The sequence below is a fragment of the Diadema antillarum genome, unplaced genomic scaffold (assembly GCF_040938485.1).
Source record: "Diadema antillarum isolate AM-2024a unplaced genomic scaffold, OU_Dant_1.0 seq00001148_RagTag, whole genome shotgun sequence".
NCBI classification, from domain to species: domain Eukaryota; kingdom Metazoa; phylum Echinodermata; class Echinoidea; order Diadematoida; family Diadematidae; genus Diadema; species Diadema antillarum.
This window is the reverse complement of record NW_027271960.1, coordinates 81546-205529: the sequence shown is the minus strand read 5'-3', so window position 1 is coordinate 205529 and position 123984 is coordinate 81546. Positions and strand designations below refer to the sequence as shown.

The following is a 123984-nucleotide window of genomic DNA, read 5'->3' as shown; positions in this document are numbered from 1 at the left end:
AATTGCAATGTAAGAGAGGACATTGTTCATGCGTTCATTGAATGCAAACTTAAAAAAAACAAAAAACATTGTATTCGTAAGGAGTTTGTTACAAGATGAATACCATGCACCAGTAACAAATATCAACGTTTCACATTTGTTGAAAATAAAGTGCATGAGTTACAATGTAGTATAGTCTGTTTGTGACAATAGCATTTTGGAGGATTTATAATCTTATTTTGAAATGGAATGAAACCAGTAATGATAAAAGCAGCTGTGCTTTAAAATATGTGTTTATGAGAAAAATTAAAATGAGAATAGAAATACAATGCTATATGAAACACAGTAGAACACAAGGGAAAAATGAACTACACGTATCACTACCAAACAAACTGTTGAACTTATAATGCACGATTGTGTTTGTATCACTTTCATGAGACATTGTTATGATTATATTATTTTGATTGTGTATTTTGAATGGAACCTGAATAAATCCCTAGATGAGGCAAAAGAAAAACAAGAGACCTGGGGGGTCACGCGCTCACCTGAGTATCGCAAGTTCACCTTCCATGCATTCTTGCAGACTCTTACCTGAGAACATTGGAAACTTGTGGTGGGGGCAGCTTTGAGAATAGGGGCATGGTGTCCATTCACATATATATTCCATCGCACTGGTAAAAATATTTGCCAAGCACACTGTACTTTATAAAATGTTGGATTATGCAGCTTGGGGAAAAAAACTTAAAGCCCTATCACTTTTGATTAGAACTAGAGAAAAATATTATTTAATATTCATTAATTTAGGAGGTTTGGACCCCTGGGGCCCCCAAGGAAAGCATGGTGCCCATTCAAACACTTTGAGATTATCCCTATGGGAATGCTACTTGACAAGTTTGGTGAAAATCCATTATGTTGTTTTCAGCAAGAAGACAAAAATTTAGGCCTGCATTTGGACACCCCCATCCCATCCCGCTTCCTTGGGTCCCAAGGGGGGGGGGGGGGGGGGCACCCCTGATTCTCCCATGAACAAACTTGAAACAACAGTCATCAATACACTGACTGACTGTATTAACTTAGCTCAATCACTTCCAGTTCTAGAGAAAATCTGTAAAGATTCCTTACAGGTGGGGGGGGGGGGGGGGGGGGGAGGGGGGGGGGGGGTGGACCCCTGGGGCCCCCAGGTGGGGCATGGGGCCCATTTGATGGAATTGAGATTCTATCCTCCTAGGGATGCTGCCTGCCAAGTTTGGTAAAATTGGTGATAGGGTTTTCAAGAAAAGATGAAAATTTACAATTTTGGTCCAAATTCAGGCCCCCTGGGGCCCCCCAGGTGGGACATGGTGCCCATTTGATGGGAATGAGATTCTTTCCCCCTAGGGGTGCTACCTGCCAACATTGGTGAAAATTCATAATGACATTTCCAAGAAAAAGATGAAAATGTACAATTTGGGCCCCATTAGGACCCCTCCCCATCCCCCTCCCCTGGGTCCTAAGGGGGGCACCCCTGATTCTGCCATGAACAAACTTGAAACTACAGTCATCAATGTACTAATTCATAGTATCAACTCAACTCTATCACTTCTGGTTCTAGAGAAGAAGATTTTTTAAGATTCCTTAATTTTTTTTTTTTTTTTTTTGGGGGGGGGGGGGTTGGGCCCCTCTGGGGGCCCCCAGGTGGAGTATGGTGCCCACTTGTAAAAATTGAGATCCTATCCCCCTAGGGATGCTACCTGCCAAGTCTGGTGAAAATCGGTCGAGGGGTTCTCAAGAAGAAGATGAAAATGTAAAAGTTTATGCACGACGTAAGCCGGACGCCGGACGAAGGGCAATCGCAATTTAGCTCACTTGAGCCTTCGGCTCAGGTGAGCTAATAAAATGGACAAAATGCATGAAAAAAAAAAGTAAATATAGAACGACAAATATCAAATTCGTAGGGGACAACAATCGAAATTCAAGCAAATGCATTCATTAACTCTTTATGTGCCACGTTCGCACCTCTGACTCAGTCGACGGCGTGCCAACTTCGCATATTGTGCTCAACAAACAAAGCCGCCAAGACCGATCGATAAACTGCTAATTACTGCTAATCCCGCGGCACAATGAAAGCGTTTCTCATGCTTTTGTTCTTCTCATATACGGCTTGCATTCTATGTGGTGATCGACTATCAAGCGATGTTCCCAACTAGATTTTCTCATACATTCTAAGTTTCTGTCACGGTTTAATGTGGAAAAGTCATGCCTTTACAGTAATGTAGCAACTGGTCATTCAAAAGAAAAATTGAAAATAGAGTCGTCATACAATTTATATCGAAACAAAGCTTGGTATTCCTCTTTAACTTTGCCTACTATTATGCCCATCTTAACAGAAATTTGTAGAAGTTACACAAATTGGAAAAACAAAATTCTTTCTCAAAACATGACTACCTTCGTGTCTCAGAATAACGTGGCACACAGGGGGTTTCCACCATGGCACATAAAGAGTTAAAGAGATCTCCAAAATGATAAGAAGAGCACGGAATAGGTCCACAACAGCACAAAACTACATGTACATTGTATCAAGAGCTTTAAGCTAAATTGTGATTGATGAATTTCAGAAACGGATGATTTCTTGGTCAGCAGTCAAATGTTTAATCTTTTATGTTAGGGTCTATCTCATTACATCGGTTCAAATATGTAAATCATTTTTGTGTCACATTACTTTTAAACAATAATCTATTGAACAAACTTCTCTCTCAGAAGTCTTTGTAAACAACTTCATCAAAGATGATCATATTTACAATGAATACAAAAATATATTATAAGTGATATATGAGGAGATGTTATTAAATGGAATAATTGTTTAAATGTCCACCCTCCGGCACCTCCAGTCATAACTCCAGTAGGAGTATTCAGGAGGACCTCAACCAAGTACCAAGTACATTGTACCAAGTACCAAGTAAGTGATAATGTACATGTACAACGTACATGTGAAAATAACAGATATAAATAAATATGTTTAAAAAACAAGGTGTAGGACGTTTAACTACTCTACCACTACGTGTACAAACATTTACATCTACTTTTTCTACAAAACTACTGTCTTTCTTCATTGGTATTGAAGAGAAGTGAAACATAATAGTTCTCATAAATTTGGCTAGTTTTTTCAAATGGCAAGCATTAGTTGAATTGAATAATTTGGCCATATGTAATGCACTTGGTCTACTGGCCGTCAAACTACTTGGTAAATTTATAATAGTCTCTCTTTGATGAAAAAGGGACAAACAAAAATGTAATGAAATTCATCCCCTACATGTATATTGTCGAATGAACATACAATTTTGTATGACTGTAGTACAATGCAATTCATCTGTCAGGCTTGCATCAAACCTTCCCTTATTAACGGGTAATCCACTATTAGATCTACATCTGAATTTACTTAAAATGTAATATAATCTCTCTTACACAAGACCTATAAATACTTCTCTAACATCAAATTATCCTTAAACATTCTATAATTTGTAGAGATTCTATTTGACCATGTTGCTGCTCTCCACTCTTAAATAAACATATCAAAAAGTCTAACTTTTGAGGTGTGTGAAATCCATGGAGCACTAAATCCACCCCCTTGTGCAATTCCCTAGCCCTGCATGATGAAAAATATTTGTGATAAATAATAACCATTGTGATTTTGACGGGGAGTGTATGTCTCCTTGTACTGATGTAAATGCAGAAGAAATTTGAAAATTGTACATGAGTGTTTGGTTTCTTTTCCCTTGACGAATCTCAACCAGAATCCAATCATTCGACTTTTAATATGGTTCAAAATGACTCCACGTCCAGTTTCACCATAAACCATACACTCAGGAGTACATTTGTTCACAAGCAAAATTTTTCTTAAGAATTTCCTATGGAAAATTTCAATTTGGTCTATGCACTCATAACCCCAGACTTCACAACCATAGAGTAAAAACAGGTTAAACAACATGATCAAATAGACGTCACTTTATATCTCATAATCATATCTCCATATCTTCATATCTCATCTTTAATATTTATAAGAGGTTTCTCATTATTTCACAAGAGTTGGAAACCTGAAGCCTCATCTCTGACACCAAACTAAACCATCCCTTTAAATTTAGGCAGTGTATACAACCACAGTACACGCGTGTGTCTTTAGCTTTACCATCCAGGCATCCAGCCACACGAGCGAGTGCAAGTGTGGTTGTAGCTATGGCCAGAATCGCTGGATACAGCCACACTCGTGTGTATACATGTCCACGGATACCCCATGTCCACACACATGGAGAAGGTTTAATTACAGTATATTTGAAGGCTTAAATTTAAGTCTCCTCCACTATCCACTTCCAGCTCAAGAACTTGCAGAAGTCATTACATTGGCAATGCAACAATGGGCACTGCAATGCACACATGACACACATAACATATAGCATCGAGACACAGCATACTCAAGTTAACTACTAACGTATTAACTTGGCTTTGCAGCAAGAAATAGTACCATACTGTACGTGATGACCGGTATGCGTACAGTACTCAGGAGGTTCGGTTTTTAGCGTTTTCGTGACGCGAATACTGTAAGTAGTGATAGCCAATAACAAACAATACATGAGATAATACGTATGGGACTCGGGAAGTGCTATAGTACGTACGGTATCGCTTCATTCATTTACACACCGCTCACCTGCATGGCAATGCGACAAAAAATACCCCTTTGCTCGAAGAACGCCATCCCCTTTGAAGCGATCAATTGCAATTTGCGGATACTCTACCATAAGTCCTCCAAATGTACTCATTGTAATTCGTGTATCCAAACGTAACAGGTCCTCCCTCCAAAAGCCTCCAACTTTCGAAAGTCGCGCAAACAAGCTGTCGGTGAAAGTTGCATTATACTCCACATGTTATTGACGGGACTTCGTTTACTTCGCGACAGACAGTGCAGTACCTGAATAGAGTACTCAGTACGTGAAGTGAAAACCCAGTAGGGCCTACACGGTTCATTTTTTTTTCTCGTGTCATTGGCAGAAAGAGAGAAAGAAAGAAAGGAAAACAGAATAAACAAAAAATAGAATAGCTTACAGTAACCTCAGCGTATTTTCATTAGTGCTCTTGTTATAAGGTCTATTAATTTTTATACAACAAGTTCAAAGTTAACTGAGTTTTATATCATTTGGCCATGCTGTATTTATTTATTTATTTATTTATTCATGTTTTCTTTAAAAGCAGGGTTGTCCCGTTCAGAGCCCCAATGGCCTGCTTTGCAAGGGAGCCGTGCATCACGTATACAAAGGTTACAAAATCAAACACGAATTGTATTCAGCTTTGATTAGAGATTTTTGCCTTACTTGAACTATGGTGTACTAACTTGGGGTGCTACAGCAAAAATTCGTTTAAAAAAAAAATTGCTTCTTCAAAAGAGAGCTGTTAGGATTATTTCAGCAGCAAATGCACGTGCTCATACTGATATGCTGTTTTATTGGAATGATATTTTGAAAATACAAGATATTTATTCTATTGTATTTGGTATCCCTCATGTATCAGCTCAATAATGAAAATGTGCCTCACGCAATAGCGTTCAATATTAAAGGACAAGTCCACCTTCATATACATAAGAATTGAGAGAATGCAGCAATATTAGTAGAACACATCAGTGAAAGTTTGAGGAAAATTGGACAATCCGTTCAAATTTTACGAATATTTTAAGTATCTGCGCAGTCACTGCTGGAAGAGAAGACTACTACAGTGTATGATGTCACATGCGTACAACTACATAAGGAAAATAAAAAGAGAATTTCACAAAACTTTACTTTTTGAATAAAGTGCACATTTCTTTGACTTGCTACTGACGTAATATGTTAAGGGTTATATTATTCCCCCTGCCTTCTGAAAGAGAGAAGTCAAGTGTTCCTTTGTTATGCGAGAAAAATGGAAATATGTCGAATTTTCTTTATTCTTTCTTTATATCGTTGTACTCATGTGACATCACAAGCTATAGTAGTCTTCTCACCCAGTCATGACTTAGCAGAAACTTCAAAAATTCATAACTTTTGAACGGATTGCCCGATTTTCCTCAAACTCTTTCTGATGTGTTCTACTAATATTGCTGCATTCACTCAACCCACATGTCTATGAAGGTGAACTTGTCCTTTAATAGAGTACACAAGTATTGTACAAGACAGGCTGGCATGCCCTATATCATCATCTCACATCAGTCAGAATCAAACTCAGAAATAATACTGTCGAATTGGCAGGCCCAAAATACTGGAACTCCTTGCAATCCTCTTTTAGACAGGCCATTATATAGCCTATCTGGATTTAAACGTAAGATGAAATCTTATCTTCTGGACCGGTACGATGACTCCTGATGTTATACTGTACTTCAGATGAAATACTAGTAACTTGCAAAGTTATAGATACAATGTATATACACTTCCGTGCTCAATATGTGAGTCCGTTTTATGAATGGCAAGTGGGACCTTTCTTGTTACTGTATAATGAGGTTCTACTGTACAAAGATTTGTGTGACGTACAGCTTGTGCCAAATATTTTGACCTTGCTTCAGTGTATTGAAATTTGAAACTGTTAAGTATTTCTTTACAAATTCTAAAATTTGTCAGAGGGAACACAAACATGTGTTTCCACTGTTGATAAAGTATCATAAATTGTAAATTATATATGTATTAATCTCTAAATAGGACTGAGATGGAGATGTCTCCACGTTAAACTAGATACAAGTATTAAATCTGCTGTACTGGTTTTTAAAAAAAAATGTTTTTAATGATTAATACTGAGTTACATCATAGTTAAAGGACAAGTCCACCTTCATATACATAAGGATTGAGAGAATGCAGCAATATTAGCAGAACACATTGGTGGAAGTTTGAGGAAAATCGGACAATCCGTTCAAAAGTTATGAATTTTTAAAATGTCTGCGCAATCACTGCTGGATGAGAAGACTACTACGGTGTATGATGTCACATGCGTACAAAGATATAAAGGAAAATAAAAAGAGAATTTCACAAAACTTTACTTTTTGAATAAAGTGCACATTTCTTCGACTTGTTACTGACGTATGTTAGGGGTAATATTATTCCCCCTGCCTCCCGAAAGAGAGAAGTTGAGTGTTCTTTTGCTATGCGAGAAAAATGGAAATATGTTGAATTCTCCTTATTCTTTCTTTATAGAGTTGTACACATGTGACATCACAAGCTATAGTAGTCTTTTCATCCGGTCGTGACTGAGCAGAAATTTCAAAAATTCATAACTTTTGAACGGATTGTCCAATTTTCCTCAAACTCTCACTTATGTGTTCTACTAATATTGCTGCATTCTCTCAACCCACATGTCTATGAAGGTGAACTTGTCCTTTAAGCACTGGATATTTTGTAAGTCATTGCCTTTATTTCGCCCTCTTTACTGTTGTCTTTGTAACCGTCTAGTGTCCAAGTCCAAGTTCATATTTCTCCATTATTCAATCCCTTATTCTGTTTAAACACATTTTTTTTTTTAACATCCGTTAGTGCGCTGCATTCTCCCCCCTCCCACAATTATCATTTCATCTCCCCATACTATATAGTTTCAGGCTGAAATTTTCAGTCTTAAGAATACCTGCTGGCTTTTTGTTTTGTTTTGTATTATTTGTAAAAAGGAGTTTCTGCAATTTACCAGCATTGCTTCTCAGCAGGTCTCCTATCTTTTACCCTGAAGTATAAATAATTTAAGTCTTCTATCAGCTATCTGCCATGATTGTGTAATCATTGATTTTTGTCTTCACCCAATATTACATCTTTTGTAATTATGTTATTCTTGGTGGAATTGAACAACTAAATTGAAATTGAAATTGAAATCGAATTGAAATTGTAAATTGTAATATACACACACACACTCTAGGCCGACGGAGGCCTAGCTTTATGCGGACGAAACTGATTATGGCTGAAACTGAGAGCTCCACCAACGAGATACGACAAAAAAAAAAAATGATAATGATTATAATACAAATGTATTTAGAATCATTGTACCTCCACAGCTATGCTCTTATATCAGGGATCATACACACTTCCTCCGCTCGATACTGACAATTCGTGGTTATGCTAAGGATATAATCCCCCACACATTAAAAAAAATGTAACTATATGGTCCAACCGCTTTCTCACCCCCCCCCCCCCCCTGTCAGCTGATGAAGCCCGGAAGTAGCATCAAAAACATAAACTGCCCCCCCCCCCCCCATCCACCCACGAGACGCCGGCAGTCAAGTGCTTTCTTTTTTTTTCCGGATAAAGTCTCTTTGAATATTTCTGCATATCCTTTTTCTGATGCGTTTTGTCTGGAAAATGTAATATTCACTCACCCAACTATATGGTCGGTTAAAAAATGCATAACATTCAAACGGATTGTCCAACTTTTCACACTGACCCACTCAAGTCCTCAACCTGATATTGATACTGCTACATACTGCTACGACACCTTCAGGATTCCATTCTCCTTCAACCATGACGGAACAAACCATGTTATCCTGGCCATGAACTGCATGTTGTAGGACCTACTACGACCTTACTTATCTTACCCTAGATGTGTATTGGTCGTTCTAAAAAGCAAAACTGAGTCAAACATGTAACAGAGGGCAACGTTTTATAGTAGCAGATGTGTTTTGAGCAAAATTAGTAAGGTAAACTTAGGCCTAAGTTATCTGTTTATTTGATATGAATTGTTTGATAGAAAGTAACGTCTTATGAATTATTGTTTATATGGCATGTTGCGAAGTTTGAGGAATTGAACATGATGCAAATTGAAGAGTTCCGTAAAAGAATTTGAAGCAATATTTAGTTGTTCGTAACTCTCTATAGCCTCGAATAGCTGTTGCCCAATATCAGTAGTAAATATTAATGGGTCACCTTTGCCAAACTTCATTCAGTCTATATACCACGTTTGCAACCAACAGGACCTTGTAATGCGATGAGCTCAGCAAAGTTGGCTTGTCTGTGATAACCCAGTTAGTAATTGTAATGACAAGTCAGCTCTAGATTCTTAAGTTCAAGTAATATAAAAATTATCATTAATTTTCCCTATGTCATGACATTCTCAGTAATCTATCTCTTCACCAAAGTGATGAACTTTCTGACGAACAGGCAAGAAGGAAAAAATTGTGGTTTTTTTTAATGCGGGTCACAAATTTTACTTTCATCATTCTAACTTCTGATGGTTAATAATCATACATAAGTGTTATTAAATGCAGCAATCCCTTTTTGTTTGTTTCAGATTGATATAGTGATTACAAGATTCAACAGGTCCCCGGCCTGACAGACGGCTTGAGAACAAAAAGAGCCGCAAAGAGATGTTAAAACCACTTTATAAATCCGAAGAGCATTCCTATTTATATTGATGAAAATCGGTTTTGAAGTGGCTGATATCTAAACACAAAAGAAAACAAAGCGATCCTCATAAAAAGGTGGGTCCCACTTTTGATTATGATCGTTTTGTTTTGGATATTTCAGCCATTCCACAATGGATTTTCATCAATTAAATTTTGAATTCCTCTTGATATAATATTTTACATTTCATAAGGAGTTTTTTTTCATCATCTAAAAAAGCTTACCTAAAAAAACAAAACAAAACAAAAACCGTTGAAAACCCAAGTCCCATCTCAACCGAAACCATGTGTATATCTCTTGTGCAAGCAGCTTCAATGTGCTTTTTGTTGTAAAAGTTGTTTCAACCTATCAGGGCCCCTCATGTCTGAATATATACGCAAAACTAAATTTCGTAACAACGCACCCGTTTTAATTTTCGGAATAGGGAAGCTTATTTCGTTTTCAGAGTGACGAACCTTGGTGGAATAACGAACCTTATTTCATTCCAGGAATTATACGAACCTTCTCAATCACGCTATAAATTGCAACTGATTGACAAATTGCCCTACATCGACGTAAATAAGCACTGAGTTGATCAGTGTTTTAGTAGTAGCCATGATAAAAAATCATGGGCGTACATACTCGAGCAGGATTCGAACCTACGATATGCACGCTATAAGGATTAGAACCGACGCTTGCTGACGGGCGAAAGCTCGGTGGTCTAGTGGAGATGACGCCTGTCCGGTGATCAGGAGGTCGTACGTTCGAATCCTGCTCGAGTATGTACGCCCATGATTTTTTATCATGGCTACTACTAAAACACTGATCAACTCAGTGCTTATTTACGTCGATGTAGGGCAATTTGTCAATCAGTTGCAATGAAAACATCTCGACGGAAGGATTTCATGAATTTGAATAACAAAGCAGTACCCGCTGCACGCTATAAGGATTAGAACCAACGCTTGCTGTCGGGCGAAAGCTCGGTGGTCTAGTGGAGATGACGCCTGTCCGGTGATCAGGAGGTCAGGTTCGAATCCTGCTCGAGTATGTACGCCCATGATTTTTTATCATGGCTACTACTAAAACACTGATCAACTCAGTGCGTATTTACGTCGATGTAGGGCAATTTTTCAATCAGTTGCAATGAAAACATCTCGACGGAAGGATTTCATGAATTTGAATAACGCTATAAATGTTCGAATTAACGAACCCTTCTCCGTTTTCTAACGAAGACATCTTCGTCTGAGCCTTCCCCCTCTGAATAATATCTTTCTTTCGTTTATCCCTGCCTATGACTTGTCCGCCTTGGACTACTTAACATAACAATTATGTCGGAATATCTCGGAGTTTGGGTGTTTGTTCCATGTTCATCGTGTCACTGCCGGCAACCAGGGACAGCCTGGTGGTAGTGTCGCTGCCCGGAAAGCAGTAGATGACAGGTTCGAGTCCCATTCTGTTTCCTTTTTCCCCCGACATGTTTGTTAATTTACAGATCAGCAGTTGCGATCTTAACAAATGTTCATTTGTAGAGGGAGACAAACTGAAGAAACTCAAACCTGAGAAGACAGTCATCTTCTTGGACATCGGTTATTTGTGGGTTTCAGAATCACCCCAACGTTGATCACACTCTAATCTGTATTATGACGTTCGATAATGGGAGGCAAGTCGTCTCATCTCACTCATGATAAGTGTGCTGCTCCTATATACTGACCACTGCATAAGCAGTGTGCCTTTTATTGGGAACAAAGATCCCTTTCAGAACCAGTACATTGCTCACTTCCGGGTGTACCGTGTATGTGGTACGCGTCCCGACGGACACCCACGACACACCACTAACTCGAGTACACACACATGTCATTTTCTGCATAGGAACAATAATACCCTGTATAATGACACCAGCACGCTATGCCGTTATGAATGAGGCAGTTATTCATCATCATTGCCAACCTTTAATACTATAGGTTTTCCCGGCCAATTTCGCACTTTTTTCAGTCCAATTCCCAATTTGTGCATTCAATTTAGCATAATATAGCCTAGATGGCATTATTATTATCATTTTAGAATGGTTTATTGGGTAAAATTTGCAAAATCGTAGCCCGACGGCTAAAATACATTGCAATGACAATTAGATACATTGAACTGTTGTACATTACATCCACATTAAAAAAAAAAACATGTTTGGTATTTTAATTTCATGTGAATATAATCTTTTCATTCAAATTCATTTTGGAGCATATTTCAAATTACATTCGAATCAGCACTTTTTCAGTTCAAATTCATAAGACAATTAAGCATCATTTCGCAAATCGTTCATTCAAGTTAGGTTGATATAGTCACGTGATCACGTATACGCTGCGCTCGTTCATTCGATTTTAAATTCATTCAATTTAACATTTGCTGCAGTCAATTTCGCTGACACGTTAATGCATTTATTCCTTTTCTTCCATTTTCATTCATCATAGTGTTTGCAAGCATCTTAACATTTCATATTTTCGTGTTCATTCTTCATTCTGATATCACCTTTACAGTACTTTCAAAATATGTGTATGTGTTTAAAATGTTCGATAGCATTACTGTTCACAGATACATTAATCTTGTTTGTTTTGACATTAACTGGGAGAAGTTAATTTAAAGAAGTTAAGGTAAAGTTCTTGGATCAGCTCTTCAGTTTGTCCAGGTTATTATACCCTCAAATACTTCTATGATTCTTTCCCTGTCTTCTTGAGAGATACGCCTGTATCTAACTCGTACTGCCATGACTGGACATAAGAAAATGAAGTGAATCTATGGTACTGGTGCATGCATAGTTCTGATAACATGTATAAAAGAAGAGGGGCGTCACAGAAAACAAACTTGAATTATTTAGGGTCAAAGATACCTTTGCTATATACTTAACAGTATGTGGATGAAACAAAAATTCACATTTAAATACGTATAAACCACGGTTCTCACCTTTTCAAAATAGAAATAACAGAAATAACTAGAAATAACATATAGCCAATTTGAATGATGTATGTTTGGAATTTGACTTCCCATACGCGAAATTGAATAACTGAAATACAATTTTCCGCCAGTGCTGGCGAACATGAATGACTGAAGAGCACGTGCCAATTTGAATGCTCGTTTTATGAATTCGAAAGGCACATGTGCGAATTTAATTGATCGAAATGCTAAATTGGATGAACAAGTTGCAATTTTGAATGACAGAATGTGCAGTGACGAGGATTTTCGCTAAATTGAATGAACCTTTTATCAAATAGACTGACAAAAGTGCGAAATTGGCCGGGAAAACCTATATTATCAAAATCAAATCAGCTTTCATTCTTAAAATGAAACCCGAATGCTACACTAATTTGCCGATTGCACTGATTGCAGGTGATAGCCATACTCGCTGGGTAACCTTCTTTATTCAAAGTCGTTGTGCTGAGTCGTTTGTCTGGGAGACTATTCATTGTCATCCCTCATATTGTGATTTATACACAGCAAACCCAGATTCTCTAAGCCACGGATTAAAAAGGGATCGTATAGTTTTGGCTGAGACCTTATTGCAGGTTTCTAACATTTTTGGTGAGATAATGAGAAACCTCTTATGAAATATGATAAAGAGCATGTAATTTCATGAAGAATTCGATCAATGTTTATTTGATAAAAACTGATTTTGAAATGGCTGAGATATCTAAAACAGAGCAATTCTAATAAAGTGTGGGGCCCACCTTTTATTACGATCGCTTTGTTTTACTTTGGTTTTTGATTTTTCAGTCATTCCTAACTTGATTTTCATCAAATAAACCTTGATTTCCTCTCAAAATAATATGCTTTGTAATATTCCATACGTGTTTTCTTGGTATCTTGCAAAAAGTTAAAAGCCAAATGCTCATCTTCACCAATACTGTACTAAAAAGCGGTAAGCCGCTAGGACGTGTTATCGCACATCCAACAACTTCAAGTGCGATCACGTGCTGCGGAAAAGTTGCTAACTTATCGAAATAGGACTATCATCATCGGTGCGCATTAGCACAGGTTGTCATGGTGAAAACAATGATAAAGGAGATAGAATATTATGTGTTTTTTTAATCATTTCTAACTTTTACGACCCTCCGCCGTATAGGAGGGAATTCTTGCCTAAGATACTGCATTATATCACTAAGAACACTGTATTAAACTAAGAATACACATAATATGTTAACATGGCCGATAGCCCTCCCAATGACCACGAAAGTAATCTGAATGTTAAATCATACCGTCTAACTCCGAATAATTTTGATAATGTTTTACAGGGACATTATTATGGCAAAAAATTTTCAGTAACACATGTTAATATTCGTTCTTTAAATAGAAATGTTGATGAGCTAAAAAAAAAACTTGCATGAATGTAGTTTAAGTTCAAATTTTGATATCATTGGTTTATCGGAAGTGTGGAATGTGAGTAACACATCTTTACTGGGCATAAGGGGCTATAATCTTGAGACTGAATGCCGCCAAGCACGGAAATGTTAGGGGTGGAGGTGTAGGGGCTTACATTCACTCATCATTAAAATATAAACGGCTTGATTTCACTGCAATAGCACATTCAGAATCCCTGTGGCTTGAGCTTTTATGTGATAAAAAGGTCATTGTTGGTGTTGTTTATCGTAAACCCAATACCAACATTACAGAATTCCAAGAATCTTTCTTAAATGTATTGCATTCTTAAAAATTGGATAGACGCAATTGTTCGATTATGGGTGATTTTAACATCGATCTTATTGATGGTGGAAAAGATTCAGAAAACTTTCTAACTGTCATGCATTGTATTGGATTGTCTCAAGTGATTTCTTTTCCAACTAGATTAACCCGAAATTCTGCTTCCTTGATTGATCATTTGTATACAAATATGGACATGTTTAATATACATGCAGGTATTATTGAGGCTGATGTTTCAGACCATCTTCCAATCTTTGCTGTCTTTGAAAGTATGTTTTATTTCAAAAGTACCGTCCCAACGTTGGGGAAAGTTGTGCGATCGTATAAACATTATGATGTCGATTTATATTGTTTAGACATAGCCAGTGCAAGGTGGGATTATGTGTATAAGTGTAAAGATGTGAATGATGCATATTCTGTATTTTGCGGTATATTTCGAAAAATATGTGATAAACATGTTCCATTAAGAAAGAATAATAGTACTAGTCATTCAAAATGTTACCCTAAAAATCCATGGGTAATAAAGGCGATTTTAAAATCAATTACTTTATAAAGAGAAATACAAATTGTATAAAAAGTATAGATCATCAAATTTTGATCTAAAATATGAAGGGGAGTACAAGGTATATCGAAATATTTCAACTACTGTTTTGAAAAATGCCAAACGGATTTATTATAGTAGTATACGATGTTTAATGATGATAAGCAAGATTCTGGTAAAAAATAGTCAATGAGTTGTTACATCCTGGTAAAGAACATACTGCATGTTTAGAAATTGAAGAGTTGGTGGTTAATAAAATTGATGAAGATAAATCTGTTTTTTCTGAAAAAGAAATAGCAGAAGAGCTTAATGATTATTTTGTTACTGTATAAGGACCAAAGTTGGCCAGTAAGATTCCTGAAACACAAATTAATCTAAAAGAATTCTTGGGGGGAAAAGAATAATAAATCGTTATTTTGGAGGCCAGTTACAGAGAAAGAAGTGTTCGATAATTTATTCGCATTAGACTCTAAGAAATCACATGGATATGATAATTTACCAGTAAGATTATTAAAGGATGCAAACAGCAAGTTTTGTTTGTAAGCCGTTGCTTTACATTTTTAATTTGTCCTTAGAAACTGGAATTTATCCTCAAGCCTTAAAGATGGCCAAAGTAACACCAATATAATTATAAAAAAGGACCGAAATCGGACCCCGGAAATTACCGACCTATCTCGGTTCTGCCAATAATTGGAAAGGTTTTAGAGAAAATTGTAAATGATCGAATGTTTTTTTTTTTTTTTTTTTTTTTTTTTTTAGTCCAATGATATTTTTTATAAACACCAGTATGGCTTTCGTAAAAGATACAGTACGAAACTGTCTTTAATTGATCTTGTAAATACACTAATGACATCACTTGATGAAGGAAAAATAACACTTGGTATCTTTATAGATTTTAAAAAGGCTTTTGATACGATAAATCATGATATTCTTCTATGTAAACTGGCCCATTATGGTATTCGTGGAATTCCACTTCAATGGTTTGCTGATATCTGTCCAACAGATCTCAGCTGCTATCTTATAAAGGAGTGGTCTCGACACCAAAGACTATAACTTGTGGTGTCCCGCAAGGGTCAGTTTTGGGGCCTATACACTCTTTTTGATATTTATAAATGATTTGCCACGCTCTTCCTCTTTCTTTAAATTCAGATTGGTTGCTGACGATTCAAATCTTTTTCATACTCATGCTGCTCGCCAAAAAGAAATTGAAGTGGATGAAGTAAATGAAAACCTGCTCAAAGTTCAAACATGGTGTAATGCCAATAAAATTACGATCAATTTAAAGAAAACAATTTATATGGTAATAAGAAGAAAACGCCAGTTAGTTGCGATGAGGGGTGCAATAAAACTATCTGACACAGACATTGATGAAGTGAGTGTTGCATCCTTCATCGGAACTCAGATTGATTGTCATCTTACTTGGAAACCTCACATTCAATTGGTAAATAAATGTGTTCGAAGGAAAGTAGGTGTATTGTATAAATTAAGACAGTATGTTCCGCAGCGCATTCTTGTGCTTTTGCATAAATCTTTTATACAACCACACATATTATATGGTATTGATGTATGGGGCATTACTTATAAATCTCATTTAAATTGTATACATATTTCCAAAAAAAAAATGGCTATGAGAGCTATAACATTTTCGTCTTTACGAACACATTCAGAACCATTGTTCCAACGATTCAGACTTCTAGATGTTGTTAGGTTACATAAGTTCTCAGTTTTAACATTTATGTACGATCTCTGCAATGGAACTAGTCCGCACCCTCTGTATGACTATTGCCAAATTGTGCATCATACTTACAGGACAAGAACTAATGAAAAAAGAATGTTGTACTTACCAAAATTTAGAACCACACAGGGACAATTTTTCGATTTCTTACCTAAGACCTAAACTTTGGAACACATTGCCACGAGAAATGCGTGAACAAAGCAAAAGATCCACATTTCGTAAATGCCTTGCAGATTTACTACTCTAATAGATATTATACTGTATCAACTATTATTAGTTTTCTATGTTAGAAAATGATGTACATTGTATAAATATTCACAGTCATTTCAACTAACCACGACTAATTTTTCTTTTGTATTTAGCTTTTAGTATGAAGATCAAGGTGACCAATCTCGACTAGCACTTGTGCTAACTTTTGGTTTCCTTGTTAACAACTTCGTAGAATTATACATGTATCATATTTAACTCTCAAATATCATAATTTAATCATGTTATTGTAAAGGAGTAACAGATAAGTATATTTTTTTCACATATGTATGTTGATACAATTGTGTTATGATTCTTATATGTACATGTTCAAAATGTTGTTGCTAATAAAACTGAAACTTCAAACTTCAATATTTCCGACAATATACAGACGATTTTTCGGTCATAATAATGATCAAGTAGCTTTTGCGTTGTTCATTTCATAAAAGCATAACAATGGTTTTAATTATGATTGTGCCATAAAACTACCACCAGTCCTTGCTCGACATAAAATAAAACACACCCGTCTTAGTCATAAGAGATCACTCCAGTTAAAGGTGATACGTAGTGAATAGATCGTGATTACCGTGTTTTATTATGGCCCACCTTCAGCTAACAAGCGTTGGCTCGATGACGCCATGGGATACAGTTGTGCTTAGGGGGCGCTTTACTATTGATGACAGCCCAAGTGCACGGTCTTTTACTAATGGCTTAGGAATGTCGGTTTCATGCTGTGTGGATTCAGTATACAATCAAATCGCTGTGCTCGCTCTCATTGGGAGATCACACAGTGGTGCTTGCAAACTCAGGTAGGGGCTACCCCTTAGTACACTACAGTATGTATAGACCTATACAGGTGGACAATTCGCGATAAAAGGCCCATTATGCAAGAATTATTGTTCGCGATGAGTTTGCGATAAACAGTTATGAAACTAATGTGGAACAGTTATGAACTGCTTGACATTGTTGTGAAAAAATGATTCTTTCAACCTTTTGAGTGAAATTCTATTTTCATTTTGTTGTTTTTGTGTTCCATGCATTGCGCTTACTAGCTCGTGTCTCATCACACCTGTATAAAATGCTGAATGGGTCATGAGTCAGACGATGGACACCTGCAGATGAACAGAGCCATGGTCGGCAGACGGCCCATGCAGCCAGCACTGCATGTACAGTGTTCAAAGTCTGTATGGCTACCGAAGAGCGTACAACCCGCTCTTTAGAGGCTATCTCGCTTTGTCGCAACAAGTGAGGAGTTTCAGTCGAGTTTGAAGAATAAAAGAGACTCCAAAGTCCGAACAGAATATGAAAGATATGAATTTGCGAAAACAATATTGATTATTCAATTCAAAATATCTAATAAGAAGACAATAAATTGGAGGCTTTGAACTGTTGAAACTGGTTTTTGATCTAAAAACACTAATTTCGAAGATATACGAGGGCGTTTCATGTCAGATACTTTCTCGATGGCGGTAAAATATTACACTGAGTCTGAACGCCAGGCTTGTTGGCTTTCTTGTAAGGCTCAACTCCCACTTTCTATACCTTCTGACGCTGAAGTTGAATTCAATAACAGCAATTATAGGGACTACACAATTGAAAGGGGTCTATCATCTACAGTGTGTGTGTTTGGCGGGTCAAGTTTACGAGTAGCCTATACAAAGTGGCCAACAGCTACATAATGGCCTGAAAGACAAAGCAATCAGGGCTCTATAGGAGCAGTACCCGGATACCGTCGAAAAGCAAATTGCAAGTATACACAAGTCTATGTATACCTTCATGATGTACTACTATGTCAGTATACATCCTCATGTCCAAAATCGTCATCAACGAGTTATGATCACGTACATTTTACATGATAGGCTTATACAGTGTATATCCAAATTTTTCTGAGCATTTAGCAGTCCAAAAAAAAAAAAAAAAAAATCTGCAGTGCAATACTGCAAGTATTAAAAACTTATCAATATCTTCACTGCATTCATACTGCTGCAATGACAGAAGTTAAAGGGATGGTGCAGTATTGGTGGAGATACCAAGAAAACACTTGTACAGAGAATACCATTTTAAGAGGAATTCAAAATTTATTGGATGAAAATCCGGTTTGGAATGACTGAAACGTCCAAAAACAAGGTAAAACAAAGCGATCGTGATAAAGTGTGGGTCCCACACTTATCAGAATTGCTCTCTTTCGGATATCTCAGCCATTTCAAAACCAATTTTCATCAAATAAACGTTGTATTCCTCATGGAATTAGATGCTCTTTCATATTTTATAAGAGGTTTCTCATTATCTTACAAAAAAAGTTAGAAACCTGAAATTAGGTCTCAATCAAAACAATACAATACCTTTAATGACATTTAGATTTGATAACGTTCCCTCGTATTGTTTCCCCGCTATACCCCTTTCGGGGTTTACACGATAAGACCGACTCTGGTTTTGGCAGATGTGAAGAAGCAGGCAGAATAATTCGAAGTATAAGGTTATAGCGAGAAAGGGGTGGGTGGAGGGCAAAAGATGACACTCGTATTGCTGATGAGATGAATATAATGAACGCGGCAAACACTAAGTGTCTGAACTAACAACAGCAGCAGAAGTCACATAGAAAGAGGAAGAGGAGAAGAAAAATTCCCCATTCGGCATAGATGGTGACTAACCAAAACAATGAGGATTATTCAGAAAGCAACCTGTTTTACAGTTTATGATTGAAAATGATGCCAGTTCAAAGGCGGAACGTGATGCATACACAAAACCAAGAAAAATAAAACGGAGAGAATCATTACTGCGTCGACCAAATTTTTGTTGTATTCGAAGAAAAAAAAAAGTATCTTCAGAACACTTTGTTTCTTTTTTGTATCTTTGTATTTTTCTCAGTTTTTAGCCGATTGTAATAATGGCTGAAGATTGAACACTGTAGGAATCAGCTGATAGCAAAGCCTGCATGCTCCTGTGTCGTGAGACAGATTGAGAAGACATGATATGTATTGATCGAATACAATAGTGTACAATGACAAGCGGAAACCCCCAAGGTGACTCCAAGGCTTCAACACAAAGGCACTGGAGGGTCGAAAAGTCGTCAGAAGGATGAGGTGCATGCATTTTGACTTTTCTATACAAGACAGCTCTCCCGGCAAAATTAAGTTGTAGACTATACTCGTCTTGCATGCCCCTTTTTATGACTGGCAAATTTCACACGAGAATGCCCAAGATATCAGTAATATTCAAACATGGCTGGGACTGAAGTCGCTACAAACGGAACCCAAGATTTATTCAATTATCCTTTGCCTTTCCATAAGGGAAAGTCAAAAGATTGTATAATGGAAAATAAAAAAATAATTAACGTTGCTACATTCATAAATTCATTGTCCCTACTGCTCATTAACCCCCCTTTTTTACCACACAGGGACTTTGGACACTGAATACACAGTATAACGCTTTGAGATTTTCTGAGCCGTAATAAACACTCAAAGCACACAGAACGTTAAGCTGTTTCAGTTGTGCTCTTTCATATTTTTATAATACGCATGATGGACATTGGTTTCTATTGCAAAGAATGAAATAAAAAGTATATAGACATGTCTGAGATAAAGAACAAATAGGAAGTAATTCACTAAAGGACAAATGACTAACTTCAGTTATCATCATCAATCCCCAAAGGCTTCTCTCTCTGTCTTTTCTGTACCTTTGGAATCTCATTTTTTTTTTTCATCAAATTCCTTGGCCCATAGAAGATGCAATATAATCTTACATTGCAGATCAAAGGTAAAAGGAATACACTGAAGTAATGATCATTGTTTCATTAATATATCTAAATAGCGGAAAGCATGGATTTCAGTAAGATTTCAGTCAGCGATTTGAAGTACATTTTGATCAGTTAAACAACGTCCTGCAGTAGTCCTATTATTATAATAGCTCTCCGATGTTACAAGGAAAAGACGTACTGGAATGCGAAGAATTTTGCTTCCGTCTTTTTTTTTTCTAAGGTATGCTCAGAATGCGGTACGTACCACCTACGTCATAAATGGGGTCTAGACGGCCACTCAATCCTGTGTAAGCGAGAAAGCAGCGGGAGACACAGGAACTATTGTGGTGCGAGTCACCAACATTTTTTTTTCTTTCATCGTTTATTTAGCAAGACCAAACAGAACGATTACAGGAATTGCAACATATCTATTTTACATTGATGACGATCAGAACATTCACAGACATTGTATAGGCCTGTAGTTACACGATTACACGTGCGGATTCTATCAGGGCAGCCAAATCTTCTCACAAGCTAATGTTTCTTCTATTGCACACGTGTCATAGAGAGAAAAAAAAAATGATACAAAAGCTGTATTCTTTACAGTTATTTTCATTTCATAGCCTATACTTTGCATTAAAATGTTCACTTTATGAAATACGGAACATTTTCAGGCTGTTTCTTGTAGGCCTATAGGCCTACATAATGATTGTTCATGAAAAACTATAATGCCCCCTGTAAACACACATTTCACGATGACGTGTGTTCAATTGCCATTTAACTCACGAAATAGGACCTAGCCACTTTAATCTTCTGATTTAGTGAAAGATCCGATAATTCCTACTCTCAGTAGGTGAGGTAGCATATTTGGCCCCTCCCAGCCTTTAATGCATTACATTCATTATAATTCATTTTAATTGGTATCATCCTCGCCATTACTCCTTTTTAAAATCTTTTATTTCCCTTGCAGTGTTGCAACAATTTACTGCAAAGGTGATCTGTGTCAAGCTTTGCCTTTTCTACAGAATATCTCGTTTCCGCATTATTTCGCATCGTCTCTTAAATCTTTGATGCTGCAACATGGTGTTCATCCTTATATCTGTATTTGCTCTTGTGGAAAATAAAGCAAACTTGGAACATTGAACTTTTTTTTTCATAATTTACTCGTGTCTTTTATATGCATTTATTTTGTTGATAGTAATATGAATGAAATATGAATAAAGTTTATGACGTAATATAAATGTAATATGAATAAAGTTTATGATGAAATAGAAAAGTCATTATTACAAAAGTACATCTCATTGCCTTTCTTCCACTCTCCACTCCGCAAACCAACGCCTAGCCTTTATCACTTTGCTGTCGAAAAGCAGATGGCTAAACAACCCGAAACACTTACCTAATGATAACTGCATCGGTGTTCGGATTCGGCAGTGTCCATTTCTAAAGACAGGTATAGTCGCTCTTCTCAGAAAGATAGAGGGATATTATAACCCGTTAAAAAAAGACAAAAACATTCCTCGTTAATAGATTAAAAAGAGGAATTACCAGAAATGACGAAAGTTAATCATCTAACAATAATAGGCTCATTCCTAAAAAGCCACATGCTCTCAGTTTGTCAGATTTATGTTTTATTCAAAATAAATATGATTTCATACAGAGCAAATTGCACACCAATATTGTGCCTAAACTTGCCATACGAAGAGAGAACAAAAATCAAATGAATAATCGTTACCACGACGACAGTACACCTGCCTCTTTTCTCCAGGTCGTAGACCTATCGGACGTGACAGCTCCTGCCCAAAAGATCCGCCCCTGACACGCAGCGGGTCACCAGGGGTCATATAAAGCGGCTGCCGTTGCTATAGCGTCCTGCCATAATTTTCCTGCAATAGCAAGAGCCAACCACACACCATATTCGAGTTCATACCTGCTGCACAGGGGCCGTTTTGTGAACAGCGGGCTACGAAAAGGGTCAGTACAGGCAAAGCTGTATAATATGAATAGACCAAGGAGGGAAAAACATTGTCTGGGAGAGCAAGGGACAAGGGACAAAGAACAAAAAACAACAACAACAACAATAACAACAACAACAAACTAAACAAGAACAAAACAAAAGCAAAGAAAGACAAAACAACTACAACAGGAATAGGTATAGGCATGCAGGGAGCAGGTAAAGTGGGGAGGGTTGATTAAAGTAAAAGGGAAAGGTACGACCAGTAACGATTCCGAGGATTATTGAAGGTAACCTGCAAAGGATATCAAAGATGAATAGGATTAGGAAACAACATCAAACAAATTCAGGAACAACAAAAAGGAGGATAGGACAGGGGTGAAATGGCAATATTAATGAGTAAAGTGTGTGTGTGTGTGCGTGTGTGTGTGGGGGGGGGTGGTTTCAGAAAGTCTTAAAACTGGTGAACAAAAGTGCCGCATCCTCGCCCCGCCCCCCCCCCACCGCTAGGAAAGAAAAAGGAATAAAGAGCTTCTAAAAGATGCAAAGTGCAAAATATTATTATTATTACATTATCATTATGATGATGATGATGATGACGATGATGATGATGATTATTATTATTATTAGCATTATTATTATTATCGATATCATTTACTCGGCATTTGCAAACAATACAAGTGATAACAGAGAAACAAATAAAACAAGCATATCAATAAAACGAATTAAATATATCAACGTATAGGCCTAATATACAGTGCATATAAATGATTTACTTCGGGAAAGATAATACGCCGATTGTTTCGCGATTTTTCAAAGGCAGTGACAGTGAATATGTATTTAACAAGATGTTCCGTATTTATGATAAAAACAAAATCATTCCTAGGACATTCAGCTTGGCCATCTTGAAGATGAGTAGAAACAGAAAAACACCTTCATCTCGCGCTATTTCCACCCACGCACAGAATGTGGGCTAGAGTCCAAGGAGATATCACCATACAAATACAACAAGGGGAATTCTGCGAAGTGGAAGTGACCTGAAATTTGAAAGGGACGTCTATTCAGGGAGGTGAGACATCTCACCTCCCTAGTCTATTCGAGGAGCATGATGACTGACTATGCGGGTGAGTCATGTTACTCCATTCAGGTATTGCCCACGGTACTTGCCCTCAAGTTGGCGGCGAGCCGCTCACAGCCGTCTCTTACAATCACAGACTACAATGTTTGATGTGATATGCCAAGTCAACAACAACGATCACGGACACACGCAATAGTATAGGGCCTACACATCTTATCTTGACAACTCGGAAGGTTCAGGAAGGTGACCTCCCTGGAAGGTTACACACTTGTCAACTAGTTAAATAATGTAATATCTGATGGTACCAATACAATGCCCTTGAAATTACATGGCTGGTAATTCACCTCCTTTTTTTATAGAATTGTAAGTTTGATTTGCATTTCATTTGATTTTGTGCCTTGTTAACCGGCGTCAAAATCATTCCGTACAGATAGCCTTCCTCCACGAATATTACTCATCCGAGTTTATAGAAAAAGAACAGATGGAAAACATAAATACAGTGTATCCACAAGTAAAGAGGCATGTAACTCATACCCCAAATATTGCGCGAAGCATGGCTTGAAGAAAGATGGAACTTTCGAGATCTCACTTCCTTGCCTTCATTTTGAGTCTTCAACATAACTTCCCAATGTTTATGCAGCGATGTATGTATACTTCTTTGTTTACATGCTGGTAAAACAGAATTAATATACCATTGCATTGAGACAATCCTGGCAATATCTAATTCTATAACTGACAGTACTTGTTTGCCTTCCGCATCGCGTTTAGTTTTTACGTGTTTAATTGTTTCGTTTGTATTATTATGCTTCAAGATAATATGACCGTCATGCTCAAAACCAACAAAAAGATCAGGATTCTCTGTACTGGACTTACAGGTACGTTGTACAGTTAGTTGTGTTGATCGACTCTGATCTTTAAAGTCTGTCTTACCTGGAGAATTGTCAAAATTGTCGAAATCTCTCAAAGAGAATTGTCAAAACTGTCAAAATTTGGTGGCTGAAAACAAAACCAAAATTGAGATACATGTATTAGCAGTTTTTTAATCACATTTCCCCCCGAATATACGCTGCTTTCATTATTGCTCTTCCCTCCTTTTCAATGAAAATGTATAGGCCTACAATGTAACTCCTAATTCATTCTTATTTCAATTATTAATTTTGATGAATGGGTTAGGATTATCCTGTTTTTACAAGTTGTATATAATTTGTGTACTTTAAATTTATTTTTTAAATCCTATTAGTGGGCATTCACTTTGGCCTACCTGTTGTTGGTTTGTGCCGGGCGATCTAAAATGGTCGCAATGTTTTACTTCCGCGCAAAGACGGAACAACAACTTCTGCTTTTTATGACTCTGTGAATTTACAAGTACCATAGTTCGCGTATATGTATACCTGTGTGTGTGTGTGTGTATGTGTGTGTGTGTAAAAGTATGTATTTTGAAATAAAATGCTGTCTTGTGTGTGGTTGGTTTTTGATGTTGCTCTATCTTTGCTTTTTATTCCAGCTGTGAAATCACTTGAGATGAGAAAAGAATGATATAAGTAAATCTTTTTTTTTCTTGATACCACCAGTCATGAATTAATGTGTGGAAATCGGACTTGAAAATCCCATCTAGGAGCATGGGTCCGTAAAACCAGCCCAATCTGTGGTATAGGAGTCATCCAGTGAACTCCGAATATGAATATTCATCAATATGAATATTCATCAATATGAATATTCATCACCATGATTCGCTATACAACAGTTGAATAGGCCCGTATTACACGTAGTAGTTGCAGAGTGTTATGATCATTGAACCACCTGACAATGTGATATGAAGGAAGAATAATTCACTTCCACTTTTTGTCACATTCTCCGTGAGCTGTTTGGCTTTAATTCACGTCTTAAAAAAATCAAATCCACGTCAGTAGCAAGTATATACGATAGTTCTCCGCTGTCTTCAATCTATACACGTTCATAATATTTCTAAATCATTTTGAAAGTTACCAATTTATCAAAAGAACAAACAGGAAATATAGGCCTTACATCAAGTGATTTAAAAGTGTGCGTATATGTCAACCTACCTTATACTATGGAAAATATAAATTACATTGTGTATGTATTGAATTCCGACTTTATTAGAGTAACGAAAGACATAGAAAAAGAAGGTCGCCTTGTTTAACTTTGAGATGCTCCACGTTTCGTTCTTCTGTTCACAGCATTGTTGTTGTGAACTACATAGGAGCATTGAATACGATAGTACATAATCTGTCTTGGTTCAGCCAAAGGTCATTGGGAAAATCGTACGCGTCAGAAATACTAAAAGGATTTTCGCTTTAGTGATTCTGAAAGAAAAGAAATGAGCTGGTAATTGACCTAGCTCCATGAATAGTAAGAGTACAATCGACAGCAGGGTCAACGAAATGCCGTCAAATTCATAAACAAGATCTAACAATGGTTCTGCAACCAACCAATAAAAAAAGGAATGGATCTTGTTTTGTCTCTGTGACTTTGAATGGGTAAATTGTGCACCAAATTGCATTAATGGTGTCTTACATTCCACTCGAGACGAACATTCTCTGTCGATGGCTCTGGTAGTGAAGTGCGTCCGCCGAAAATTATTGAATGTTTGTGCGTAATGATTGATATCATAAATGACATGTTTTCTGGAGGCCGAAGAGGGGGAGAGGGAGAGAGAACAATAACATTCATGCCCCATACAGGGACACGTGAATCAGTAGTTTACGTGCTGAGAGAACATTTATGCCAAATAGTATACAAATATAATACACATTCATAATATATATATATATATATATATATATATATATATATACATACACATGTATATATATATATATATATATATATAATAATAATAATAATTGCATTTATATGGCGCTTCATACTGACGTTTCTAAGCGCACTTTACTACTCATACAAATAGACTAGAAAACACAATAACATTAACAAAATTAACGTTAACAGTAACAAAAGAAGAAGAAAGAAAAGAAAAGAAAAATATATATATATACATATATATATATAATGAAGTATATAATGTACGTGTATAGTATATGTATATATTTCGCTTAAATGTTATTTTCCTTATACATGTACATTCATATTTTTACTCCTTGCATTCATTCCACGGGTACACTGGTATATACACTCATTCACATCCACGGAGCGAGCCCAGGTTGATTGTTGTATACTTCGTCATGATCTCCGGGAATGATTATGCCCCCATCTGGTAAAGCTACTCATCATCTTGAGGCAGATGTCACCAGTGTAATTTGGCGCCACGCTCCCAGACCTGGATGACGAATGGCCTGTCGCATCGAAATGACGAGAGTTCAATTAGCGATGGGCGTGTCACACATAAGCAAGATACCAAAGAGGTATCAAAATTATCTCCTCCTTGCCAGAGAAACGAAACCAGGCGATAGACAGTGTACTATGAGATTTTCAGACAAACCATGACACACCCAGTCGTGATGGTTGTATAATGCGTCCCGAAGCTCACGACATAAAATCAACCCCTGTTGGTTATGGTGCAATATAGGCCCTTCTATACCAGTGATTTCTGAAAGCGATACTAATTATTTCATTACTTACCGAGAAAAAAAATGTGAATTCAAGATACATTTAGGCAATTGACTGATGAATCTCATATTTACTGAATCAAAACTGTGGATGTAAAATATAAAATACTTCTTGCATTTTCATTTCTTTCCACAAACGAGTGTGGAATAATACAATAATTCTTCACTAAATGTAAATCAGAGCAAGTGAGAGATAGTATTCCCTAATGATAATGTGCAGATACGTGTTTGGTTGATATTTAACACTTTAAACGTTGTATAGCAGCGCTCTGCCATTGGACAGGGACGGATCCAGGAATTCCAAAAGAAGAGGGGAGGGGTGAGGGCGCCTTTACAGAATTAAAGGGGGCCACATTCCTCCATTTTTCTTTATTTCTTTTGTTTTAACCAAAAACATAAAGGGGCACCCTTCTGGATCTGCCACTGATTTAGAACACATCATGTCACATTAAGTTTTGAAATGAAGAATGAAAACAAATTCTGTAATTGGTGAAAAAAAAAAAGTTCTACACATGAAGGCAATTATCTTGAACACATTGCTTTATCTTAAGTAATCAATTGGCTTATTCTGTAGTCCCACACGCACAATTTTAGTGTTTTTGTATAATTTGTTTTAAGCCAACTGATATAACTGGCTCTTGCACAAAAAGAAAAGAAAATAGATACAGGCTGTATATAAAAAAACATGCAGCAAAACCCATGACTTGAACTTGACACGACCCACATGAGGTAAATAAGTGGGAAAAAAGAAGAAAAGAACGAAGGGGAAAAAAAGACAAACTATACAAATGTGTATGTACAATGGTGTACAAGTATGTATGTAATTCTGTTGTCTGTTTTTATTTGGTTGTCAAATGGGCATCCCACAAACAATAGCACATCCAGGAATAGCATTTGTATGTGTATTGCTTTCTAAGTTTTTTATGAGCCTTAATGCAAACTGTTAATAAGCAACAAAGGCTAAAGCTTCAACACGTGCAAACATTCAGATTCAACCATAAGATAAGGTTTACTGTTCATGGTATGGTTGTACATACAGTGTACCTTGTACCTAATAATGTATCTATTTCAATTTTGTTTTAGATTTATAAAATGGCTGCACCACAATTAGCATTATACCAGTGATCACAAAAGTCACCACACATAATGTCCATACACAAGCAGACAAAGAAGGTGTAAAATAAGTTTCGAAATGAAGAAGAGATTGTTGTTGTTGTTGTTTATTCTTAAACTCGGTGATATGACTTTAATTCAAAAATACCATTACTATTAATACTGCCCAACACTGTATAGTTACATACTTGTATACATCATGATGGTCTTGACAAGTAGTTAAAAACGTAATCATGAGCATTATGTTATCTTACTTTACAGGAAACTTCTCTGCCTATGTAAATCATGTTTTAAATGATGCTAAAACACCGTTATGTTCAACCTGCAAAAAAAAAAGGGGGGGGGGGGGGGTCTGCCCTCCTTCCCACTTTTTTTGTTTTTTGCATATTACATGTAGGAATACATACAGTAGGGTGTCATCACTTGGCACCAGAAAATTGCGGTGAAGGCCTTACTTTTTTTTTTTCTTTTTTTTTTTTTGCTTGTCAGCTGATTAAACCTGGAAGTGGCACCAGAAATATAACCTGCCCCCACTTTTAAAAAGCAGGCCTTGCAATAACAATATTTTAAAGAGCAGGCCCAGCAATAACAATAATAATAATCATCATCATAATCAACATAGCTTAATTGTATGCGCATAACAGTGTAGTATGTCCCTACATTGTGTATGTGCTACAAAATGGAAATATAGTATTTTAGCATACAATTTTGATTTCAATGATGGTATCAACCTGATGTTTGTTTACACTGTTAAAAAATGGGTTTTCAAAGCAGACTTGAATCTATCCATATCAGTAATTTGTCTTAAAATCTGGGGTAAATCATTCCACAGGGTATAGGAGTCACTATAGGCAAATGTTCATGAGACCTAAGTCACAAGTTATTTTACCCACATTCATCCATTCATTTGAATACATAAAATCAATCATTTTGATGTCACAAACACTCTACTGTACGCCTTGAATACACTCATTTCATACAGTTGTTTCTACTGCCTAGCAATATTTACACAAAAACAATCATTAAAAAAGATGAAAAAATATATTTACAAAACACTCTTGAGAACTACAATGTATGTACATCTTTCCCAATAAAAACAAGAAGAAATGCTCAAAGAATGGAAATAATGAGATCAAGGTAAGTTATAAGCTCCAGAGAAGAGAAGTTAATATGATTATTGTACCACTGTTAAAATGAGCTGTAAAAAAAAAAAAACAATGTACATTTGTATTTCAATTTCCAGTAATTGCTCTGTATTGAAGACACTGGGGAAAAAAATGCTTACACATCACAATCATGCAGATGAAAATGATTGTTGATCAAGAACTACAATATAGTGAATCACAGTATGCATATTTCACTGACTATTCCTTCATGAATTATGTATTCACACCGTGACAGAGACAACAAAGACATGAATAGTTCTGAACATTGTTGTAACACTCTACATTGTAATTTTGGTAGCAGATACAAGTTGGCATTATAGGCATTATTTACCATTTGCTGATGAAAAAAACAAACCCAGCTTTAGTGCTTCAAAATACAAATGTACTTTTGAAATGTGAGTTAGGGATAGGTTCAACCTATGTAAAAATGCTAATCAGTACATTGAATAATCAATGTTAACTACAATTGTAAATTGTAAAATATACAAAATGTGAACAATAGTTTTAATAAATTGTTTCTATGATGAACTGTCAACAGTTACAATTTATTGAGAAAATAGTAATATCTCCTTATATTTTGTAGGCCTTGTTGAAAAAATTTCATATAGTGGCATGATTTGTGATACTCTCAATGACCTCCCAATGGTAAATAATACCTTTTGTATAATGCTACAGTACATACTATGTACATTGTACATGCAGCTTAAACTGTTATGATCAGGCATATGGGCAAGGTTAAGAACTTACAAAATTAATGTTGACATTGTTGAGAGAGTACAGAAAAATGACAATGATGGTCACATACACTTGGCATATTATACCAGGTGGTGGTTAAATCAACCTAATCATTTGGAAGTTTAGATGAATTACAGTGTAGCAGTGTAGTACATGTATCATTGTTTTAATCACCTTTCTTGTTTGCTCCTATATACATTGTGTGTGTGTGTGTGTGTGTGTGTGTGTGTGTGTGTGTGGCTATGAAGCAAGTGCTCTCATATTCATTTTTTAACTGTTAGGCCCTACTTGTCCTACACTTTACATGTACATTGTACATGTATGGCATGCACAGCATGATAAACTGTAAAAGTTTACAAATACATACATACATGTACAGGTAGCACCCTAGCAAAACCTTGTATTCTAAAATACCAGCAATGCACTCTCTTTGTTTTAGCTTTTGCCCATCACAAGAATAATGATTAGCTTTCTGTAGTAAATGACAAATCAACAAAAACCATATAAATCAAGTACAGTAACAATAGGCCTGCACAGATTGAATAAAATACTGTGGATAGCATTACTCTTTACTCCATTTGTAACCAGAACCTTCCGACACTTCGGATGTACAGTACATGTACTATGTACATCGACCACAATGTACAAGGAATATAAAATGTATTTGTAACACCATCCCAGCCATAATGAAACAATGCCAAAAGTACTCTTGCATCTAGATAGTAGATAGACAAATACATTGTACTGTAGGACCAAGGAGCTTCGGTAGGACCCAATGTTGCCAGCAGAGTTTACTACATAAACCCTTATGTACACGTCTAACTCTTAACCCATTGAAGACAAGTCCAAAGAATGCACAGGCAGGTGTCTATGCCCTAGGGAAATGCGTGTTCATAGTAAAATCAGCCCGTCCTCAATGGGTTAATGGAATGACCAGCAAATCTGATAAGACACAATGCGAACAATACATAGCTCCAGACAGTCTCCCATCTATTCACCTTCCTCTGTACATTATGTATTTACCACTATGTTTGTACCAAGGATGCATAAATTTGCTCTTAAAAATCTCTGGGGTTTGTTGATCAATATCAAGAGTACCAATTGTCCTTAAACATCATGTATTCATTGTGACAATCTTGACTTAGGCTACATTTAAACATCCTATCTCTTACAGTACATGTAAGTACTCTGTAAAAAAAACGAAAAAGAATAAGTAACAGCTAAAGTGCATTTCCATGACAAACCAATAATGACAATAAATGTACACACTGTATAGGCTGCCTACACAGTAATATGCTGCTGCTTTAATCATTCAAGACTCCTGTACATTAGGATGTATTCTTTGTCCTCTCTGTAACTAATAAAGAAAGAGAAAAAAAAGAACTAAAAAGAAATATTCACTTTGCCCTTTTACTACCTTCCATTTGAGAAAATAAATGGGTGCAAAGTGCAGCTCATCTATCAGAAAGGTAAATATGCCACGCTTTACAAGTTACATTCAGAACTGTTCTTGTGTAGAGGCAATCTGAAGAAAGCTGTCATTGTGTGCATTGCCTATTCATTGAAGCTTAGTGTACGAGCTGTACCTGTGCACGAACAAGGGCTGAGACTTGCCAAAAACATACGAGCCCCAGTGAGCAACACAGACACACACAGACACACACACTTCCTCATTTTGCATGCATCATGCCCAGCGACAGACACTCCTACGCTTGGTCACCCTCTATGCATGCTGTTGAGTGGTGTTGGAACTACCCACATTTTCCTCTATAGCACTATCAACACAAAGTTGGATGATTCAGAACACTTAATTGCAGAAATCACAATTATATTGATGGAAATCAAGGACAAGAATTTCTGGAATGAAAAGATTCAAATTAAAGATGCTTTCCAGATAGATTACAACACCCCAAGTTGCAGCATGAGTCATCTGCTTCTACTGTTTTTTCCCCCTGTTGCAAGATGTAATGAATCATCCCTAGAATCATTATGAGCCATGGATGGCATGGAATGAGGCGAAATTGACAGATATACATGTATTTGGTCCTTCTCTCACAAGACACAAGACACATCTCCTAAAGCTACGTGCAGTGATTGCTAACACTCACAGTTGTACATGTACTACGCGATGCTGACCCGTTGAGGATGGGCTGAGTTTGCTACAACACGCATTTCCCATAGATACCTGCACGAGTATATACAATGTAAATGCACTTGGGATTTGTTTTCAACGGGTTAAATCTTCGACATTCCCCCACCCCCCTCCAAAAAAAAAAAAGAATTTTACAGGGACACAACGTGTAGACAGAAGTACACACATATGTTACTACGATTGCAGTTATGCACAAAACTAAACGAGATGGATCCAATTCATACGTGTATACATGTACCCCCAAAAAAGCACAGATCTGCAAATTGAGAAAAATACTTGCACTTGCGACGAATTATTGTGTGCGTCTCTATAATTCTTCCAGTAATACCAGAACTATTCTACCACACATACTGTAGCTGTTATGTGCTGCCAAGAGTTAGTTCATGTGATGCCTACATGTACAATGTACACTATTTCTTTACAGCAAATCAATGGACCATACATAGTACAAACACATGAAAATGTATTTACAATTGTAAATGTTAACTGAATTCATTACTCATGTTGTCTTCCTGTCAACATCTTTGTGAAAAATGTCTAAATACATGTATTTCCTAACCTTTACAAAGAGAGGGAGAAGTAACAAAGTGATGAAACTGTATTTATAACAACTGAAGGTTTTAGCACCTTTACACCTCGTAACAATGTTCAAAGCACTGTTACAAAAAAAAGAAAAAGAAAAAGGAGTGATGACTACAGTGGACTCCCCTTCTAAGCAAAGTCTCCAGGCTTCGCAGTTTTCTTCAGTTATATCAAAATTTTGTTATAATGAACAAATAAACAATAAAAAACAAAGAGCCAATAATTTTGCGACCTGGATTTTTACTTCATTATTTTATATATATATTAAAAAAAAACGGAATTTGGTACAACAATGTTCATTACAATGGGAGTGCACTGTAGCAGTTTAGTAAACAATTTTTAAGACAAAACAACTGCTAAGAATGTAGGCAGACAGCTTATACTGTAAGTGAATGATCAAGGCTGATAATGCAACTCATCAGTGGAATGAATCACCTGCCTGTGAATGAAAGATCAGAGTAGTCACTAAACACATTGATCATACTCAATCTGGCAGTTTAACTGGGGAACAATTGGTCCAATTATGTAAAACACATTGTGGGATGGCACCCATTATACAGGGCTGCACACTAACCCACAGTATTTTTCTACTGGTCTGACCTTTCTTATGGACCATTAGGTTATCCAGTTTTACTGGTCCATTCCTGAAAAGAGTTACTGATCCGACAGTGATTTTTACTGGTCAGGGACCGTCGGATCAGTGCCAGTGTGCAGCGTTGCATTACACAAGACACACATTGTACATTGTACATTTAGTGATTGCTTCATTATGCACATACTGTAGATGTGTCCATTGAATTACAACTTAGAGTAATTCATAGAGCCCTTTCATCTCTTGTGATGAGCATAGTACTTCCGAACTTCATGTTTGTATCGGTACATCAATTCATTTTGTTTGGTCCTGTGGATGCATGTAACTCAGTGGTATAATAGGAACAGGACGCACATTGAATTTGGGTAAATCTGCAGAAACATGTTCTGGTAAAACATTTCATAAAGCCAAACAAAATAAAAACTTTCATAAATGCAAACTCAGAATGGCACTTAACAATTCTTATGACATGAATGAGGGTGGAAATTACGAGTGCTTGTTTACAAAAACAAAGGTATTCCCATTTTATGCTAATCTTTTGTAATTGTAAATTGGAGCATAAACTGAAGTTGGTGAGATTTGTGGCATGCGCTTTTAAAATAATCAAAGTTAAACAAAAGTAATTAAAGAATTAAAACTGCACTAATTTCGAATAAAGAACAGCTATTTGCACAAATCATTCTTCATTCAATGCCACTATCCAAACACACACTGGTATGCTGCTTGACAAGGTGATGACATATTATTGTGGCAGTAAGTCAAAGACTGCAATGGCTCCGGTGGAATACAATCAATCTGGTATATCACTTACAAGTTAGAAAAAAAAGAGTGAACATCTGCTATCAACATTTGGCCACTCAATCAGAGGTGAGATGGACATTTAGGAAATGAGGTAAATAGGAAGAAATTGAGAGAAAAAAAAAAAAAAAACAGAGGGGGGGGGGGGGAAGAATGGTAGGGAAAAGGAAAACTGGTATCAAGATGAATACAGGAAAGGTTTTTGTTTTCCCCATTACCGGTACAATACTGTATCTTAATTTTTATACAGCATGGTAAACCTACAAATGGGTAAACCTACAAATGGCTGAACCTACACCATCTGAAATGTGTCGAACATGTGATTGATGAATACAGTCTTTTATACTACTTTCAAGATTCACAGAAGTGCAGTTGAAACTTTCTACACATTCTAAGAATACCATTCACAAGCAATGTAATATGCTTCTAAAAATATTAGCTTAATACCTACAGTACAAAAATGATAGCTAATTAGAACACTTTTCACATACATTCCATGCAGGTAAATACAACAATAAAAAATCAACAAATTCAAGAGACATTTCAAGTTGAGGTAAAATAATTACCTAATTCAAATATCATTTTATCATTTTGAAAGTATGAATATCATTTTGGGAAAGTTTGTTGGCGGATATAATGTACTGTAGTTTTAACACCTTGACAGTGTTTGCAGGATTTTATTATCAGACATGTATCGGTACACAAAGTTAGTAAAATTGTATGATTTGATGTTCAACTTCGATCCAAAGTGTTTTTTGTACAATTTTCCCCATTTCGATTTAAAAAAAAATTGTCTCCCTACAGATGCTGCCGTTAATTCCATAAAATCCACAATCTTTACAACATTAGGGCTTACACTTGTAAACTGGCATGAACAGGATAAAAATGTGATCAGCAATTTACATCAGTTTAAATCAACAGCTAAACATAACTTGGGTTACCACTTGTAGCCATTTCACTATCAGGATCAAAGTAGGGTTCCCCTTGGGAATCATGTATGGACAGCAAACGAGGATCTTCATAAGGAGCATTGGAGTCTTGGGCAGGATAGGTTTGGGCATAGTCAGCATCACCATAATTTGAATTGTAATTACCATACCCATCATTGTAAGGTTCACCTTCGGGAGGATAGCTGTAGTTGTAGTCATCCTGCTCAGATGCACCACCGTCGGGCACTCTGTTGGCATAATATGGGTCACTAACGGGCTGGTTATACTGGTCATCGTAGGGAGCATCTGGGTAGTACTGGTTGTCACTGCCATAACTCTCTGGTACTGATGGGTAGTTGGTCGGCTGGTAGTCATAGTCTAGGGGCCTTTCTTCATACTCTGCTGGTTGTCCATCAAACACATAGCCATCTGTCTGCTCATCATAGTTCATGGGAGCATCGTAATCCACTGGCCTACCATAGTCTGCAGACCCACCATAGACATCACGTGATGGGGCAGGGTATTCATCAGGAGCTGGGTTGTAGCCTTCTGATCCATCTGGCATACGGTCAGGATAGTCGTCATATTGACCACCATACTGGCCAAGCGGTTGTCGAAAATCATCATCATACACAGTCCCATAATTTCCAGCATCGCCAAAATCTTGTTGGTACGGGTCAGGATGGCCATCCCCATACTCACGATCTCCGTAGTTGTGGTCATCATATCCTCCATCACTACCAAATTGCTTGCCGTATTTTTCATCTGGGTAATACCCATTATCACCATCACGATATCCAATTCCTGAATCACTGTAATCTTTGTCAAATGGCTCTTTGAAATCTAGATCTGCTGGGTCAACCTTATCATCATATTCTGGATTGTAAGAGTACTGATTGTGAAGATTTGATTTGTTACTAAAGGGCATGTTCACTGTCTTTATGATAGGGCTTGCAGCTGGGGGTGCTGCAGACTCCCGCCAATACTGCTGTGTACTTCCATCCACGGACCTTTCATTCAAGCCTTTGGGAATTACATCTGGATTATGTGAGTCATTATTGGGATAAGCAAAAGTCTTCTCAGAAGTAAGGGGAGAAGTTGACACAGGACTCAAGTTGTTCTTTTCAACAGTTGGTGGGTACATTTCCAACTTCTTTCCTGCCATCTTATTTCTATTGCAACAGAACCAAACAGTCCCCAATATGATACACAGCAGAATAATCATAATTACAACAATAACAACAATGACAACAACTGGTAGGCCCCCTGCTGGGGTAGGTTCTGTGGTCATATCTGTTGGTTCTGTGGAGATAGCTGGGGGTAACGTTGGGAATGTTGGTAGGTCAGAAGGCACCACTTCCCCCATCACTAAAATTGGATACGCACCACTTCCAACCATGTCTGCTGCATCAATCACTTCACATTTGACACTCTTCTGGTGATCAGCATCTGTAATATCTGATATAATGATGGACTGCCCATTTGCTGCTACTTCAATGCGCGATGCGTCTACATCAACATCCCAGGTGTAAGACTGGATGAGTGTGTTTGTGGGACTCTCTGCAGTACACGTGAATGTTGCACTAGCACCTGATGCAGTAGATGTTGGTCCTCTAACAGTCACTCTAGGGGTGGACACAAGGGTAAGAGGAGATGCAGTGCACTGAAGTTGACTACCTGTGTCTGTTGTCATGAGACAGATGGGTCCAAGTCCAGAATCAGACAGAGTTGGTGTGAAGGTGAAATTATTGTACAAGATGCCACCACTTTGAATAGGTTGAAGTTGACCAGGAATGACCTGCATATTGCTGGAATACAGCCATTCCAGCTGCACCTCTGGGACACCTGGATCAGATGAACATGACAGTGGAATTGATTCCCCAAGGATCACTCGAGAAGATGTGGATGACGGTGGAAGACAAGTAGGTTCTTCTGATGGTTGATATTGTGCTCTCACCTCAGCTACGGTGGATTCCTCTAAGATGGTACCACATCCATCATTGGTACAAAGTTGACATTTATAGTCACCAACAATATCTGTATCTGCACCGTAGAAATCCAACCCAAGGTAAACATTCGAGCCAACTAATTCATAAGGAGCAGACAACTTTGGAAGAGCAGACGCTCCAAGAGCAGCAGTAACAGCATCACTGTCAATGTTTCCTCTGTTTGATATTCTTGTTGTTCCAACAACCCATCCAATTACATCATTGTTTTGCACATTAGCACGGCAAAAGAGTCGATTCACAATATTCGTGGACGGTTCAAAATTAATGAACGGTACGGGTTGTTCTGTAAATAATTGTCCATAACTATCTGATAAGGTCAGCAGAGCCAACAAAACAGTCAGTAGAATCGCCATGTTTTATGTGATCCGAGATCGTAAGTTTACCTGAATTCATAGACCGGTGTTTAAATAGGTTTGGATTCAATACATCCCTCGAAGTTCACTTCCTCCTGTCATGGGTGGTTGCCATGTGCACTGATAAAGGAAGGAAAATTGCGTGTTAGAGGATATGTCCTCTTCTATACCTCTAGAATTTGAGGAGGAGGGGTGGTAAGACAGCGTCCTTCTCGCTCGTAAACAGGTTCCGTATGCGTATAAAATACCATCAGGCACAGGTGGACGACAGCTCCAGATGCCAGTGCGGTTTATAGGGCCTGCGCAGTGGGCCGTTCCAGTGCGTGGGTTTCAATGAAGAGCTGATGGTGGCAACAATCATACGGCGACGTTTAAATATCTCGACTACTAAGAGTATGTAAATGAGAGCAAACAATAAGTCTTTTTTTCTCGGCTATTCATGCAGTTATCACTAGAGACTGCATTCATCACTGTTCAGTGTTTACGATCGCCTCGCGGCGGCGGCAGGAACGAGATGTAGCAACTTCGCCGCAAGAGGACGCGCATCCAAAAACTTAATTAGAAAGATTGTTCATTACCCGATAATGATTACACACTACCAGTTGGCTTCGATTGGTCCTATGTAGGACCCTATAGGCCCTACTCGTATCCCCCCAATACTGGCAAGCCCTTCAGGTTTAGTTTTTATTATTTAGTTAATGTTCATTTTCACTAATTTGGGAGAGAGCTTAGGGATCACTTGAAAATCTTCGAGTGATCCTTGCTGAGGTCACTCCATAATTTGTGAATTAATGAACATTTTCACTCAAACTTCACTCCAGTTTCACTCGAAACTCACTTTCTTCTGTTATTCACTCCTGCAAGAGTGGTCATTTTCATTATTCTTTTGTTTAGAGAGTAGAACAGTAACACACCAGTGAAAGTTTCAGGAAAATCGGACAATTGATGCTCGTAGATCAGATCATATTTTTATATTTTTTAATCCCCCTCTTTTAAGGGACTTTCCCGCTACAATATTATAAAAATAATTATGTATATTATTTATTTAAGTGCATATCTAAGTGCATATATAGAATTAAAATAATGTATGTACTGAATAATTTCCTCATAGATACACCTATGTATAATCTCACATGATTGTTGCATAATGAAAAAAAAAACTATTTCATGGATTAGATATAACGAGTCAAACATTATAGTAGAATTTAAAGGGAATTATCACAAAACTTCATTTTTCATGAAAATTACACATTCGGTCTACTTGAAATTGATATGCGGGTAGCAATGAATTTTATTATTCCCCCTGTTTTCTGAAGTTTCTTTGCATTTCCTTAACATATCTGTCTACACATAAGTCATTAACTCTAGTAATCTCCTCATCCAAAAAAAGTTCCAACATCAACATTTTAAAAATTCATGATAACTTTTGTATCTATTGTCCGATTTCCCTCAAACATTCACTGATGTTTTCTACTAAGATCCTAATGTTGCTGCTTTCAGTCAATCCACATTGCTCTTGGGGTTTGGGTTCTCTTTAAAACCCAATTGTAAACGCCCTTCACTTTCAGCTCTACATAGTAATTTTGATATTAGGAAGATGCTACTGTTTGAAAATTGGCACTATAGTCATGGATATAGAATGTGTTTATTGTTGTTGCTATAATATTATGAACCGATGGGGGTGCTGTTCGTTATTCCGAAGGTTCGCTATTCCGAAGGTTCGTTATTCCGAAGGTTCGTTAATCCGAAACACGCAAATACCTTATATACCTACAGGTTCCTTATAGTCCGAAAATGAAAAAGGGTTCGTTAATCCGAAAATTTATGGCGTTATTTCGAAGGTTCGTTATTCCGAAGATTGTATGGTCAATCCGAAAATGAAATTCATAACAATGAACCTTCGGAATAACGAATGTTAGGAATAAAGAGCCTTCGAAATAACGAACCTTCGGAACATAACGAGCTGTAACCAACTGATGGAGTTATAGTCCTGTCTTTTGTCCATTTCTTTGCACAGATGAAGAGCACGCTTGGTAAGAACTTCTTATTATGGTAGACTCTTTACTTCAGAGCCTCTTTTCTCATTCATCATCATTTCAAAGCTCAGAGTCTGCTCTTTCAGAACCTTCAATTAACTAAAAAATATGTCTGATGGCGACTTTGCAGGGTCTTATGCCGTCAATAAGTCGTCCCGGTTGTCCATAGCAAAGGCACTTTTGTTTTCAAGAATGCAATGTAATTGATAGAGTATAACACTCTGTTGTCAAAACGGTTAACGGCAACCCCTTGGGAAGTGTCCAAAGTTACACTGGTCTACATTATGCTCACGTGCGCCCTATACAAAATACGGCCGTTACCATCAACGCAAAATATACAGTTGTATAGCATATCTATAGCATGCATATGTTTGGTTTTAATTATCATTCTGACAGCACAGCAAATACACTTTTATATCAATGAAATGTCATGGAAACGATGGAATAAGCATTACCTTACAATGAAGAGGTACCCTGTGGGATGTGCTCTCAAATACCCCATCATCACCCTCATTATGGACAACATTTTGTTATCATATAACACGAATATGTTCCAAGCGTATATATATCAAATGTTTTCAAAATTGATTGTGTCGCACATAATTATCAAGAAAAACAATGTAAATGATAGAGGAGACATTACTTTATAAAGAGTGGACATTCAAAGGCAACTCCTTGGGAAATTAGGGCATGAGAGAGTCCAAAGTTTACCCGACGCTGAAGGCCCCCTATATCAAAAAACACTATAATTATCAATGGAAATAGGGGCCTACAGTAAGTTGTTCCTGCGCTCATGATTTTAAACAGTTCAGGCAATATAGGCCTACTCTGGTGCTTCAATAACACTTTTTATAATAATCATTGAATGCCGTGGAAATGATAGCTTTGCTTTTAGTATCATGCTAAGTGTTATAGGGGCTTTATCATTACCGACCGCTCTAGTACGTAGTACTAGTAACTGATTGAAATCGGATCGCGTAGATCGCACCGAATTGTACCCGGGTCAACTAAATATCGGCACCGATCGGCTCGATGTTACGGAGCGGACGATTCTTCGTTGCATGTGCAGTCATTACCAGACAGTCTTTTACCTCGACTGTGTACGACTGCTCCCGATGCTGACTGTACTGGAGATGACGTGTAAAACGCAGGTTCCTCCGCTCCATCTAGCTACCTCAGTATATGCGGGCGGAACAGCATACGGATGGGATGTACGGTACGGCTGGATCTGGAGGCACAACAAAGCCGTACACATTCGCCAGTTAGTCCACGATTGCTGACTCTGTATCATTTGTATTTCTCGTTATTTCCCATTAATGATGGAGACAAAATCTCGTTTGCACTGTTTTACGTGGCGATGCGCGTTGATTGTCTGTTACAGCTTCGTTCTCTTTCTGAACACGGCTGGTAGAAAAGAACAGTCATCGCCAGCTGCTGCCAGCCCGGAGCCATCCCCGGCACCGTCCCCCACGCAACCCCTTCTTCCTACATGCCAACCGGTAAGCGGGGTTATACCCGTACCTGTATTAACGCTTAACGTTAGTATTAATAGTAACTGCGTACCTGCCTGGCAGGGACTGCACGACTGTAACACTCCTATATTTGAGATAATGATGTCACAGCACAATTTCATGAGTACATAATTAATTTGAATATGAGATGGACATGACATTTCTTTTATTTTGTTGTGGACAAGGCCAAGGTTATCCTGATTTAATAACTGCGACCGGCAGCCCCATCGATTCGCACAGAGCTCTATGCGTATATGGGGCTGCTGGTCGTAGTTGCCTGATTTGCAGACTGAACTGAAAACGGGGAGGTTCACGTCACCTCTCTGCTGAAAAATACATGTAGGTGAAGGTGGATTGATCAATGATACTATACATTACAGCATGGATGATTGTGAACGCAGGCTGAGGCTGAGCCTCTATACTATAAAACGAGGAATGCTCGCGTGTATTTTAATTTCGCGAATTTCGCGAGTGCCAACAAGATTCGCAAAATTAAAATGCATGCGAAAGTTCTTGTCTACACTATATGCATTGAATGCCAGTGGCAGTTCGCGAAAATTTCATGTCACAAAAAAGGCCGTCGGCTCCAATTTGCGAAAAATTCATGCCGCGAATAAATCATGTTTTACAGTACATGTATTCAGATCCAGGTTTGGTCTTTGAGATGAGCTGAGTTGGGTCATGGCCAGGCAGGTGGAGTGGCATCAAACTTAAAATTTGATGGGTTCATTGTCCCAGAATTTATCTAAACCAACCTCACAAAGCTGAGGACACTGGGTGCGTAAAGTTTTGTGGTCTATTCCAAGACTTCCTGATACTAATTTTTTAAATGAGTTTGGTGTGCACTGCACTTCTTCTTTTCCAAGTTAGTGCATCCCTCTTGCAGAGTATTGTTGCACTTGAGTACAAAAAGGGTACCGGTAGTGCCATCACAGAAACATGCATACAGCGTACATGTGGAAGTGCAGAAATTTATGAAACTTAATTAACGTGCAAGTAAAAATCAACATTTTGGTGGACTATCGTAAACTGATGGAAGTGAGGCAGCTCTTGAAGGCTTCAACAGAGGGAGCCTTTACTGCCACTAAACTGCTGCAGCTGGTAGGCTGTTCCATAGGGGGACCACACTTTGGAAGAAGCTATGCTGGTAAGTTTGGATTTGGCAGTGGTGCTGTCTGAGTTGGAGTTCATGACCTCTGGTACCCGATGCAAGATGTACATGTAAGGAGGTGCAGCTGGAATGGCTACAAAACCGTTCATGATCTTGTAGAGCATCAGAATTTTGTTTTGAGCTCATTGCTCGAGGAGGGATCTCCACTGCAGTTGTTGAAGCATGATCATGAGGGCAACACTGCTTTGTTGTGAGTAGTTTGCGGTATTACAAAACGGGCTGCGTGTCATTGTACCATCTCGATTTGGTTGATGAGTTCCTTGGTGTGAGGGTCCCAGACTGTGGAGGAGTATTCAAGAGTAGGTCTTACAGAGGTCTTATAAGCCAACGTCTTTATGTGTGGAGGGCATTTCCTTAGGTTGGGTCTGAGCATGGACCTATGGTCTGAGGAAACCAAGAGTGCTGTTGCTTCTCTTGCACATGTTATTGATGTGGGGTTTCCAGGTCAGATTGTGATGAATAGTGACACCAAAATATTTAGCCTCATCCACAACGTGAAGTGCTTTTCCATGAATTGAATGTGGAGTTGTAGCATTGATGTTGTTTTCGCTTGTTGGTGATTCTCAGCATCTCACATTTGTCAGCGTTGAGAGGCATGAGCCACTTTTGTTCCCAATTCTGGATGTTACAAAGGTCTTGGTGAAGGGTTTCTGTGTCAGTGATAGTGTTAATGGATTGGTAAAGGATGGCATCATCAGCATAGAGTCAAATGGATGATGAAACGCACTTGGGAAGGTTGTTAATGAAGACCAAAAATAATAACGGCCCCAGGACAGTGCCTTGTGGTACTCCCGAGGTAATGCTGACAGTGTCACTCTTTGATCCTTCCAGTGTAACTTGTTGGGTGCATCCTTGAAGGAAATCCCTTAATCCATTCCAGGGGCTTACCTCTGATACCATAGTAGTGGAGTTTGAGAAGAAGGCGTTCATGTGGTACACGATCAAATGCCTGAGACAAGTCAAGAAGGATTGCATCAATCTGTTGCTTATCTCGTAGACCTGTGGCAAGATCTTGGACAGTGACCAGCAGTTGTGATTCACAGGAGTGTCTACGTCTGAAACCAAATTGGCAGTCTGTGGGAAGATTGAGGGTGTCAAGGTGATGCATTATCTGGCTGTGAATGATGTGCTCAACAGACTTACAGATGATTGAAGTGAGGGAAATTGGCCTGTAGTTTTCTGGTCTATGCTTATCCCCACTCTTAAAGATGGGGGCGATATTTGCAGACTTCCACTCATGAGGGATTTTGCCTTGATGGAGGGTGGCATTGACTAGAAGGCAGAAAATAGGCGCGAGTTCATCTGCAGCTCCTCTTTTAACAAGCGTGCTGGTAAGTTGTCTGGACCGCATGCTGTACGTGGTTTGATGTTAGAGAGAAGCCTTCACTCTTTTAGGGCTGATTGAAAAGTCAATGATAGAAGGATGAGGACTGTAGCCAAGATCTGGGAGCTCCGATGTATTTTCGTGGGTGAAAACGTAAGCAAACTGTTCGTTCAACAGGTTAGCCTTAGTTGACAATTCACACTGTAGAATGCCATCCTTCAGTAATGGCACTGTGTGCATGTGTGTGTTTGTGTGATGTATGTGTGATATTTAGACCCAATTTGATATAAAAAAGATGTAGTTAAAAAAACTAGAAATTGAACCATCTAGTTGTACACTAATCTATCAACTGTTCACAGCCCAGTCACTGTACCTCCGTACAGCGTCTGGGCGGGCTATCACAAGCTGGACCCCATGCATGGAAAACCAGATAGTGCAGCTGAATGGGCTGTCCAGCTATCTTGTAAATTTGTAAACATGAATTTATAAATGTTTTAAAATCAAATATATGCCATCAAATAGGTACTGTCCTTTTCGAGCTTGCGTCTTTGTTGCATACTAACTTTGCGTACAAACCACTCTTGTGCGCATTCTTATCATACTCTGTTGTAACTGAGTTTGATGTTGAAACGGGAGATTATCTGGGCATAAGAGACTTGAATTCTTCAAGGCAAGTATTGTTTCAATCTTGATATTTCTGTAAGTAACTCAGTTATCAAACGAATATGACTTCTACCGGGCAGGGTAAAAACAGGGGACCGCAGGAATATGATTTCACTCCACTTTGCCGTGCAGGTCTGGTCGACACTGGCAGTGGCACTGTGCTGCAGTCCAACCCTGGCTGCAGCCCCACTGTAAATGAAACACAGCTAGCCACTTTCCTTACCTCTCTTGCTATGCTTCCTTCTCTTCGAAGTCGATGCTCAAGGTGTTTCTGTTTTATAACTCATATGAGCAAATATTGTCGGGATTGCATCTGGCCCCAGGAGTTTTCTCGGTTTACATTGTATAACTGAGGACCACAGCCTGCCTGTCTATGTCAAAACATGCTTCTCAAATGGTCATCGCATCATAGGCGTACAACACGATTATCGAGAATGCTCTAAGTTTTTATGTTTGGCTTACTAGTTGTACTAAGATTTCTCAGCCATACAGCGCACCTTTCATGATCCTTTTGTGGGTCTGGGATGGAATTTTTTTTTTTTTCCTGGGCAGTTTTCGCTACAATTTGAGCAAAATACTGCTTGACACATCGGCATTATAAAAGATAGCCCGACCAGACACCGCTGTATGTGGTCGCCCCTCTCATGTAAATACAGGGTAAATGTGTAGAACTGTTCTACGTACACGTACGTACTAGAAGATAAACAGCTAGCTAACTGCATGCGTGACGTCAGGGCTGCAGCTGTGCTGTGAAAGACTTGAAACGCGCAAAGGGCAAACCAGGGTATCTACCGTAGATCTAGTTGTAGTACCGTCCACATTTGTACTGTGCGAACATACAATACACAACACATACACACACACACACACACACACACACACACGCACAGTACGTAAAAACAATGTCAAATACTAGTAGCCATCACCTTCTTTATGCATCCGGGTAACTAGGGAGCGTGTACGCATAACGAGCAGAACACGGCTGGGAGGAGTTGTGCCTCATTGATGTCTGACACTCTGCCAAGACTTGCTCATTAGCATATACACCGTGCAGATTCACACTTTTTCAACCAAAAGTTACAAGCTTATTTGGTGATTTGAAAGTTTTTTTTTTTGGTGAAAGTAGTTCATTGTAGGTACTGTACCAACAACAACATCTATACTTTTTTTTTCATTTTCGTGAGGACTGCCTCACTTAAACTTCTCGATATTTTGCCAGTCTGACCGCAGTTTGCTTTAACTCCTTGCAGTGAAGGACAAGTCTTATTTTAAAGGTGTCTATACTTTGAGCCTCAACTACCTCTCAGGGAGAGAGTTCCAGTCATTGCTCACTAGTCTGTGTGACTAAGTGAAAGGGTATAGTGAGTGTACGATGTATCTGGAACAAGTTTTATTGCAAATGGAATAACTACAGTCAACCTCACACAAGATGAATACTTGGCCAAGTGGGAGCTCCAGAAAAGTCCCAATTTGTTCTGTATTTATTTCCTTAAAGGACAAATTCACCTTCATAAACATAAGGATTGAGAGAATGCAACAATATTAGTAGAACACATCAGTGAAAGTTTGAGGAAAATTGGACAATCGATGCAAAAGTTATGAATTTTTAAAATTTTTGTGTTGGAACCGCTGGATGAGGAGACTACTACAGCTTGTGAGTCATATGCGTACAACAGTATAAAGAAAATGTAAAGAAAATTCAACTTTCACTTTTTTCGCATAATAAAAGAGCACTTGACTTGCCTCTTTCTAAAGGCAGGGGGAATGATATTACCCATAACATTTGTCGGCAACGAGTCGGGGGAATGCATACTTTTTTCAAAAGATGAAATTTTGTGAAATTCTCTTTATATTTTCCTTATATTGTTGTACGCATGTGACATATAAGTTATTCACACACTGCAGTAGTCTTCTCATCCAGCGGTTACTGCACAAAAACTTCAAAAATTCATAACTTTTGAACGGATTGTCCGATTTCCCTCAAACTTTCAATGATGTGTCCTACTAATATTGCTACATTCTCTCAATCCTTATGTTTATGAAGGTGAACTTGTCCTTTAAAATGATATCTTACAACTCAAAATATTACCAGTTGTATTTCGGCTGTGTCAAGATAAATTTCAAGTCCATATATATACCATACAAATATACAATATACATATCATTTCCATACCAAAAGTCAGAGTTTTTTCCCTGTACTGTAAAAGCGGAAATTTTCGCGCATTTCATGCAATCAGAAACTAGCGCGAAAATAAAAGCATGCGAATATTTTTGCTTGCCATATGCTCCTGTGCGCGATATCTCGATTCCGCGGAATTAAAAACACGCGAAACTCTTCTTACCCGGTCAAGCGTGAAAAATTTCAATTTCATAAATAGACAAAGAAAAAATATATTTTTGTAATAAAATATTCCCATGGGTCGAATTCATGTTAACCTTTAATTACCCCTCTATCCTTAATGTCCACTTTTGCAGAACATAACTTTACATACCATAGAGGCGAGCTGCTTGTGCGGGCTGCACAGCATGGTTCGGGGGTGGGGTGGGGGGGGGGGGAATGAAGAAACAGAACCCTCCCAATCAGGTATGGCACCGATGCATATGGCAAAATCCAACAATCAGAAAAGTTTTTTTTTTTCCTTGAATGTATTGCGACAATGAAGCCAAAAAACATTCTCGCACAGTTTGTTCGAAGTTCTAGGTGATGTACATACGTATGTACAGTTGTATGTGTCAATGTCTTGTGTACCAATGCTAAACAAATGCGAGACATTTTCCCAAGTTTTGGGGTCTGTTTTGGGTTTCACTGAAATTTTGCTAACATTGCTCATGTCTCATGAAACTTTTGCACATGTGACTAGTCTTTAAAGACATTGTTAAGAACAGATCATGAGAAAATCATGACCTAATGTGCAGAAAAGTTCACAAAAAATTCAAAATTTGTTGAAATTCTTGCCAAAGTAAACATGACATCCGCGAACAATTGACGACACTGCTTCTGAACCCCTTCGCTAGTTTGGCAATCTGTTGCAGACTTAAAATACAAATGTTGAGTTTTGCCATTCACTTCTTGACCATGTAAAAACGCTCATTACATGCAAGGCTTTTCAATTATCCCAGTCCGATAATTGAGCTTCTCGATTCTTTTTTAAAACTCAAACAAAACAGAAGCACTAAATACAACATATCGCCACTGTCTGCTGTAATTTAACAGTCAATAAAAACATAAAAAGACAGTGAATTCTGAAAATTCATCAGGAAATGCAAGTTGAAAAAAAATTGAATTCTGCGAAAGTTGAATTTTCGTGTGAGTTGAAGTGTTTGTACTAGTCCCAATAGATTTTAGACAGTGTGAGCTGCGGCCGAGCCTGCCTTCATTTCAGTGTACACTGTAAATGCGCAAAAGGCCAAATGCGGGCCAAAATTGGCCGCGCAATTGGCCATGCTCTGGAGCCAGGGCTTTTCTCAGTGTAAACGCAAACTGGGCCAAATGAGCGGCCAATTTTAGTCTGGCTTCCAAACCCTCTGCCCGTACTATTTCGCTATTCAGGATATTAACCCCCTCAACGTCAAAAACTAGTATAGTTTAAGGTGGTTTTGTCCTGCAAAGGATTTTTCCTTCGGCAAAGGTCTTTGCCCAAATGACGACTTGTCGCCATGGAATCCAGTTGGCAAAGGGTCTGAAAACCAGACTGTACCAAATTGTGTTTGTTTACTTGTAAGCAGAGTGCCACTGCTACAAAATATTGAATGGTTTGAATTAAAAGCGCGGCCGAGCCCGGCAGTGTAAACAGACAAAATTGCGGGGCTTGGCCCCGCAATTGAGGCTGGGCTCGGCCGCGGCTCGGCCCAGCCCTGTACTGTAAAGGGGGTCTTAGGTAAGGTTGAAAGATTAAATTTTTTGTGGCTCCTGATGTCAAATTTATTTCAGCTTTGTATGAACATAACTTGAAATCTGGTACGTTATGTATTACACTTCTCACTTAATTCAGGCAAGTTGGAAAGTAAAAGAGATTGCCAACTAGCAGTGAATAATGCACTTGTCAATGTAATGACGCACCCCACTACCCCCGGACATGCGTGCGTCATGGTCATTTTTTGACTGACCACACGGGGTTTTTGACGGACACCACAGTCACTTTTTTGACTGACAAAACGCAGCAAGTGACGAACACCACAGTCACTTTTTTGACGGACAACACGTTGAAAGTGACGCACACCTCGGTCACTTTTTTGACGGACATCCTCGGTACATTTGACGCACCCCCGAAAATACTGAAACAATTTTTGCATACGTTTTATTCAAGCAATTTCATTTTCTTTTGGTTCGTAAACATAATGTGTAAAAGTTTCGGCAAGTTTCCCTTACCCTGGCCCTGTAAGCACCGTACCGTCATTCACCGTACATCACGCTGCTGCAGCTACGATATTCCGGAAGGGAGTATGTATTCTGTGCATGCAATCCATACATGACAATCACATGTGTGCAGATGCGCTGTGTGTGCGCGGCCATTGCTAGTCCGGTGGATGCATACGTGTACTGCAGAGCAGATACACACCACGCCACGGCATTCCCGCGAGTAACAACAACTACGTACACACAGCCCAGTCGCTGTACGTAGAGATTCGCACAGCGTACTCTCACAGCGTCGCGCGTCTGGTCGGCATCCCACGAGCAGAAAATGGCATGCGGCAGGCAGTTTCTTCTGCTGCCGCTTCTTTTACTGTCAAAAATTCGCCTTTGTCACCACAGAACATTATTTAGACGCACATTGTATTGGAATATAAACGAACTTTCTTCGATAGCAATGTGTGTTGGTGTTGCATCGCAATATGCAATAGGCAATACCTATACTAAGTGTTCGACAGTAACTTAGTAAGGTTGAAATTGTTAACACAGTTAACTGGTTACATCGCTGAACAGTCCCTGGTTTGAGATCCGAGTATTCATGATTGCATGGGTTTGTTGGAGGGAAAATGTGAGGAGAAAGGGTGGCTTTTAAATTATTTGCTTGCCAGATTCTGGCAAGCATTTTTCCCTCTTAATTATTCCAAAAGCTTCCCGACTTTGAATTTCACTTGCCGCAAGAAAGCGCTCACTGTAATTTCACTCGCGATACGTGTATCCGGTAGTACTAGTAGCGTGCAAAAATGTGTACAATTTTCCATAGCCAAGTGACGTACCATGACGCACCCCTCGGTTCAGAATAATGCGTGTTATTTTCCATAGCCAAGTGACGTACCATGACGCACCCCTCGGTCAAAAATGTGACCGACAATGATGGGATTTTGACGCACCCCTCGGTCAAAAATTTGACGGACAAAGCTGGTAAAATGACGAACACCTGGGTCACAAATTTGACGGACCAAACGAGGAAATGACGCACCCATGTCCGGGGGTAGTGGGGTGAGTCATTACATTGACAAGTGCATAATGATAATGCAATCATGTTGTAGAATTGAAAATGACCTATTATGCTTGAAGGAGTGACAAATTATGCACAAGCAGCATGAAATGTGCTAATCAGCGAGTCTTCTTTATGGTAAGCGCAGTTAAGAAGTTGTTGAATGTCATGGTTCCATGTCAAGGCTTTAGCACCAGAGCTAACAATGTTAGACTGCATGTGACAATGTGAGAATTTGCTACTCAAAGCAACACAAACTTTTTGGAATTTACAATGTAGGCTGATGCATACTTTATGTCTAGTCTCTCAATGCACTGGGTTGAATTAGAAGATTATTAGTTTTTGTTTTTTTTTAATTTTCTTTTCCTTTCTTTCAATATCATGCAGGCAGACTTCCATTATGCTCTAACTGAATGTGATGAAAGTGGCATCCGATGGCGTGTACAGGTTCCCAAGCCAAATGCTTGCACTGGAGGTGCCCCTGCGCCCCCAGTGCGTGCTGTGGATTGTGGTAAGTAGGTGTCTCTTTCCCACATTTGACTGGCACTGATAAATTTGAAATGATTAATTAATCTACAGGTACCTCTTGTATCAAAGATTGAAGTTACATTAAGGCTCTGGAATTTTGTACTCTTCTGTCTTTCCAAGTTATCTGAATGCCAATGATAGTACATAGTAGTGCATGGTATGGTAAACTTATGGCTGCCACTAGGTGGAAGTCTTCATTTAATTCAAAATGTGCTTAATTTACTGGTAGGAAAAAAAGAAGTTACTGAAAGCTGCTTATCTAATAGTGGCCAGCTATTGGAGTAAAATGGAGTCAAAAGGGGCCTGAGCTTTCGATCCTAGCAGAATCTTCGTCAGAGGCAAAATGACAAAGAGGCAAAATGACAAACAGGCAGGGAAAGCAATCATATACAAGGACTTCCAACAACAAGAACAGTCAGGGACAGGCTAGGGACACAGAACAAAGAAAACAAAAGTAGAGGGTAGGAGGTCACGCGCAAGGAGTCCAGCAGGTTATGGGAGGGGGATTAGAGCTGGAGGGTGGACAGACAAAAGGCAGAGGAGGGTTAGTAATGGATCCGGAGGACTATGGGGGCAACCTTTGAAGGATAAGGATGAATAGGGAGGCAACCTCAAACCAGGGGTTGGGCAGGGAGCTTTTTTTTTGTGGGGGGGGGGGGGGGGGCAATGCAAAAATCATGTTCTGCAACAATAATTTGAATAAAAATGAAGCCAGAATAGTCAGAATTGCTGAAATCTTAGAATTCTGTCGAGTTATTGGGTTGTAGCAGCTCAACTTTTCTCTGCTTCTTTCTCCTCCACAATCTCCTTCTCTCCGTTCCGACCTCTGATCTCTGTCTTCCACACATGCACTCTCTCTCTCTCTCTCTCTCTCTCTGTGGGTGTGACCCTCTCCGTTGTTTTGTTTTCCCCTCGACAAGTTTCCTTTATCAGGTAATTATGTAGACAAACTCTCGCATGATTACTCGCGAGCCTCCGCTGGCTGGTGTGTTTATTCTCAATGTTATTGATGACGGATACAATTCCTAGTATTGAAAGCCACTCGGCATAATATTTCGCTCTCGTGGCCGATCCCAGACACCGCTTGATAAGCACACGACTTCAGAGGCGGCCGCCGTATAATGGGTAAAGATAAGGCCACCGATTGATAATATCCGAACACAGTAGACCCCTGTCAAAAGTGACAAGTGATCTGTAACTTTCTTTAACCCCATTGTTTCACCGCCTACCGGAGATCTGAGTCATCTCCCTGCTGAGATTGGGTATAAATAGTGATTGCTGAATATTGTAAAAGGGTTACTCGCACCACGACTCGTCGATTGATACCTCTTCGAATAAAAGCTGCAATACCTCATGCACTTCCTGCGTACCCCGAGTCTGATTTCTTTACAACTTTAATTAGTGAGTAAGTGTGACTGTGGATCTGTGTACAATTGCATCTGCAACACGAACAATACAACTCACACGCACGCATCATCTACCCTCACTAAATTGGTGACCCCGCTTCGAACACTGCCTCAATCATGACTGAAACGACGACATCGACATCGACCTCTACCTCGGACGCAGGCACCATCGCAACAGCTGCCATCAAACTCCCGCCCTACTGGCCCGCCGACCCGCACGTGTGGTTTGCTCAGGTGGAATCACAGTTTGCCACGAAGGCTATTACCCGTGAGCAGACGAAATATCATTATGTCGTGGCGTCCCTCCAGCCAGACATCGCCCAGGAGGTGCGGGACTTAATAGTCGCACAACCGGAGGAGCAGCCTTACACGGCGTTGAAAAATGCTCTCATCTCCCGGACGTCTGCGTCAGAGCAGCGCCGACTACAGCAGCTCCTCACCGATGAGGAGCTTGGCGACCGCAAGCCGAGCCAGCTGTTGAGGCGCATGCACCAGCTATTGGGGGACCGGAAGCTGGAGCAATCCATCTTGAAGCAGCTATTTCTCCAACGGCTGCCGGCCAATATTCAACTCATCCTCGCCACGACGGGCGACAGCGTAGAGGTGGAAAAGCTCGCGGAGATGGCGGACCGCATCGTCGACGTCGCCCTCCCGCAAACGGTCGCCCACGTCTCGGCACCAGCAGCTGCACAACCAAAGACTGACGAGACGGGGGAGTTGCGGGCAGAAATTAGGAAGCTGGCCGCACAAGTCCGTTCGCTAACATTTCAGGTACGAGAGCGCAGTCGCAGTCGTAGCCGAGATCGATCACCGGGTCAGAGGCGAGACCCCAGCCCGGGCCCTCTGCCAACGAATTCGGACGTCTGCTGGTATCACGCGAATTTTGGTGAGCGGGCGCATCGCTGTCGCTATCCGTGCCGGTTTGCAGCTCCTTCGTCTACTCCTCCGCCAATGATGCCCCCGTCATCGGGAAACGACCACGCCAGCGAATAGGGGCGACGCAGTCCGCTGGCACTACGAATTCAGGTGAGAGTCGCCTATTTTACGTCACAAACCGACAGACAGGGCAGCGTTTTCTTGTCGACACGGGAGCAGAGGTCTCCGTTATTCCCCCCAGTACGCACGGTGAGCGTCATCGACCACGCTCGCCTGGTCCTCAACTGTGCGCAGTGAACGCCACTCCGATCCGCACGTTTGGGCAGAAGTCTGTTTCGCTCAACTTGGGACTGCGGAGATGTTTCAAATGGGTTTTTCTCATCGCCGACGTCTCTTCCCCTATATTGGGAGCGGACTTCCTACGACATTTCAGCCTTCTCGTCGACATGCATCGTCACAAACTTATCGACCCCACAACCACACTTAGCATCAGTGGAATCTCGTCTGCCCTACCGCCACAAAAACTTTCTCTCGCCTTGCCCCATCCTGACAATCGTTTCTCGGCTCTTCTCTCACGCTATCCGTCTCTCACACGGACCACTTTCGCCGACACTCCTGTCATCCATTCTACCACGCACCATATCACGACCAAAGGTCAGCCGGTGGTCGCGCGCCCACGACGTCTCGTTGCCGACAAACTCTCCATCGCACGAGCGGAGTTCGACCACATGCTCGACCTCGGCATCATACGCCCATCCGAGAGCAACTGGTCGTCACCTCTTCACATGGTCCCAAAACGCACGGAGGGGGATTGGCGACCGTGTGGGGATTATCGGGCCCTCAACAACATCACTGTTCCCGACCGCTACCCGATCCCCCACATTCATGATTTCACGTCGACGCTGCACGGTAAGACAGTTTTCTCAAAAATTGACCTTATCCGTGCATACCACCAGATACCGCTCGAACCATCTGATATTAAGAAGACCGCGATCACGACCCCATTCGGACTGTTCGAATTTGTCCGCATGCCTTTCGGACTAAGAAATGCGGCGAACACATTTCAGCGGTTTATTGATGAAGTCACTCGTGGCCTCGATTTCTGCTACGCTTACATCGATGACCTTCTCGTCGCCAGCTCCGATCTCGATGAACACGAGCGTCATCTCCGTCAGCTGTTCGATCGACTCTCTCGCTATGGCATCGTCATCAACCCAGCGAAGTGCGAATTTGGTGTCGACAAGCTCGAGTTCCTCGGCCATCGCGTTGATCACGCTGGTGTTCGCCCTCTCGACAGCAAAATCGCCGCAATTCGCGATTTCCCCGCTCCGTCATCGTTGAGAAAGTTGCGTGAGTTCCTCGGTATGGTGAACTTCTACCGCCGCTTCATTCCACGATGTGCGGACATCGTCCAGCCCCTCACCTCGCTCCTCTCGTCGAAAAGCCCGCGACATTTCGCCCTCAACGACGCCGCAATCCACGCCTTCAATGAAGTGAAATCTGCTCTCGCCAACGCGACTTTGCTCGCCCATCCACGACCCGACTCCCCTCTGAACGTGATGGTTGATGCTTCTGATGTTGCTGTCGGTGGAATATTGCAACAGCAAGTCGACAACCACTGGCAGCCGGTCGCGTTCTTCTCCCAAAAACTGAAACCAGCTGAAACTCGCTACAGCACGTTTGGCAGGGAGTTGCTAGCGATCTATCTGACTATACGACACTTCCGCCACGCCCTCGAAGGACGGCAGTTTCACGTCTTAACGGACCATAAGCCCCTCACACATGCCCTGCGTGCATCTCCGGAGAGATATTCGCCACGAGAAATAAGACACCTCGACTTTGTTTCTCAATTCACATCAGACATTCGACATGTGAAAGGCACAGCTAACGCCGCAGCTGATGCCTTATCACGCATCGACGTCAACGCCCTCACCGCGTCATCACCCACCATCGATTTCGCCGAGGTAGCTAGGCATCAACGCGATTGCCAAGAGCTAGCTGCCATGAAGAATAATTCGACAACATCACTTGAGCTCGACGACGTGCCTATTCCGAATACCGATGTTACGCTTGTGTGTGACACTTCGACTGGGCAAGCTCGCCCATTTCTCCCACGCAAGTGTAGACGAGCAGTTTTCGACGCAATCCACGACCTCGCCCACCCCGGAGTTCGCGCCTCCCAACGCCTAATCGCTGAGCGCTACGTGTGGCCTGGGATGAACCGCGACGTGCGTCAATGGGCTCGAGAATGCACCTCTTGTCAACGCTCGAAAGTGCATCGCCATACCACGGCACCCATTGGTACCTTCGTCACGCCCGACGCCCGCTTCAGCCACGTCCATATTGACCTCGTCGGTCCGTTGCCGTCATCGAATGGGTTTCCCTTCCTTCTCACTTGTGTGGACCGGTTTACCCGATGGCCCATCGCCGTACCCATCGCGAATATCACCGCCGACACTGTCGCGAAAACTTTTGTCGAGCACTGGATTGCGCATTTTGGGACGCCTGCTACGATCACCACCGACCGTGGTCGTCAATTCCAATCGGCGCTTTTCGCGGCCCTCACGAATCTCCTTGGAGCGAAACACATCAGCACGACAGCGTATCATCCGTGCGCCAATGGTTTGGTAGAGCGTTTCCATCGCCAATTAAAAGCATCGCTCATCGCACACCACAATGACAACTGGACCGAAGCCTTGCCGCTGGTCCTTCTCTCATTACGCACCACCATCAAACCCGACATCGGACATTCGCCAGCCGAGCTTGTGTACGGCACGACTCTGCGACTTCCTGGCGAATTCATCGTCCCGACGAATTCGACTACTACAGACGACCCCACCAACTATGTGCATCGTCTCCGTCATTTCATGACCTCCTTACGCCCCAATCCACCCCGACCACACCCGACTTCGCCGTCGTACATCCCCACGGACTTGTCGACATGCACACACGTTTTTGTGCGACATGATGCTGTCCGCCGACCGCTACGACCTCCCTATGACGGACCATTCCGCGTCATTAGCAAATCTGACAAACATTACACGCTCGACATTAACGGACGCACCGACACCGTTAGCATTGACCGACTCAAAGCCGCACGACTTGACTCTGAACCGCCCCGCTCCTGTTCCAACAACACGACACCGCCGCCCACCGTGGCTTCGCCGACCACCACGCCTATTACGCCTAACCTTGCCTCGACCTCCGAACCTCGCACTCGACGCGGGAGGCGAGTACATTGGCCGAAGCATCTCGTTGATTTTGTTTGTTAGTAACCCTCTTGTTGTTGGACAGTGAACTCAAACTTTTGACTCTGAACGAACATTCAGTGACATTTTGTTTTGATCTTGTGTCTATTTTGTCACTTTGTATTTTTTTACTTGCATGGTGCTACGGCCGAATTTCATGTATTCATATTTTATGTTGTCTTTCGGTATGCGATATCACCGTTCATTATCACTGTTTAACGACACACATCAATCTGACAGTGATTATTTTCATATCGTTATCTCGTAAGGAACGCATAGATGTGCGAAGCGACGGAATTAGGCGTATTATTTGGTGACCATTTCAGTAATTCATGTGCCTTAGTCACCATCTCACATGCATTTAATTGTACATGGAGTATACAGTTTGATGAGTAATTGCTTTAAAACGTTCTTAGCTCAATTTAAATACATTTTATTTCGCATCTTATTCACGAACCACGTTCATGCTATAGGCATTATATGTATACGACTACATGATGTGTTCCATGCCTTACAACCAACAGTTCACGATGTGGATTAAGCACGTATATTTTATAGCTTGTACATTTTTTTTTTTCTCTAACCACTTTGTATATTTCACGATTTTGTAGGCACTCTAGTCCCGCTGCAGGCTTTTACATTTTCTATCGTTCACATCTCTCCTTCACCTTTCGAGAAGCTCACTAGGGGGGAGCTACTGTAGCAGCTCAACTTTTCTCTGCTTCTTTCTCCTCCACAATCTCCTTCTCTCCGTTCCGACCTCTGATCTCTGTCTTCCACACATGCACTCTCTCTCTCTCTCTCTCTCTCTCTGTGGGTGTGACCCTCTCCGTTGTTTTGTTTTCCCCTCGACAAGTTTCCTTTATCAGGTAATTATGTAGACAAACTCTCGCATGATTACTCGCGAGCCTCCGCTGGCTGGTGTGTTTATTCTCAATGTTATTGATGACGGATACAATTCCTAGTATTGAAAGCCACTCGGCATAATATTTCGCTCTCGTGGCCGATCCCAGACACCGCTTGATAAGCACACGACTTCAGAGGCGGCCGCCGTATAATGGGTAAAGATAAGGCCACCGATTGATAATATCCGAACACAGTAGACCCCTGTCAAAAGTGACAAGTGATCTGTAACTTTCTTTAACCCCATTGTTTCACCGCCTACCGGAGATCTGAGTCATCTCCCTGCTGAGATTGGGTATAAATAGTGATTGCTGAATATTGTAAAAGGGTTACTCGCACCACGACTCGTCGATTGATACCTCTTCGAATAAAAGCTGCAATACCTCATGCACTTCCTGCGTACCCCGAGTCTGATTTCTTTACAACTTTAATTAGTGAGTAAGTGTGACTGTGGATCTGTGTACAATTGCATCTGCAACACGAACAATACAACTCACACGCACGCATCATCTACCCTCACTAAAGGGTTTTGACCCCAATTTGAGTTGTTATTCAAAGATACAACGATTGCTCTGTGTAAAATGTAGATGTACATTGTACTTTAATATTCTATGTTTTCGGATGAAAAAAACCCCCCAAACCCCAAAATCTGTACCTCTAATTGTGTGGAAGTTACAAATGATATTTTTAAATCAGAACTTATCCAAGCCAGCAGACGATGAGGAGTACAGATGATCAGCTACCAGAGATTTTTGAAGTTCTGCCTGTACTATCTGATTTCATACAATGTATCTTGTTAAATCATGTGAAATCTCAGGAAATGCACACCAGACCAGGTGTATTTATGCTGGTATACATGTGCACAATCAGAACTCGTACTAGAGATACCATGCTGATTACGTATGGTACTCAACTGTGCTAAACAGCGTAGTGTCTCATATTCATGCTGACCACTGTATACAGGATGCAAACTTATATGTTAATGGTAGCGAGAGAAATTTCGTGACCCCATGCAATCAGTTAAAACCAAGTCATAAGATCTTGCATGTGATTCCACTTTGATTTCCCTCATTACCAGGTATACATGGTGTGTACAGTGTTGTGTATAGGATGTGTGTGTGTGTGTACAACTTATTAGCACCTATACACTGATAGCTACAACAGTATATTTTGTCAATCCAAAATTGGTACTGTGTGGAAATATCTTGTCAAAGACAAGGCAAAACAAGAATTATGTATGGACTAGTCCTCAATGGCTATGACTGTGAACACTGAAAAATCAGCACTTGTTATTTCAGTTATGGTAATTTGTCAATCTGTTGCAATGAAAATACAACAGTCTTGTGATGCATGTGAAACACACACACACACACATGCACGCAAAAATGATTCTTGAATGTTATAGACCAATACCATAATTACAAAGAGAAGAAGTCCTTATTGCTTGTTTAGTATGTACATTTGTAGTGTCTTCCACAATAAGATGGCACAGTGCACAAGATGTTAACCATTTGTAGTGGCTGGAGATATGTGTACTCTGTATCAATGGCGCATTAAATAAGTAGTGTGATTGTAGCAGTTTTTATAACACTAATTCTGTATTTCCTATCTTTTCTTTTGTGTAAATCAGGATTTTCATGTGAGCCAGGCAAATATCTTGACATTGATAACCTTGACTGCAGACTGTGTCCAGAAGGGAAATATTCTCTTGGAGGAGGAGCAAAGTATACAGACTGGTCAGAGCTGCCTTCAGGTTTCTCTGTATCTTCCTCATCCTTGTTCGACGACGATTTAGACAATTGCAATCAGTATGTATCTTGCACATTGAGGAGAATCCAACACTTACTAGGGTGCCTTTTTGAAGTTTATCCATGATTTTTATATACATTGTAATTGTCAATAAGTTCAACTGCCCTCTCTTTTATCCAGGGGTCTTTTTTTTACCATGTAGGATAACCTTCAGTTGAATTAGAAAGGTCATTAGTTAAGTTATGTGGGTAATAATTGATGAGATCTTGACAACAGTGCTTTCTTTGTAATATATTTTTCTTATCTTTTTTCCTTCCCAGAATTGTTGTCAAGCTTCAAATTACTGTGCCTTCTATAGATTTTCATTGGTTTCATATTTGAAAATAAAAATACTTGTTTTGTTCAAGCAGCAATATTTGGTGCTTTTTGAAGAGGTAGACTTTTGATAGGCAGTTTCCAGAGACTACAGTATATCCACACATTTGTGCCAGCTGTCATACTTTAATTCCCCCAAGTATTCAAACCATCACACACTGGAGTCATAACTATCAGTCAACCCTCTTAATACACCCTGTTTGATGCTGCTTCTGATACTCAGCAGGACATCTTAAGCAATTTGAATTTCCTTTACTTCTTAGTTTTTGATTTGTGCATGGCCAGTCTTTGATTTGAATGTCCTTTGGTATCTCGCTGATCCTGCACAATTCCGCTTTTATACAAAAAGCAGCAACTGTAACGGGTGTGTTGCCTTGGAAGCATCAAAATCCGTATAGTAAGTGCAGTTGTTTGTATCTAGGAGGTATCATACAATGCATACAGCTGCATGTTAGTATGCTATAAAAAGTACTAGCACAGCTAGAGGACAGCACTCGACTGGTTTGATACTGCAATCAGCTGAATGATGAGTATGGTAACTAAATATGAATGTTTTGATAATCCCTGACAGCCACTGCCTTTGACATCAACTTCTGGTACAATTTGTACTCCATTCGTGACAAAAACAGCTTTATACAGTAATCATATTTATCACTGGTTCACACAGTATCTGTATGGGCAAATACTTGACGTAAATGGCACCTTGACTTGTTTTAGTATTGCAGAGGGGCAGTACACAAACAGCATCAAATGGGACCAAAGCATAGTGCTGAGCAAATGTGTCCACCCGAATGCTGCATGCCCTCCTGTTCACCTGTATTTTTGGGGATGGGGGACCCTGGGCACACACAGGATAAGACTGTTCTTGTAGTTGGTAAAATGCTCTTTCCAGTGGTGTACATGTACCTAGTCGATCAGAATTTCGGGGAATATTTGGTTATGAAATTGTAAAAATAATTTAAAAAACAACCCCTAATTTGTATCACTCGTCATTTACCAATTTTTCTGGGCCTGTTATATTGATTTTGGTATAACTGTCTTCATTTTTCTTTTTTTTGGTGGAGAAAACATTGGATGGAAAAGCGCACAAGGATGATGATGTGCAGGCAACTGTACAAGTGTACAAGTGTGATGTTTGTTTGAACCTAAGAAAAATGTTTACTCCACTGTGCCACAGTACCCCATAATTAAATAATATCTAAAATCTAGGAGTGAGGTAGCTGCAGTCCTGGGCAAGATCGCACAGATGAGATCACTCTGATGTGCGATCCTGCAGAGACCATTGAGGAATTATTTGGTATTACTTGCACTTATTAATATTCCCATAGAATATAACTTGTGACTCCAGTCTGTGATACATCTGTGGTTCCTGTACCAACATGTTGGTGACATTTTTGGGAAATACTTGCTTGAGATGAAGGGGGATGTGTTGCACTGGATTGATTCAGCCCCAATGAATTCCTGCTAGTGGTATAGGAGTCCAAAACTCAACTGGCATACTCTGTATTTAAGTTGGACAAGAAAGAGGATGAATGCTTAGCAGACTGCTATCTTCTGAATCACTCTCCTAAAAATGTTTATTTGGCACCCCAGGTTACCAAAAGTGCATCATATGTTCCATACTCCTCATGTTTTTTATATTAAGTGATCTTCTGTGGTTCTGAATCAAACAAAGGGTGATTTTTAAGTTTTGAGTTCTTACTCAACACACGGCATAATTCCTGTGTATATACCGGTATTTGCAAACTTGTTGTATTTATGTACCACTACCTGGTTTGTGTGTACTTTGATCCCAATTCACAGTGAAGTTGTCTCAGCAGTGGTTCAAAAGGTCATAGGGTGACTCGTTTTTATGGACACTGTTTACTATACAGGGCACCTATATGGAGCGTTCAAACAAGCGCCGCCTCAGTATCCAACTCTTAGTAACTTGAAATACTAACTTCTGATCTGATTAAGACTGCGTAATTGAAGATTTCTTTGATTTCCTGAAACATGTAGCTCTATGTGTGTTTCATTATCGTACTAGAGCGGCCATGCACAGCTTGTCAGTTATGATTATGCGATTTACTTTAACTTTTATATAAAATTGTAACAATGTGTGCATAATTTGTATCATTGTGTGCTGATAAAAAAATTCATGTCTAACATACCCTCTCTTGATTTTATGGTGGCATTTTTTTCACTTTATTTATTCTGTGACACACTGTATTTTTCTCTTTATTTCCAGATCTAACTGGGAAGCAATTGGTTACTATATGAGGTCTCCAGACAGTATGTGTTATGCCAAGCTGACATATACTGCCAAACTGGCTAAGCAAGGGTCTGTCACCTTTTCCTACTCCCTGGCTTCAGACATGAACTATTTCTCTGTGGAGGTAATTTCATGGGCATTCAGAGTTATCTGATTACCAAGAGATTTGTGTAGTTCCTAGGCAAATATATCTCGTGAAGGTCTCCAGAGTTTGTAAAATAGGTTTTTGATCATGTTTGCAGTTCAAGCACATACATTCAGATCTGTCCTGGCTGTAATTTCAGCAAAGTTGTAGGACCCTAGCAGATGTTGATACAGGTACAAATTTCATATTAACCCGTTGAAGACGGGTCCCGAGAATACTTGGGCATGTGTCTATGGGAAATGCATTTTATAGCAAAATCAGTCTGTCCTCAAAGGGTTGAAATGTAGAATCTGTGGTCTTTCATGCCTCATAGATCATATTTACTGGACGAGCTGAAATTTTAGCGCACAGACATTTTCGCAAATTGCTACTTGGAGGACATTTTTACGTGTTGTTAATGTCGCGGTTGCGAGGGTCTAACTGAACTTACTTGAACTCTCAAGAAAAACACTATAGTTGTCTAAACTAAAAGTACCTTAGACGTGAAAGTACTAGTACTTTCTCAATTAGAAAGTAAAACAAATATCAAAAAGAAATACTTAACAAGGACTTTCAAAATTTGTGCCGACCATTGACAGCAAACACCAAGAATGCAGCTGCAAGAGTAGACTGAATGCACTTTAAACAACTATAGCTAGCTGTACTGTGCGACGTGCGTGCACAGTCGACAAGTTGAAGGCCAGCTAGGCTCAGTGCAGGACGGGGTACACACTGTACTTACTAATGCTATGTAGCTAGCTACGAGTACTAGTAGTGTACTGTACGGCACTTTAATTTTGGTTTGATCCTGCAGCACATGGCATGGCTTGATTTTTATTTCCCTGCGTTGTTTTCGCGTGAGTTTGTTTTCGTGCGTTGTTATTCTCGCATGTTGTTATTTTTGCGGTTCAAAGGCGATTCATGAAATTTGCGAAAATAAAACTACCGCGAAAATTTCAGCTCGTACAGTAGTTGATATTATAGCAAAACCTAAGGTTTACCTATCCTGTGCAGTGTGGTCAGTATACAGAGTATGTACGTGTACTTTTGCAGTGTACTGTAAAAGTGGAAATTTTCGCGGTGTTCAAATTTTCGCGCATTTCGCGCAACCAGAAACTAGCGCGAAAATAAAAGCACGCGAATATTTTTGCTTGCCATATGTGCCTGTGCGTGATGTCTTAATTCCACGGAATTAAAAACATGCGAAACTCTTCCGACCCAGCCAAGCGCGAAAATATCCACTTTTACAGTATGCACAGAATACTGTATGTGTTACCTCGCATGCCAAAACTCACATGGCAGTTTCATTCCCCATCAAAGATCGGAAACAAGGACTTGAGTATAGGGTGATATTTTTTTTTTTATTTAAGTTTTTCTGTAGGGCATTTTAATTTCTGTCACAAATTGATTTTGTTCATTTTCCACTCAAGAGGTGTGTAAAAGTGTCTATAAAACTCCTACAGAAACTTGAAAAATGAAAATCACTGTAGATGGGAGTCAGATTAATCATTGCAGACATGAAAGACAAATACGAACAGTTGGCAGTAGCAACAACACTTCAAAGTTATAATGTAAATGCTGTGAAATTTCATTTTAGATAAACCTAGTTTCAAGTTAATGCTTTTCTTGTGGTTACCGTAGTGTTTTAATATCCCGTCATGGCTTCACACTCAATAATGGGTGACACAGTCCACTCCATGAATATGTCCTACCAAAGCCTTGTTTCATCAAAAGTAGTGTTTGTAAGTGCTCATTTTTCTGTCAGTTATTTGTCAGTTTAGGAACATTGTATCATAATTCCTCACTCATACATGTGTAGCTAACTACATCCTTACAAAAATCCTTAAGAGAAATCCTGAAAGCACGAGGCCAATTGTCATTGAACCAATTGACCAATTGGCCAATTGAGGCCAATTGTTGTTGAACTTTGCCTGAACATGATGTATTGTAGACTCACCGTCAGCTAGGAATTTTGTATGGTAATATTATTTTATGTGCAGAATAAAAAGGATTTGCTCATGACTTGCATGAAATCATGGGGATGAAATGTTGGATGTCAAGGTTGTAGGTGACTGAGATGCAGAGGAAATGAAAATTTCACCTTTTCGAAATGCATACATATGTAGATGTTCACCAGATTTTGCAGCAGTTAATCATAACGTAGCGGCAGGTCTATATCAAGTTGATTAGATTGCAGAAGTAGGTTACTCCAGAAAACCTTTACCTTTGTATTGTATGGATTCACATGTGGTGCAGCAAAGTTGTGCTAATTGTACAAGTAGAAACATTACCACTCAGTTTTTTAGTTTTATTTTGCGCTTTTAAGTGTGTCCCACAGATTAGTCCACAAGGAGAGTTATAGAGTAAGCTGACAGATTCAAAGCACTGATGTTAAATTACTGCTAATGACAGACATGTTGCAATTTCTACGAAAGCATTGTGATTCAGATTTAGCTCGAATCATCAGAATTTAAGTCACCAGGTGCTTGTTTCCTCTATGTAGGGGAAGGAGCTTTTTTGGCTACATGCTACTAGTGGTTCAAACACTAAATTTCAGTCATTATTTCCATATTTTGGTTTGTTTCATATAGATATTTTCTTTGTGAAGCCCCTCAATATATAGTGCCAATTTACCAGTACTAAATGACATACCATAAAAATCCATACAACAAAATGTACATATTGTGTTACATAGATTTTAATGACAAAACACTTCATTCTTAAGACATCTTTTTTTTTGCGCAAATATAATTGCATCTTTCATGTCATTAGGAAAGAAACTGAAAGGTTTTGATATCTTTAGGCAACTTCCCTTTTGTTTGAAAGTGGTGTCTACCTTGTTCCTATCTGTATGTAAATATTTTTTACACGTATCTGCATTGTTATGTTTTCACAGGTTCATAATGAACTGTGTCAAAGTAAGCATGGAAACCAGGCAGACTCAAGGTTCATTCCACCTACTGGTGAAGGAGAGTGGCGGTCAATCAAGGTACATGTAATCCGACTGTCTGTGTCACTTTTTAACACTTCCTTATGAATACTGTTGTGCTTCTAGGTGTACCATCACATTTGTCACATAACCAGTTTCTGGCTCTGCATGTACTACTGTCAAACAAAACAAAAAACAAAACAAAACAAAACAAAACATGCAAAGAAACAACAGCAGCAACAACAACAACAACATCAAATTGTGTGTGAGCCGTGGCCATTTTTTTTCATTTTCTTGAAAAGCCTACAACCTAATTATATTTAGAAAATCCTTGTACAACCTGTATGTAGAACCAGAACAAATAGAGGTGCATTGTTTATAGTGCTGTTAGTAGGTAGTTTCAAGTTTGTGTAGAACAAAAGAGTTTTGAGCTCATCAGCACACGCTCCTCTTATACCTACATTTTGTAGCACCAGTTTTATATTTTCATTGTTTGATGGCACATGTAGTTGACTTTGGAAAGGGGATACTGGTTCAGCTTGACTGCTTTCGCACAGATGGATTACCAACCTGTCCATTCTCTGCCAACATGCAAGAAGTTTTTACGGCATTGAAGGCTTGTGGAAAGTTGTGGGAGGAATGGGTTAACTTCAATAATTTGTAAGACATTGTTTGTGAGTATACATTATGTTATGGATTTGAATATTGATGGAAACTTATGTTGTTTTGCTGGGAGATATCAGTTATTCTGAACGTATCTGGGAAATTACCCCCAGACAGCAATTACCCCCTGCTAAATACTGGATAGTGGTAAGGTTAGAGTAAAGATTAGGGTTAGGGTTAGGTTTAGTGTTAGGAGTTTGGTTTAGGGTTAGGATTAGGTTCAGGATTAGGATTAGGATTAGGGCCAGAGGAAGGAACCGGGATAATTGCCAGGGGGTAATTGCCCTAGACCCATTCTTAATGTTCGTTTATCAGAAAATGATATGAGGTTCACTATTCTGAAACACACAAATTCACCATAGTAGATGCCTGTAGAATTGTTAATCCAAAAATGAAAAAGGATTTGTTAATCTGAACATTTTTGTCCTTTATTCTGAAGGTTATAGCTGAGGCATCAATGGGTTTCTTGACATTTTATGCCTCCAGGGACACTTCATGGTGGAGGCATAAAAAGGTACATCATGCTTCCATGGTGATATTGCTAAGCTCAAGCTCACCATTTTGTCACACAAGTGTGTGTTGTAGTGCAGAAGACATCACAGTACAGTTTCCACCATCTCTGCTTTGCAAAAAGACAGTAAAGGGTATCTCTCAGTTGATGCACAAACTTTCACAAGTAATTCTGATTGTGAGAAAAAATACACATAACTTTAGGTCAGTCAACCGCCGGTTCTGATTGAAACTATGTGCATGAGGTGACTTCAATAGCACTACTTTCTTCGGGGTTTCGCCCCTCAGAAAATATGAAGTCACTTCATGCACACAGCTTCAACCAGAACCTCTCAGGCCTGGTTAATTTGTAAAGAAAAATAACGAGGAAGTTCATGACTGTTTCAGGTTGACCTTGATGCTGGGCTTAATGTCATCACTTGGAGCACAGACAGCCTGTACTTTGGTACTGCCTACCAGATTCCACGGGCCTATATCAGAAGTGTAGAGGTCATGGGTCTAGAATACACCTCAGACTGTACTAAGTGTCCTCCTGGTACCTTCTCAGACCAGCCCGGGGCTTCCAGGTAGGATCAAAGGAGTTCATGCTCTATTTCTTCTGTGGGAGTCTATGGTTTGGAAATGTTGTGGACAATACCGTTAACTCTTTATGTGCCATGTTTGCATGCCCCGACTCAAGTTGACGGTATGCCAAGTTCGCATACTATGCTCAAGCAAACTGCCCAAACCAGTCAATGAATTGCCAAATGGCACAGTACAATGAAAGCATTTCTTGTGATTCAGTTTCTGTCACATGTAGCTTGCATATATGTGGTAACTGACTATTAAGTGGTGTTCCATACTAGATTAGCAAGTAAATTCTAAGTTGCTCTCAATGTTTTGTGTGCAAAAACCTTGTCTCTACAATGATATGGCTACTGGTCACTTGAAAGAAAAACAGTCATTGATTTGTCATACCATTTACATTAAATCAGATCTTTGCATTTTTATTACAACTATTCTCAATACATTTCATTTCATTTCATTTCATTTATTTCTACATCCTGATAAAAAGCATTTACAAAAAATACAGGAATGATACATGCACAGTAGGACATTGCAACAATACAAGAAAAATAAGTCCAACTTACAAGGATTTTACAACAGACAAACACAACATAAAAGCAGCTATTTCAGTTTGTGGGGGGATCAACATACATGCCTTGGGTAACAAAAATTTGAAAAAAAAGTTACATGGATTTGAAAAACAAAAATAGAATCTTTTTCCAAAGCAGGACTACTTTGCTGTCTCAAAATAATATGGCAAACAGGGGTTTACACCATGCATTACACATAAAGAGTTGATTTTGTCAATGTTCGAAATGTCACTGTGTTATCTGTCTTAAAGGTCAAGTTCACCTTCATAGACATGTGGGTTGAGTGAATGCAGCAATATTAGCAGAACACATCAGTGAGAGTTTGAGCAAAATCGGACAATCCGTTAAAAAAGTTATGAATTTTTGAAGTTTCTGCTCAGTCACGGCTGGATGAAAAGACTACTATAGCTTGTGATGTCACGTGAGTACAATGATATAAAGAAAGAATAAAGAAAATTCAATATATTTCCATTTTTCTTGCATAACAAAAGGACACTTGACTTTTCTCTTTCAGAAGGCAGGAGGAATAATATTACCCTTAACAATACGTCAGTAGCAAGTCGAAGAAATGTGCACTTTATTCCAAAAAGTAAAGTTTCGTGAAATTCTCTTTTTATTTTCCTTATATAATTGTACGCATGTGACATCATACACTGTAGTAGTCTTCTTTTCCAGCAGTGACTGCACATATACTTAAAATATTCGTAACTTTTGAATGGATTGTCTGATTTTCCTCAAACTTACACTGATTTGTTCTACTAATATTGCTGCATTCTCTCAATCCTTATGTATATGAAGGTGGACATGTCCTTTCATGTTTGTATTTTAATGAACTGAGAATAGGTTCATACACTTGTTCATGCTTGATGCTTTTTTCTTGCAAGCATCAGCTACTAAATACTGTGTACGCCATATATTTCGTGAGTCTAAATTTTTGCAAATCGGGACTTCCCAACAATTTCGCGAGAGGTTAAAGTCGCGATCGTGAAGTCTTGTACTGAACGGAGAAATATATACGCGTAGGTCACATTCATATTGGCATCAGAGTCAATATTTTCGCGTGTTTTTAATTTCGCCAATCGCAGCTGACTCACAAAATTCGCAAAAATAAAAACCTTGCAAAATACTCGGCATATACAGTATGTGCAATATATGCATGTATATCGCCTGCATAGACTATCAAATACCATGACAATTGCTATTGGAAGAGCAGGTTGTTGCTTTTTGTTTGATGTTTTTCACTAAAGCATGAAAGGACCTTATGTAATTGTGTTTCATGTCCGCCACACCAGAATGTTAGAGACTATGGGATGACATATTGTTAATCGTAAATTACAATGACAAATTAAGGTCATAGTAAAAACTAAAACGTGCACCCTGTTGCCCGAAGCAAGCATGGACCTTGCAATTATATGTGTTGTTCTTATTGTGAAATGCTATATCCAAGGCTTGAAACAAACTTTTTCTTCTCTGATTGCCTGTTCGGCAACTAAAATGTATGAATCTGAAGTTTTAATGGCCTGAAAAATAACTGTAGTGGCCGAAGACGAAGGGAAACGGAACAGCCCATTTTTAGTTTTCAGTGCCTGATTGGGCCTCTAAAAGATGACTGTTTTGGAAATTTGGTGGCCAAGCATCAATTTTTAGTGGCTGGGCCACAGGGTCACCTCTAATGTCAAGCCCTGCCACAATGTATATGAAAGGGAACCCGAACTTATGTTTTGTGTACAATGTGTACCTGTACAATGTGATATAATTACATTGTAGCTGTGGCTTTCATTACTCAGTGCAAATTACATTCATGTGACCTTTTCCAATCTTTACCTATTCCCAGCTGTGCTGAATGCCCTGAAAATACATATTCATTATCTGGAGCAATGAACTGTACAGGATGTAACACAGAAACACACTTTTCAGGTAAGATGTGTGATAAAGCTGAATGTGTGCCAAGCTTATTCTTTCCATGTTCATTATTTTTGTAATTTCACCAGGTCCTTTTCCCCTTACACTGTACATTGTTCATTGGAACTACCTTCATTGTGCTAATTACACTTTGCAGTAAAGACCAGTTTTAATAGATAACATGCATTTTTAAATCCTCAGTAGCACACACACACACACACACGCACACACACACACAAAATCATGAAACTTGCCATCACACAAATTTAAAAACACACGAGAAATGTGTATAATGCTGTGATTGATAATTTCAGCTGGGTAATGCAGAAAATGCAAAATATCTACCTAAAAAGGTACATGGGAAGTACTTAATCTCAGAGCATTTCTGAGCATGGTTGCTTTGTAATTGAATATATTTATTACAATGAGAAGCCTTGACATTTTTTAAAACGAATATCTCCTGATGAAATTGTTGATACTGTGAAGAATTTTAAAAATGATACCAGCCCTGGTTCAGATAGAATTGCAGTTTGTGTTTTAAAAGGAGTTGTTAATCATATATGTGAACTTCTAAGTGCAATATTTGATAAGTGTTTAGATGCTTGCGTGTTTCCTGATAAACTGAATATCGCATGTGTAATACCTGTTTCTCAAAGAGGTTCACAAGAGATTTTCAGTAATTACCGTGTGATATCTGTTTTGTCTCTTTTTTTCAAAGATATTTGAAAATGTATTTATGTTCGTCTATTATCTTTTATCAAAAAGAGTGCAATATATTCACTTCGACCCGATATGGGTTTAGGGAGAGGCACTCCACTTCTCATGCCTAAATAAATTTTATTCAAAATGTGATGTGTGCAAAAAAACACAAAAAATTTTAATCGGTGTATTTTGGGATTTGAGCAAGGCTTTTGATACTCTTGATCATGATATTTTACTTAATACTTAAGATATGTATGGTATATGAGGAGTTGTTTTAGATTTATTCCGTAGTTATTTTTTCTAAAAGAGTGTAATATGTTGTAGATGGTATTCAATCTAAAACTAAAGAACTGAAGTGTGGAGTGCCCCAAGGGTCAATCTGGCTACCATACATCTCTTATTTCTCTTGTATGAATGACTTATGATAATACTTCTGAGGTTTTTGTTGAGCCCACCGGAGGTATGGGGAGACTGTTAAAGGGATCGCCTGCAGCGTCTGTCCGTCCGTCGTCCGTCCGTCTGTCGTCTGTCCGTAACGCTACAAAAACTTCAATAACTCTTTATTCTGGGCTACAATTGCAATCAAACTTCGAGGGAAGAGGGGTCATAAAAAGTTTCACATTTTACCATATATGAAGGTCGCCTCAAGGTCAAAGCTCACAGGCAGGGGTCAATGAACTTTAGGGCCCAATGTTAAAGGTCCAGTTTACCTTTGGGAGAAGTGATTTTAAAAATGTTCAAGATATCACATTTGATGCATATACAGTTGAACCTCTCGTATCCGGACAAGTCAGGACCGGGGCTCATCCGGATAAGGGATTTGGCAAGATACGGGAGACTCAATGCTTTATACATGTACATATACATACACATGTACTGATGTAGCCCATTGTAGTACCACATGTAGTAATGTTTATACTGCAACCTTTTCATTGTTACATTTGGGGATGTTTGGGGATGTTAAAATGTCTGAAGGTAATCAATTTGGAGGGAAATTTGATGTAATGTATGTTAATCATGTTGGAAGTAATATGTAATTCATGTGTGTTTGTGTAGGAGTTCTCAAGGAGTTGGGGAATCCCCCTTTCCTCCCGTAATTATTTTTAAAAAAAAATCACGGCGAGATTGCGTCCGTATAATAGAGAGATCCGGATAAAGGGAGGCCGGATAAGAGAGGTTCAACTGTATGTAGGTCTGTTGTATCAAAAAACATCCTACCGTATAAAATTTTCGCAATAAGGCCTAAATTATAAAGGAGATATCAGTATTTTTCTCAATAAACCATAACTGTAGACGGTTAAATCTGGAGGAATTCTTATTATAACTATTGTTCACATTTTGTGTATCTAACAATACTCAACATCTATTATACGGATTCAAATTTTTACAGTGGTTGTTTCTATCCCTAACTCACATTTTAGAACTATTTTAAAGCACTAATGCTGGGTTTCTGTTTCATCTGCAAATGGTATATTATGCCTTTAAAAGACAAGTTCACCTTCATGAACATGTGGATTGAGTGAATGCAACAATATTAGTAGGACATATCAGTGAAAGTTTGAGGAAAATCCGACATTCCGTTCAAAAGTTATGAATTTTTTAAGTATCTGCGCAATTACTGCTGGATGAGAAGACTACTACAGTGTGTGATGTCACATGCGTACAACGATATAATGAAAATAAAAAGAGAATTTCACAAAATTGTACTTTTTGAATAAAGTGCACATTTCTTGGACTTGTTACTGATATATGTTAAGGATAATATTATTCCCCTTGCCTTCTGAAAGAGAGAAGTCGAGTGTTCTTTTGTTATGCGAGAAAAGTGAAAATAAAGTGAATTTTCTTTATACTTTCTTTACACCGTTGTACTCATGTGACATCACAAGCTATAGTAGCCTTCTCATCCAGTCATGACTGAGCAGAAACTTAAAAAAAATTCATAACTTTTGAACGGATTGTGGATTTCCTCAAACTCACAGTAATATTGCTGCATTCACTCAACCCACGTCTATGAAAGTGAACTTGTCCTTTAAGTTTTTATGGCGCATTTCCATTATGAGTCATAACTTTTGATCCATAACTCCATTTGTGACCAAACTTGGATGGTAGATGTCCCTTGGGGAGTGGATGATCACCACAAGGTCAAAGGTCACAAGCAGGGGTCAACGAACTTTTAGAGCCCAATGTTAAGTTTTTATGGTGCATTTCTATTATGGGTCATAACTTTTGATCCATAACTCCATTTGTGACTAAACTTGGACGGTAGATGTCCCTTGGGGAGTGGATGGTCACCACAAGGTCAAAGGTCACAGGCAGGGGTCAACTAACTTTTAGAGCCCAATGTTAAGTTTTTATGGCGCGTTTCTGTTATAGGTCATAACTTTCTATCCATACGTCCGTTTGTGACAAAACTTGGATAGTAGATGTCCCTTGGGGAGTGGATGGTCACCACAAGGTCAAAGGTCACAGGCAGGGGTCAACAAACTTTAAGGGCCAAATGTTAAGTTTTTATGGCATTTTTTTTTTGCCATAAATTTTTACCCTTTTATATCTCTTTTTATCTCTCTCTTTTTTTTTTTAATCTGTCATATCCCATTCGCCTACAATTTCTTGTACACGAATGGACGAGACACATTATGCAGGGCTCCTACGCGTCAGGGAATTTCTGGAAAGTCAGGGAATTTCAAAATACTTTTTCCAGAAGCAAAAAGTCTGGGAAAGTCAGGGAATCCATCTATTTCTTCTGGAAAGTCAGGGAAAATCATTTTTTCAAGATATTTGTTAAAATGATATTTGATTTCTCTATCAACAAAGGAAAAATAGATTGTCAAATTTGTGGCTTCCCGTATTAAGACCGTTTTCGTAACAAACTCCACACAGATATTGTGTCTAATTGCGTCCTTCATGGGCATGTGTACGTGTACTTGTGTGTATGACTATCGACTTGCAGTGGTGTAAGGTGCCGTGGTGCCTTTGTGTACACATACATACGTGACATGAACGCTGCTGATGATGTGATTGGCATTAATTGCGTGCATGATCGAAGCGTCAGTCATCTAATACAGGGCTCGACACTAAGGGTGGGATTTCACGGAGCACGCGAACGATTTGCGAAGGACACGAATGGCAAAATCCAGCATTCGTATTTTAGTCTGCAAAAGATCGCCAAACGAACGTGAGGGTTCGGAAGCGTCGTCAATTGTTCGCGAATGTTGTTTTTACTTCGGCAAGAATTTCAAAAAAGTTTGACATTTTTTGCGAACCTTTTCCACACACTTGGTCGTGATTTGCTCGTGAATTGTTCTCGAAAGTGTCTTTAAAGCCTCGTCATATGCGCAAGACCTTCGCAAGACACGCGCGATGTTCGCGAAATGTTCGTGAAACCCCAAACAGACTCCGAAACTTTGGAGAATGTCTCGCGTATGTTACGCGAAATCTGCGAAGTTGTTCCGATCATTTTACGACGTAATCGCAAACTGTTCGCGTGCCTTTTGAGATATTCTCGCGAACGTTTAGCGCACGTTTGGGGGATGTATACGTTTTCTACAAATAAAAGTCGTAGCATACATCTAAACATCAAACAATTATTAACAACTACAGTAACAAAAGAAATCAAAGACTAGCAAACAGAAAGAAATGTTTGATATACAAAAAAATCGCAGAATACACTTAATATTAATCTAAAGTATGCAAAATTTCATTTAAACTATAGAGATTATGTGTTGGAGGAACTGCAAAAAAAAAAAATCAAATGCTTACACTACTACTAGTGGAGATAGGTCCTAGGAAAAAAAATGTAGGCAAGCACAGGATAGAAAAATGAGAGAAAAAGAAAGGAGAAATAGAGGAAAGAAAAAAATCAACTCAAGACAGCTTCCACCTCTCCTTGGGTACATTTTATCCCATGATTATTGAAAATTGTTCGTTGTTCGCATTTCCGTCGCGTGTTCTTCGTGTACGTAACATGCTGTACTTAAGCAATGATACACACGACATTTGCACAAACGTCGTGGAAACTTCGCACAAATTGCGCAGGAATAGTTTTCGGCTTCATTGTCGGAACGCATTCGGAGAAAAACTTTTCCGAATGTTGGATTTTGTCATTCGCGTCGTTCGCAAATCGCTCGCGTGCTCTGTGAAATCCCACCCTAACGGTGGCCCGGTGGCCCGTGGCGACAAAAAAACGCACGTCGGGCCATCAAAAAAAAAGTTGGATGATTGCCTTTACTTTTGGAAATGGACAGCGGTAACAATCGGCTCCGTAAGATGCTAAAATAAATGTCAGATGTTTGCTTTTAATTTTGGAAATGAATAACAGTAATATTCGACTCGGTATGATACTTAAATAAACGTCAGATGTCTGCTTATACTTTTGGAAATGAATAACGGTAAGATTCAGCTCCGTATGGGGAGCTGAAATTAATGTCAGATATTTGATTTTGCGTTCGGAAATGAATAAGGATAACATTCGGCTCCGGAAGATGCTGAAATAAATGTTGAATGTTTGCTTTGACGTTCGGAAATGAATACTAATAGTATTCAACTCCGTACGATGATAAAATAAATGCCGGATGTTTGCTTTTACGTTCGAAAGTAAATAGCACTAAAATTCAGCTCCGGAAGATGCTAAAGAATATGTCGAATGATCCCTTTGACGTTCGGAAACGAATAACAATAACATTCAACTCCGTACGATGATTAAATAAATGTCTGATGTTTGCTTTTATATGTTCGAATGTAAATAGCAATAACATTCGGCTCCGGAAGATGCTAAAATAAATGTCGGATATTTGCTTTGACGTTCGGAAATGAATAACAATAATATTCAACTCCGTACGATGATAAAATAAATGCCGGATGTCAGCTTTCATGTTCGAACGTAAATAGCAATAACATTCAGTTCCGGAAGATGCTAAAAAGAATGTCAAATGATCCCTTTGACGTTCGGAAATGAATAACAATAATATTCAACTCCCTATACGATGATTAAATAAATGTCGGATGTTTACTTTTACGTTCGAAAGTAAATAGCAATAGAATTCAGCTCCGGAAGATGCTAAAGTAAATGTTGAATGATCTCTTGGACGTTCGGAAATGAATAGCCGTAATATTCTGCTTCATACGATGCTAAAATAAATGTCGGATATTTGCTATTATATTTCGAAATGAATAACAGTAACTTTCATCTGCGTTTGATGGTAAAGTAAATGTCTGATGTCTGCCTTGACGTTCAAAAATGAAAAACAGTAACATTCGGCTCCGTACGATGCTAAAATGATTGTCAGATGATTCATTTCACTTTCGGAAGTGGGCAGCAATAACATTCGGCTCCGTACGATAATGAAATAAATGTCAGATGTTTGCTTTTAAATCTGGAAATGAATAACGGTAATATCCTGCTCCGTACGATGCTAAAATAAATAACAGATTGTTGCTTTTACATTTGGAAATGATTAACGGTATCAATCGGCTCAGTTAGATCCTAAAATGAATAGCGGATGCTTGCTTTCACGTTCGGAAATGAATAAGGATAACATTCAGCTCCGTAAATGCTAAAATGAATGTCAGTTGCTTGCTTTTACATTTGAAAATGATTAACGGTAACATTCGGCTCCGTAAGGTGTTAAAATACTAGTAAATGTTGAATGATTGCTTTTACAATCAGAAATGAATTCACGGTAACTTTCGGCTCTTTACAATGCCAAAACAAATGTCGGATGTTTACATATGTCTGCAAATGCTCCCACTTTATCATTTCAAACATAAGTTTTGACCACCTAAATAGGCATCAACTTTTATAATAACTCTATTCATTTATTTTAGACATGGGTACCTGTATCACGTCAGTAATACTTAATATTTATTTTTCTATGTTTAGTAGGACCGATTTAGTTTTTCTTATGTTTTTCTTGATTTTTTTTTTCGGGCCACCAGATTTTACTTTCGGGCCACCAAAAAATAGAAATCAATGATTTCAGTGGCCAGATCGGGCCACCAAAAATAGAAGTTAGTGGCGCCCTGTCTAATAACACGAATGTATGATTACTTTTGGATTGAGATAGTGCTTTGATTTTGATATAAAATTTGAATTAAAGCATTCTACCACAGAATAATGACAACACAATCATTTCAATGTAAATAATAATCATCTTCCCTCTACTTTATACTTGAGGATGTTAGGGCTTAGATGATAGTGCATACATTTGTTATTGAACTTGATCAACTGCATTATCGATATCCAAGAAAAAAACTAAAATTGTGAAATTCTATGTACAAATTCAAAAGAGAGTTGTCCTCTTGTGATATCACATATTCTGGCATAGTTCCGTCCAAAGAGGGCAACATACACAATTTTGCATAATTCTTGTTAACGGGTTATCAAAATTTGCTCAACATTTTACTGTTCAGTTTCTAAAATTGTTTTCTACTCACCTAATCCACGTTGTTGTTTGAGGAAAATTCCCCTTTAAGGAGCTCCTTTCAGAACAAAGCATAGGTGTGTATAACCGAATATACACACTTGTTTTGTGTTTTGCTTCCTAGTATTATGGTGATGTATTTTTACACACTTTAGAATAAGATGTGTACATCGTGTAAAATGGTCATGGAAATTTACATTTTCTGCTCTGGAAAGTCATGGAAAGTCAGGGAATTTTGAAAATGTGGAAGCGTATGAACCCTGTTATGGCACTTGCCTTGTTAGATTTGTGTTTGCCAATGACATCAGGATTTTTATGTCTCATAATGATCCCCAAACATTACAAATGATATTCTATAATGAACTTACTGTAATTTCAGAATGGTTATATATGAGTAAGCTATCAGTAAAATACAAGTAAAACACATTTTATGATATTCACCAACAGAAATGTTGATGTGAAGGGTTGTATATAACAATATATTTAGCAGGAACTGAAAGTAAACAGGAGGTGTCTTTGAAATTTTTAGGAATCACAATTGATAATAGATTGATTTGGAAAGATCACTATATGCAATAAGATTTCAAAAAATATCTGGATACTTTTTGGGCTTAAATCTCTACCCACTGTTATTCTTAAAATGATTTACAATGCAATTATTGCACCATTTTTAGAATATGTGACTGTGCATCACAAAACAAACAAAGTCGCACCCTTTGATTTCACTTGAGGACTCGAAAAAGGTGGAACAGGTCAACCAAGTCAATATTCAGTTTTTCATATTTTGTTATAGAGCTACCCTTCTTCTACATCATTCTTAAGTTTGGGATCATAAAATGAATGGGAAAGTGCATTTCCAGTAGTTTTTCTACTTGGTAACCTTTTTGTAGAGTAGTGAGATTAGGTATGTCTTAGAGGACCTTTTCATTTCTTGATAACCCTTTGCACACTCTTCACTTTCAAGTGTGATAACTTTGGAAGGGATAATGCTACTGCTTTGAAAGTTGGAATTGATTATAAAAAGAATGTGCTAATAGAGTATGCTCAATTTCAATTTTAATCTGATAATCCCTTCATTGTTGTTGCTCCCGTGGCTTACATCCTTTTTTTTTTTTTTTTTACCCCTTTCATTGCACAGCTAGCACGGTTTGATAAAGATTAAGCACTTGAATAGACAGATAGACCCTGTACTTCAGAGCCTATTTTTTCGGTTCACACTTTTCCAGACTGTGCGCTTTCTTTCCAGTATTTAGATAGGTTAGGAGATTTCAAATTAATTGAGTTATGCATCATTTTAAAGCTTAGGGTCTGTTCTTTCTGAAACTGTCCTTAACTAAAAATCCATGTCTGGCGACATTTTGTTTGTTTTGTGGTGCAAGGTCACATATATGGTCTTTCTGTTTGGGGTTGTGCTGCAAATATTTATTTAGACAGACTTTTTAAACTACAAAAACATGTAATAAGGGTATCAACAATTCAACTTGTTTAGCTCACACTTTACCCATTTTTTATACCCCAAAGATTTTAATGTTGTATGATAGATATAAGTATATATTAGGCAATCTTATGTTTTTATGGCAAAGAAAACTTTTACCCAATTCTCTGCTGCATTATTTCACTTTAAATAGCTATATTCATTCCTACCATACCAGAAACCCTGAGAATTTTCACATGCCAAAAGTAAGAACATCATTATTTCATAAATCTGTGTTTTATCAAGGTCCATGCAAAAATATGGAATTCAATACCAGGAGATGTTCATAAAGTTACCTCTTTTGATATATTCAAACGTAAACTTAAGGAGAAGTTTGTACAAAGTTATCTCTCCTAACTTCTTGACATGCTTGGCTGGCATTATTATATTTTATTTCTTTATGATTATAACTCACTTTGTGTTTGTACTGTCTTTGTAATGTAAATGTATTGTTTCACATATCATTGCTGTTTATTTTGTTCTGTTCTTACATTTGTATATTTTCTCATCTCTTTGTTTAAAAGATATGGAAATGATTACCATTAAAGCATACTTTTATTGCTTACCTGAGTTGGCCAGATTTTAATGAAACTTTTAATTCCTCGTTGGCTGCTTCCCTTTAGCTTATCATACGTTATGTATTCCATGTATAGATCCATCTTTTGAATACCCTGTGCTTGTCGTGATTGTTTATCATTGTTATTCTTTGATGCTTTGATTTGCTTTTTTTTTTTTTAGTGCTGAACAAATAAATTCAGTTCAATTCAATATAACAGTATCCACCACATGGAAGTGAATAGCATGCACCCCTTGTTAGCTGCATGCGATTTGTTCCTACAATGTAGGGCACATTCAGATCGCCACACTCGTAAGGTCCTACCCACCTATTATTGAAGGGGTCATCCCACTAGACCGACACCCACGAGTCATACAGCCCACGAGTTCGACATTCAAAACAGGTCCATGAGTCATACAGCTCACGAGTCATACAGCCCATCAGTTTGACACTAGGCAAATAAAGCCAATGAGTTCGACACTTGGTAAAAACAGCCCACGAGTTCGACAGATACAACACGGCGCGTAATGCGTCGGTCTCGTGGGCCTTTTTGGCTTAGTGTTGAACTCATGGGTTGTATGACTTGTGAGCTGTATGACTTGAGGGCTGTATGACTTGTGGGTGTCGGTCTCGTGACATGCACCCTTATTGAATGGGGAGGGCGTATCAGGAGTAAAGTCATGTACACCAACTTTTATAATTTCACACTCTTGATCTCAAAATACTCCATAACAAGAATCAGTCAGACGGTTCTTGGTTGAGCCTTTTGATATAATGCAAGCGAATTCCAAATGGTGAAAACTGAAGTTTGATCCCTTCTGGAAATGACAATGTAGTATGTTTTAGCTGTGTGTGCTACCTGTGAAGTGAAGGAAAATTGTCATGATGATTGGCAACAATATTCAAATTAAATTTAATTCTTGTATTGACAGATATAATGGTTGATAGGAACCTGTAATGGTAACCTACATTGTATGTCAAGTGCTCATTCTTTCCAGTGCTGGTTTAATGATAGTAATTTCTATGTATGTACATGTATGATGTCCTTTAAATGTGGATGATTCAATTCAGAAACCTCCCTCTTGTAGCAGTGCCATAACTTTAGTGTGTAGATCATAAAAATGTCCTCTGCAAGTAGTGCAAGTCAGTCTCTGTTATACTTGTTCATGATGTCCCTCCTCTAAGTCATGTTTAGACGTATCAGCCGAAATTCTTTTACAACAGTAGACTATAAATATAGAACATGAACATTTTCTACTGGGGTTTCCTGTCATAGATTGTCCTTTGACTACATTATGGCTGACATATTGATTTGTTTTCCTTCTGTGCCATGCTTATGAAAGTTTTAGGAACATTGAGTGCATGAATACTAATGAGAAATCTTTTTTGTTTCTCTTATGTGTAGTTCCAGGATCCAGCAATTGTACTGAGAAAAAGCCATGTACAGAGCATGATTATTACAGGATTCACACGCCTTGTCAACAAAACAAGGTAAGTTGATATTTTTCTTACATTTCATTCTTTTAGATGGATTTTATTCTCATGGTTCATGTGACTTAGATGTTTGCTTACCCTGGTACTGCCAAGGGTCTGTATGAAAACTGTGTAACATACAGTGTATACTGTATACGCCAATATTTTCGTGTACAGATATTTTTGCGAATCATGGTATCAGTGGCATTTTCGCGTGTTGTTAAATTCGCGATTGATACTAGCAATGCCAAGCCCGAGAAACAAGTTCAAACACTTGCCAACGTACTTGTTACGTTTTTCCATTTGCATTGTGACTTCCCAAACATGACAATAGAAAAGACACAGTAGAAGATTTATAAAATGAAACAATAATTACGTGAACTTGCAGTCAGACAATCACACACGGCATTCACAAGTATTAGTATGATAGCCCTACTATGACATCGACCACCCTCTTTTAAACTGACCGTGTATTAATTGGCACACTGAATGCTTAGTACGCACTTCACTGCGCGCAAAGCACATAAAAATGGATTGGCTTTGACTGTTGAAGAGGATGGTGTGGGAAAACACAAAAATTCACTGTTCATTAATGGTTTTAATCAAGGACAAAATTTCGAATGAATATTTTCACTGAATCGTAATGTAATGTCTATGGAAGTTTCTAAAAAGCTTCGTACAATACGGTGTTCAATACAACTTGGTTTGCGTGCATTTACAATGCAAAAACAGCGGTCGTTCTCAATAAGGAGCGTTACCACGGGGAGCTGAAGCGAGGCCACGCAAGTTCGACGGCGATATTTTTGCACTGAAACTTCGAATCGAAAAGGGAACAACGGCATTTGATAGAGCTGGATTTTCTCAATCACGTAGGTCAAGTTTTTTACGTGAATTTCAGTGTTAAATATTCATATCAAGCAAATGAAACATTAGGAGGTCGATGAGTAGTAGGTCCAACCATACCTACCAAATGTTGCAACAAATAGATGTAGGCCTAGACTACAAAGTTTCAGAGCTGCGCTAGCGCTAGCGAAAGTTTTACATGCATCCCTAGGCCTCACACACCCAACCACGTTGAGCCGGTGTTCCTTCGCGTAGCGTAGGGTAACGTAGCACGGAGATTGCACATCGCGTACTGCACTTCCAGAATCGGTTGCACCGTAGCGTACTAGTAATAGTATATGCCAGTATGTGTACGCACTGGCCGGTGTAACAGCTGCGCACGCTGGTGGTCCGGCCAGCCCTTGTCATCAATTTGTCCATAAGGTATGACGGTCTTTAATTTCGCGATCAGCCCAAAGCTCGCGAAATTCGCGAAAATAAAACCCTCGTGAAAATAACGGCGTATACAGTACTTAATGTCTTCATCAGGAAAGGGGAGATATGATTATATCCTTCCATGTGATTACATATCAATGTATGGTAGAGTGGGAAAGGCTACTTGTGTTCAGTTGTGATATTGTTGATATTGATGCAAGTTGCTATTAAAATTTAACTTGAAAGTTAAATGAAGTCTTTGCAATTATGTTCTTTGAATTCTAGATTGATCATGTGGAAGTTCAGATAGAGGATAACACATTTGTTGCTGCAGTGGTATTTGTCTCCATAAGTTGTGATTTCTTTTATTGTCATGTTTCATCTTCCTTCCTACAGACCAAGGTAAAATATAAGTGGATCAAGCCACAGCTTTGTAACCCCAGCCATAAGGACTCAGTAACTCTACCAGTCTCTGGCAAGTTTCAGCCATGTCCACCCTGCAACCCTGGCATGTCTTTTAGCAACAAGACACGATGCGAATTCTGTCCCAGGAATACATTCTCTGATGGCACAACTTGTGAGTTTTTCTTGCTGGTGTTACGCTCCTTCATCTGATATTGACTTCTCTCTTTGATGTCCTGGATATGTGACAGTTATTCCAGAAAATAGCATACCGTACTGTGTAAGCTGTTATTTTCATGAAGGTTTAATTTTCTTGAATTTTGCGAATCACAGTTGGATCCCTAATTTAACAACACGCAAAAAAATGTCTATATGTGCTTGGGTGATATTGCATTCACACTAGCGTCAGTGTCAATTCGCGAAAACAACATCTCCTAAAAATGTCTATGACCTCCTCATCCGCGAAAATATCTGCACTAAAAAATAGCAGCAAAGACAGTACATGCTGCTTGCTCTGGAATTCAAAAGAAAAAAAAAATTATGTATGAGATGTATTTTGCTTGATGTATACAAAATTTGCTATGCAAATGGGATGTTTTTCATCTGCACCTTTGCCACTAATGTTTTGTCATGTGAGACTTTCATAGTGTCTTTTATTAAAATGTTTTCCAATAACTTCTTACCACCATGATTAATCAGTTGTGATTCAGGACCCAGTGTAAAATGCAGTTGGGATCTTCATACATTAGTAGGTGGTATATGTATGTGGTGATATTTTTCATATTTCTCTGTGATATTATGTTTTCATAAATGTTTTTGTTCACAGCATGCCAAGATTGTCCACCTAATACCACTCCTGATTATGGTATGACCTTTTCATATTGGAATGAACTTCCCCCGAATATGGTGGCATCTTGCTTCAGTACTACAAGTGAGTCAGGCATATTGTGTCTACCTTCCTTTCTCGACATTTTTCATGATAAATCCGTAACATAAAAATCTTGCGCTGCGATGTTTCATGACTTTCTTCTTTGAAATCTTGCGGGACTTTTGAAACCAAATTCGCGACCCCCTGGTACATGGTTCTGAAGTTACGCAATATTTTTTAAGTGCATGTCAGACCCGAAATTGCTCAAAAACGTGATTTCATGTAGAAATCCAATGCAAATTCTGTTTTTAGCCAAAATTTATAAATGTTTCATTATTTTTACTTTTACTGATTAAAATCAATTAATTTCATGTTATTTGTGATCAGAATAATGTTGCTGATGATTAAAATGAATAAAAAACAAAAAGGCGAAAACAACGAAATACATTAGAATAAAAGTTCAATACCACTATATTTTTGATGTACACTCAATAAGAATTCTAAAAAGATTGCCAAGACCAAAAATTAGCAGATTTTGACCTTTATTTACAGATTTACAGCCAATTTTTCTGTTAAATTTTATCCATAAATTAGCATGATAAATTTATTAAGAATAAAATTGAACGATTGCAGAATAGTTACTTGTAGATTACCTTGTGGGTGATGTGTGCCAATTTTCCTCACGATCACGCGGTCAACGGCTAAGATCTTGGGGGGGGGGGGCGCTGAATGAGCCAACTCCCAGTCTTGCTAGGCATCAAAATAGCCCAGTCTTTTTAGGGTTAAACAAAGATTTAATTATTGTCATACATGACGATATCAGAGATGTAGTTTCTATCTTGGAAGTTTGTGGTCCAATACAAATCAGTAGTCGTGTGCCCTCAGATACAAGTATGGCTTTTTCCCCTCCTTGAGAACTCAAGCAGTGACAGAAACTCCATCATATGTTGGCTTTGATAGAAAGAATGCATTCAAGAAAACAGAGCTTTGAAAGTTTCATAGAAATCAGGACTAGTAGAATATCAAAATTTAACATCTTTACATGTATATGAAAAAGGCAAGCGGGACCCTATATCAACAGAACAATTCAAAACAAACAATAGAAAAAACACAGAAAATTGCACAAGTTGATATTCCAGGAAGCCAGAAAAAATAGCAACCTTGGTCAGCCCTGCTGATATTGTAGTTTTCAGTGCTTTTATGTATAGAATTACCCTTTGTTTATCTGCATTCTAATTAAAGGACAAGTTCACCTTCATAGACATGTTAGTTGTGTGAATGCAGCAATATTAGTGGAACACATCAGTGAGAGTTTGAGGAAAATCGGACAATCCGTTCAAAAGTTATGAATTTTTGAAGTTTCTGCTCGGTCATGGCTGGATGTAAAGACTAAGTAAGCTTGTGATGTCACTTGAGTACAACTATACAAAGAAAGAATGACGAAAATTCAACATATTTCCATTTTTCTTGCATAACAAAAGAACACTCGACTTCACTCTTTCAGAAGTCGAAGAAATGTGCGCTTCATTCAAAAAGTAAAGTTTTGTGAAAGTCTCTTTTTATTTTCCTTATATAGTTGTACGCATGTGACATCATACACTGTAGTAGTCTTCTCTTCCAGCATGCAGTGACTGCGCAGATACTTAAAATATTCGTAACTTTTGAACGGATTGTCCAATTTTCCTCAAACTTTCACTTATGTGTTCTACTAATATTGCTGCGTTCTCTCAATCCTTATGTATATGAAGGTGGACTTGTCCTTTACCTAGACCCTGTATGACTTGAGATGTTTAAATTGAGGGCTACATAACCTTTATTCAATGTGTGTGTATGGGGAAGGGTGGGAGTCAAGAGTAAATGATGTGTCTTTTGTTGTTTTTCCTACACATTTTCTGCAAAGGCTAATCCTGACTTCACAAGGTTATTCTCACTACACTGATCATTTTTATTGTCTCGCCCACCGGAGGTGAAGGCGAGACTAAGAGATCCAAATGGCGTCCGTCCGTCGTCCGTCGTCCGTCGTCCGTCGTCCGTCGTCCGTCACAAATGTTAAAGTTTACCTGCAAGACTCTCTTATGATGCATAACTTGGCAACTGTTACAGCAATGGCAGCCACACTTGGGTGATAGAAGCACTAGGGGTATCTTTATGTTATGGTGTTGTCGGAGGTCATGTGATGATGTCAAAGGTCATTTGAGGTCATATATTAAAGAGTATGTGCAAGACTCTCTTTTCTATGTTAAAGTTTACCTGCAAGACTCTCTTTTGACAAATAACTTCACATAAGTTGCTTGGATTACAACCTAACTTGGGTCATAGATGCACTGGGGGTACCTTCATGTTATGGTGCCGTTGGAGGTCACAGGATAAGGTCAAAGGTCATTTGAGGTCATATGTTAAAGTTGACTTGCAAGACTCTTTTATCACACGTAACTCAACACATGTTGCTACCATGGCAATCAAACTTGGGTGATTGATGCACTTGGGGTACCTTCATGTTATGGTGCCATAAGAGGTCACATAATAAGGTCAAAGGTCATTTGAGGTCATACGTTAAAGTTTACTTGCAAGACTCTCTTATCACACGTAACTCAGCACATGTTGCTACAATGGCAATCAAACTTTGGTGATGGTAGATGTCTCTTGGGAAGTGAAGGTAACCACAAGGTCAAAGGTTACAGACGGGGGTCAACAAACTTTTAGTGCCCAATGTTAAGTTTTTATGGCGCATTTCGATTACGGCTCATTACTTTTGATCCCTTTGTCCGTTTGTGACCAAACTTGGATGGTAAATGTCCCTTAGGGTGTTGAAGGTCACCACAAGGTCAAAGGTCATAAGCAGGTCAATTAACTTCTGGGAGTTATAAAAAATATTAATTCCTTGTACGCGAATGGGCGAGACACAATTTGGCGATTGCCTTGTTCTGTGTGTCTGCTCCACAAGAAGTCATTGTATGTGCAATGTTTTCAAATCTTTGTTTTTTGATATCACATTTTGCTAACACATTAATCAACTCCTTTGTCATTCCTTTGTCACCCATAGATAAATATGGTTGTGCTAGCGATGATGGCTGGGTGTTGGCAGATAACTACATCCACACTGGTCATGGCCATGCAGACAGTGCATATCTAGTCCTTGACCTGACTGTAGAAGGCTTTCGTAGTCAAGAGAGCTATTATAATGGGAAGGCAGTAGAGTTGGGAGCCATCTCATTTGTCTTCAGTATGGAGTGTGAATCTAAGGACTGTACCATGTTCTTCATTGAGGAGCTGTCTAATCCCAATGTCATTGAATTCTGGGAAGGCAGCACAGAGAGATTAGAATATAGGTAAGCTCTCAATATTGTAATGTTTAACCATGCATCACAAAACTCTAAAGGTACATGGGTTTGTTTTATGGAAGGCACCAGAAATGATATTATGCAAACTTGTACATGTAATGGGCCAATGAGGTTGGATATTTATTTTTTATTTTTTTGGTTTGCTTTAGATATATGTATGTCGCTCTCGGAACCAAAAGGCATTGTTACCGACTGCTGCAAAAATCATCTCTCTACTATCCAGTGCAACAGATAAGATATATTGTGTACATGTTTATAGATAATGTTAGAGATTAAGAATGATACATTTCAGATGTTTGCAGACCCCTTCCAGAAGTAGGTACAGTACTCACCACATACGTTGTAATTGGGATAGACTGGGAGTACCAAAAACGGCCATTTTAAGCAGGGTGCCAAACTTTGCTATGAGTACACACCATACTGTCAAGGTATCGGTAATGCATACTACACAATGTTTGCACCGTCCCACTTGGGCATATAACCCAAGTCTCCCTACAATCTGGCTTTACCAAAGAGGAATCACAACTAGATTTAAAAAAAAAAGAAGAAGAATTTTTTAATTGATACTTCAGCCATACTTCAATTTCTCCTTATTCTAGGTATGCTGTCAAAAGTGCTGGAAGCAGGACGTTAACCTGGGCCTTCCAAAAGACAAGTGCTGATGAGCACAGTGGATACGATGATAAACAGTTTGCTAATGATGTGTAAGTCATTTTCAGATTGGAGAATGAACCAATATTTATGCTGGAGAAGATACCATAAACTCTATTCATGTTGTGAAGGTAGGTAAGTAGACCCTCCTTGTCTCTTTGATCAGGATACATTGGTTTGTCTGTACAACCAACACAATAATGCTTTGAAGAAGATAGGAGAGATGTTAAAAAAAAAAGAAGTTCATGTATTTTGCAGCTATGGAGATGGAGGATGACTCCACACTTTCAAGAGATGGCGTAATATTGGGGGAGATGGGAATTGAGCTTTTGACTTTTTGTGAGATACAATTAAGTCCCTTGTGGAATGTTACAGAGCATCCCATTCTAAGAAGAATTAAATGTTTATTTGATGAAAATCAGTTTTGAAATGGCCGAGATATTCAAAAGCAAAGTAAAACAAAGCGAACCTAATAAAAGATGGGTTCCTCCTTTTGTTTGGATTGCTTTGGTTTTGATATCTCAACCATTTCAAAAAACAATTTTTGTCAAATCAATGTTAGATTCCTTTTCGAATTACATTCTTTATCATATTTCTAAGAGGTTTCTCATAATTTCATGATCGAAAAAAAATTCAAAACCTGAAGCCTGGTCTCAAACAAAACTATGCCATCCCTTAAAGGCAAGGATAGATACAATACATATATTTTTTGGATTTCTCATCTCAGTGTTGAATTCTCTCATATTTCCAGTTTATGTAGTTATTATTTGTGTTTCTGTGAAAACGCAACCAAACTTCATTTGAGAATGTTGGAAAGACAAGGGAAGTTTGCTCATTACATCATTAGTATACCTATACCTTTCCCTAAGAACTTATACCATGAGGCAATCATGTGCAGAGTGAATACACAATTCAGTTCTCTTTAAATTGTTGTTATTTTTCCTCTTATTAGAGTTAAGATATACGACATCACAATCACCAATACATTGAATGGAGGTGCAGCATCTTGTAAAGAGTGCCCACTTGGCAGTGATCTAAAGGGGTAAGTTGCTTGGAATGTTTGCATAGCATCTCTGCACTGGAGCCTTGAAGAAAGAAAACTCATGCATTAATCTCAGTATGGCAGGTTTCCACAGATAGACTTTATAAGCTTTGAAAACTGTTGCTGTGTCACATCTAACACGCATGACGTGCCTGAATGATCATTATTGTCATCATGATTTCCCACCCAGTTCTTACATTGTTTTTTATTTTATTTTTATTGTATTTTTTTGAGGGAGTGGGATGGGAGGGCCAAAAATGGAGAATGTAGTAAGGAACAATATTTGGAGGAATTATTACACTTTTATTTTCACTTGTTTTATCATTCCTTGATCATCAGATTTCTGTATATTAATCCATGAAATACATTTTATGTACACCGTGTATAGCAGTTGTTGTTGATCTTACATGAAAGCTTACTACTTTGCAAACTGACTGCATGAAAAAGAGAATTATGTCCGTATGATGTGTGAACTACTTGCAGTCATAATGTAAGAGAACGAGGGTACACCAAAACTTGCTTTTGACTGAAATGAGGTAAAAGAATGTAGCCTGAAATATCTTGTTTTCAGGAAAACAAGTGGGAAACTTCATTCTTTTTCTATTTTTCCATCCTTTTTGAGTGTACATACAAGATATACCTTCTCAATCTATAATTGCGACCATTCTTAATTTGTGACATTCACCCTTAGAAAGAACACAGTTGATTTCACCGGATTATGTTCTTTGGAAAAATACTCAAAATTTAATTTCAGGTTACATTCTTTTGTCTTAAATATATCAGCTGCATTAGCCTAACACTACCATTTCTATTCCATAAACATTTGAAATGCAGATCCAAGTAGTGTCATACTTAATTAAGGGAGAAGACAAAGCATTATATACGTATGTAAGCAGGGAATCCATATTGGCTTTTGAAACTGTATGTGTAAGTGCAAAGTATATCTTTTGAATGTAAGTATGTCTCTTAAAAGTGGAAGCTTGTTTGAAATTGAGTGATAAATAGGTACAATGCAGTTTCATTTTTTTTTTTAATCAATCCCCATTAATACCACCCTGCAATGGATGACTGCAATAATACCCACATTTATTTTTGACGGCAGGTACATTGTATTTGACGTGTGTGCTTACTCCACTTTAATTTTGCTATGTTTTTAATATATAGTCTGACATTCATGCTCTGCTCTTAGTTGTGTTCCATGCAAACCTGGACAGTATATTGATGAAATATCAAAGGGCTGCAAGAAATGCCCTGCAGGTGAGATTCAGAATAAAACTTACAAATGTATGTTCTATTGAATGGTAGTAGTCCTTTTTTTACAAGCATCTATGATTCAATGATATCATCAAATGGCAGATTGATAACAAATCTTCTCTCTCTTTCTTCATTTTTCAACACAAGGAAGCAGTTCCAGAATGTGTATTTATTTTCTTTAAAAATTTAAAGAAAACAATTATTTATGTCATCGTGTGCAAGACTATGACATTGCCTTGATGCTTGGAAAATAAGGACTGCTGTAAAGTTTAAAAATAGTGGCATACATACAGTGCCATGAGCAGTGACCATAAAGAATAATTTTTATCAATAGACCCACTGTCAGTGAGAAATATTGCAACATTTTTTTATTTTGATGTATAAGTTTTCCATTCACACTGCAACAGGAAATTGTAAGCTCATGGCACTAGAGAAAAATCACAGGATTCTGCATGCATGTGGTGTGCTCAGCACTCTGCTAATATGTATACTGTACTAGTAACTAACAACAGCCTGGCCAGCTGGCTACATATTTTGCATGTGAGTGCAAGGAGTTTGAGTGTAGATCCTATGACTCTTTTATATTCTGAGGTGAGCATTTCATTGCAAAAGTTTATAATAAACATTATGCAAACCTAGGAAAATTGCAGTCAGGTCTTTGACATACATTGTATCTGGTGATGTTTCAATAAGATTTTGTCTATGTTGCCCTGCAACTTTCACCAAAATGTCCAACTTTTCTATTGTTGTGATTATTTAGTTGTAGGGTGAATGGCCTTAAATTCTCAATTTCTACCACACATTCACACACACACACAAAAACTCTTCTGTACAAGTAAATTTAAATGCTTGGATTTGGGATCCCACATGTGGCACTCTGACACAGGTTAGATTTTGATTAAAAAAGAAAAAAAAATATGTGGAGAAATTATTGCTGCATACCATATCATTTTACTTCAGTAGCAAAGTTAATTAATGATGAACATGTAAAGATCATCTTCGAAAGCATGACATGTTTTTCAATATAATGAAAGCATACTATTTACACCATCTTACGTGTTACTACCCTATTGATAGAAGGACAACGAGTCTAGCTATCAATTTAATCACCAGAATGTACTCATGTCCACATCCAAAATGCCATGTCAGAAAATCAACTTTTTATTTCGAAGCTTTTCTTTGAATGCTTGATTGATATAACTCGGTACAAGCAGTGTCATGCATCTTCTTTCTCCAAATTCAGAACAAAATTATTCCTAGTGATATGATTCTGGTCCCTTGCCATTCATGAATGCGAATATGAGAATGTTTTATTTTCTATTTGTGTCATGTTTTGAATGTCAGATATTCCTTTTAAATAAGATGTGAATATACATTTATGTCTTATATTTGCTGAAATCAGAGACATAGATGTGTGAATTTGCCTTTGCAGAGATAAGTTAAATATAGAATTATGAAATATTTCATGAAAGTAAGCTACAAAGGAAAAGTACCATGCTGTGCCATAGAGCCACAGAATGATTTTGTCAGATGTTCAAGAAATGAGCTAATATTGTACTCCTTGAATTGTAAAGATACCTATGTGAGAGGGAGTGACCCTGTTGGCAAGGATGCTTGCCTGCCTTGTGGCTCTGGCCTGAAGAGTGACGGTGGGAAGGACTGCTACAGTGACTGCCATGTACACCTCAATGGAAGGCATTATGATTTACGACGGCTTCAGGGGTGAGAAAAAAACAGATAGGATGTGCTGGCAAACATTTGTATGAATGGTAGAAGAAAAGAAAGAAAAAATGACAACTCTGTATGCCTCTGCTCTAGAGGGTGCTGGAGACAATGTGTTCTTTATCTGGATTCAATGAACATAGCTACATTGTATGATAAAACACATCAGTGAAATTCAGGAAATATTGGACATTCCATTCAAAAGTAATAGTTTTTCAATTTTTTGTTTTGCCCTTGCTGCTTTAGAAGACTACAGCAGCTTGTAATGTTTTACAGTAGTAGTGGAAAGATATGAAGTAATAAAAAGGAAAGTACACATTTTGTCTCTTTTTTTTTTGAAGCATAACAAAAGATCATTTGTGACCGTGCACACTGATATTGTGTGAGGACTGAAAATAGGTGAAATGGGTCAACCTAACCGATCTTGACTTTTCCATATTTTCTGAAAGAGCAAGTCTTCTTCTACATTATGCTAAAAGTTGGGATCATAAAACGGGCATGAAAGGGTGTTTTTTAGCAGTTTGTCTTGAACATTTTGTGGTAAAATAGTGTGATGAGGTGTGTTTTTAGAGTCCCCTTTTCATTTCTTAAAAACCTTGTACACACTCTTCACTTCCAACTCTAATAACTTCTGAAAGGATGATGCTACTGCTTTGAAAGTTTGCTTCAATTATGAACAGAATGTGTTTAATCTGATAATCCTTTCATTGTTGTTACTCTGCTGGTTTACATCCAGAATTACAGCTTGTAATGTTTTACAGTAGTAGTGGAAAGATATGAAGAAATAAAAAGGAAAGTACACAGTTTGTCTCTTTTTTTTTTTTGAAGCATAACAAAAGATCATTTGTGACCGTGCACACTGATTTTGTGTGAGGACTGAAAATAGGTGAAATGGGTCAACCTAACCGATCTTGACTTTTCCATATTTTCTGAAAGAGCAAGTCTTCTTCTACATTATGCTAAAAGTTGGGATCATAAAACGGGCATGAAAGGGTTTTTTTAGCAGTTTGTCTTGAACATTTTGTGGTAAAATAGTGTGATGAGGTGTGTTTTTAGAGTCCCCTTTTCATTTCTTAAAAACCTTGTACACACTCTTCACTTCCAACTCTAATAACTTCTGAAAGGATGATGCTACTGCTTTGAAAGTTTGCATCAATTATGAACAGAATGTGTTTAATCTGATAATCCTTTCATTGTTGTTACTCTGGTGGTTTACATCCTGTTTTTTGTCCTGTTCGTTGCACAGCCAGCGCGGCTTGGTAAAGATTTAGCGCTTAAATAGGCACCGCAATTCACAGCCTCTTTTCTCAGTTCACATTTTTCCTGAGTGTGTGTTTTCTTTCCAATATTTAGATAGGTTAGGAGAGTCCATTTGATTTGAGTTATATATCATTTTAAAGCCTAAAGTCTGCTCTTTTAGATTTCAAATTTTAAATATCAGATTTTAGATTTCATATCTGGCGACTTTCTGTGCATTTTGTGATGCAGGGTCACATTTGACTTACCTTCTTCAGAAATCAGGGGAATGATCTTACTCTTGAATGCCTGTAATATATTAAGAGAATATGTACAGTAAATTTTATTTAAAGAAATAACATTTGTGGAATTTGTGCTTTACTTTCTTGACATTGATGCACTACCGTGACAAGAATTGTAAGTGGTAGTCTTCTTCCATGAATTAACATGAATGAAAAGTGTGTAGTCAAACATGTTTAAAGCCCTGTTATTACTTTTATTGTGTATGTGGCTTAGTAGTGTGTTATTTGATTAAAGCGTGTAATCTAATTTTTGTTTATTGTGATAAGTGAGGAAGGCATCATGCATATGATGTTTGTTCTATCACATTTAGTATGTTGTACTTTTTATGTGTATGTTAATATTTGTGTCAAATAAGAGGAAAATTCTTCTAAAAGTAAGTTGTTTCATTACTTCTCTTCATTGCAATCATTGCAGACCTAAGTCGGTAATGTCTAGTGCAAGCTTCTTGATGGAAGGAAGTGCATTCTACTATCACCTCAACTTAAGTCTGTGTGGCAAGGAGCAAGACAGCTTGGCAAAGTGCACTGACAACTCTTCTGCCATTGGTCAGGTCAGTGTCTCCAGACTATTTCCTCAACAGATACTTGTACTCAGCACATAAAGGTATGTGTTGAAGATATACTGGAAGAAGAAATGGCTGATGGGGAATTTGTGTCTTTCCAAATTTCAATGCTTACACCGTGTGAATGATGTCATTGAGGGCCTTGATTGCCTTGACGTTTCTTGACTTTTTTCTTTTAAGTCTCCCGCATCTTTTGACGCCAAATTTACGATACCGGGGCGCGTGGTTCAAGTTGCGTATAAATATGCATGTGCATGTCAGACCAAAAATTGCTCAAAAACATGAATTTGTGTACAATTTCAATGCAAACTATAGAAGCCCATTCGTGCCACACAGGATTAAACTTTCAGTGGAGCTAACTGGCAGCCGCCACATAATCAACGATATCGATATTTCTCATAATTATCGATATCGCGAAACGATGATTATCTGGTGGCCACCATTCAATTATCTGGCGGCCGCCACTTAATTATCTGCCGGCTGCCACTTAATAATCTGGCGGTCGCCACTTAATTACCTGGCGGCCGCCACTTTATTATCTGGCAGCCGCCACTTAATTATCTGGCGGCCGCCACTTTATTATCTACCGGCTGCCACTTAATAATCTGGCGGTCGCCACTTAATTATCTGGCGGCCGCCACTTTATTATCTGGCAGCTGCCACTTAATTATCTGGCGGCCGCCACTTAATTATCGTTGAGCGATATCGATAAGTATGAGAAATATCGATCAGAAGTAACGTCTACAGTCTACAGTTAACCGCCTTCATCACGGCTCAAGGCTCAGATAACAAGACGTTTTTTATATGATGAAGTGCTGTCCTGTTGCTGCTAACGACAAATAATTATTTGGTACGTAAAATGTCGTTTCCAATGTTTTATACTCCAGGAAATAGACTGAATTGAGATCCGTAACAATACTTGTGGTCAATATTTCTCATAATTATTGATATCGCTAAATGACAATTAGGTGGCGGCCGCCAGACAATTAAATGGCGACCGGCAGAAAATTAAGTGGCGGCCGCCGGATAATTATCATTTAGAGATATCGATAATTATGAGAAATATCGATATTGATAATTATGTGGTGGCCGCCAGATAATTAAGTGGCGGCCGCCAGACAATTAAGTGGCGGCCACCAGATAATTATCGTTTAGCGATATCGATGATTATGAGAAATATCGATATCGGTAATTATGTGGCGGCTGCTAGATAATTAAGTGGTGGCCGCCAGATAATTATGTGACGGCCGCCAGATATTTTAAGGTGGCCGCCAGTTAGCTTCACTGAAAGTTTCATCCTACATGGCACGAATGGGCTTCTGTAGCAAACTGTGCTCACAGGCAAATTTCATAAAAGCATGATTATTTTGGGGTTTTAGTGATTAAAATCAATTAATGATATATTTTCTTGTTCGGAACAATGTCCCGGACAAGTTTAATCGAAAAAACAATGAGAAATACGTAAGAAATTAAAAAGCAATAAAATACTTCAGAATTTTTTTCGGATGGCACAATTTTTTAATTCTATATTTGCTCCAGGAAACTGAAAAGGATATTTAAACAAAAAATGTGCTCATTTTGAGCTTTATTTATACCAAATTATCTGATTTCATACATCATTATGCATAAATTAGCATAATTTAGCATAGATGATGATTTTTAAAAAAATTTAACTTTGTGGTACTTTAGATTATGTCATAGGCAATGTGTGTGCCAATTTTCGTTGTGATCGCACAGGCCCCCCCAGGCTCTATGATCTAACTGAATAGCCGGCCTACTTAGGGTTAACAGAAATCCCATTTAAGTGTAATAAATGTGATGTAACAATTTTTTCATATGATATTTCCACTGCTTAATAGAACCATAAACCACTGTATCGGGACAAATTCTGGCGTTAAGACGTCTGTTGTCTGTCATTAATATCTGAAAATAAGAAGAACATTCTTGAAAATAATCACCAGGATTTGATTTCCTTACAAGAACGGTTCATTTCTGACAATTCCAAATAGGTAATGCTGATTGCACCGTCTAAACATTTGCCATTATTCACTAGGCTAAAATGCAGTCAGTCATGTCTTACATGGTCAGCTTCTGCCTATGCACTTATATGTACAACCCCCTTCCAGGTAAATTTGGGGAATTGGGTTTTCCATATCCATTAAAAAGTCTGCACCATATGCTTAGTTTCAGCTCTAAAAGTTCTAAAGCTCCCCCTGTTGCACACCCTCTTTCTTTACAGTAAAGACACATATGTAGAACAATAGCAGTGACAACTAGCAGAACAGTGGCAGATACCAGGGTTTAGTAAATAGCCATTGAAAGTTTTGTTGACTGAATTTTTGGTGTTTTTGATATACAGTTTCCCAAATATTTCAACAAAAGTGTCCCCCAGATCATTGAATTTCAATTCTATAAATGCAATAGCTCCCTCATGTGCAGAGAGGTATCCCCTCCCACACCCTCACTATCCCCTGCTCAGTTGTCTCACTCCCTTATACATATTTGCCCAATTTTTTTTTCTCACCAAAAAAGGCAGAAACCTGAAGCCAAATCTCAACCAAAACTATACCATCCCTGTAAGAGTTGACATCAAATTCAGGTTCATGCAACCCTAGTGACTGACTTGAAAGGCTAAGTGTCCTAAACTTACTACCTAGTACTAAGTTGAACAAATTCATGTATTAAGTATATGTGTGCCTATTGCAACTTCAGTAATATGTGAGAAGTTTATACACTAAGTATGTATATCCAATGAAGATACATTGAAGGTAATCATGATATTCTACTTGATCTCATATTTACTATGTATCTCATTCCGACTTGCGCTTATGATTGTAGCCTTAATAATCTTGTTTGCTATCTGAATTGACATTGTGTTAAAGGAGAGAGATGGAGAGGAAACCAGTGTGATGTCTTGGGTGTGCCGTTCTGTCATGATGCCGGGAAGTGATCGTTTTATGACATCCATCAAGCCAATAAGGTTAGAGCAAAGTTCCACATTCTCTTGTTTTCAGTCTTTTCTGTTAAATGTGATCGTGCATCACAAAACCAACAAAAAGTCACATCCCTTGATTTTAAGTGAGGACTAAAAAAAAAAGGTGAATGGTGCATGTGTATGAATATGCATGCATGAATAACGTGAAATGGAATTTAGCCCAAATATACGTGTGGATTGAGTGAATGCTGCAATATTAGCAGAACACATCTGTGACAGTTGAGGAAAAATTGGATAATCTATTCAAAAGTTATGCATTTTCTAAATATTGGTGGCGAGACCACTGGATCAGAAGGCCACAAATGAACTAACCCTTACCCATAAACACTTTGATTTCATAACCTAATTGTTTCTTTTGTTGTTCATATTTTCCTGTCCTGGTCTTTCTCACCTGTGATGTTAGCCTCGGAGACACTCTGCTTGGTGTGAATGATGACAATAAACTAGGTGTGGTGAATGACACCATAATACCACAGCCTACGGAAGGTCTTCGTGATCTCAAGTTCTACTATCACTCTAAAATGTAAGTATTCATGTTTGACATGTGCCTGTGTTGCAGAAATTTCATTTTCAGTGTGCATCAAGGATTATAATGATAATACATCAAAAATAACTCGGCATTTTCAAAATAGGTAAAGAAATATGACCTTCAGAAACTACTTAAAAAAAAAAAAAAAATTCTTTATCATACATGTAGAATGCTTAAGGAATAGTCCAGTTTGCTGTTACATGGCATTAATCAACTACTAAGGCTCAAGGAATAGTCCGGTTTGCTGTTAAATGGCATTAGTCAAATACTAAGGCTCAAGGAATAGTCCAGTTTGCTGTTAAATGGCAGTCAAATACTAAGGCTCAAGGAATAGTCCAGTTTGCTGTTAAATGGCATTAGTCAACTACTACGGCTCAAGGAATAGTCCAGTTTGCTGTTAAATGGCATTAGTCAAATACTAAGGCTCAAGGAATAGTCCAGTTTGCTGTTAAATGACATTAGTCAAATACTAAGGCTCAAGGAATAGTCCAGTTTGCTGTTAAATGGCATTAGTCAACTACTAAGGCTCAAGGAATAGTCCAGTTTGCTGTTAAATGGCATTAGTCAAATACTAAGGCTGAAGGAATGGTCCGGTTTGCTGTTAAATGGCATTAGTCAAATACTAAGGTTCAAGGAATAGTCCAGTTTGCTGTTAAATGGCATTAGTCAACTACTAAGGCTGAAGGAATAGTCCAGTTTGCTGTTAAATGGCATTAGTCAAATACTAAGGCTGAAGGAATAGTCCAGTTTGCTGTTAATGGCATTAGTCAACTACTAAGGCTGAAGGAATGGTCCAGTTTGCTGTTAAATGGCATTAGTCAAATACTAAGGCTGAAGGAATGGTCCAGTTTGCTGTTAAATGGCATTAGTCAAATACTAAGGCTGAAGGAATGGTCCAGTTTGCTGTTAAATGGCATTAGTCAAATACTAAGGCTGAAGGAATGAGTCCAGTTTGCTCTTAATGGCATTAGTCAAATACTAAGGCTGAAGGAATGGTCCGGTTTGCTGTTAAATGGCAGCAGTCAAATACTGTGGCATCACCACTTGACTTGTCACAAGCAACATTGAATCAGCTATGTTTAGACTTAACCAACCAGTTTGCACCGAAAGGTCATCATTTCGTTTATAGTTTAATCTGATATTTAGCTTAGTGATATGTCATATGCATTGTACCCAAGAAATATGGGTGTGCAATTGTAGCTGTCTTTTTTTTTTTTTTTTTTTGTAGAAACACTGTTACTTAAAGCTATGCATACAATGTATGTGCTGTGTATGTTACTTGAGAATGTTTGTGATTTACAAGCTTTTGTCATGACTAAAGCTTGCAATATGAACTAGAGTAGCAACATGATATGGCCAAAAATGCCAAAGATCAAGGTTACATTCATGTTCATATACTCTAAGAAGAAAACTCATGCATGCAGTGTGGTACTATTGCCCATTTTTCTGAATTTTAGTATTACTAGGTTTTTCAATATTATGTGTATCCACAACCAAGAACATTAAAACAAAACAAAACACATTGTCTCAGTTGACAATAAAATTATGTATTCTGATGGTGCATTGTCTTGGCCCCACCATTGGTACCGGACTTTCCTTAGCCCACTTTCTGTTTACACTTGTTTTTGCCAAAGTGGGCTAGCCCCACTGATAGTCCCGTACTATCTGGCCCTGCAAAAAAACAGGGTTAGCACCGCAATTGCGGTGCTAACCCCGCAATTGCGGTGCCAAGCAAGCGAGTGTAAACAAACCGAAAAAATAATCTGGGGCTAAGCGATGGAGACGAAGTCCGACCCCCCACTGATCAATCAGAAACAAGGAAATCAAGTGCTGCCAGTGCGTACGTGTACAGTGCACAGCGTAATCATGAATATTCATGTGGTTTGGAAAGTATGGGACTAAGAAATACAAGTGTAAAAAGGTCAATTTTCTCCTTAGCCCCGGACAAGAGCTTAGTACGGGACTTATTGGCGAGTATAAAAAGCTGAAAAAATTGGTACAGGACTAATGATAGTCCTGGGTCAGAGAAAGTACGGGGTTAGGAAACGCAAGTGTAAAAAGGGCTTTTGTTTTGTTTAGCTTTTTTTTTTAATGCCTCTGCCACGAAGTGGTGCCGGAGACACTATGTTTTTGGGTTGTCCGTCCGTCTGTATGTCCGTTCGTCTGTCCGCATTAGTTTACGCGATAACTTGAATAATAGTGACTGGACTTTTACCAAACTTGGTCCAAGTATAAAGTATGATGAGGCAATTACTTGACTAGATTTTGGGTGACATCGGCTTAAGGCCAAAGGTCAAAGGTCAAGGTCAAATCATAAAATAGTATCCGTTTATGGGATAACTCAAGACTGGATCAAGCAAATTTCACCAAACCTTGTGCGAGGATGATGTATGATAGGGCAATTACTTGAGTAGTTTTTGAGTGAAATCGGACAGAGGTCAAGGTCAAAGATAAGGTCAAATCCTAAAATTTATCCGTTTATGTGAGAACTCAAAACTGGATGAAGCAACTTTCACCAAACTTGGTCCAAGGATGACAATTGATGGGGCAATTATTTAAGTATTCTTTTAGTGAAATTAGAGAGAGGTCAAAGGTCAGAAGGTCAAGATCAAATGCTAAAAATGTTGCTATTTCCCCCATATCTATGCTATGCCAGAAGGTATTTTCTTGAAACTTGTTGTAAACATGTAATACTGCATGAAGATTCTCCAGAGAGAGAGAGTTTCATGTCATAAGGTCAAGGGTTGGGTGAAAAATCTTACAATTTCACTTTCCACGCAAATAGTTCAATGTACCTTCATGGAACTTGGTACAATGCATGTACTGACTGGCAGGGATTATCTAGGGAATTTAGGGGTCACGGGTCAGTAGTCAGGGGGTCAAAGTTCTCGGTCAACTCCTCAAAATTTCACTATTTCCCTCATATACTATTTGCGATGCTAGCAGGATTATTTGTAAAACTTAATATGTATAATGTATTACCTAGTGGATATTCTCTGGGAAATTTCCTGCCAGAAGGTCAAAGGTCAAAGGTCAAGGGTCAAAGGCCAGGCTAAATTGCAAAAAAAAAAAAAAATTATACTGTAATTACACTTTGTCTTCATACCTTTAAAATTACTCAATGCATAAACTTATAAAAGGGCCGGTCAAAAGTCAAGTAAAAATCCTCAATTCCCCAAATACATGTACCTGCACTCTATAATAGACAATTATAGCAAGGAAAGTGAACATTCAAGACATCTCTGACAAACCTGTCATTTCAATACTTTGCCAGTTAATTGAAACTGTCATTACACCTTGTGAAAACCCTATACACCTATTGGGAGGATCATGCATTATGACAGAGGCATACCAGTCGCCATAGTGACATTTCTATTTTTTTTTTTATTCCTCCGCCACAAAGTGATGCTGATGTTGTGAGGTTTTCTAGTGATGTTTTCGGGTTGTCCATCCGTCCTTCCGTCCGTCCGTAATGAATTTTTATGGACAGCGTAACTAAAAAACCTTTTGAGATATCCTAATGAAACTTGGCATGTATGTGTATTAGGGGGTGAAGTTGTGCCTATCAACTTTTGGGTGCACATGCTCAAGGTCAAAGGTCAAAAGGTCAAGGTCAAATACGTAAAATGTCACTATTTCCACCATATCAATGCAATGCCTGAAGATATTTTCTTGAAACTTAAGTGTATACATGTATTACCCAATTCAGATTCCCTGGTGAAAGTTTGGGGTCATGAGGTCAAAGGTCAAAAGGTCAAGTGAAATTATTAAAACTTCACGTTTTTCTCCATTCCTTGGAAATTGTTCAAGGTATCTCCATGTAGCATAGCATATATACATGTACTGACTGGCAGTGATTATCTAGAGAATTTAGGGTTCATGGGGTCAAAGGTCAGGGCTCAAAGGTCACGGGTAACACTTCAAAATTTTACTATTTCCCTTACATTTATGCAACGCCAGCAGGATTTTTTTTTTTAACACTTGGTGAATGCATGTATTAACCTAATAGAGATTCTCTGGAAACTTTCTTTTTCTTTTTTCTTTTTTTGTGTGCCTCAAAGGTCAAAAGGTCAAAGATCAAGGGAAAGTGCTGAGCTAACTTTTTCCTCCATATAGCTCGGAAGTGGCTCAAGTTATCTTGAGACTTACTACATATTTATGCATGTTCTGCCGGACTGCCTGACAGTGATTATCCTATGAATTTTAGGGTCAAAGGCCAGATGAAAATGGTAACAATGTACTTTTCAATACAGAAATTGCACTTATTCTCCATACCTTGAAAATTACTCAATGCATAAATTTATGAATGGTCGAAGTCAAGTTAAAGTCCTTAAATCCCCAAATAAATGCTCTCCTATTCATTCAATTAAACCTAGGTCAAGGAATGTGAACATTCAACACTTTTGTGACAAACTTGTCATTTTAATATTTTGCCAATTTTGTGAAAATGTAATCACACATTGTCCACATGTACTATAGACCTCTAATAGGAGAATCATGCATTATGGCGGAGGCATACCATTCGCCATAGTGACATTTCTAGTTTTTTTTTCTAAACTGTGTGGACTGGCATGAATTGTGCAGATTACAATTTTGTTATCAATCTTAATCTGTAAATTATGTTTCGCAAACATGATTCTACATCTTGCAGGACAACTAAAGCTTGTCCGCAGGGAAGATCCACCATTGTGACACTTCGTTGTGATCCAAGTGAGGATAAGACTGACAGGATTGAACTACCTACAGCTTGCCCATCTGGTAAACTATTCTGAATGTTTGTACATAGATTTTGCTCAGGTCTCCTTTCAATCATCTTATGGCTACTAAGTCAGCTTTTGCAATGTGTTTTGGTTGTTTCCTGCCTCTCATCTTCCTTGCCTAAAGTATCTATACTTGTCCCTGGTTATTGAATTATGTTAGAAGATGGAGCAGTTGATTATTTTCAAAGGTATATTTTTAATCTTACCCCCGTTATATAGGATAACTTATGAGGATCCTGTGTAGAATTGAGGGGAATTTACCTCACAAGGAATGGATCAAACTGGAGCTCAATTTATTGTCTTATGGGGAAATGGTTAAACTGAAGCTGTAGGTTGTGATTTTTTACTCTACCTTGATTACCAAAAGTGACATAAATTTTGTTAATTTTACAGAATACATTGGGGTATTGATGTATGAAAACAATGTCTTTTTTCAAGTGTGTAGACGAAAGCAAATATTAACATGATTAGGGCAACAATTTGCAAAGAATGTCAAGAGAATGAAAGCTTCGATATCAGTGCCCTTGTTGATGGGATTATCTGTCTAGTATGTAAAGCCAGTTCTAGTTTTGATGGGATAAAGCCAGTTCTTATCCTTTGATGTCTTCTCACCTTTGGCTGTGTTGCATCAAACTTGGCCAACCGTGTAGCACATAATGACACACTATTTATGAAATAATCAACTTGCACTGTGCTTAATCTTGCAACGCATTGTTGCCATTTCTTCTTATCATATGAAATGTTATTCATCCAGTCATGCCTTCACAGGACGTCAAAACAACCACAGTAGCTCAAGCAGGTAAAGGTTTCGATGCTTGCTACATACTTAATTGAGGGGGAAGTACTGGCAATGCGCTTCTTTGAAGATTTCCTCGTTGACATGGCAGCCTACGGTCATAGAGGAAATATTGTGTATGATTGTGTTTCTGTTAATTTTTTTTTGCACTGTATTGAGTGAGGTATGCTTCATTTTTTTTAAGTTATGCTAACTGTTGACATTAGGAGTGTTAACCCTAAAAAGACGGGGGGGGGGGGGAGCCTAAAAGGCCCCCCCCCTCAACATTTCGCGCGATTACTCTGCAACGCGCAATCCTCTCGCCGCGATGCTTTATGAATTTTTTCTTTCGAGTTTCCCGCACATTTTGACACCAAATTTGTGATGCCCGGGGGTACAGTTCTGAAGTTACATAACTTTTTGTACATGCACGTGAGGCCGAAAATGGCTAAAAAATGTGATTTTGTGTCAATGCAAATTGAGTTTTTTCACATGGTTCATGTAAATATGCTTATTTTTACTCTCAATGGCTGAAATTAATTTGTTTTAGGAGTATCATGCTTCAAAAAGTGTCTGCCACAAATTTTGTTTAAAAAAAACCCCAACAAAAACAAAAGGTCGAAAAAACAAAGAAATACATAAGAAATTCATGAAACAATAAGATAAATAAGAAATTAATTTTGATACTGAATTTTTTTCAAGTACATTTGCTAAGAATGCCACAAAGAATAATTACACCGCAAATGAGCACTTTTGGAGCTTTATTTACTGATTTAGATCAAAGAGTCTGATTTCTCGCATGAATTAGCATAATGAATCAAAATAAAATTAAAAAAGGCTATTTTGGAAAATTTGAATTATACTAACTTGTAGATTACATCGCACACTACCATTGTGCAAATTTCTGCGGCGATCGCGCGATCCACGGCCGAGATCTTAAGGGGGGGGGGGCCCTTTAGGCCCCCCCTCCTCCCCCCCCCCCCCCCCAGTCTTTTGAGCTACCAAAATAGACCTGTCTTTTTAGGGTTGAGTTCATGACTGATGTCAAATGCACTAATCTCTGTGTAAAGGGGCAATTCTTTATTGTGTACTCTGCTTAATCAAAAGAGACTAACAATTGCGGTGCATGCTATGCCATGTAGGTACAGGATAGTTGGTAGACACTTCGGTTAAATGGGTTAATCTTTTCCAGACAAAGCTAGTCTACTTCTCAGTGTTTCATAACCTTTGAAATGGGTATTAATACGAATTTAGAAGAAACTTGGAGGTGCTGAAAAGGGATAGAGTGCGTTAGTTTCACCATTTAACATGTTAAATGTACAGTGCTTATCATGTTATTCATGGGTAAAACTGAATGCAGACAAACACACAAACACACAAAACCAATTAGCATTATTGACTTGAAAGCACAACATCAACATAATCATAAGTTTATGGTAAAGAACTGTATACGCCTTAGTGAGTCTAACTTTTTGTGAATCGGGACTTCCTGACAAATTCATGAGTGGTTAACTTCATTATTAAGGTGTACAGTTATGAACAGAGAATTGCATATGTGCACATCACATTCATGTTGTGATCAGAGTTCATACTGGTATTTTCCTGTGTTTTGCAGTTCACGAAGAGCACCCAACTTGTAAAGTTCCTGAAAATAATAACCTTGAAAAATATTTGTTGTATACAGTGCTTGATATTTATCTGCAGAACATGCACATTCCACTCAGTGTGCTCTGCTAATTAGATGATGGAAAGAAATTTAAGGAACGCCTGAACTTTTTAATTCTTGGTTTACAAATTGTATATAAACTGTATGTGATAACCTAGCATGAGTTGTCAAAATTGCATGGTCCATTTTCCTGAATAGAGACATTGCAAGTAGCATGTTAAATGCAGTATTGTGTTGAAATGTTTGTCTTTTTTGTTCCAGAAATATTTTGAAGATACACTTCAGCTGTGCTCTGTTTGACAAGAGCAATGTACTTACTATGTTTCATAATCAGTACTACGTATTATAATTATCAATGCAAATGCAATTTTTGCTGTTATCTTAATCATTATGTTCATGAGGCAAATATCAGCCAAATTGAGGAGGAAGTACTGGCAATGCGCTTCTTTGAAGATTTCCTCGTTGACATGGCAGCCTACGGTCATAGAGGAAATATTGTGCATGATTGTGTTTCTGTTAATTTTTTTTTGCACTGTATTGAGTGAGGTATGCTTCATTTGTTTTTAGTTATGCTAACTGTTGACATTAGGAGTGATAAGTTCTTGACTGATGTCAAATGCACTAATCTCTGTGTAATGGGGCAATGCTTTATTGTGTACTCTGCTTAATTAAAGGAAACTGAACTAACAATTGCGGTGCATGCTATACCATGTTGGTACAGGATAGTTGGTAGACACTTTGGTTAAATGGGTTAATCTTTTCCAGACAAACCTAGTCTACTTCTAGGTGTTTCATAACCTTCGAAATGGGTGTTAATACGAATTTAGAAGAAACTTGGAGGTGCTGAAAAGGGATAGAGTGCGTTAGTTTCACCATTTAACATGTTAAATGTACAGTGCTTATCATGTTATTCATGGGTAAAACTGAATGCAGACAAACACACAAACACACAAAACCAATTAGGATTATTGACTTGAAAGCACAACATCAACATAATCATAAGTTTATGGTAAAGAACTGTATATGCCTTAGTGAGTCTAACTTTTTGTGAATCGGGACTTCCTGACAAATTCATGAGTGGTTAACTTCATTATTAAGGTGTACAGTTATGAACAGAGAATTGCATATGTGCACATCACATTCATGTTGTGATCAGAGTTCATACTGGTATTTTTCTGTGTTTTGCAGTTCACGAAGAGCACCTAACTTGTAAAGTTCCTGAAAATAATAACCTTGAAAAATATTTGTTGTATACAGTGCATGATGTTTATATGCAGAACATGCACATTCCACTCAGTGTGCTCTGTTAAAGATGATGGAAAGAAATTTAAGGAACGCCTGAACTTTTTAATTCTTGGTTATACAAATTTTATGTAAACTGTATGTGATAACCTAGCATGAGTTGTCAAAATTGCATGGTCCATTTTCCTGAATAGAGACATTGCAATAGCATGTTTAATGCAGCATTGTGTTGAAATGTTTGTCTTTTTCGTTCCAGAAATATTTAGAAGATACACTTCAGCTGTGCTCTGTTTGACAAGAGCAATGTACATATTATGGTTCATAATCAGTACTACGTTTTATAATTATCAATGCAAATGCAATTTTTGCTGTTATCTTAATCATTATGTTCATGAGGCAAATTTGTTAGCATGTTATGACAACAAAACGAAATTTTGTCCTCTATAAGTAATACAAAACTTATATGAAATAAGTTTAGAACCACACCTGATGACTGAGAACAGGGTACATAATACACAATCCATTAAGCTGATATTTTTCCACTATGAAAACATTTGATAGCTCTTAACATAGTTCTGAAAAACCAAATGATGATAGTTTGCTTTTTCCTATTCAAGTACTCCATCCATAGTTTTCTGTCCACATCCCACACTCTCTCACACACATGTACCAATACACTCAGTGGTTTTCAAATATCTGTTGTTATTCTAAATATATTTAGGTGATTTTTAAAAATCAGACATCAGATCACTACAGCTGTCAACAGCAGTGAAGGTGTCACTGAAAGACCTAAATGTCAATGCCTGTAAGATTTAACAGAGGTGAAGGTGAAAGTGGACAGTATGTACTAGGAACATAGAATAGCAATCCTGTCACACAGGGTTGTACAACTACCAGCCAAAAGTTCTTACCATCTGAAAAATACCCACTTTTCCTTCATTGTCACAGGGATGCTGCCACAATGCTTCTGATATGAAATTTTGTGGTTTTCAGTCCAACCACATTATTTGACACTTATGTTGGCTTTCATCTGTACAAGTAAAGGTAGTGATACACTGCAAGTGAGGTAGCAGCTTGTGCTGCTTTTTCACAGCTGTGATACATTGTACATAAGCTTCTTACTGTCTCTCTCTGTTTGATGTATACTCATGGAAGGAATATTTGCTGGTAATTGTAATCTCTTAGTACTCCTTTCTGTGTAACTTGATTAATAGCTATAAGATCACAATGTATGTTAGTGTGATATTTCTGTGTAGCATTTCTGAATCTGTGATGTTCATTTGTACATTTTGTACTCCAGTGTCGTATTATAATGGTCCAATTTGAAGTACTTCATTGTGTCAGAGTGGCTTGTTTTATGGTTAACCATAACAGATACTTGGCTTCCTGGAATATGCTAGAGGAGATTCATTCAAGTCAGTTTATTGTTCAACTTACGTGGTTACTATATTTGAGCTGTATTTCTCATATTTCCAGTGACTTTGGATTTTGGATTTCATACAACCTTTTTCTCTTGCTATCAGTCTTCTGATTGAATAATTACCAATGTCAACAATCATTTGAGTACAAGGGGTGCAGGGTGGCAGGCCAGTACAATATCCTAATACATGTCCTTCGATGTACCCCTCAGACATTGAAATCAGATCCTAATCAATATATCTGGGCAATTCCATGAAAAGTGAAACTTTTCCTAAAAGTCATAAATCTGGTATAATTTGGGAAAAAAATATATGAGCTACAGGGACATAGTAAGTATCACTGCTAGAATTTGTCAAGTTATTTCATTTGAGTGGTTGTTTGATTCAATTGAAGAATATTAGGTATTCTTTTCTTCAAAGAAACAAAACTTTTTTTTTGTGCAATGTTTTTTAGTATTTTTGTTAACTGGTTGAAGACCAGTCCCTAGTATAACCAGGCAAGTGTGTGTGGGAAATGCGTGTTATAGCAAAATCAGCTTGTCCTTAACGGGTTAAAACACATAATCTTTGCCTCCCATTATTCCATATTCATCAATACTTCATAATTCATTTCAAAGTAATTTATGGACAAGAATGGACCAAAAACACTAATATTAGCTTATTCTAGATAAGAATACAGGGTACTTATAATGCCCCAATTCCACATAACTAACGTGATCAAGAACTGTGTTGAAGTATGAAAATCGAGACTTTAAAAAGTAGGTGAAAGTTGTAATGTCCATAATGCTAAAAATGTAGTGTCCGTAATGCTACATTCGTGAACCTGTAGAGTAAATGTTGAATCTGTTGTACACAATATCTACAACTTCAGCGGGTCCTGAGCACTTATTTCAACACATCCACATGGAGGTAAATAGTCGTTTAAACAAAAATGTAATATCTGCAACAGTGAACATTTTGTGCAATATTTACCAAATGATTTATAGTAGCAACTAATCAAAACTCATCTGTTAAACAATGAAGACTTAAGAATAAACCATGAATGGGTTCAGAATGGTCATGCTGTCTTGTTTAAAGAAGCCTACAAAGTCACAAAGAATTCCCCAAATGTAATGTCCATAATGCTGGAATCACCCATCTCATTTGTGTTCCTAGGCTTTGACAAGAACTTATTTTGTATTTTCAGGTACCTGTGATGGCTGTACATTTCACATGTTGTGGTCCAGCAAGCATGCCTGTCCTCTATGCACTAAGGAAGACATTGTAGCCATCAAGCAGGAATGCCAAAAAGGCCAACAAATTACCAAGTTTGTTTGGAATGACACTGTGTGAGTATTGTTAGCAAGGCATCTTTATTGATATATGTATATATATGTAATATGTTTATATGTATATAAAGGAACATATGCTAAAGAGTTGAAGGGTTGGTCCGTCGGGTATTCGAGCTTGGGTCTGCCTGAATCGCTATGACGTCTCCGTGGCCGAGCGGTTAAGGCGTTGGCGTTCCATGCCAAAGACCCGGGTTCAATTCCCGATGGAGACCAATTTTTCAACTCTTGCGCTTTTCCAAAAAGGAAGAACAGTAAGAGGAATAACGATGTCTCGATAACCGATAACGATAACCGATTTCTCCTCCCTTTCTCATATCTCATATATATATATATATATATATATATATATATATATATATATATTTAAATACTTCTTTTTACTTGTTTCCTAGCAAAGATCATACATCAGTGATGTTTCTACCATTCATATTCATCTTCTTCCAAGTTATGTAGAGGTAAATGGTCAATGAGAGACAATCTAACTTTGCTGAGATAATGATTTTTGGACCCTAACCAAAGTCTGTTTTAATGAAAGGAATTAAGGCTGCCAGCTCTTGTTGGTGCATTGTGTACAATTTTCTGTACACATATTAATGCTGTGCTCATACGAATGATGGGAATGCTGTTGTAATAGCAGAGAGAAATATATTTTGTGTGACACTTTTTTCGTTTTTTTCATTCAGTTACATGGTGTTGATGTGCCTGAGTGTATATGATATCCATGCACTGTGTCATTCTAATGAATGAAAGATTATTAGATGTGTTTTGTTTTCATTGAATCAGACAATGTGTTGGAGGAGTAGCATTGCCTGCAGACAAGACAGAGGAGTGTGTAGTACCCCAGTGGTACACTCAGGTGCCAATGTATGCCCAGATTGCTATTGCTGCCTTTGTTGGAGCTGCTATCTTGCTCTGTGCCATGGTTGTCTGCATTTGGAAAAAGAACAAAAAGTAAGAAAAAACAAACAAATAAACAAACATATGTATTAGAGAGAGAGAGAGAGAGAGAGGAATTTCTATGGTAACTATTTTTTCTTCCCGACAGGAAATGATTCACATTAGATGATTGGCTCTTGAGTTCTAGTTATAATAGAAAAAATTAAATCGCTTCCACGCTCCTCATTCTTGCCTAAATGTGAAATGAAATTACCGTCAAGAAATTATTGTTAGCTCTAAACATGCAAATGACACTTTGATGTTTTTGCTGTAAAAGTCATGTTTATTTTGTTCAATTTCATTAGATGGATTTTTAAATTATTAATGATATGTTTGGGTGTATTTACTGAAGTGCCCCTCCCATTTTCTACGGGGAAGATACATAATACTCTTCTAGAACAACTTAAGGTGTGTTGAAATGTTTCAAAATACGATACTGTATTTATTACATGTCTCCCGAGCCAGGAAATTAATTTCTCTCAAAAAGATAAAATTCCATGCAAAAGGTGATACATCCAAAATTACTGTATTCATGTTCTGTACTGCAATTTGTATGAAGGTAAATTTGCATACGGCCATCATTTTTCAGGCTGGAGTACAAATACCAGAAACTGGTGAGCTCTGCGTCAGGAGAACTGCCAGCAGCAGACTCGTGTGCTATTCAAGAGGGAGAGGATGAAGATGAAGTCCACTTTGAGGATGGCAAGAAAAAGGCCAGGTCCTTCCTCAGCAAGTTTAAACCAAAGTCTTCTTCAGACAAGGTGATTAGATTGAGTCTTGGTCATTTATGCTGTAGGCACTCACTCCTGCTTCTCTATCATCTCATATCTATGAAATCCAGTTGTGTTCAAGACAGAAAAATCTACTGGGAAGGGAAATCCCTTTTTATGTACTTTTTGTATTAAAAGACACTGGGTCACAAAAACAACAAAAAACTCATCAGGTATTAGGTTTTTTAAAAGGTCAGATTTCGAAAAGGAGATTCTCAGCTTATAGATGATGTATGCCTCATCAAATTTTGCTGCTTCCAGTCCACCGAATAGACAATTCAAAATTAAGATTTTGTTATTCTGTTGAAGCACTGAAGTCAAGACTTCAAATGGAATGGCTCACCCTCGTGTGTGTGTGTGTGTGTGTGTGTGTGTGTGTGAAACAAAAAGGGCATTTTAAACTGCATGACAATCACTGCAAAAGGATTGTCAGATTAGTTTAAAGATAAATAGTTTAATAGTCACTAAACCTCTCATGATTTGCCTCTTCTGTACAAACCCTCTTTGTGTGTAATTACTTGCATTTCATCTTTTACAACAATTTTCTCAGAATTTTGTTTTTCTGGTTGCTGTTTTCTTTTTATTACGACATTCTTTTCATTTTTTATTATTTTAAATGAATCCTGGCGAATCCAAACAATCATAGAATTCAGGCATGAGATGCTTATCAATTTTGTCCTGCTAACAATAATAAAGCAAAAAACAAAAGACAAAAAATAAATAAATTGACAAATGAACCTCAACTCACCATCCAACATCTACGTCCACTTTGTATCAGATTCTTGCTTCATGAAAGGCTGGCAATCTGCATTATTTATTCACATGATTAAGAATTGTGTTCAGCTAGTATTGTCTACATACATTGCAATGGCATCTATCATTATCTCATTGCTACAGCAATTGCAAATGTTTTCTATTGCATCTTGTGTTTCATTGGACATGAGAATAGTTGTCAAACTTTCACATATCATGGCTTTTCCTTTTAACATGTCTGTTTGATGTGTGATTATCATTGACGCTAATCATAATGAATTATTTCCATTCAGATTTATTTGATGATAGTATACAAAGTGATTTTATGGTATTTTTTTTTAAGTTACAAAGTAGATTGTGCCTGTGATTTGGTAAAAGATCAAAACCAATCTGAGCATGCTGTGTTTTTATTTTCAGATGTAGTCTGTTTGTCCTTTTGCCCATGGTGTTGGTGATGTCATATTTGACATGTTGTCTTTCCTTCTATCTCTCTGTCTATACAGGAATATGCTTACATGGAGGATTCCCTTCTCGCAATGCACTGATCTCTCTCTGTAAATTTTCCCAGAGTTTATTTTCAAATATTTTGCATGCTGATATGTCACAACAGCTGCCAGGCACCTCTTAGATTGCTCATATTTTGTTACAAACACATGTTTTGAGATATATTGACAGAGTTAAACAATCTTTACTCCAAGATTGAAAAAAAAGTTACAGTGTACTTGCTGCTCTGTTTTAAATGCATGCCTCACTCATTTGCCTGTTATTTTGATTTCTTTTTGTTTTTGCTTCATTGAAAGTGATTAGCCTTATTGAAGAATGTTAAAGTTATAAGTTTTTGGAACACGCTGTTTGATAGCTCTATAGGTTTCAGTGATTTTCCATATCTGTGTTTCTTTCCAGCTTGCTCTTCAAACTACACATTGCTTCTTCCTTGGTCCACTTATTGATATATGTTATCATGACTTTGACTTTAATTCATGGTTGCATGTTTCTCTGCCTGCATTGTAACACCTCTCAACATACATGTATGTCACGTAGTTAACATTAATAGAATACAATTTGTATGCTGAGAATTTTGCACATATTTTCTTACATGCTGGTTGCCAAAGAAAATGATATGTCATGCAATGTGACACCACTTACAGCAGAAAAAGTGGAGATCAGAAGAAAGATTTTCAAACTTGATGTGAAGTTTGCTTTGACATGTTGCAGACGAGAACAGTGGCACATGAGTTACAAGCATGTATGTCTTGAGACTGCCACAGGATGTCAAACCCAGAGCCACGCATGAATTGAGCACCTAGTCAGTCAGACTTTTCTCCATTTCATAAGCCATAAGAAGACTGCAAACATTCTTGTGCATTCATCTTATGGTAGCAAAACCCCACACTTTTCTCAAGTGTGATAGCCTCACAATTTTCATTTCAGTGTGAAAATAATGAATTAAGTGTTGAATATTCCACACATGAGTAGGCCTCATATTGGCTGCTGATAACACTGAATGTGATATTCCAACAAAATTTTCTAACAGCTGGATATGAGACTACTTTTCCTTCTACACACATGTACGTGTGTATGTAGAGAACAATTTGTCAGCCAATCATGTGCTGCATGCATAATGACTATAATTATTATGTAGAGTACTATAGAAGAGATTGGTAAAAGGTTGCATTGATAGTACAGATCAGAGTCTGATAAAGTGCATGAATGTGAGACACTTGGTAATTATTCTCCTCTGCCAAAAAAATAAGAAGATATATAACCTGAAAAGAAATGAGGACAATGAAATTATACTTTCTAAATTTCACAGTAGTTTTCTACGTAATGAACTGCAATGATATGTGTTCAAAGAGCCATAAAAGTATTTGTGGTCAATGCCTTGTAAAGGCTTTCAGTTGGCATGCTGACATATTCATACTATGTAGACATATTTCTCATTTTGGTACATTGTTTGTCTCCTCCCCACCCCCCCCCCCCCCCCCCCCTGCACAGCATTATGGAAATTAGATTTTATTTCTTCATGGGAAATCAAAATAGTTATAATGATACTTATGGAAAATTCCTACATCTCTTAGTAAAATATGACAATTTGATAGAAACAAATAGTTTGCAGGAAATCCAGTGAAAGATGTATGAACTACAGCATGAGGAAATTCAAAGGGAGAGTGGGGTGGGGGCTTGGAATGAAAGCCACAATGGTGGAGTAGCTGGTTCCATGATAAAAAGAACAGGTCCTATGAAACTCTTTGACCTGAAGACCTTCAGAAGATGATTAGCTTTTTTTTTTCTGTTATGGAATGCCAACAAATAAACATCTGTGTAGCTGTGCGTCTTACCATGTACTTTGTCTCTTACTTTCTCTTCATAGCAAGGACTGCTGGATGGGCCAGACATGGAAGCTTTCCACATGACGAACCAGCCCTCAATTATGACTCCACTAGCAGATTCAACATGATGAGTTGTCATGGTGACCATTGTCAGTGAGTAGGTTGAAGAAAGAAAAGAAGATCCATGAACAGAAAATATAAAAACAAAAACATGAACAATCTCTTTTTTTTTTCTTTTTTTTATTTGGTGTTTCTAAGAATAGGCCAAAGAAGGTGAGGTGTAAGAATATCAATTTGTATTTGGGTTTCATATAATGGAAATACTTGTCATCTACAGTTGACCAAATGGTTTATTTGTTCATTTGTTTGTTTTCTTGAGCTGTCATCTACAGCATTTCCAAACCTGTTTTATACTTTCATCTTATTTTTCATTGTTCACACAATAATGTATCATGATATTATATGCACAAATTGAATGTGAGAAAATAACTTGTTCAAATGAAAATGATATGTTATCAGAGTCTACATGTGCTATCAATCTGAACTGGATTTTATCATTTGTTTAAAAATTAATTGTTGACTTGTTAGTAAAGTAAAATCCCAAGTATGTATGCCTATGATTGATTAATGAGTGTTTATTTATGAACACAGAGGACAGTTTATCAGTCATTTGCAATAAAAAAAAAAAAAAACTCAACAACTCGACACAAGAATCATAAAGTGAATGAATTGCACTAGACGTGCTGCTATGAGGGATCAAAACTATCACCAGAGACTCCAACTCTCCCATTTTCGACGGGAGATCTCCCGCCGAAAGCCAATTTTTGCAAAATCTCCCGTTCTCGCTTGAGATTTAATTTCTCCCGCCCTGGCTCTGTGTCTCCCGCTTGAAATGATTTCTTACTTAAATCTCATTGTATGTTGAAAAATAAGCCTTAGATAGCACGAAAGAGCATCTAGAACCGAGATCCAGGGCCGTTCAGCGGGCCCTGGACCCCAGGCCGGCTGCAAGGAACTTCGCGCTGTGCGCTCGTGATGTGCACTTTGCGCACATCAAATTGGAGTCTCCCGTTTGCTAGGGGTTTCAGGCGGGAGAATCTCCCGATTAGAAGGTGCTTGGGGTTGGAGTCTCTGTATCACTGGCTATTTGGTGGAAGCTTGGTAGTCTAGTGTATGTGATGGCTGTATAGCAATCAGGAAGTCATGGGTTGGAGTCCTACAGTACCTGAGTTAGTACGCCCATGATTTTTTGTTTTTTTCATAGCTATTACTCAAACCCTAATTAATTTGCGTTGCTTTATTTGCTTCGATGAAGGGCAATTTGTCAATCATTTGCAATAAAAAAAAACACAACTCGACACAAGGTTTCAGGGTGCTGTGGAAACTATCATGTAAACATATTAGGCAATTTACAGTCAACTCTCTTTGAGATTACTCACCTTGTGATGCTTATACTTTTGTCAGCAGGATCCAAACATTATCTCTTTGATTTCTCATTTGGAGCCAAGCAGCATGCAGAAAAATATTTAAACTGTCTTGTCAACTTTAAGCTCAACGTTAAATTTCTGGTGCTGTATAAATCACCACAGCAGAACAGTAGCACCTACAGTAGGGAATGTAAACTGTAAAAGTGGATATTTTCATGTGACTAATTATTCGCGTTAGGCATGGTAAGAAGAGTTTCGTACGTTTCTAATTCTGCGGAATTAAGACGTCAACTACTGGAACATATAGCAAGCAAAAATATTCACATGCTTTTATTTTTGCATTAAATTCTGGATGCGCGAAATGGGTGAAAATTTCATCACCACAAAAATTTCCACTTTTACAGTAGGACAAGATTTAGCTAGGTATGCAACAAAGGGACTTATAGATAGAAAGTAATTTTCCAGTGGAAAAAAATTAAGTTGGTTATAGCACTGAAATTGAATATTGGTACCCAATAAACTATATAAAGGAAGAATATCTTAGGCTGTGAACTACTTTTCATATTTGTGATACCTAATGTTACCATGAGAATTCTTACAATAAAAGGACTACCCTTGTAATTTTGATATTATAGATTAGTACTGATATATAAACGTAGTTCATGCTGCTTAAGTTGTGTAAGCTTATGAGCAGGGATAATATCATGATGTAATCTGTTTCTTCAATGACATGTTACATGGTACGTGTGCATTTTGTACTGCTTGTTCATGCAAAGGCATCAAACCCACTATCTCGGCACAATTCTTTAACTTTGGTGTCGCTGACTTGCTGAATCTTCTGCCTGCGTTTCAAACAAATCAAAGACTGCAGAACGTGGTTCTTGCATGTCATCTATTTAATATGTAACATGTGCTATGAAAGTTATCAGAGTCAATATTTTTGCATGCTTTTCATTTCGCGAATAGCACCTGACGTGAAATTAGCAAAAATAAAAACCTTGCGAAATATTTGGCGTATGCAGTGTACCTACAAAGATGTAAATGTAAGATATGATGTTATGATATTGATCCAATATAAACTGTGTGTCCAAGACATAAAGTGAATATTTAGTGTATGAATACTATTATTGACAGTATGATGTCATATGTACAAACATCTCCTAACAAATAGAGTACTTAATGTCATTACAGGGCTGCCAACATTGGAAACTAGTTGAGAGTGAGACTCCCATAGGCCAATGCTGTAATTTAGGAGTCAAAATGAGTGAGATTAATAGAAATGCATGCAAATGAAATGAAGTTTTAGAGTGAGAAAGGACCAAAATGAGTGAGTCTCACTCTCAATGAGTGAGAGTTGGCAGCCCTGCATTATTATGTTGGAATCAAACAGACCAAAGCTCAAATGCTCTTAACTACAATACCCATTGGACATTGTGAAGTGGCATAAAAGGTTGTTTGATGTGACAACATTTGTCATGAATATTGTGTACTTTCCTAAAAGAAGATAACTCTGGTTGTCCCTTTACAATTTATTTCCACTTGCCATTAAAGACACTCCAGAATGATGTTCATGTATGGAAGTTAGGGATTGTTGAAATGTAGGAATTCTGATATGTGTACTATCAAGCCGATGAAACAGTGGTGTGTAAGACTCTAGATTAAATGTCTTGTGCACATAGATCCCTGCCAGGACTGTGAGCAATATATCCTGTACACACAGGTCCCTGCCGGGAATGTGGGCATGATATCTTGTACACACAAGTCCCTGTGAGGACTATGGGCAAGATATCTTGTACACATAGATCCCTGCCAGGAATGTGAGGAGAATTCATTGTTAGATGTGATGTTACCATGTTGAAGCCAAGATCATGCAGCCTTCCATTCTGTGCCTTGCTCCATGGTGTAGCATTTGCAACCATAAGATGGCAGGACTAGGCCTAATGATTATCAGTGACAAATGTTACGGTCTGCATTATTCATGTGGGTTAATATTTTACTTTCTTGTTTGATTGTTTCTTTCTTTTCTTTTGTAGGATTAGGGATATAGTTTTATCTGTATCAATCTGTAGAGCACCTTGGTCAAGTAGATAAGGCTCATCCTGTTTAGCAGAATTTCTTGGTTTCTAGTCATCCAATTATTCATCCTTGAATAGTGTGCTTTGCCCGTAATGGCTCTCTTCACCCAGGTGTATGAATTGGGTGATCTTTGGTATTCCAAAGGTTTGTAAATTTGAAAGTGAAATCAAGTTCATTGTTTTGAAGGTTCATTGATGGAGAAATGAAATAAGGTTCACTATTCCAAAGGTGTATTATTCCAAAACACACAAATTCCCTGTACCTTGAGGTTGGTTAATCTGAAAATGAAAAATGTTTGTTTACTCGAACATTGTGGCTTTATTCTGAAGATCTGTTAATCCAAAAATAAACTGGGGTTTGCCATTCCAAAGGTTTGTTAATCCAGAAATGAAATGAGGTTTGTTATTATGTTTTAGTGAACCTTTTCCAGAGTAATAAACCTATGGAATCACCAACTTTAACCTGAATGAATATCCAGTAATGATAGGATGATAACAATGGCAGGTCCCTCTTGGATGGCCAAGTTATTACACACTGAAGAGAGTACCCTGGGTAACATATTATCATTAGGAGTAGTAGTAGTAGTGGTAACAGCAGTACAAATAGCAGTAATGAAGTGCATAACTGTATTGGAAAGCATGTCTTTGTTAATATGTTCTGCCATAAGTAGTGCCATTTACAGTGAGCACTCTAACATGATTTCACAAAAGAGTTGCATAAATATAGATTTTCAACAAACATGGCACAAGAACATGCATGACAATTTTTTTATAATTCAGATGTCACATAAATGTTAACTTTATCAGCTGCAGCAGTTGTGTGAGGTAGCATGGAGGAAGCATGACCAAACTCTTGAGTTGACATGCGTTTTTCTGGCATATGACGAGACATTGAAGAAAATAAAGTCAAAACATCGCCAAATTTGAAGGCTATACAGTGCGTACCAAAATAATAAGAAAAAAAATGTAATCCAACTTTGGAAGGATGCCATTTCATAATTATCAGCCATGGAGATCCCAATGTTGACTGTGAGGAAAGAGGAACCCTTCCTCTTTCCATCGATACATAATTATGGTGAGAAATGTCATGCATGACTGAGCACAATATGAACTTTGTTGGCAACAATGACAAATTGCACGTTTTCAAAATTTGAGTGTCACATGAAGGAACAATGAATGTCTCACTGAATGGATGAGATCTGTCAATGAAAGTGGTCAAACAAACGTGCCAGCTTGTACAATGCAGGTTTATGTTTAAGAGTTATGCTTATAGTTTCTTTTTAACCTTTTATGATCTATACCCTTTAAAATGGCCACCTGTCTGATAACTTGGTCACTCCCACAAAGGCCAACCCCCACGATTCATTTTTCTCTGTTCATATTCAACATAATATACAGCTGTAGCTCACAACGACAAAGCATGTCTTGAATATGAAGAGAGAAAAATGGAAAATAGGGTAGCTTCTGTGGGAGTGACCAAGTTATCGACAATGAGGCTATGTTGAAGGGTGTGTACCATTAGAGGTTAGCGGAAACCCTAAACACAAACCTGCATTGTACAAGTTGGCTTGTTAATTTGACCACTTTCATTGACAGATCTCATCCATTCAGTGAGATATTCATTGTTCCTTCATGTGATACTCAAATTTTGAAAACATGCAAATTGTCATTGCCTTTAAAGTTCATGTCCTCAGTCGATCATGCATGACATTTGTCACCACAATTAGGTATCAATGGAAAGAGGAAGAGTTCCCCTTTCCTCACAATCAACATTGCGCTCTCCATAGTTGACAATAATGTGAAATACACTGTAGTAGCACTCCAAAGTTGGATTACTTCTTTTTTTCATATGCACTGTAGTTGGTTCAATTTCTATGGGCTAATGAATTAGACCTAATGTGCTTGTGCATATTAGATATTAAGGGGCATTCAGTCACATCCCTTGTTGCCTGTATGTCAGTGCCATACCACATGGGCACGTGCTTATTTTGGTATACAAACTTAATGACTATTAAGTATTCCTCCAATAGACAGGATAGATATAATGGTAGAGTTGTATAGGTATCATCCACAAATAAACATTTTGTTTACATTGATTATAATGTTTTTTTTTCTTAAAATCCTGTTTGTTTCTGTATTTTGATTACAGTGTAGTCTGTGTGGCCGTTATGTAGATTTTTGTCAATTTGTCGATGCTTTATTTGAAGAGGTAATTATACGTCTTCAGTAGAGCAAGGTCTTTTCCTAATATTCTTCTGTATGAATAATGTTGAAGACAAGTGCAATCTTCATTATTTTGTATTTTAATGTGATGGTGTTGTATATGGGTCAAATTAATTTGTTGTCATTCATGGGTAAGTACATTATCCTGACTCCTGTGGATGTTATTAAAGGTGGTTATTGGTTCCGGATGACTTGCTTTTTGTATTTGACTGATTGATTTTTGTTTAATACTTCCATAAGAAAAAAATGACAGAAACAGACAGCATTACAAACAATAAGACATAATACATACAGTGTATAAACGCATTAGAATTATAGCGACATTCATGAGAAATAGAAAACTTAATAATTGGATAGTGTTAGGAGACTAACAGGAAGACATAGCCTTTCTATAGAGAAGGAATCCACCCCCAAAAGTAAACTTCAAAAGAAAGAGAAAAATATTCCCAACAGAATGTTATGAAAATGACAAAAATGGGATGAGGAAGAAGGAAGATATGATATTTAGAATTTTCACATTTTCTCAGAAAACATTTCTTGACCAGTCCTTATGAATATTCACATGAGCCAAATGATGAGAATGTCGGACCCTCACGATTGTTCATGTGTTACCGTTCGTGTGCATATGACATTCAGAAAAATAAATGTTGTTTTAGCTAATGGGTACAAGTAAAAGCATGCCCCCACAGCAATATATATTAGAGTCAACATTTGCTCCTCTTTTTTTTTTTAATTTGAGTGTTTTGAGATAAGTCTTATATTCATACAGCTGAAATATAAGATTTTTGTCATTTCTGTATTGCAAAAATGAATAAGAAATTGTGAGAGCATGAAATCATCAACTTGCTGATTTGAATATTCATAAGGACTGGTGAAGAACTGTGCTCCGAAAAATGTGAAATTTCAATATGTCATACCTCATTTCTAACCCGATTTTTGTCATTTTTGTATTGTTCCGTAGGGAGCATTTTTTTTCTATCTCTTGTGAAGTTTATTATTTATTTATTTATTTATTTATCTATTTATTTATTTATTTTTATTTATTTATTTATTATTATTATTATATATATATATATATATATATATATATATATATTCTTTTTTTTTGGGGGGGGGGGTGGATTTCCTCTTTAAGCCCGTCGCCAAAAGAAGAAAAATACTTGACATACACTACATGTACACGCTGTATTATGAGTCTTGTTATTGAAATACATGTATTGTGTAATTAATTAATACAGGTGTACAAAATCATTGCAAATTCAGCAAAATAATACCAAATTATACACACCTACGTTCACTTGCGCACATATACATACACATACACACCCTTACAGTACACGGCCTAATATGTAATCAGAAAATTCATTCTACATGTATTAAGTAGGGATAGCTTTTATCTCATTTGAAATTATCGTAATAACTTGCTGCTTCGAATATCTGTAGAAAATTTCGTTCCATGTTGGGTGACATAACAAAATTTGATTTTTGGAACTGCAAGGTTCTGACAAAAGTAGCAGCGTATATGTGATCATTTCTCATATATTATTTACAATAAATATATTTATTACATATTTCAGATACTTGACGAGGTTTGGCCGTTTGTTGCTTGAAACATCTGACTTTTTGCTGCCCATGTTGATAGTCAAGTTGAAAAGTGGTCAGATATGCTTATTTATTCGAAACACATCATTATACATGTATATATGTATTCCCCTTTTGTATATACATTATATATATATATATATATATATATATATATATATATACACTTGGTGATTCTATCCTTCTATGAAGAGTGCTCGATATCCTCAAAGGAAGAGCTTTAGACAGAAGTATTGCAACAAGTTCACTCGGTTGACAGCAGGTTCATCCGTATTTTATTGCTACTCGGAGTTTCATGCCACCTTCATTTAGGGGCAATCATCAGGCAGATGATTGCCTGATGATTGCCCCTAAATGAAGGTGGTATGAAACTCCGAGTAGCAATAAAATACGGATGAACCTGCTGTCAACCGAGTGAACTTGTTGCAATACTTCTGTCTCTCTCTCTCTCTCTCTCTCTCTCTCTCTCTCTCTCTATATATATATATATATATATATATATATACATATATATGTTGATAAGGTAGTCCACGTGTTGGCAAGATAAAAAGATAAGTAACAAAGCTGCAACAAAGTTCATGCTGTATTCACCAACGGTTTATTTCTTCACACAAATTTTCGAGCGTCTCGCCGCCCTTTCTCAAGTGTTGATACTAGAAGAACAATAACAAAATTAAGCCATAACAATATATTGCAACCGTGTTACCAAGGATGCGCGCTTTAACGCATCAATGCTAGGCATCCTAACACCCAGCGCGCAGCCTTTGTTGCAGCTTTGTTATATATATATATATATATATATATATATATATATATATATATATCGTATCCGGGCAATTACCCCCGGAGGGCAATTACCCCCCGGCCAAATACTGGTTAGTGGTAAGGTAAGAGTAAAGATTAGGGTTAGGGTTAGGTTTAGGGTTAGGAGTTTGGGTTAGGGTTAGGGTTAGGTTCAGGATTAGGATTAGGATTAGGGACAGGGGAAGGGTGCGGGGTAATTGCCCAGGGGGTAATTGCCCTAGACCCATATATATATATATATATATATATATATATATATATTACAGTATATATTGGTTAATGTACACTGTGTAATGTGTGTGTGTGAAATAAGTATTATGTACAGTCTACATTTATATATAGGCCTAAGAACAATTATTTTCGTCATATTTGTAAAACTTGTATAATCCTGTCAACTGATATTTTGATGAGAACAGACAAGCTGTATATCTGCTTAATGTACATCCATGATCTGTCAAAAACACTCGGAGGCAAAGCACGAATCACATTTAAGGTACATAATAGTTATTACGTACAATGAAAATCAGAATCCCGCAAGGCAGACGTTAATACACCGTGCGTACCATTTTAGTACTTGTACTTAGTATTATAATTTGCACTATGTCTTTGTCTCCTGCCGTGGCTTCGCTGTCTCACAGCACAAATTCAGTTATTATCTTCACATATAAGGTTAGTTAGACGTCAGTGACAATGTAATATAAGCTGGAGTTGCGATTAAATGTAATGCAGCGTTACTTGCATCAAAGCACATCAATTTATATAAACTGCGAAACCAGTACGCCCCTTTAGTCTTCTGACTACGCGTCACAAAACGAGATTGAAGCTTGCATGCATTGAACACGTGAGGCAATACGACCATTAGTAACCATGGTTATTCAATGGAAAAGCACTCACTGTCGTTCAGTTACACGGATGTCATTATTCATGCCGATTATTTTCAAGCCGCTGATACAAACAGCTGCACTTAAACCTTCGGTGAAGCAGAGAGATCGAATAAACTCAAGTGAATTACTTGGTAAAAATTGGTCTATTGGCGTGCCAAAAGACATCCCAATAAGCATTCTATTGAATCTAGGGCAATTCTAATAGGGTGTAATAGCTTGAATTGATATCAAAGGACAGCACAAAGAAATGTAAGAGGCATAGCCTGCCACCAAGTGTCCTGAAAGAGTCCCTTTGACAGTCTTAGTCACTCAATGAATTCAAAAAGTGTAGTCTATGTTATTTAGGGATTGTACGAAAACTAATAACTGTAATGGACAACTTTTCCTTCCTAATTCTTGACTGGGTCTAGAACTACCATACCCTATCACCCACCTATGAAATACACGTACCATACAATCTCCCTTTTCTGGCCTTGATGTTCTACTTCTCGATGCGTTTGGTTAACTAAAACTCTATATCGTACACGCCGATTATATATTTTTAACTGAAATGCGTTGACGACTGTATGCTTCACATCTACAGCCACCCAAGGAAATATGAACAATATCCGATAGACGTAATATGACGAGGATCCAACAGTAGTTTCAGCTGCAAAAATTAACTTCTTTTTTTTTTTGGGGGGGGGGGGACAAATGGATTGCTGTATATATGGTGAGATTAATGATTCCTTTCGATGAGAATAACATTACAATGTCTAGACGTCGATGTTAGTGATTTATAAAACTGGCCGCTATCCTAAAGCTACAACAGTGCCCATTCGGGAAAGAATTTTCTTGAGTTATTGGCAGATTCACATGATATCAAGATTCCCCGCTCTTAATAGAGAAAACTAAGCAGAAATCAGTTACCTTTTCTCTGCCTTATCCTTCATGGCGTTTTTTTTTTCTGCTTCATCTTTGACGCATAGACGTAGTTCCGATATCATTTTTGAAACAAACAAATTGACAAATAGTTGTCAGTTTCTTTGCTTAAATTGGAAACAGCTTAATAAACTTTTTTGGCTATTAAAAACACGTATTGATCAGTTAGTATTTTACTTTGATGATTACTAACCTACAAACTGACCTGGCATTGTTCCCCTTGACCCATGTGTAATTGACGAAACAATAACACCAGGCTGTAATTACTGTTTTTATTTACATTCGGATGAATATCAATAACCTTCGAACATTTGAGTTGTGTGGCAATTGTGATTTTTTCCCCCCAGAATATGTAAGTGTGTCTGTACGATTATTATGTCCTATCTTCTATTGATTGTAGACATAAAGATGCTGATCTTTTTTTTTAAAATTTACTGTGTATAATTCAAATGCATGTCCAATTTCACTCGCTACTTTCATATGATATGAAAAAAAGAAAGCATTACTTGAATTAAACTGAAATCATACTGCAAGCTTCGATATTGTAAATAATAATAATAAATAATGATAATAATAATAATGATAATAATAACAACAAAAATTATTACCATAATAGTGGCCTTTCATAATGCGCTGAATTCCATCAAGAATGATGCTTTTGGCGCTGTTACAAAACCAGCATGAACAGTACATAATACAACCATACAATCATCAAATACGATAACTTAACAGAACAAATGAAATACAAAAACAAACAAAATGCTTATACATAACAAAATTGATCTCAGAACATACTGTAACAAAAACCAAACATGTACTAAAGATACAGTATATAACTCTCTTAAAAAAAATCGAGTGAAGATTTTCACTCTAAAAGGAGTGAATACAAAAAAGAGTGAACTTAGAGTGAAATTGGAGTGAATTTTGAGTGAAAATGTTCATTTTCACTCTTTTTAGAGTGACGTCAGGGATCACTCCAAAATCTTCGAGTGATCCCTGAGGTCACTCCAAAATGAGTGAAAATAAACATTTTCACTGGAAATTCACTCCAATTTCACTTTAAATTCACTCTTCTTTGTATTCAATCCTTTTAGAGTGAAAATTTTCAATCGATATTTTTTAGAGAGTAATGTGATCAAAACAACTCAAATTACAACAATCATACTTCGTTCACAGTTAGGAATTAAAGAGGTATGTTTTAAGGAGTTGCTTAAAGGAATCGGTTGAGAAAGCCTGACAAAGAAAATGGGGAAGATTGCTGTATTGCTTGTGAAAAGTTGCAAGGAAGGAGTAGTAGGCATGCAGGCTTTCACCCAATATTCCTCACATGACTAACTTTTTGCATGGCAATATCCCGATTAACTAAAGACCGAATCGACGTTTGAGCTTATTCACAGCGCAGTAATATAGTATAAAGTACTGTCGTTTTGTGATGATGGCATCACGCTGCCTTCATAATCAATATGGCAATTAATTTGTAAATCGTTTTGTTCTAACGTTGCTACTATTAAAGATCTCTCAAAAGAAAGAGAGATCAGTTATCTCGATCAACATCGCAATCCGATTATAAATTATGGAATACACCATGAATTACGGATTAGTGATTTCCAGTAAAACACAATGTCCTTTTATAGGATGGATCTCCATAACAACACGGTTAAAAAAAAGGAGAGAACTAGACTTTGAAATTTGTCAATACCGACAAATTAGGTGACCCGATTTATCCGGGAAAAAAAAATGTTTTGAGCCCGACCCCGATTCACATGACCCTATCCATGACATCTGAGATTGGGGCGCATGACAAGGTGATTTGAGATTCTCTCAAAGAAAGGGGAATCGAAAATGCCATCTTGCGTACCGAATTTAAGTGTTGAAAGGGCATTTGCACAGCCAAAAAGACCAAAGAGCCGTTATTTTGCAAAATGATCCATGTTTCGAGGTCCATAATCTTTTTATGCGGGCAAAATAGGGGAAGGGGTAATACTGTACATACTAACGAAGATGCAGAAAGAAGTATATTTGACCTGCGACCCCATCTTGCACAGCAAAAAGGGCATCTGAGCAAAAAAAAAAGTTATCATTTTGTGACATTCTTGCAACATGGACTTCACGTGTGCTAAATGTGGGAAAGATAGTACATGCCTTCAACATGATACAGGATGAAACATTCATGACTTTTGACCGTACTTTACACAGTCAAGACGGTGTGTTGCGACACAGATTGTCGCCCCGTCACAAATTGTCGTCTGGCGTCAATTTGTGATGCTTGTGCAGTTCCCATTTTTTGATCTCGATTGCGACAATTTGTGCTGGCAAAATGAAACGTAGCTGCACAAAATGTCGTCGGCCATGCACTTGGAACAACTTGTGTGGTTGGGGTGGTTGCTCCGGTGTTATGCTTTGGTGTGGTGGGTATGACTGGTAAGTTATGCGTATGTGTGTAAATGAGTGGGGGGGGGGGGGGGGGGGGGGGGGGCTGCATGGTATGTGCTGTGTATGATCTGTAGGTGTGTATTATGTGACTTATGTAGGCCCTATGCGTTTGACTATAGCTGTGTGTGTGTGTGAGTTTGGTATGCTTTGTGCGTGAGCGAATGATTTCGACACGCCGTAAATAATTTCTCAATCGTTAGTTGATTTTAGCACAAACGAACTGGCACATGCACACCGCAAAACAAACACCAACAAACACTCTAACAAATCGTCGTAATTTATGCATATAAACCACCTCAACACACATTCTTCCATAATATACAATAACACACACACACACACACACACACACACACGCACGAACGGACACTCAATTATCATGTGCGCGCACACTGATACACACTTCCTTGAAATCTTACCGTGAATTTTTACATGGCTTGTTTGCATGGATGTAGCCATGTAAGTGATGTGTTGGTATTTCAATGACTATGTCAAGAATGATATTACCTCCAAACAATGTGCTTCGAGGGCGAGCGGCTATTTGTGCCGTCAGCCCTCATCAAAAATTGTCGCCAAACAACAATTTGTGACGGGGCGACAATTTGTGACGCCAACTCCGTCACAAATTGTCGCCCCAAGCCGGGGGCGACAAAGTGTGTCGCAATTCGTTGTCTGATGAAGTAGTTACTGTATTAGGCCTATCTTATGAAATGATGTACAAGTATGTGACATGGTTTAATGTAAAAAATACGCACTGATAGAGCCTGTTTTTCTCGAGCTATAACAAAGTTGCAAAACGAAAGAAATGTCTCCCTACATCGAAGCTTCAAAT

General features: G+C 38.1%; 1 protein-coding gene across 2 annotated transcripts; it reads left to right on the top strand.

Moving 5' to 3' along the window:
• The first annotated feature begins 40546 nt into the window (after positions 1–40546).
• Positions 40547–114636, top strand: LOC139744252 (endosome/lysosome-associated apoptosis and autophagy regulator family member 2-like). 2 transcript variants are annotated; one of them, XM_071654697.1, is made up of 24 exons: positions 40547–40838; positions 49801–49924; positions 58005–58182; positions 60729–60876; positions 63773–63865; positions 65366–65544; positions 67949–68031; positions 78573–78658; positions 80294–80474; positions 81126–81230; positions 84211–84496; positions 85108–85212; positions 86112–86201; positions 87391–87458; positions 89030–89177; positions 91131–91266; positions 94161–94258; positions 94677–94796; positions 99454–99560; positions 105850–105991; positions 106778–106945; positions 107520–107691; positions 108957–109007; positions 110825–114636. In XM_071654697.1, exons 1-23 carry the CDS (start codon positions 40656–40658, stop codon positions 108996–108998), a joined length of 3042 nt encoding a protein of 1013 aa, XP_071510798.1. In that variant the 5' UTR covers positions 40547–40655; the 3' UTR covers positions 108999–109007; positions 110825–114636. The 2 variants fall into 2 exon arrangements, with proteins under 2 accessions (XP_071510798.1, XP_071510797.1); XM_071654696.1 differs by lacking the exon at positions 108957–109007.
• The last annotated feature ends 9348 nt before the right edge of the window (positions 114637–123984 follow it).

Coding starts and splice junctions, on each gene's coding strand:
- LOC139744252 (XM_071654696.1), top strand. CDS start 40,656: ATGATGGAGACAAAATCTCGTTTGCACTGTTTTACGTGGCGATGCGCG. Junction 84,497..85,107: donor ACAGAGAGATTAGAATATAG/GTAAGCTCTCAA, acceptor TCCTTATTCTAG/GTATGCTGTCAAAAGTGCTG. Junction 85,213..86,111: donor AAACAGTTTGCTAATGATGT/GTAAGTCATTTT, acceptor TCCTCTTATTAG/AGTTAAGATATACGACATCA.